Source organism: Dermacentor andersoni, chromosome 5 (assembly GCF_023375885.2).
Source record: "Dermacentor andersoni chromosome 5, qqDerAnde1_hic_scaffold, whole genome shotgun sequence".
Taxonomy (NCBI): Eukaryota; Metazoa; Arthropoda; class Arachnida; order Ixodida; family Ixodidae; genus Dermacentor; species Dermacentor andersoni.
The window spans coordinates 67917544-68049212 of NC_092818.1; the positions used below are offsets into that span (position 1 = coordinate 67917544).

The 131669-nt window shown below is 45.5% G+C and overlaps 1 protein-coding gene across 1 annotated transcript; it reads right to left on the reverse strand.

The window, feature by feature from the left end:
* Positions 1–47127: 47127 nt before the first annotated feature.
* On the reverse strand, positions 47128–118910 carry LOC126531965 (atrial natriuretic peptide receptor 1-like). The gene is made up of 14 exons (XM_050179675.3): positions 118704–118910; positions 114311–114487; positions 112543–112647; positions 112067–112138; positions 111703–111856; positions 109162–109338; positions 92979–93147; positions 85697–85846; positions 84208–84331; positions 74506–74574; positions 66148–66322; positions 61165–61263; positions 56974–57065; positions 47128–47300 (listed from the first exon to the last, which is right to left on the reverse strand). Exons 1-14 carry the CDS (start codon positions 118908–118910, stop codon positions 47232–47234), a joined length of 1839 nt encoding a protein of 612 aa, XP_050035632.3. The 3' UTR covers positions 47128–47231.
* Positions 118911–131669: the final 12759 nt, after the last annotated feature.

Sequence of the window (131669 nt, forward strand, 5' to 3'; positions counted from 1 at the left end):
TGGTCAATCAATCAACCGATCAATGAGTTTCAAAACCCTTACAATCGCCGTGTGCTCACTAGACACCCACGCCGAGACACGAGGTCGCATGTACAGTGCGTCGGGGTTTCGAACGACCAACATAGTGACGCGTTCACTGATTTGCAGAATAAACAGTGTGAAAACACGGAAACTACTTATACAGAAGGTGTTGTCTGTGTGGTCGCATGTTCACGTGGCGTAGTTGTGTTCGACAGCCGCATCTGCAATATGGTGCCTGCATTCAGCGCAATGGGGGTTTAAGAATGAGCCACGGTCACTGGCCATAGCTCGTACATATTTACAGCGCCTATTAAAATGTGAGTACTGTTTTTATTGCCAGTGGCAGAAGGATAAGAAAGAGTACTCAGATTCGAAGCAAGTAAATCTATGTTAGAAACTGCGACGGGAAATGTATTTCATAGATATCCATGGTAGCAAGTTACATTAGGCAGCCACAATGTTTGCCAAGCCTGCTACATATGTACTGGCATTGGGCGGGCTAAAGCATCCTAAAACGAGGAAGGTGCTGCATATTTTCGGTTAAATCGCGCAATCTCACATGTTTATTTGAGGGAGCTGCGTGGTCGCACTCGAAAACACATGGTGCTTACTTCTATGAAATGACGTCACGTGGGCCTAGCGATTATGGGTGGAGTGGATGGGCGTAAAAATTCACAAAATTGCACCATATAGTGCCAGTAGGCAACAAGCAAAAGAAGATTTACGCGCAAACTCAGTTTTTGATGCCGACAGTATGCATGGAAAGGTAGCGGATATGGCTGAATAACTATGCGGGCAGGTGGCTACAATTCCAGGAAAGGTTGAAATGTCATCACCGTGTACGTGTAGCGGCCGATTGAAATACAAGCTTTTGTGCTTCATCGACTTCTCGCGTAGGCTCGGCGGGAATCGTTCGTTTATTGAACCTTCCAAGTTGGCGTTGCTTTCCATTTTTCGAGTCAAGTGCGCGCGCACAAGACTACGGAGGTGAATGGCGACAACTCTGTCGAGCCCTTCGAGGAAGAACCTAGTCTCTTCAGGCCAATGGTTCAGTGCTTGGCATCCAGGTATGTTTGTGTGATAGAGAAGCGAATCAGAAAGCGCACGCGTTGTTACACCCACCGCGACAGCCCTGTAGATGGAGCGTTGCTCTGCTGACCTCGAGGTCACGGGTTTCACCCCGACCGCGGCGGCCGCATTCTGATGTCGGCGAAATGCAAGAACCATTGTCTACTTTGATTTAGGTGCACTGCAAAGAACAACAAATAGTCAAAATTATTCCGGTACCTCTTCTCATGATTAGGTCGTGATTCTGGCACGTAAAACCCCAGAATTTATTTTGTCATTGTTGTTATACGGATGTGACGCTGTTCTTTTTAAATGACATTGGACGCCGATTGAAATGCTGCAGTAAGCACGCTTAGGTTTATGAGCTCAAGGTTGCAGCGGCTCAGCGGCGTATTGGGGCAACAGCAGTGCAGTTTGTTTTCGAAGAACGCCATCGCTGTGTGTCACAGAAGAACCGCAGATGCTATTGCTTTCTGGTGGCTATTTCGGAGCGAATGGCGGACCTGTCCTCCAAGAGTGGACCGATAAGGTCTAACGCGCGGCGGTTTGTGTTGGCGATCGTCGGCAGGTTCGAGAAACGCGCATCTGATAAATGAACAGCTGCCAGGAAACGCATAGCAGAAGACAAAGGCAGTGCAATGTATCTGCATTGTCTCCAGCCATCGCTGCAGCTTTTGACTTCTGCTGCTCTGATTGCGTATCGTCTGTCGTCATGCTTTACCCTGCACACGTACGGGAGAACGCTTACGTGGCCATAGAAGGGATAGAATGACATCTTATATTACCGACAGCTACAACGTAAGAAGGATGAATAATTGGAGGTAGCTGGAGGTCCTGCAGTGCGGAAAAATAGACCGATGCTTTCATTGGGTTAGGGGTGCGCGAATATCCGAATATTCGATTCAGTTTTCGAATCGAACGGACGGTGTTTTTAAATACGCATATTTTTGAACAGTTTCAGTCCTCTAGTGTGCGCAATAAAACATAAATTTAGAGTAAAAGTGTGATAAATTTCATCCCGGTGGCCATACTGACGACACACAATGCGAGAAGTTCTGTGTAGGGAAGCATAGTATGCATTTCTCAGGGAGCCAGACTATTTCTTTTAAATCGCGATCCCTCGCACTCTCCGAAAAATTCGGGTTAGTAGGACGACCTACCTATTCCGAGCGCTCCATTTGGACTTTTCGTAAAGAAATCTTCACAATGTGCAATGTTACGAGATAACCTTGGCAACATTGTGACTGCTAACGTATGAACATTGTTATAAATAATAATTGTGAGAACGACTGTTTCTTTGTATTCAAAATGTATTAGATATTTGAATCGATCTTTTTCTGGCACTGCGCAGTTCCTTTTGGATTCGGTGTCAAAGATTGTTGTTCGGACACCCCTAACAGCGATGCCTGGAACAGTGATGGTGGCTTTAATGACGTTGATGATGACGATGATCTTGATTATGGTGGTTACGAGCTGCTACTCTCTTAGCGGGCTTTATAGCACAATTCAATGTGTGTCGGAGTTTCGGTTCCCCGAACTGTGCTCGACATTCCAGCTGTTACGTCAGACTAAACGTGAGATAGAGAGAATTACAAGCTTCAGCGATATGCTGGAGACTAAACTTCGTCATCTGTGATATGTCACGCTAAGGTGTGCTATTATTCTACGGTGCGCCCTGCACTTCGTGTTTGGTAGGAAGGACAGTCTAAATAGCTTGCATTGCTGTTGTATTTATTAATGCGAAAGCATAATATGACCCATGAGGCAGACATTTAGGCGTGATCAAATGATGGTTGGAACAATGGCCGACGGCGCCAAGAGTACGAACACATCAAAAATCCCCCGATTGACATCAAATTTCCACTGGAGGCTCCCGTAAACAAAGAAAATAATTACATTTCGAAGAACATTTCGAACATTTGAGTCTGGGTGGGAATGGAACCCAGGTGTGCGGGGCGCGAGACGATCAGGCTTCTCCGACACCACGACTTCTCCATGGTTCTGGCTCCCCAAAGATGTGCCTGGTGCGTGCGTCTATGCACACGTCACATCACAGCCGGATGGCTGCGACGTTAGAGTGGATTAATGTTGGTAAAAATTCGAGCAAGGTGTATCAAGGTGGAATAAAGTGGTTAAGGTGGATTAACTTGGTAGCACATAGAGCAAGGTGAATTAAGATGAATTAAGGTTGGTACAAATTAGAGCGAGGTTGGTTAAGGTGAATTAGAGTTGTGAAGGACACGTGACAATGTAGGACTTCACTTATCATGGACGTAACCAATTAATTAGAACAATCATAATGCTTTCGCATTCAAATCAGGTATGGATACTTAAGTGACTGTCAAGTTTTATTTATTTACTGATTTATTGAAATGAGAGTAAATGAACAAACTGTTTTTATCATACATTGACGAATGCTCCTCCTTTTAATGGGGCGTTGAGGGAAAAATATGATGATGATGATGAAAAAATGAGCTACCAGATAGCGCACAGTTCCAATGTTATCAATTCTAAAACCTATTAATTAAAACACAACAATGATATTTCGACATGCAAAACGGCATGAAAGATAAGATAAAAAGCGGAATTTGATACGGTCGTTGTAACAGTGCCATATGGGTTGAAAGATAACGTCCCTGTAATCCCATCTAAATAGGTTTGCTGGTGAATCTCCTCGCATGCTAGTTCAGAACGATGCTGTGCGAAACGAATCTGACGCTTGCACAAAGAGTCAGTAGCATACATGGACAAGAACGTTCAGGCAGGCCAAAAACTGATCACAGTGACCAGTTGGTGCCAGTTCATAGACTGCAAAATAATCAGGTTGGCCTATTTTGTAGTCTATTTAAAATTAGCCAGCACCGAGCACACAATGAATTCTTCCATGGCCGAGCTCAACTAAACAAACAAAAATGTAAGGGTACATATCTGCGCATTTTTAAGCAGCTGCACATCACCGACCGCGCACTGCTCATGTATCGGATACTGCACTAATGACACGCGCGTGATACCGTCCATGTTAAAACTTTCTTAGTCAATGAGCTCTCGAACATTTAGTGAGATGGTGCAGGTGGGCCTTTCTCCAATCAACCACGGCTAGGCTAGGATACAGGCAGCTACTAAAAACAAGAGCCAGACGCATCTATACTGGTCGGCCACGAACTACCGCAGGTTTCGCCACCAGCACCTCGTCATTATGCCGTTGGTTGCTGCAGCTGCTCTGCCCGCCTTAGGCTAACATTGCAACGTCGTCTGTAGGACAGTCCAAATTACAAACCATTCGCCGGCGACATATAGAAGCAGGAATTCGCAAATGTAGGAATGCATACACACGTCCTTCACTACACCTGAACAGCCATTCTTTTCTTCTTTTTTTTCTGTACTTTGTCAACGTAGCTTGTTCCGTCATAATCTGCACCTTCTTATCTTTTTTCTGTCCCTTTCCCTTAGCTCTTTCTGTTGTCTCCTTGCCTGTTTAAATTTTCTGGCTGACTCCTCCATATGCGACCACTGCAACTGTGAAGAGAGCGTCCAGCACCTGCTTTGCCACTGCATACGCTGGGACACCGAACTTCAGTCTCCTCGGCCTTCGCTAGGCCACGCGATTGTTTAGCCCTTTCCAGCGGCAAATAATCTAGGTGTGTGGCGTCTCTCATCATGAACCCAGGAAGCTAAGCGTGGCCGAATAGCTTTTTTTCTAAAGGCCACTGACCCGAGCGGACGATTCCACAGTGCAGCGTGACTGGACGAGGACAGAGAAGTTGGCAGAAATAGACAGCGCTGTGTGTGCAACAAGTTCTTCTCTGTTCTCGTCCAGTCGCGCTGCACTGTATCATATCGAATCCCAACCAACTGGCCCGCCAACATGCTTTAACCGAGTTGAGGCTTGTAGGTATCCTGTGTCTAATATTGCGTATGTTGACTCTCTCTCTCTCTCTCTTTTCTTCTCTTTACAATTGCTCATCTCCCTAACTCCCTTCAGGGCAACCAACCAGAGTTCCGGATGGCTAACCTCACTGCGTTTCTATGAAGTAGAACTCAACCGAAACAAAGTTGGAGCGCATTGACACCGAACCTCAAACAGTAGGGGTATATTTTTTCGGTTCGACATGCTAGATAAGACGCTTGTATTGTGAGGTCAAAATAAAACGTGGAAATAACAATAACGAAGCATAATAATGCGCTTCGAGGTATATGGAAACCCGATAACTCATTTTAAGCCGCCGCGTTCACACTTCAGCATGAAATTGTTATGTTTGATTCTTGTGTGCCGCATGCTGAGACTGCAGCAAGCTTATCCAAGTTCCGTCTCACTGTCAAAACGTAACGTATAAGAGTATTCTAGTTGCGTTCTTCTGCTGATCGTGCTCCAGTTCGTTAGCATAGGCTTTCTTTTTCTTAGGTTTGGCATGTTTCAAAGCGAAGCTTTCTTTGCCTCTTCTTTCGACTTTCCCACTGCTGCTGCTGCTGCTGCTGTGGGCCGCTGCTGTCGCGCACACCGCGTCGTGGGGTAGTTCAGAGCGTGTATATAGGTGACAAGGGCGAGTCAGAGAGGAAAGGCGACACGAGAAACTCGTTTTCACCCCACTGCTTTGAATGTGCACAATGCCCTCTGGAGCTACCTGGCCGTTGCCACAGTAGCCGCTTGACAGCTGTAATTATCCGTGACTTCCCTCAGAAGCATTGCAGAAACTGCAGCACTTCCAACGTGTGAGGCTAGTGGGGACGCAGATAGAACTGTAGAGTGGAGAAGAGGAGAAGAAGGAGAGGGAGAAGAAGGGGCTGTTCCTCTACAAGAGAGGGGGAGGTGACGTGAGAAGGCAAGGAAACCCCACTACAATAAAACAGCGATAGCGGGGACACAGAATAAGCTTAAGTTCAAGGTACGGTGCAGTATGTTGCTGCTATTCCTGAATAATAAACGGCCTGGAAATATGTCAAGCGGGCAACTTACGCAGGGCGTGCAGAAGCAGAGCCGCATTAATTAAAGTGCACCGCAGGGTCCAGGAGGCACTACGGAAGTGGTCGACCGTCAAATCAACACGTCTGTGCCCCTCGCGTCAGCTTTGCGTCTATGACATTGCTAGAGGTTGTAGATTTGATTCCAATCGCAGCAGCCGCATTTCGACAGGGGCGAAATAGAAAACGCACGTGCACTTAGATTTTGGGACGTGTTAAAGGATATCACGCTGTCAAAATTAATCCGGAGTCCGCCACTACGGCTTGCCTCATGAACCGAGTATGGTTTCGGCACGTAGCGCCCAATAATCTGAGTTTAATACTTCTGCCACAATGCGATGTGCCATGTGAGGAGATGACAACGCTCAACCCTCTCAGAGGTTATAGAATATGGCGCACAACAACGCCTCAAGCAAACACCTCTCCCTGTTTGTTTTGTGTACTACGCAGACAAACAGCAGTCGTGCACGCAAGGTAACGTTTCATATCAACTACCCACTCTCATGTTAGGCTAAATGTTGAAGAAATTCAGCTTTAGCCGTCAACATCACCGCTAATTATCGTCAGTCAAAGCATCCATCACGGAAAGCTTCGTTTACATCGATTCCCACACTGCGTGGGATCTACATATTTCTCTTTCTCTCTCTCTCTCTGCCCGACAATCATGGAGCTTATACGTGATGAGGCGTTAAACATCGCTGCAAAATTACCTGTCCTTAATATTGTCAGGCATGCACAAAACCACCAAATTCACAGCTGCAAAGACGATCGAAAACAATTTTTTGAAAGGAAGAAGAGAAAGGGGGAAGAAAGATAGACTCAAAGGAAAGAACAAAAATAATTAATAGCAGCTAATGAAAGTACAAGAAAAAAGGGAAAAAAAGGAAAGCGTTGCTGAGGAGACTTTGAGTGCTGGTTGGGAATGAACCACTATGAAATTCCTCACCAGAATTGAGTATAGCGTCGATGTCCGTACGAACGGAGATTTAATTGTGTTCGCGACGGGCATTGCGAAACGCGAGTCAGTATGTCTGGCCTAAGAGGGGAGATTAACTCCCTTGTCTGGTATGCTCAGCGCCGATTACCTCACGTGTTCCAAAATACCGGTGTTTCTTTTTTTTTTTTTTTTTTTTGCAGCGGGTTGCTTGCACGCGAACACCGCTGCGATAACGATTCTGCAGCTCCGTAGAACGCACATAGTGTCTTTAAAGGGTATGAATGCGAGCTAATTGGTGCGAATCCATAGGCGAAAAAGAGCGCAAAATAAACACGAACAAGCGAGGAACACAGGACGAGGGCTGACTACCAACTACTTGGGTTTATTGTGCGCATACACAAATATACCTTGGAAAAGAGGAGAGAGAGGAAGGGGAGTGGGGAGGTTTGCTATCTTGCGCATCATCCGGGCCTGTGTGTAAGTGATAAAAAGGGGACTCTTAATGATGAAGCCAGATTAGCGGCGCAGATACATAAACTCCTTGTCAGTTAGAGCAATAAAAGGAGCGCTGACGTTGGGCTTCACTTTCACGCGTCATCGCAAACGCTTCAAATATATCACGTGCTGTTTGGTGCCAATTCCAGCGCAATACCCGCGTTCCTCGAAAGACCAGATAGCACCCACGCTTCGCACAGTGGATGGCCAGCTTACTCCCGCTTTCTCGTCTTCACGTTATTAGCGTGTACGCGCAGGCGGTCGTTAAGGGGGCAACTCGTTCGTCCCGCATTCAATCGGCCGCATGACGTCGGGATGTAGAACACGGCCTCACTCTTGCATGGCACATGGCAGGGGACGTGCTTTTTGACAGAGCACCTATTGCCGTGATTCTTAGTATTTAGTATTTTTCGCAAAGGAAGCTTAGTTTGTCGGGAGTCGAAAACACAACACCCGCACGTCCCGCAGCTTTATTAACGCGATGGGAAACACTGTGCGCATGAGGGACTACCACCACCTTGGATTTGTGAAGGGCTGGTAGAATGTTTGTCCTTGGGGAACCTGACCTCCCACCTCCCGCAACAGAGCACCATTCAAGTCAGACAACAGGGATCCATAGTAGCCATTACTCGCCTTCAGTCGCTGTACTTGGGCATCGTAGCTTTGGGCCACCTTGTGTGTGTGTGGAGGGGGGGGGGGTATTCTGTAAGAGTCCTCCTAGTGCACTGTCCATTTCGGCCGCTGCTGATTGGTTAGGGCCACTCGTCTCCTCCTCCCTCGTACAGCTGCGTCTAATCAGCAGCGGCCGAAATGGACAGTCCGCTAGGTGGACTCTTACAGAATACCCCCCTGGTGATGGCAGGAGCGGACTAGTGCAGTGATGCTTTCGCAGGCCGAGTTGTGATGACGCCGCTAGACCTGGCGAAAGCTTTCGACGTAGCGTCACATGAACTTCTTTTGGCTGTCTTCTAATCTGTAAATATTGGAAGCGTCATACTGGATGGAACCCGCCGTGGCTGCTAAGTGGCTATGTTGTTTGGCTGCTAAGCACGAGGTCGCGGGATCGAATCCCGGCCGCGGGGGCCACATTTCGATAGCGGCAAAATCCAACAGCGCTCGTGTACCGTGCATTGGGCGCACAGTAAAGAACGCCAGGTGGTCAAAATTAATCCGTAGAACCCACTGCGGCGTGCCTCGTAATCAGAACGTGGTTTTGGCACATAAAACTCCAGAAGAAAAAAAGGGAAGTGCTGAACGCCGAATAATCGCCGTTAACGCCCCACCACCGCAAATGCCTCATTGATTGAATGTTCTTGACTGTTCGGCATCGACATTTTGCATGGTTGCAAAAGTGTTCAAGTCTTGTATGCGGTAAAATACGGTATAAACGGCCCTCGAAGTGCGGGCTAGCTTCGGTTTCAGTTTCCTTATCCGAAGTTCACAGAAAATGCATTCTGTTTAAACAATGTTTGTTAACATTGCGCCTATAGGTTGCCAGCCAAGGTTGGCACTCTCTTTCCATTTATCTGGCATTTACATTTTAGCGAGTTTTAATTAGGCAGTGTCGATTGTACTTTTCTTGCTTACGAACTTGATTACAGTAACTGAACTGGCGTAAACTTATTGTTAATAATATTAATAATATAATGTGAATAATAACATTATTATCAATATTACTGCTATTTCTTGTGTAAGGCATGTAAATCGTGTAGCAATATGTAGCGTCTTTTATTAAGAGAAGTCAGTAATTAACTATGCATTAGGCAAAAGAATGTATATTTTTAGACTGCGGGTACAGGAAACTGTGCCAGGAGTTCCGTGCCATTGGATAGCTTCTGCACCTCACTTGAAGCGCACTTAAGGAGAAATAAAGACTTCACTGAATTCCGTCATATTGAGTATAAGGTAGATTTGCTCATTACGATGAAGAAATGCCGAAGTTAGAGCGACTTCAATACCAATCCAAGGCCGAATTCACAAAGCTTTTCGTCGGTAAGTTATTTTTGCCATTGGGGCCTGTCGCCTTAGCTAATAACCTGTCGAGCATCAGGATTGCCTGGGTTTGGCCCTTGTGAATGATTTTCGAGTATAACTTTTTAGTTCGATAGCATTATACTTCACCGACTTTGGAGGGGTCATCACCTGGCCTAAATAGGTCGGCGGATCCTGCAGAGTGTGCACTAAATGCGGACTTCCTGCAGGTTTTGCAGATGCCTAACAAAAAACATGGCCCAAACATGTGTCATGCTGTGCCGGGCCGAGTAATCCGCTGCGCTGCAAAATTTGCTCCATCAGATTCATAAGGTTAACAGTTTTATAGCACCTAAATACCCGCATCACCAAAGCGTTCGCTTCACGTGCAGTTAGTCGCAGACATCCGACTACTTCACCATGACTTAATCGACAAGGGGCATGACATCGTCTGCCGGTGGATGACGGGTCAGTGCGGGATTTCGGGAAATCACAATGCGGATGACACTGCCCGATAGGCCCATGATGGTGCCCATATTATACCAATACTGCTGCCTAGAACAGATGCAGCCACAAGGCTTCGCTGCCTCGCACGCGAGCTTACGCAGACTCTGCGCAACACTAGTGAATTCATGAACGCACGTCTTCACAGAATGGATCCACGTCCACAACTGCGTCTTCCACCAGTGTTACCACGAGTGGAAGCAACACTTCTGTGCCGCCTGTGGCTCGGCGTGGCATTCACGAACGCCTACTCCTTCCGCATTGGAATGGCCCGCAGTCCTGCTTGCGACGACTGTGGCTGCGAGGAGACGATCAAGCACCTCCTCTGTGAGTGTCCCCGTTACAATTTGTCACGAAAAGTGCTCCTGACCGCATAATTGTAGCGCACAGCATGGCGTTAGTGTTTCAATTTTTTGTATTTTGGTTTTTATTTGTTTCTCCTCTCACATTTTATTTCCTTTATCCCTTTTCCCAGCACAAGCTAGCCAACAGGTACATACAGTGGATAAACTCCCTGTCTTTCCTTCCCATTTCTCTCTCTCTCTCTCTTTTAGCAGTGTTCACTTCCAGCTTGAGTCAGCATGGTCTGTCCTCTTTGTACCCATAAAGGAATACATACCTCTCAAACCTGTAAGATCACTACCGGATACTGAGACAATTAGTGGTAGCTAAATTCTGCCCGAATCTTTTGTTTATACCGGCGCTTATGTCCTCCCTAAATATGCATGACCCTGCCTGGCTTTTCAATTTTGAAAGGAATTTATTTGCTTGGTTATTGCGTCCTTTGTTCATATGTGCCTATGAAGGAGGCCACGGGGAGAGAGGGGGTGGGGGAGCGGTGCAGGAATAATTTATTGTGAGCACTTCGAGATTTAAGTATGTGATCGTTTTTGAACTTCTAGGATGCGGCCTCTACGCCGATATGATTGCGCTCGCGACCTGGTCCTCAGTAGCATAGCTCCATGGCCACCGAGCAGAACCGTCGGCGATTAATCTGCGCAGTAACAGGGAGAGGCGGGAGAGCGTAAAGATAATTAAGCAAAAAAAAAAGTCTTGCTTAGGTTTTAACGGCATGATCAACGGCTCACTTTACACCAAATCATGCGTATCCTTTGAGACGTCGCTCATTACAAAATTCACCATTGGCGCCTTTGGTAAATGTGCGAAAGATGAACCGTGTTCTTGCGCACGTTTGTAATTATACATGAGAGATGGACGTTATCGTTCTCTTTGAATGCACGGGTGGTAGGGGACCTAGGTTTAAAGAATAAAGAAGTTTGATTTTTCCTCCAGCAAAATTCATTACGTATGTTCACAGTCAATTTGAGAAGCCAGCAGTAATTTTTTTCTTGAAAACACGGCATAAAGTTATTACGAATAACTACTTAGCTCATTAACTTCTGCCCTAAAATCTAAAGATCGGATACAGGGTGTGTACCCAGGGTCGAATACTGGCGCTGGGGACCCCATGGCGAGGAGCGCCAGCGAAGACAAAACCATCGCAATTGTTGTCCCTCGCAGCGAGGCGTAGAGTTCGGTGAACCGACTCGAACTAGAGAGGCGTCCGTACTACCGCCACTTCCTCTGAATTGTAGAGGAGGCGAGGAGTGACTAGAGTGACGATCGATTTGAGTGATGACTGAATAGAGTGACGCACAAGAGTACCCTTAAGTATGTGCCCCGAGGCCTACGGGATGTGGACCCAGTTTTTAGAAATCCCCCCCCCCCCCCCCCCCCAACCCGCAAGATAAAAAATCTCACGTAGTTTGAGATATTCATAACCGATCTACAAGGCCGAATACAGGCAACATCGAGAGTGAGTGCTTCCCGGTGCGCGTCAGACGGCAACGCTCCGTAAAGATGGGGTGGGGCGAAGTTTGAATGACAGCATGGCGCAGGCTAAATACTGACCCTGTAAATAGCAGCACATGCTTGCCATGCAAAGCGTGCCGCATCAGTGAGCTGCCGCGACTGGCAAAGACGTTCAGTTTCAAGCTTCGTCGCCCTTGTCTTCACGGGGCGTATCGGTGTGATACGATAGCAGGGCCGCCTTTTGTGCGCTGCCGCGGCGCTCACTTTCGGTATTGTCTCGATTTTTCTTTGAAATTCGATAATAAATATCCAGTATTAGGGGCTATATTCAAGATATAAAAAAAATGAAGGTGTATTAAAATGTCGCCGTTTTGAAACTCGCCATTTAGACAGCTGCTCCTCAAGCACAAACAGAAGTTAATTAATACATTTTGATGAATTAGTCTACTGAAGCTGACGTTATTAGAGACAAAGATGTCCGCCTCACCTAGAAACTTGTGTGCAAGAACATGCAAAACATGCAAGAAGGCTATAGAAGGCTATGCAGCGAACGTGCCGTTCACCGCATGGCCTTTTATAAAAGATCTACCTTGTGTAAAGAAAAAATAACACACACGCATACTGTATGTTTGCCTTCGCATTTGGAGATGCTCTGTTAAAGGATATGCAGGAATCAGAATGATATTCGCTACTAGCGCTTTATGCTGCGCTTGCTAGAAAAGCTAATTAAGTAACCAGGTTCAACCCGGTGACTAACGAGAGCAAGCTTGGAGGGTTCTAAAGTTGTTCTGCGTTATCGCAGCCTGTTCATGTGGATTCATAAGCGGTCTTCCGTTGATTGGTATGTTTCCCTTATAGAGGGTGATAGCTGTCGTGATAAACGAGTTTCTCTTCATAGCGAAGCCGTTGGTGCGACAAGAAGGACTCGAAAACGTTATAAGCGTGTCCTCACGGTATACTAAGAAGTACGGCTAATTCACCGAATTTGGATTAAAGAAAATGAGGGGCATACCAAGGGTAATGTGCAGCCAGATTATAAGTTTGTGAGGCCATTAGGCTAAATTAAACTGCTACATCGCCCATGTTTGCCTGTTTTGAGGCGTTAAATGATTGGTACATTTACGAAGTAAGTCCTCGCTGACCAAAGATAACCAAAAGATGCCGCGATTTTGGGCTTACACAGAACGAAAGCCATATTATGAGGGACGTGTGCTGAAGGTTTGAAGTGTGTAGGTTAAATACGGCGCTTTGAAAACAATGACTGAATAATTGTAATTTCGCTCGTTTCGTGCGGGATATGATCTGCATACTTGCTTTTTAGCGTCTCCTCGGTGAACAAAGTGAGGCACATCATTTATAGTTCACCTAAATAACGAGTATATTATGGATGACGTACGATAAAAGTTTAAGATGTGTACCTTAAATAGCTTAAGAAGCCAACAAACACTGACACCAAGGACAACATAGGGGAAATTACTTGTGCTTAATAAATAATATAAAGAAGCGATAAATTCATGGAAATTAAAGTGGATCAAAAAACAACTTGCCGCAGGTGGGAACTGAATCCACAAGCTTCGCATTTCGCGTGCGATTCTCTATCAATTGAGCTACCACGGCGCCGTTTCCCCATCCACTTTCTTCGGTATTTATATGTCCTAGTAGAACCCTGGGAGTGTTAGCCAACGCCATCACTCACTGACCTTGGCGGTGGACGCGGAAAGTCATTTTTGCCGCAGGCGTCACGAGAACGTGATCTTTTTGGGTGAAGGCAACTGGTCAATAAACTCACACATGCCATCTGGAGGCATCATTGTTGCCGGATTCGGGACCCTCGTTATGTGATAAACGAGAAACGAGAAAAATGCGGTGAGCTGGCCTATTGCACGGAGGACCACCAAAAGGACAAAGGCGTTCACACAGCTCAGTCGTCCCCAAGAAACACAAAATTGCCCTCCCAGCCTCGCCAGCCGACGAGCGAAGGGAGCGATGTTCGAATAGCGTCTGCACGTATAACGGCCCATTCTTCAGTCGTCACAAAGCTATATATAGTCCTTGTGATTGAAATGGACGACAGCGGCAGAATAAATGATCGCTGTTCTCTACGCTGCCGCAGACATCGTACAAGGAACTACGGGTCATTCCAATTAATTTAGCGTAAGCCTTCGTGAAGGCCACTCCTAACCACAGCCGATCCAGAAGCGATGCCTCAAGTCTATGAAGCCCAGGTCAAGGTCGAAACTGGAGCGAAGGGTTCAGTTCGTTGTAACCTGGCACGCCTTTTAGATTTGGGGCGTTTCACTTTGCTCAAGCGAGCGTGCATGCCAGGTGACGAAGCTGCCTCGCAGGGTATGTCCTCGAAAGAGGAATGCGAACGCTGTGTTCTTCTGGATGTGCCGCTCGTGCAACTTTGTCCGCGTGGACATTTCCACTGATTACGGAATGGCCAAGTAACAGCTAAAAATAATTTCGTGGCCTCTTTTTGCAGTCGTGGGGCAGGCTGATGATTTCGTAGAGTCGTAGGTTCGCGAGATCCACGTCGGAGAACTGACTGCAGAGAGCGTAAAGCCGGTCTTTCGAGTCAGAAAACAAGGCCCACTTACCAGGACTCTCTGTGTCAATAAATTCAAGTACGTTGCGCAGAGCCGTGATTACTGCAGCCGTAGAAATCGTGACATGTGTCGCTTGAATCGCAGTGTTACCCTTCGTGCGGACCTAAACCCAGCGCTACAAGAACTGGTTGATGTAGTCGATCCATCGGTATAGATGTGTGCGTGGTTTCTGTAATTTTCGTACGACAAGAGTAAGCTTGGTTGTTTTAGTGCAGGTGGTGCTATACACATAACCTTCGCGTTAGAATCATTCTCTTTGTTGCTCTTCTTACACAATTAGCCACCGTGATCGGGTGGTGTGACACCTTGTCTGAAGGCGACTTGCCAGCTTCAAAGAGCGGAATCAGGCACCTAGACTTCCATTCCTGGGAAACCGTGCCGGTCTGCCAGGAGTCGTTGTGCAGGAGCAGGGGCGCCTTTCGAGCGCTGTTACCAAGGTTACGCAGAGCGCGGTATGTAATGCAATCTGGTCCCGGCGCTGAAGAACGCCTGCATCAAGTAAGCACAGCTTCTAGTTCGTTCAGGGGAAAAAAAGGTACTCCATATAGGGATCACGTGAGAACATCCTAAAAGAAGTTTACGTGGCAACAAATTTTCATCCCATGAAATGAGAGCGTGCTAAGAAACTTTAAAGTGTCTGGTGACACTTCAAAGCTTCCGGAATATATAAGGGCTTTGTAAATAACTTCTGAAACCTAGTTCTTTTCTCCTCGTATTTTCTTGCATTATACGAACTTGGTATTCTGTTTCACCTGGGCCCTGAACTATGCAAGGGACCTTACTTAAATTTTGGGGAGAATAAGGTATATGCTTTCTTATGATGCGTATAGACGAACTTTAAAGGGTGTGGGTCGAGTTGCGCCGAACTCGCGCTCGTGAGGGAACACTAGATACCCAAAAGATCAAAGTTAGCGCGATTAGGGGGAAAGGTTATGTTATGCATGTGAATCTAAATGCGTGGGGCTCAAATACAGCTTTTCTAAAAAAAAAAAAAATATTTTTAGCGATGACGTCTTGCAGCCATTCTTTAGCTTTCTTTTCAAGGGTCTCGAGAGAACTCTACTTCAGTCGAGCTTATGTTAAATGGAAACTTCATTAAGATGCCTTCGAGAGCTCCAAGGATATCACCAAAGATGTTTCATGTCGTTCTCAAGTAATTAAGTGGTCGCTGCGCTGCGTTAACGCATGCGCCGCTTTTCGGCATTATTATTATTATTATTATTATTATTATTATTATTATTATTATTATTATTATTATTATTATTATTATTATTATTATTGTTAAACTGTTTTGAAAACGTGTATACACTGAACAGGAAAAGGAAATTGAGGAGCAGGCTGCGATTGCTACCTGAAAGGGCACGACGCCTGCCGTACTCTTCAGAAAGGTGGAGACAGAAACGTAGAAATGTAAGATAGGAAGAAGGGGAGAAAAGAGGAAAGAATGAAGAAGATGACAAATCTCAACTCAGTGCAGTACAGAAAACACAGTACAGGGCACACAAAGTAGGGCCGGTCACTGCAGGTCGCTCTATTACCGAACGTTAAAAAAATATATAGATTTTGAGTTACAAACGTGAACCTAAGCTAGATAATTATAGAAAAGTAGGGAGAGCGCGATGAGCCTGATCGCGTCGAGACGCACACGCACTGGGATAACAACCACTCGTCGAGTGTCGTACACCGCAGGCCAAGGCGATGATAGTCCCCACTATAGCGACACGCGCTGCGCACTGAAAGCGGGACACTCCAATATCAAGTGCTGTACGTGTACGAAACATACACAAAATTTGCAGGTGCAATAATAAAGCGCAGCTCGCAAAACAATGAATTAAGAACATCCGAAATAATATGGGAGTAAATGAGCCCGAAACAAAAATTAATCAGAAAGGTACAATATTACATGGCAGTGCAGTAACAAAAATTTAACTAGATAAAAGCCTTAAAATCCGATAATGGCTTACAAACATTAAAATCTGGAAGATTGAACAGCGATTCATGTGAGGGAAAGGGGAGTACACAAAAAAAAAGAAAAAAAAGGAGAGCCACAAGGAAAAAATTAACGCGATTGTTACCGAGGAACGTTTACGCATAACTAAACATAATAAATAGACTAGCGCAGAGAATGTCGCGGCCTCGCATGCCCGCTATTTCTTTTTTCGCAAAGGGTGGCCTATAGGTACCAAACATAGGTGTTTCTTTTCTTCACTGTCGAGACGTTTATACCGCCTGCAAGGATGTGTGTAATTTAGTAGGAGAAGAAATATCAATTGTAGGTGACAAGTAGTAGATTCCACTCAGGTATCGTTAAAAAAATACTTGTTGCTAGAAGTACTGCACACTCGAATTATTGGCTATGGTCAATCCAAACGTATATGCAATGATGCGGCGAATGTGCGTTTCCCGACGGTTTATATATTGTGCGAGGAAGTTTGGGAGGAAATATTCTTCGGCGGCTCCGCAGTGATTGCCAACCCAATGTAGCTTTGGACCCCGCCGTGCTGAGTTTCCTGTCACTGCGCGATTTGCCCAATACATTTCGAGCCGCCGCAGATCGTGCTTCTTCTAGTTTATCCTTATCGATGGAGTCAGGGGGATCCCATACTGCCCGTCCATATTCTAACAGTGATCGAACGTTAGATTTGATAATAGGTACCGTGCGTGTTCTCCAAACGAGCACATATTTCTTCGCATAAATTCTAAGGACCTGCAGGCCTTGCCAATTCTGTAATCCACGTATCTGTGTCAAGATAACGAAGGAGTTAAGTATACGCCAATATACTTATATTTTGATGGGCCACGAAGTAGCCTTGATAGAGGTATCACTCGATCATAGCGTATTCGAAGTACCAAGGCATTTTTTTTCCATCTAAACGCTTACATAGACTGTTTTCGTTTCATTCGTTTCATTTAGTTATTTTGTCAGCACCACTATGGCTACAACGGGGTGCGAAGAAAACCTAAGGCACTCCCATTACACGAGCAACATATACACACACACACAAAAAAAAAATCACGGGTAATCAAGTCACCTTGAATAATGACAAAAAAGAAGGAAAAAAAAAGAACCCACGACACCAACGGTATGATGACGCTATCCAATGTCCTGGAACACCAAGTTATATAATGGAGACGAAACAACGGAGTTGGGCACCCTATTCCACTCACTGATTGTCCGCCGGAAAAAAAAAAAGGAGACAAGCTACTAAAGCAATAATTGTGGGATACGAGAGGAGGAATATGCCTACTGTGGCGCTTTATTGATGATACCCTGTATTTTATTTCAATGTATTTGAATTCTTTAATTTTTACTTGGTGTTTAATCGCGAGAAAGAAAAGCTTTAGCCTTTCACGTTCGGTCTCGTTTTCAAGTAGGGTATAGTGGGCTTGTTTACAAAGCTCAAATGTAGAGTGAAAATGCCGATTTATTATACATAAACCTGAATGCGAGTCATTGTAGCTTATAAATTTTACGCAATTACATTTTATATAGAGATCCCATATAATATTCTTATATTAAAAAATTAGCCGCATTAGTGCCTTAAGCCAAGCATTATAAGCGAAGCATATAATTTAAGGGCTTGCGATACTCAAATTTCGCAGAAGTCTCTACAACACTTTGTTGGCCTTGGAGCAATCGTTATGACCGTGAACATTTTATCGGAAATAAGAAGGTATTGATAAGCCCAAGTATTTCTTTTCCTCGACTATGGTTGTGGCCGGCGATTTCAACGCCCCCTTTCACGCGTGGAACTACACGCACGACACGGTCAAGGGTAGAAGTTTGTGGCAGGAGGCGGGAGATGCGGGACTCTCTCTATTGACGGACCCAGCCTTTCCCACCAGACGGGGCACCTCCTCGACCAGGGACTCTGTCCCGGATCTCGCCTTTGTTAAAAACGCTGTCTCAGCCATGTGGTCGAATCTGCTCATAGACCTCGGTAGTGATCACTACATCACGGTCACCAGCTTACAAGTGGAGCAGAAAAGAAAGAAGGCATTCTCGGTGCCTGACTGGGACAAATTCCGTGAGGTTCGCAAGGCCCGCGCCGCCCGTGGAGAAAAGCCGGAGAGTCTCGTCCAGTGGTGCGCACTAATTCGACAAGATGTCTGCTCCACCACCAAAACCATAGAGACGGATCTACAGACAGACAAAATGGATAGTAGGCTAGCACACCTTCTTGAGGCTAAGCAATCACTTCTCGAGAGGTGGAAAAGCCAACGCTTGAATCGCAAGCTCAGAAAAAAGATAGCCGAGATCAACAAGCAGATCGACGAGCACTGCCAAGCCCTGTCTAGGCAGCAATGGGACGAAATTTGCAATTCAATCGACGGGCAGATGCGCACGGGAGGGAAGTGGAATCTTCTCAAACACTTGCTCGACGACTCCGGCACCAAGTCAAACCAGAGAACTGTCCTGGCTAAAGCACTCCACGAAGCCAAGAAGTCGTCTTCGGAAAAGGACATGCTGGAGATCTTGGCTAAGAAGTACCTGCCGCTCAAAACTGTGGCCGATGAGGCGGCATACCCAGTATACAAAGGGAAGCCGAACTCCGCGCTGGACGAGCCTTTCAAAATCAGTGAAATCCGCCGCGCCCTACACGACCTCAGTGGTAGGTCAGCACCCGGCCCGGATCACATTAACAACAAGGCTCTCAGAAACCTAGAGGACGCATCGATCGAGTTTCTTACAGATGAGATAAATCGGATTTGGGAGCAGGGAATTGTACCTGAAGAATGGAAGTTGGCGAAGGTCATACTAATCCCAAAGCCCGGTAAACCGCCGAGCCTGGACAACCTCCGCCCAATCTCGCTGACGTCATGTGTAGGAAAGGTGGCCGAGCACGCCATCCATAACAGAATTGCCGAGTATATCGAGTCCAACGACCTTTTCCCTCACAACATGATAGGCTTCAGGCCAGGCCTCTCCACCCAGGACGCCATGAAGCTTATCAAGATCCAAATCCTGGAACGCTGCACTCGGGACACGAGAGCCATCCTTGGTTTGGACCTGGAGAAGGCCTTTGATAACATCCGTCACGAGTTCGTCCTCGACGCCATCTCCAAGCTCGACCTGGGCTCGTCCTTCCATGCCTTCGTCAGATCTTTCTTGAGCGACCGATGCGCCATCCTCAAGGCTGGAGATTTGGAATCGGAGAAAATGGAGCTGAGCAGAAGAGGCACCCCCCAGGGGTCAGTCATCTCACCACTCCTCTTCAACATCGCAATGGTCGACCTGTCAAGGTATCTAGGCCAGGTCCAGGGCATCGGTCACACGATCTACGCGGACGACATCACTGTCTGGTGCGCGGGTGGCAGTGACGGACAAGTCGAAGCCGCTCTCCAGGAAGCTGTCGACACTACAGAGCGCTTTCTAACCGGCACGGGACTCCGGTGCTCCCCAAAGAAATCGGAGCTCCTTCTCTACAGCCCAAGTAGAAAGGGCCGCAAGCCACAGAACTGGAAACCCCCCACTGAAATTGACATTAATCTCTACACCAATTGCGGAGATCCCATTCCCAAAGTCGGGTCCATTCGAATCTTGGGAATGACACTCGAAGGGGCGGGCACGAATAGCATCACCATTCACAAACTAGCTAAAAAGACGGATAGCGTCATCGGTCTAATCAGGCGGGTAGCTAACAGAAGGAGAGGCCTGAGCGAAGAGAATCTGTTAAGGCTAGTACACGCTTTCTTGCTGTGCCATTTTACGTACGTAGCGGCCATGCACGTCTGGAAGAGGGCCGAGCGAGACAAGCTAAATGCCATGATAAGGAGGGGGATCAAGAGCGCGCTCGGGCTACCAAACTACACACGCACCGACCGACTCCTGCAGTTGGGTATTCATAATACCCTGGAAGAGATTGCAGAAGCACAAGAAAGGGCACAGATTCTCAGGCTCTCCGGCACCAGGGCGGGCAGACGACTCCTAACTGAGATGGGCGTCCCCCCGGCCACTGTCGAAAACGCCTACTAGGGCCTTCCAAAAGAGCAGAAAGATAACATCATCATATCGCCCGCCCCGCGCAATATGCATCCCCAGCGCAACGTACAAAGAAGGAAGGCCAGAGCGGTGGCGCTCCTACGCCGCGCAACAGAACTGCCTGGCGGCTGCTGCTTCGTTGACGCGGCCCAGTATTACAACAGCAACAATTTCGCGGTAGTGTCAATCAACCACAGGGGTTCGACCGTTAACGCCGCTTCGGTACGAAGCACGTCGTCGCATGCGGCCGAGCAAGTGGCCATTGCCTTGGCCCTCCTGGACGACGGACATGCCAATATCTTTAGCGACTCCAGGGCAGCCATCCGCGCCTTCAGCGTTGGCGCCGTGTGTAAGGAAGCCTTTCGCATCCTCGACGGAAAAAGCATCGCCACCCACACTCTCACGTGGTTCCCCGCTCACATGGGATCCATCATGGGAGGCCCCACAAACCTCAACGAGCTGGCCCACTCCAAGGCGCGAGGTCTCGCTTTCCGCGACCATGGAGAACTCCAACGCCGGCCCGCAGTGGTGGAGAACAGAGATCAACCGACCACATACAACGAAATTGCGCAGCACTTTTATCTCGGCAGGAGAGACTTTCCCCTTCCACACAAGAAGTTAAACAGAGCGCAGGCATTGACCCTCAGATTATTGCAAACAGGCTCATATCCCAACCCGGCTTTATTTCACAAAATTTATCCCGACACCTATGCCACTAGTTCTTGCAGGCACTGCAATGACATCGCTAGCCTAGACCATATGCTCTGGCGTTGCCCCTCGTTACGAGGCACAGAACGAATCAATGAAGACAAGTGGCTCTCCGCTATCAAGAGCCCCGATGCCGGGGCGCAACTATGGGCTGTCCAGAGGGCCCACGATGCGGCGGTCGGGCAAGGCCTGACTGTCCCAACGTGGGAGCGGCCCGCAGCGCGCTGAGTCGCGTACCTCAGGACCTTATTAAAGTTCTGCATCCATCCATCGACTATGGCAAGTATGGTAACTTATAGAGTACGTGTGTTCTAGGATATGCTGTTTCCTACCCACTGTTACCACAACTTACTTTGTATTTAAAGTGACACTGAAGGCAAATATTAAGCCAAGCTAAAGTGATAGATTAGTGCTCGATAATATCTAAGGTCTAGATATTATCGCGAACAAAGCTTGAGTAATCGAGAAACTGAGGTAAATGTAAGACACGATTAGAAACTCCCTGGGGACATTCAAGTACTAGCCTGATGCCGAAGGCATTCTTAATTATAATTCTGTCACTAGTAGTCAACCACTCGTAATAAGAAAGCTCATTGTATTGGAAATAAAAGACGAAAGAAAATGCTACTAGTCCTCTACTATTTGACGGAAAAAGAAAAAAAAAAAGAACCGATTGGCGTTATCCTTGTCCACTCGACGCGAGTGGACAGAAGGTTTCATTTTTCTCCACTCCGCGACGCCCGCACTTTCGCGTTTCAGTAGTTTCGTTATCGCGTAGTGTTGCGCTGGTTTTGCCGTATCGAGAAACTCGCACGAATTGCATGTAGCAGGGATGCCACGTCCATGTGATGTCGCGAGATTCCGGAATGGTCTACGCCACTTGACAAAGCGCAACTGCAGCAGCGAATCCAACGCTCTGTCTTGGCACGGTTTCTCTACGGTCGCGCGTTTGCGTCTGCGCAAAAAATCATGGCGCCGTCTGTCGAGCGCATTTTCCGACGGCAGCGTTGGTGTATGCAACGTCACCACTCCTAGCTCTAGGGCGCACTATTTCAGTTGCCCTAAAGGTACGCGGATCCTGCAGACGCAATTTTCTCTAAATGAAGTCTTTTCTTGGCCCGAAAGAACCTTGGCGAGGTTTCTCGAATGGTGTTTTAACAGTCCACGTTGTCTTAGTCTCTTTGCCTTTAGTGGCCCTTTAAATCCATGCGCCACTCACAGCAATTTGTGTATTGCTGTAGTAGTAGCGCTTAAGACGTCAACAGCATGAGTGGATGGCAGTAATTGCGCCTTGCGGACGTGCCTCAATGTAACTCTACACTACACCGATTTGGTCTGAAAGTTTTGCATCTGCTTTGTTGCATAAGCTTATCAATTCTTTAAAATCTGCGCACGTAGGAAGTTAAGGAGATCTCAGCGCCAATATCCAATGCTGTCGGAAGACTCGGAGTTGTCGGGCTCACTGCTTTCCTCCTGAAGGACACGTCAACACTCCATTGGCCATCCGGCCAATAATTAATGGCGTCACCGCTCCTGCTTCAATGAGTCATATACTGTCTGCTGAGAGAACGACATTTATTTATTAATTTATTAGAAAGAAGAGCCAAAGAGAAACCGGCTAATGATAAGAGGAGGAAGAATAGGCTTCCACCGTTCACCTCTTAAGAGAGTTCTTAAGAGCCCCTGTAATTTTTTTTCTTGTTTGGGCTTTGTCCGGTTCATAGGGTTGCGGATGATAATTTTTCTCGACGCACTTGAGGTTCTACTTCTACATGCGAGTTAAAACAAAGAAAAAACGCGTAAGCGTTCCTAATTATCAAAACGTGTTGCTATTGTATAATTCGCTGTCGTCTTCCGTGCTGTTATCCTCATCCTTCTATTATATTGCTCATAGCTTCAATTCAGCAGTAAGTAGAAGTGACGTAGTGCCTGTGCTCACGGTTTTGCTGATCATGTGGCCTACGACGTGAGCGATCGTGTGTGTGCGAAGAAAGGCATTCCTGTCTATGATATGAAGCAGAGCATCAACACGATGACATTAAAAAAAAAAGAAATGGTGGATAAAGCCACGTAGCACAATTGATACGAAAATCTCGCGGACTCATTCACACGCACACGCACGTATACGTACACACGCACGCAGGCACGCACGCACACAGGCCATGAGAAGACGAGACGACAAAGAAAAACAACAGTAGATGACAGACATCGTCGTCTTATGATTGGCTGGAGATGCTTATTCTAAACCCCAGACTAACATCATTCCTGGGCGAAATGACGTCACTGACGACTTTCAGTCGCTTTGTGCGGTGTTTTTTCTTTAGTTTCCTGTTTAAGAAACCCTTCATAGGCGTTCGGGAATTCAGCCCAATGATTTTCTTCCCACCGGCGACGGCCCTACGGTGCTTCACGCCTGCTTCCCAGTAGTTAAGGCGACATGGCGGTATGCAAAAGCCGGCCACAGTGGCCTGGTATCGCGAAGTGAACACCGTGAAGCGTGCATGACGCTAAGTGTGGTCACTACAGCGCGTCGAATCAGCAAGATCACCATTTGCGTCACTCGCATTATGCTGCCTTGTACGCCCTCCCGGCGGCGCACAGTTCGATAACTTCATTCAGTGAGTTTGCACGAAGCTGAGACGTTTGTTTGTAATTAGTGTAATGCATATCGTATGGACTGTGCTGAAGGGCTACGCGAACTTCACATGAAGTCTGTGGTGCTTGCGGCATTCGGCTGACAACTCAAAAATGAAGCATGCCGGCAGCTTTCCGGCGCCGCCTGTCGGGCTAATTCAACTATGGGTTGACTGGAGCCATTTCTGGACGAAACCTTGTTTTTGTGCTGGCAACCTGAGCGTGGCTTTGCCTCGCCTGGAGCAGCCACAGTAGTATGAAAGCACCATTCGGCAACGATCCACCTGAGGCTCGACACCGCAGCAAGGATGCTGCACTTACCACCATTGCTGTTACAGGTTAGTTACCGTGAAGCAGCACGTTGTATTAGGTCTAGCAATTACTGCCTTATCGCGGTGTCGTGCCCTCGACCATTGTTTGATCCATTTAATCGATGTTTCGTTTTTTAAATCGCTTGTGCTCTTTTTTATCAGGTCGACTGCTTATGCCTTCCGGCGATGTGGAAAGTAATTAAAGTCCCATGAGCAAGGCGGAGGCACACGCCTTCATCTCAGCCAGGGAATAAATTTCTAAACTTCAGAAGGGGCAGGCTAATTCACTTGCAAGATTGGTATTCAATAAGGATAGGTGTACAGCCTTCGCGAATGAAATTAAACTTTTAAATGCCAGTATTGCAGCTTTGGAAACAGGCAGCAAATCCGCAAAGCAAACATCCACGCAGTGTTCTGACCAGTTGTCTAACCTTTCTTCTAGGTGTCATAGCGCTGAAAACCAGTCGCGACGCTCTGACCTTCTGTGTTTTGGAATAAAAGATGCCCCTTACGAAGATTGGTTTCCATCCGAACAAAAAATTAAAGTTTCGCTCGGAGAAGCTTCAACTTACTGTGACAGATAAACAATGTGAACGACTTCATAGACTAGGCCGGTGCAGTGACGATAAGCGCAGGCCAGTAATAGCGAAATTAACCGTTTTTAAGGGCAAAAAGGAACATTCCTAAGTTAGCACGCAAACTAAAAAGAACGCTATTTGCTATCAGTGATGATTTCTCCCCAGCTACACGGCAGGCAAGAAGGCAGCTCACTGCATTCGCGAAGACATAGAAAAAGCTGTTCATACTAACAGTTGATAGGCTGGGCATAGACAACAAGAGGTACATATTTGATGTTGCTACTAACTCGGTTATTCCTTCTAGTAGGCAGCTTAAGAGCAACATGTGCCCAAAAAGCTATAATCAGTCTAACTACTATCATGCCTTTCCTTCGGGATCATTATCGTTCACTAACATTCGAAGCCTTCTGCGTAAACGCGACCAGTTTTTTTCCTTCCTTGAAGACTGCACATCTGTCATACTAGCATTAATTGAGACTTGGTTGTATCTGGATGTCTGTGATAAAGAAATATTTGAGTCTGCTCACGTCTACAATATGTACAAGTACGTGTGACCGAAAAGCAAAAAGAGACGACGGCGTTTTTTTTTTTTTTTGGAATAAAAACTAACGTAATAAACTCAAACTCTAGCCTACAAATTATCTGGGCTGCAGGCTTGTCGTCATCCTCGCGAATATTTATAGCTGTCTGTTGGCGACCTACTAATTCTTGTACTTTATTTATTAACGACTTGCACAACGATATGGATGCAGTGGCGAAACTTCACCCGTCTGATGCCATCTATCTTCAGGGAGAGTTAAATGTCCCTCTCATCGACTGGATTAACTTAGCTTCATTGTGTAATACATCAACGGTTCTTACGCAGCCTGCACGGAGTAATATCTTACATTTATTTCTCACAACTGCCCTTGAAATTGTTGACGAATTTGTGCGTATTAATGGGTTTAGTGATCATTCCGTACTGCAAGTTACCCTTAACGTACCCTAATATTTTACAGGTTTCACAATTGAAAAAGAAAGGAATATGCGATTATAATAAAGCCAATTACAACGTTATGAATTTCGAATTAGATGTGTTCTTTTTCCACGCGCTGTTACCTTTATATCATATTCGGTCGATAGAGGAGAACTGAATAATCTTCAGTTCTCACCTTGGTTAACCAGTACGTTCTTCTCATTAAAATAACCAATGATAAATCTAACCCATGGTTCACAAGATCCCTACGCGTACTTAGAAGCAGGAAGAAGGGCCACTACGAAAGTGGTTAGCGCTTGCGCACGAAATACTGATTTTTCTTCTATGTTCACCACAGAAGATCAGAATGATCTGCGGGATGTATAGGAAATAAACTACCAATATATGTAACCTATAAAAATATTTTGAAGGTTGCCTCAAAAATAACCTCAAGCTAACTACATCCTGTGGCGTTGAGGACAATAATTCTAAAATTGCGAAACACACCGCCACAGTATCTAGTAAAATTCTGCCTCACATCTTCAGGCTATCATTAGACTGATGTGCTGCCCTTAGACTGGAAGATAGCAAAGGTCATACTCATATCTAAGTCAAATAATAAATACGCACCGAAAAACTACCGTCCAATATCAGTAACCTGCATATGCTGCGAAATTACAAGAACATGTAATTGCATCAAATGTCTACAACCACCTGGACGCCAACAAGTCTTTCTTTTCTAGTCAACACGGATTTCGGAGAAATTTCTCACGTGAGACGCAACTATTCTAATTAACAACTAATTGTTCATACTAACATGCAAGAGGATCTGCAAGCTGATTGTGCTTTTCTAGACTTTTCAAAAGCACTCGACTTTACAGCAGATTGCCGTTTCATTTTGAAATTATCAGCTCTTAACTTAGATTCCCTTACAGTAACATGCATTTGAAATTTCCTATCGTATCGTCAACAATTCACAGCAGTTAATTTTTCCTCTCATCTTTCACACACTAGTTCAGGTGGACCACAAGGCAGCATTCGTGGGCCGTTAGTGTTTATTATACACATTATTGACTTACCGAATAACATTTCCTCACACGCGGGCATTTTTGCAATGACTGCATTCTGTATCGCTCCATCAAGGGTGCCGATGATCACGGAATCCTCCCAGAAGACCTAGAAGTTATTTCTCTTTGGTGTAACACTTGAGTGCACTTTTCAAGCTACATAAACTAACTCAGTGTTTTTATAATTAACTTGCAACTTGGCGTTAAATTATGCCTTATTATAGCCTAATTATGCTTCGCTTGCTCTGTAATTCTATTGAATATATTTTACTGTGTCAAATATTATTGTTGAATGAGCTGTCACGGTCAAAAAAATTCAGTTCGTTTCTTGTACATATTTTAACACTATAATACTGTACATTAGCGCATTGCTGTCTTTTTGTATGTTAATTCACACATGTATTCTAATTATTGTATATTATAATCTTCCACTGTACTCTCCCCCCCCCCCCCCTTATACAGTGCCTATAGGGTCCTGTAAGGTATAAATAAATAAATAAATAAATAAATAAATAAATAAATAAATAAATAAATATATATATATATATATATATATATATATATATATATATATATATATATATATATAAAATGTGTTACTTCCATATTTACGTTCAGCCACAGCGCACGTATCCGCAACTTCTCAGGCTTCGGCTCTGCCTCATTGATAGGTCCGGCTTCATATGTTTTAATTGTCCGCAAGAAAAGCGGAAAAATACTTATCGAAAAAGCGGTTGCGCAAGCAGGCACAATCTTTCCAACGATGATATTCACTGTATGTTCAAAAGAAATGCTGAAGCTGTTACACTGGGAAGGATTAGGAGCGACGTTCAACGGCGAGTATCTCAACAACCTTCAGCTTGCCGATGACATTGTCCTGCTCAGCAACGCTGCGAACACGTTACAACAGTTGATTTAGGACCTTGATCGAGAAAGTGTAAGAGTAGGCTGGAGAATAGCATGCAGAAGACAAATGTTTCAGTGGATACCCGGGCACTACTATATTCCTGGTAACACTGCATTCGACGCAGCTGCGAATCGGGCGCACAATAACGCAGCGACATTCAATCAATCCGTCTTTTCCGTAGTGAAATCCGCCTGCTCCTGAGACAGATATCTTGTCGTCTCAGCAGAACTACCTGGTTTGATGAGTAATCTAAGAACTCGGAGTTTTAATTTATAGATCCATGTATAAACCTATAAATTCCGTCAGATCTGAGAGAAGACAGAAAATTCGGCTTGGTATGAGAAAGTGGCTTGGTATACTTCAATTTACGCGACACTTTTTATACAGCATAAAACGGGCCTCTAGTCCGCAGTGTTCTTGTGGTCATCCAAATGAACATGTGCATCATCCCCTGCTCAAGTGCACTAAATATGATCCACAACGCTAGCAAATTTGTTGCTTTTAGATAGAAGACCATTCACTCTAAAACAGGTATTTTGTCCATGGGCCATGGTCCATGGGTCAGCGGGCCTTCAGAGAAGAGCACTCCTTGCTTTAAAACAGTTTTTAGAGGACAGCAATATTTTGGGGAAATATTAAATTTCAGTTTATCCTAATAAGCTAAATGAGTGATAAAAATTTGTTCTGGGTTCAAGTTTAGTTTACGTGGAGATCGTAATTTTTACGCTGTGTGTAATTAGCTGTGTTTTGTGCTTGCAGTGTAATTGCTTGTGTTCTGTGTTTTGGCTATTCAAAATATTTGACTTTATATATGCGTATATGTACTGAATCTCATTCACAAAAGTTTGCGATTCATGTAATGTTGCAGTGCATAGTTTTTATTCATTTCGTGTTTACTGAGTGCCATATTTTGTGACATTAATTGTTCTTCTTGTGCATATTTGTTTTCTTTGCGATGTGACAAGGAGCAACCGGTGTCGCTATAAAGGCGCCAACCTTTCCTAATATTCATTTCAATCAAAAAAGAAAAAAAAATGTAATGTTGAATGACCTGCCAAGCGAACAAGAATTCATGATCGGCAGTCAGCCTGTAGAATGTGCGCAGAAGTAAGTTTATCTGTCAGTTACTCACAGGGAAGCCTGATCATCAAAAGAAAATTTACTGAGGAATGAAAACGGGTCTGAGCGCATACGGCTGGCATTACCCAATCATGACTGGGAACTCACCGCTGCCGGTGAAACGAAAAGCATGCTATTATTTCATTCTTCCAGTACTATCACATGGGGCAGAAACTTCGAAGTTAGGAATGAAGCTTGAGAATAATTTAATGACCGCCCAAACAAGCGATGGAACGCTGATTGTTAGGCCAGATGTTAAGCGACAACTTGGTTAATTTGCGGGCTCGTTGGTTGTAATTCATGATTGAATGGGCAAGCGCGACTGAACGTTGACGCAGAAAGAAACAAACACACAGAGAAAGAACAGAAACTGTTTCTTTAACACCGTTGTTCCCCCCCCCCCCCCTTATCTCAACCGCGACCACGAGGGAATGTGTTGGGAATGACAAGTGCTTTTATTCACATCGAGCACTGTATTCACCCGCATAACTTGCGCCCTCGCAAAATCTGGGCACCCTTAATATTCCGGCAGTTAAAAAAAAATTGACTCATATTTTGCGCTCCCCCTCCCGCCCGAGCCAGCTCGCCGGGGCGCGCGCGCGGGGAGACATTGGACGGCCGCGGCGCCCGCCCTTCGCCGCGCAGGCGAGCGCAGTCATACACAAGACGGGCTGCGAGTGCGAAGTCTCTTCTTACGAAGACTTCGTTCTTTTGTCCAGAAGCCCCCGAATTAAGGTCCCTAGAATATTATATCCTAGGGATCGTACCCGAACACGCGAACCTGTTCATGGGTTGTGGGGGGTTCTCGGAACTGTTCGATCGAATGCCTCCCTCTATCTCCCCTTCTCTCCCGCCATGAGAATGCATGCACGCGACACGGCACGGACTATTTTCTGCATCGGAGGCGTGCGAGGGCTGGTCGCGCCAACGTTTCCTCTCGTTGCTCCGTGTTCTTGGCGTCCGCGCTGCAGCACACCTTTGGTTGATTTCGGAAGTTTAGGTTTCGCCATCAGCCAGTCGCGTTTTCGCTGTTCATTTGCGATGGGCTACAATAACTATACGGCAAAATTCAAGCTCGCTGTTATAGAGTTTGCCGAAGAAAACGGGAGCCGTGCCGCTGCCAAGCACTTCAGCATGAATGACAATGACGTTCGGCACTAGAGAAAGCAGAAGAGTTCGCTTGTAAATACAAGACCTGGATGGAGAACGATCCGAGGACCGAAGCAAGGAAAGTTTCATGCCGTTGAAGAAGACTTTTCAAATATGTGCGAGAGCTTAGGTCCTCCGGTATCGCCGTGTCGTGCGAGATGCTGGAGTAGAAGGCAAGAAAGATAGCGCAGGAGAAAAGGGTCCCTGCTGTGACGTTCAAGGACGCTGTGATCTTCAAGCAGAAAACATTGCCCAAATTGAAGGTTGAAGGCCGTATTCACATCCGCGCCCAAGAAAAAGGCTGGATGAATGAAGAACTGATGAATGACTGGCTCGACACTGTCTGGGGTAAGCGACCAGGGGCCTTACTGCGACGGCCATCGCTGTTGGTGCTCGATAGTTTCGAAGGCCATCTCGTGGACAACGCAAAGGAGAAATTGTGGGACACGAGGACCAACCTGACTATTATCCCGGGTGGACTAACAGCTGCTCTGCAGCCCTTGGATGTCTCCTTAAATAAACCTTTCAAGGACTACGTGCGCAAGATGTATGTGGAATGGGTGGCCTGCGGAGAGCATGGGCTCACTCCCACTGGCAGAATAAAGAGGCCGCCACTAGAGACGGTCTGCAAGTAGATACTCGCAGCGTGGGACCTGGTTTCTCCCAGTATTGTCCAGAAGAGCTTCAAGAAGATGGGGCTGTCGAACGCGCTCGACGGAACCGAGGACGATGCGCTTTGGGAAGGCGGTGACAGCGGCCGCGACGATGATTCCCACTCGGGCCTCTTGACCAGTGATTCCGACTAGAACGTGCATGACCGGATCTAGCTGGTTAAAGCACGTGCTACTTCTGTTAAATAAACAAGTACCCTTCGTGTGTGCTATAATTTATTTTATTTTTAATGTATATACCGCGCGCATTACTACATATTGCACGTTATTTCGTATGTGTTCACGAAATCTCCGCGTAATTTGCGCACCCTCTTTTCGAAGCTGTAAATCGCGAAAGAAAAGTGCGCAAATTATGCGAGTAAATACGGTATGCGCGCGCGCTTGATGTAAGTCTTGAAAAAGCTATAGTGTTTTTTTTCCCAATAAACGCAGTTGAGAATGAGCGCCGTGTGTGTCCCAGCCCCCTATCTGCTTTCCGGGGTTTTTAAACCTGTTTAAGCCCTGTTTTTTAAACATTATGGAAAACCACCAATTTGCCCAATCTGCTGTGCTGCTTCATTCCAAAACAGAACAAACTCTTGACCTGGTGCGAGGCATGATGATGTTTGATCAGTGTGAGACGCGAAGAAGAAGCGGTGAACGCTGATACGATGTCAGAGTGCGATAGGCAGCGAAACTGGCCCATGCGGATGCTACTAGGGGGGGGGGGGGGTCATAATTTTGGTGTGTCGTTAGACAGGGTTTCATTCTACATTTCTTTTAGAGATGCTTCCATAGCTCTCCGTACCTTCCGCAGTGATCCTATGCGAAGGGAGCGTGAGTTTAGTCGTTGGTTGGTGCTCGACGCCATCGCCGACCAGTCCCTTAGACGGTACTGGCTGCCAAAAAGAGCTGATATTGAGCCTACGCGTGGCATTAGAACCGCACCTACAACCGTGTGCAGCGTGTTCACATATCATCCAGATGGACGTGCGGCTCCTGGAGGCCCTGCCTTGAGGCCATGTGATCTATATATTATGCAGCTTTTTTTTTCAGTTCTCTAATTAATATCGAAATAATGACATTGAAACGCTTTGTAATGTGGGGGTGGTGGCGGTGGTGACGTTGCTACAGGCGGTGTTAGCCTGACAGACATGGCCGTCAGTTACTCCACCTGAGCGTCCTTTCCTGTTCCAAATATACCACGTCATGTGTCCTTCAGTCCTGCGTCTCACCGGAATGTGAGAAGAATGCGTGACACTCGTTCTGCCATTCTTTTGACGGCGGTGCGGTCAAGTTGAGCGTGGTTGCGCTTGTCGGCGCTGTAGCAGATGCCCGGAAAAGGAAGCTGTCGGATTAGGGTGCGTACTGATTTGCCATAAGAAGATAGCCTTAACTACAGGTGCATGATATGCGATCATGCTATCAGTTAACTGCGCTCTATGCATTTCTTGAGTTTAATCCGAGCTTTGCTTCCTTTGCACGTAAGTTATATGCGCTTCCACTTCGCTTGCACACTTAGCGTGAGAACTTTTTGCTTAAGAAATTGCGTAGGAACACTGCAGCGTAGTAAATTCCGCCCCTGATTTCTTTACCAGAAAGAGACGCAGATGACTTCCTCACAAATCTCGTCATCTGTCACATTGTGTACTCGTAATTTGCTTGGAGCTATAACTCTCACCTACTACACCACAAAGACTTGGCTATGCAATGCTGGTGCCTACAGGAAGTCCTAGGCATCGTTCATATGTACACTCAAGCTGCCGGCCTCAAATTTTCAGCCCAGAAGTCGTGTTATACGCATGTTGCTAATAAGGCTTATAGAAAGCAGGTATTTTAATCTGCCTTTACGCTGAAGGTTGGCCTAACTGACATAAAGGAGACCGAGAACTGCGCGTGCGTTTGCTTGACATTCACCAGTCCGGAACCGGCACGTCTTGGCTTCGAAAGATACACCGGACGTCGTCTGCAACATTGCACTTTGGGCACAGATTGCACCTAGGAGTGGCGGTGAACAATATGAGGTGGCTCGCAGCATTGTGTGTTCAGTTGTCCAGCCACGCATTTTCTATCATGCGCAGTTCCACAGACTCACTGCCCAGCAGTTCGCCAGACTGGAGGTCGTGAATAGAGGTGCCATGGGAAGGATCACAGAACTCCCTCGCTTTATACCAATTGATATTCTGCAAGAAAGCGCTCAGCTTAGCACCATTTCAATACTGATGACCAAGGAAGGGTAATAAATAATGCCACATACCACTTTAGTGGCATTTCGGTCCCATTATTCTGGACGACCTCCTCAGATGACGCCAAAAGACAACCTTCACCCGTGGTGTAATACATCGGTTATCACAAACAAAGCTACGAGGCTCTAGCGACCATTGAGTTACCCCCAGTGATACTACCGTCCCTGAGGGTGACCGTGTTTTATATGTGGATACCATGGCTTCTTTCTGGGGAGGACGAATCGCCCGCGTGAGCCCATCTGAGCCCGTAATTCGATCTCCTCTCACACACGAGACATAAACGCTAGACCCATCGCTTCTTGAAATGTAATACATACACGGTGCCATCAAGAGAATTAGTGCAATACCGAACCTTGGGACAGTACTAATTTGCACTGACTCACTTAATGCAGTGAAACACTTTAAACAAGTAACAAGAACGCTACAAACTTGTCAAGAGACCCACACACTTCATACCTTAGTATTAAGGGGCAGTGGGCCTAAGTACATGGTTGGAATCGTTTCAACCGCATGGCAGACCGAATAGCTCGATTACCTGCCCCACCTGAGACACCTATGTCCCCTCCTTCGGATCCCCACGCTCTCCACCAAGCACTGAAGTCTAGCCTCCGACAAGACACACGTGCTTGCATTTCCCCGTGTGTGTGCTTTCTTCCCAGTAACCAGACCTGGGCGCAGGGAGTATCTCTCCGCAGGGGACGGGCTGGAGTGGCCCTCATACCATTGGTCACCTCTGCTTAGGAATTAACAGACGACTAAGGAACGTTTCCCAAGTGCTCGGCGCCTGCGACAACGTCACATGGTCGACACGAGCTCTAGATGTAACCTTGAACCCGGGCGATCAGTATTAATAATTTAAGAACGACTAGAGTGGCGCCAGACTTACCTGAAAACTACGGCCGTTGGGTAATGGACACCAAGTTTGGAAAGCCACTGCTGCAGTTCTTGCTCGATGCAGAGTTTGAAGCTTTATTTAACTTTTTGTATATTATTTATGTCTTGCGGCAAATCCTCCCTAAAAAAGTGTAAATCAACATTTGCGAAATAAAGTAAATCTTCAAAAGCTCTAGAGCCAGCTCTGAAGCACTTGGGGCAGATGTTTCGTGGACTCACCTGTCACATTCTTTAACTCTATTAGTATTCTTTGCCTGCTTCAGGCACTTGCAATGTATCTGTGTAACTTCTTACGACAACCCAGTGGCCCAAGATCCATACTAGCTTGGGCCACTGGTTATGTGCTTATGAACGTGATGCCAACGTGGTGTTTACATCGTCGTCGCTCTAGCTTCGTCATCCGACCCTCATCATAACCTCGTTGTCATACCTTCTACGCCGACCCAGTGACCCCATCTTGTCTATTATATTGCTCGGCTATTAGATATCTATCTGCTCGCTGTTTTGATACCGTCGTAGTCATTGTATCGTCTTCATTCCAGCTTCGTCATACGACTTTCGTGATATAGTCATCGTCACACTATCGTCATCACGCAGCCGCTGTGATGCCATTGTCGTCGCTTTATTGCCCTCATACCTTTGTCATACCATCATCGTCAGTTTGTGTTCGTCATTGCGTCGTTGTCATACAGTATTCGTCATGCATTCGTTGTCCTACCACTGTCGTGATTCTGTTGACGCCGCTCATTTGTGGTCATTACAAAACATTTCATCCGACTCCCAAGATGCCTTTGTTGTCACACCGTCGTCGTCACGCCATTACCTTAATACTATTGTCGTCATGCCGTTGTCGTCCCGCTGTCGCCTTACGAGCATCATAACTTCAGAAACGTTCTCCCAAAGCCGGCATGCCGTCGTCCTCGTAAAGCGTTCGTAGTTCGACATCCACAAAATTCGGCCTATGTCATATTACCGTAGTCAAACTGTCGTAATAAATCCTGATTGTTCCGCCGTTGTCATTCCATCGTCCTCCCTGCGTCGTCGTCATGCTCTATTTGTCTTGCATTTGTTCTCATGCCACCGTGCTCGTTCCATCGTCGTCATTCTATCTTCATAATCCGATTGTTATCACAGCGTCATCGCCATGGTCGTCATGCAGCAGTCATCAGTCCATTGCCTTCATGACGTCGTCGTCACGTTGTCGTCGTTACACCATCGTCATCACTTAAGAATTGTCATAATTTCTTTGCTGTCCTTGTTATACCGTCTTCGTCGCTCAATCGTCGTCATTGCGTAGTCGTGCACTCGTCGTCGTGACGTCATGGTCACCATCGATTCTGGCAAGCGAGTGTGAGAAAAGTGGGCTGATGACAGACACCGCTTATGTCGCATATTGCCGCAGCAATAGAAAAGTCCGAATGGCCACTGCAAATGCTAATAAAGGCGTCTTTAGCAATACGCGGTGTGTCGAAAATGCGCAATATGCTATATACGCATATGGAACAATACGCTACATTGCTTGAATGGTAATGACATTAACGCTGATAGTCATCGTGATATGGGCCCTGCCGGCATTTTTTCCTCTTCCTCTCTTATGAAACCGCGCGAACATTCAAACAAAAAGCAGAAAATGACGCCACTTCGCATGTTAATGAAAAAAGTGTGACATAATTTTAAACTTTTGTTGAGAGACATTCTATTGAGAGGTTGAGCAAAACGAGAACAAAGTAAAAGCAGGAGCCAACGTTTCAACAAGTAGACTTTTCTTCAAGGCGACATGACAGGACAAGTCCTCCTGTCAAGACAAGTCCAGTTGTCAAATCGTTGGCTCCAGCTTTCACCTTCTTCTCGTTTTGCTCATCATCTTGAATTTCCATCTCCCGTCTTCCCCGTATTTTCCTATTGTATTGAGAGGTCACGTAAGAATAAGGGGTACAGCGTAGGAGTGAATAAGGAATTTTATTGGCCTGGACATGAACAGAGATGTTAGGAGTCATCTGAAGAGTACAAATAACAATACAGCAGGTAATATGGAGGCGCATAAAAGAGCAAGCGCACACTATTTTTGGAAGTGTTGAAATCGCAGTACTGAGGCAATATTTCTGAAATATGAAGGTCATGCTCCCAAGTTTCGCTTTGCAAGAATGCAGGTTCTGTGTTGACTATATTAAAGGTCAGGAAAGTGAGCGAGTCGTTTGTGCCAGTCATTTGAAAACGAGTATAATATTCAAACCCACTATCGAATTTACTGGTACATGATTTCTAAGTTGTGTTCGAGATTTGAAACTTTTTAATCTGATATGCTCCAATTTGCATTCGTTTTGCAAATGTTTCGTACAGTGGGTAGGTGCGTAAGAACTCCCAGGTTGTGCTTATAGATATTTTAGGCATATAATGGCAACATGCCTTTTTTGTAAGAAGAAATGTTTGTAATTATAACAGTATTTTAATCACACACAGACGCGCGCACATATGAAACAAGTGATAGGGTAAGGGGGTAAGGTGTCTTAATATTTTTAAGCAGAAAACTAGAAGAAAAAATAAAGTGGGGAAGATTCTTGAGTCTCAAGAAATGACAGTGCGTCCCAACACTCTGCGAGGCAAAAATCGGATAAAAAAAAAAGGGAGTGGAAAGGTCCTTCGAGACATGGGACGACGATGGTGGATCCCGAGAGGTGAATCGGTTTCGGGGCGGCTGAAGACTCTAGTCTGACGGAACCGCCAGCGGCTCCGCACCCAGGGTTCTGACTGAGGCTACTGACGACGGGCAAGACAACCATGAGAGGAGCCATGGGATCATCCGCGTGCAGTGTAGGGCCCATCACGTTCTATGGTGTCTACACGGAGGCTTGGGCACGTCATCGAGAGACGTGCATTAAGGCGGGACCATGCATGCCTCATATCTCGTTTTATATCGTGCATTGACTAACGGTGACGAAGAATAATCAAGAGAGTTTGTTAGTGGCTTCACTGCAACACAAATGGTTTTGTCATATACTTTGTACGTGTTTTGAATACAGAAAAGTTAGCTTGTCACTGCTTTTCTTATCCACGTTTGTCACTGTTGCTATGGAAACTACGACAATTAGCTTTATGGTCTTCGGGCATCCGTAGTTTAGTATGGTCGTTTCCTGCCGTAACGCAAGCTGAACGTACTCATGTTGTCGCACTTCGGTTCTTAGTTGCACATAAAATATATGTTGACAAGTAAACATCAGGCAGAGATTATAAAACTGCACTGCTGGAGACCAGAAACATTACTTCATAGAGATTCAAGGACAAACATGTGTAGCATTAGCACGTGTGCGTTTCTGCATGGTTCACCCGAACGAATTTGTCAAAGACAGCGTGTCTGCCACTGCCATGAAAAGAGGTGGCACCGGTGTCTAGCAGTTTGCGACTGAAAAGTTTTGCGCACTTTTGTTGCTTTTGTGGAACGCTTGTTCGTTTCGCTGAGGGTACTGCGTTTTATGCGTTTTAGTAGTAAGTCCAGCATCACTACTTATAGTCGTCGCTACATGCCGAATGGTTGCTATGCAACTTTTTCACGCTATTGAAAAACCCCATTTTGGGCATAACTAGCACATGTTGGTTGGCGCAGGGTGCATACACGAAAAAAAACGTAACGGCCAGTGTACAAAGCAATAACTCGAAATCACCAAGCAGACATAATAAAAAAAAGTAGACGCTGTACTGCACAAAAGGAACCTCGATGCCTCGAACAGCATTGTTATCCGCTCTTGGTATCGCAGAACAGTCGAAATCAGAGCCAGTTGGTACATCATTTATATTACATCATTTATCTAAGGGTTGTTAGACCAGTCGTTGTGGTGTGAATTCCCTCCTCTTGTCCTTCACCCTTTTGAGTAGTTTTTCCTATAAATTTGGCATAGCATTCTATACCCATGCATACGCATGTATTTGGCATGAAATGCGTATACAGGCTAGCATTTCAGAAATTTCAGAAGCCTAGCGTCCCTTGCAATGAGTTCAGAAAGTTTATTTAGTGCATCTAGAGCAGCACTGAAAAATACATATATAGGTTACTCGCAACCACTGAGTGCTTTATTCTTAAGAATTGAAAGGGCTGAGAAAAGGCGCAAACATTAGCGCATAGATCGGGAAGTAAAAAAAAAAGCTGAACTCTGCAAGACAAGCCTACGAGTGCATGTCCCTGAGGTTACTTATTGCCTATAATACTTTGAAGGAGGGTCATACGCCAAGGCGATAAATCGTCTCACACAATATTCACTGCCTTAAAGGAGTGTTTAGTCTTCTTCTTACTATGTTCTGAAACACCGGGCGTATTCAAACTTTGCTCAGCCGAATGTTTAGTGATCTGTGTTGTGCATAGGGATTGAGTAGGTGGTCGGAATGTTTAGGGCGTGAGACACCAACTAGTTCAGTAATGTTCATGGGCCGGTAGTAAATGCTCTGAGATCATGTAAAGCTGCTCGTGATGCTGGTACCAAGAAGTACGTCGAGCCAACTCAACGAAACACATTTAAAAAAGAAAGGAAAGGAATGTCAGAACACTCGCAAAATAGGTCCATCGCTTCGTACGTGTGTAAGGTTGAGACAGCGACCGCGATGACGAGCTCTGTATTTCGTTTATGTGCTCCTGTTGCAGCTTTAACTTTGTAAGTTGCGATGATAAAGCATGCAGTCATGTGGCGTAGCGACTGACATTGAAGGCGTATGGGATGTCTTTAATCTTGGTTGGAAATAATTCTGAATAACTAGGCCCTACCGGATAGCTTACCGGACTCCATAACTCTGTTTTCACTGAAGAGCGATAGGTGTGGTTTGTGGGATTTCAATATCCCTGAAATAACCGAATGAGGAAATTATGCGCAGTCCACAAAGGGACCCTGATGGCAGATTTGGTTATACCAAGCGGCCGTCGATACGTCATGCATACGCCGGTGCAATGGAACAGTCCTGCTGTGCGCCGGTGATTTCGGAGGTCACACTTTTGCCCTGGTACCGCCAAGGTGAGTTCATCATCATCATCATCATCAGCCTAGTTACGCCCACTGCAGGGCAAAGGCCTCTCCCATACTTCTCCAGCTACCTCGGTCATGTACTAATTGTGGCCATGTTGTCCCTGCAAACTTCTTAATCTCATCCGCCCACCTAACTTTCTGCCTCCCCCTACTACGCTTCCCTTCCCTTGGAATCCAGTCCGTAACCCTTAATGACCATCGGTTACCTTCCCTCCTCATTACATGTCCGGCCCATGCCCATTTCTTTTTCTTGATTTCAACTAAGATGTCATTTACCCGCGTTTGTTCCCTCACCCAATCTGCTCTTTTCTTATCCCTTAACGTTACACCTATCATTCTTCTTTCCATAGCTCGTTGCGTCGTCTTCAATTTCAGTAGAACCCTTTTCGTAAGCCTCCAGGTTTCTGCCCCGTAGGTGAGTACTGGTAAGACACAGCTGTATACACTTTCCTCTTGAGGGATAGTGGCGACTTGCTGTTCATGATTTGAGAATGCCTGCCAAACGCACCCCAGCCCATTCTTATTGTTCTGGTTATTTCACTCTCATGATCCGGGTCCGTGGTCACTACCTGCCCTAAGTAGATGTATTCCCTTACCACTTCCAGTGCCTCGCTACCTATCGTAACCTGCTCTTCTCTTCCGAGACTGTTAAACATTACTTTAGCTTTCTGTAGATTTATTTTCAGACCCACCCTTCTGCTTTGCCTCTCCAGGTCAGTGAGCATGCATTGCAATTGGTCTCCTGAGTTACTAAGCAAGGCAATATCATCAGCGAATCGCAAGTTGCTAAGGTATTCTCCATCAACTTTTATCCCCAATTCTTCCCACTCCAGGTCTCTGAATACCTCCTGTAAACATGCTGTGAATAGCATTGGAGATATCGTATCTCCCTGTCTGACGCCTTTCTTTATTGGGATTTTGTTGCTTTCTTTGTGGAGGATTACGGTGGCTGTGGAACCGCTATAGATATCTTCCAGTATCTTTACATATGGCTCATCTACACCCTGATTCCGTAGTGCCTTCATGACTGCTGAGGTTTCGACTGAATCAAATGCTTTTTCGTAATCAATGAAGGCTATATATAAGGGTTGGTTATATTCCGCACATTTCTCTATCACCTGATTGATAGTGTGAATATGGTCTATTGTTGAGTAGCCTTTACGGAATCCTGCCTGGTCCTTTGGTTGAAAGAAGTCTAAGGTATTCCTGATTCTATTTGCGATTACCTTAGTAAATACTTTGTAGGCAACGGACAGTAAGTTGATTGGTCTATAATTTTTCAAGTCTTTGGTGTCCTCTTTCTTATGAATTAGGATTATGTTAGCGTTCTTCCAAGATTGCGGTACGTTTGAGGTCATGAGGCATTGTGTATATAGGGCGGCCAGTCTTTCTAGGACAGTGTTCCCACCATCCTTCAACAAATCTGTTGTTACCAGATCCTCCCCAGGTGCCTTCCCCCTTTGCATAGCTCCCAAAGCGTTCTTTACCTCTTCCGGTGTTACTTGTGGGATTTCAAGTTCCTCTAGCCTATTCTCTCTCACCTTATCGTCGTGGGTGTTACTGGCACTGTATAAATCTCCATAAAACTCTTCAGCCACTTGAACTATCTCATCCATATTAGTAACGATATTGCCGGCTTTGCCTCTTAACGCACACATCTGATTCTTACCTATTCCTAGTTTCTTCTTCACTGCTTTTAGGCTTCCTCCGTTCCTGAGAGCCTGTTCAATTCTATCCATATTATAGTTCCTTATGTCCGCTGTCTTACGCTTGTTGATTAACTTAGAAAGTTCTGCCAGCTCTATTCTATCTGTAGGGTTAGAGGCTTTCATACATTGGCGTTTCTTGATCAGATCTTTCGTCTCCTGCGATAGCTTACTGGTTTCCTGTTTAACGGCGTTACCACCGACTTCTATTGCGCACTCCTTAATCATGTCCATAAGATTGTCGTTCATTGCTTCAACACTATGGTCCTCTTCCTGGGTTAAAGCCGAATACCTGTTCTGTAGCTTGATCTGGAATTCCTGTAGTTTCCCTCTTACCGCTAAGTCATTGATTGGCTTCTTATGTACCAGTTTCTTCCGTTCCCTCCTCAAGTCAAGGCTAATTCGAGTTCTTACCATCCTATGGTCACTGCAGCGTACCTTGCCGAGCACGTCTACATCTTGTATGATGCCAGGGTTCGCGCAGAGTATCAAGTCGATTTCATTTCTAGTCTCACCATTCGGGCTCCTCCACGTCCACTTTCGGCTAACCCGCTTGCGGAAAAAGGTATTCATTATCCGCATATTATTCTGTTCTGCAAACTCTACTAATAACTCTCCTCTGCTATTCCTAGAGCCTATGCCATATTCCCCCACTGACTTGTCTCCGGCCTGCTTCTTGCCTACCCTGGCATTGAAATCGCCCATAAGTATACTGTATTTTGTTTTGACTTTACCCATCGCCGATTCCACGTCTTCATAGAAACTTTCGACTTCCTGGTCATCATGACTAGATGTAGGGGCGTAGACCTGTACAACCTTCACTTTGTACCTCTTATTAAGTTTCACAACAAGACATGCCACCCTCTCGTTAATGCTATAGAAATCCTGTATGTTACCAGCTATGTTCTTATTAATCAGGAATCCGACTCCTAGTTCTCGTCTCTCAGCTAAGCCCCGGTAGCACAGGACGTGCCCGCTTTTTAGCACTGTATATGCTTCTCTTGGCCTCCTAACTTCACTGAACCCTATTATATCCCGTTTACTGCCCTCTAATTCCTCCAATAGCACTGCTAGACTCGCCTCACTAGATAACGTTCTAGCGTTAAACGTTGCCAGGTTCATATTCCAACGGCGGCCCGTCCGGAGCCAGGGATTCTTAGCACCCTCTGCAGCGTCGCAGGTCTGACCGCCGTCGTGGTCAGTTGCTTCGCAGCTGCTGGGGACTGAGGGCCGGGGTTTGATTGTTGGGTTCATATAGGAGGTTGTGGCCAAGTACTGCACCAGGGTGGCCAATCCTGATCTGGTGAGAGAGTGCGTTACCGGTTCTGGTCACCGGGATCAGGCCGCACTCCAGGCCTGTTTGTGCAATTTTCTCAACACACGTTTTTTTTTTTTTTTTTTTTTTTTGGTGGAGAATTGTGCGGCACCGGGATTTGAAACACGGGCCTCTTGCACGGGAGGCGGATACTCTACCGTCCCCGCAGGAGTTAAAATAAAAATTAAATTATGGGGTTTTACGTGACAAAACCACTTTCTGATTATGAGGCACGCCGTAGTGGAGGACTCCGGAAATTTCGACCACCTGGGGTTCTTTAACGTCCACCTAAATCTAAGTACACGGGTGTTTTCGCATTTCGCCCCCATCGAAATGCGGCCGCCGTGGCCGGGATCCGATCCCGCGACCTCGTGCTCAGCAGTCTAACACCATAGCCGCTGAGTAACCACGGCGGCTCCCGCAGGAGTTGTACGCCTCATTTAACCTACAGTGGTGCCCTATTTGATCAGTCAAGGTGGACCAATCTGAGCTCGGTTATACCGCACGGATGGCACTCGGCTAGAGAACCTGGTATTTATGACCTGCACATGTGTGGCCGTCCATAATTGAAGATATATATGGTTTTTTTTTTAGGAGGGTTCTCGTACAGTGGTAAAATAAAGGAAAAGACATCAAAAAGAAACAAAGAAAAAAAAGAAAGAAAAAGGGGAAAGAAAAAGGAAGATAACAGGCGATTTGAACTCGTGACCGTTGGATGTTGCCCGGAAAGCTAGCTTAGTCGGTTGGTTCGTCAGGCCCCAGGTTACTTTCAAGCGCCATAGCTCCTGCTCCGAGCCTTATATTTACGTGGAAACGGACTGATGTTGTCCGCGATAGTCGGTCCGCGATAGTCGGCATACTTTCTTGGAAAAATGGCTGCCCGAGGAGAAGAGCGAACTCGAGCGGCTTTAGAGACTAGTAAAACTGCCTTAAAATATTTAGACTTGAGGGAAAGCTTCGTTAACAAACTATAACACGGCAATCAGCACTCGAATACGACAAGAGAAATTATTGAGACGTGGAAAATTTCCTTGAAATAAATATGGTTTGCGAGACAAATGCTTGTAAGTATTGAACCTCTTAAAAGATGAGGGGAAATTTGCGCTCACCGAGAGGGCATCGTCCGTACGAGACCACCACCAGGCACCTTACTGAGACGTGGAGGGCTTTGCGGCCGGAACAAAGCCTCCCGTCCCCGCCGGCCAAGAGGGGGAAAACGCGCTTTCCGATCGCTCAAGGTTGCGCGGACATAGTATAACTCTAGCGTCTAGGAGAAGCTTAACCAGGTGCGATGGCGGCACGCATAGCGTGGGAAGCTAGCCGCCAGAGTAACTATCTCGAGGACTGCTGCTGACGAGGGCGAAATACCTTCGTGTAATTATAATAACCCTAATAGGACTACTTTCGAAAGAAAAAAAAAGGGAACGGCCCAGAGGGCTATACTACGAGAGCTATGACTGATAGTTTTCTCTCTCTCTCTCTCTCTCTCTATATATATATATATATATATATATATATATAGATATATATATATATAGATATATATATATATATATATATATATATATATATATATATATATATATATCATCTATGAGATCGCATGCGCGCGCTGTTGCTTTGTCTCTGCGTGTAGTAGTTAAGAGAGCAAGTTTAAGGGCGGAGAAGGAAGGAAAAGGAAGCAAAACTGCAGCGCCGTGGTTTTTAAAGCGCACCCGTGGTAGCGAAACGGAAGACGATATAAGCGTGCGTGGCCATGATGCGCACACGACAAACTGTCTTAAAACATTTAGACTTGAGGGAAAGCTTCGTTAACACACGATAGCACAGCAATCAGCACTCGAATATAATTAACCCTACTAATAATTGTAAATATTCATCTCATCTATGGGATCTAATGCGCGCGCTGTTGCTTTGTCTCTGCGTGTAGTAGTTAAGCGAGCCAGGTTAAGGGCGGAAAAGAAGGAAGGAAAGGAAACTCTCTGAAGCAAAATTTCAGCGCCGTGGTTTTAAAGCGCAACCGTGGTAGAGAAACGGAAGGCGATAGAAGCGTGCGTGGCCATGATATGCACCCGACAAACTGCCTTAAAATATTTAGACTTGAGGGAAAGCTTCGTTAAAAAACTATAACATGGCAATCAGCACTCGAATACGACGAAAGAAATTATTGAGACGTGGAAAATTTCCTTGAAATAAATATGGTTTGCGAGACAAATGCTTGTAAGTATTGAACCTCTTAAAAGATGAGGGGAAATTTGCGCTCACCGAGAGGGCATCGTCCGTACGAGACCACCAAAGGATCGCAAATAGGAGGCGTCGCAGGCTCACCAGTAGTGGCAGAAAAATGCAAGAAAATTGGCCAACGCGCATTTTTCTTTTATCTTCAGGAAGAAGAAGGTGCAGTAGAAACTAAGCGTAACAGTACAAGTGGTCAGGGCGCAGGTTCGGGCACTGGGCATGTGGGGAAATCTCCCACTTCAGCTTCCCGTCAGTCGCTCGTCCGGTGGACGCTCTAAGCCTTTTTCGCGCGCTGCGATTGTTAAAAAAGACGTAATCGCTTTCGCTCCTCAACTTTCTCCTACACCTGACCCTTGTAGTACAAGTTTGCGGTCTTCGATACACGCGACCTCGAAGCACAGATCTGGGAAGGTGGTCGTGCAATCTCACGAGAAACATTTCCTCCGGCCTATGGCATTGGTGTTAAATTGGACAACCAGCATCGAGGCAAGGTTTCAGATGTTATCATCTGAAGAAGTGCTTGCGATTGGCGAGTGCTTTCGATATATCCTGGTTCTCAGTGACGACTCGGTTGCGCTTGATATCTTATTTCCTGTTCTTGAGTATGAACGGCTTCGCGAGTCCAACCTTTGGTCTGTGCATCGCGTCTTGTGCGCACAAGCATAACGCATTTTAATGCGAAAAATTTCTATGCCCCTTGAAGCGCAAAATCCATCGAGCACCCTGCGTTAACATCCGATGGCAGAGAAACCCACGTGACCCACGTCACTACGAAATCCTACGCTGGACAACCACGGCGTGGGGCGGACGCCATGACCGATACCCCAAAAAATGATCTTGCCCAATTCGACAATTGAGTTGACCCATGTTCAAAACCCACCTCGCTCACTCCCAAAATTGACTTGACCCATCTCCAAAATATGGGTAGCCAACCCCCGAAACTGACAGCCCAATTCGAATATTGAGTTCGCCTACGTTCAAAACTGTCTTCGCCCACTCCCAAAACTGACTTGGTCCACCCCTTATATTTGGGTGGCCCACCCTCAAAATTGACTTTGCCCAATTTAAGCCCATGACCATATGAAAAGATCGCGTGGAAGAGTCGGAATGCTTTCGCGTTCAATGCACGTAAGAAGACTTACTGGCTCTGTAAATTTGTGTTCGCAAGACAATGCATCATGCAGCACATGAAATTATTATGCTTGGAATTTTTTTCGATCGGCTTCTCTAGGGGCACATTGTCTCTACGCTGGGCAATGGCATGCCTTACTTTTTCTAGTTAACATATTATCTAGTAAATGCGAGCAGGGTAATTGATAGTCGAGTCCGGATGAATGAAACTCGGTAAGTTTGTGAGTTTCCGTTAAACGGAACTGGCACTCAAACTAACACCTAGCTCACGGTAAATTTGACCGCGCATAAAAGAGGAAATATCTGATTACCATGTCAACTGGTGACGATAAACACTTAAAGAAATTCAGTACATCACGCAGTTGGGGGATAGTTAAGGCGACATAGATTGCCGAAGCTGCAACGTTGTTTCCACCGTGAGGGCCTCACTGATCCATGAGGAGGACGAAAGAAACCGTACATTCAGGTGTGCCTAGTTCATGCCGCAAGAGAGCGCTACTTTATATGATGTCCTCGTTACCTTCCCCGACGAAAAAATTGCGTTATTATCGCAATGTTCATATTGAAGGATTCTAGCGACGATGAAATTATAAATATTACTGTTCCGATGCAGATTCCTGTGCGACCAAACGAGAAAAAATGCGACTTCATAGTCTTCACGGCTCTCTTGAACTCAAGGGCTATGCAGAATTCTTCGAAAACATCTTGCGCCTGAACACATAACTTGTTAATTGTGCAAAATAAATTGCAATATTTGAAGTAGAGCACGAAAGAACCGTCTCTTTTTGTTCTTCCGCAGTAAACTTACAACGTTTAAGGTTCCCTTTTAAATAAAAATCTTATTGGCGAATTTTTGTGCCCTTCGCATAAACAAAACTTCGGATAAATGAAAAATTTCTTTCAGTGTGCCTTTGTCTTTTTAAGCGGAGTCTACTGTACTCAGCGCCGTAACTTGTGCGTTTCCAAAAATAGCGCGGAACTTAACAAGTGTAAGCGCTGCAAGCTGTTCAGTTAAGGACGACTGGTTCGCGTGTTGAAGACAGTAGTGCGTGAACGTTATGAGATCAAGTGCAATGACAACCTTTGCAAGCTGAAGTTGCTCTTAATTGCCGAAGAACGTTTTGTAAATACTGACCGACAAAAAGAAAGGATGATTCGAAGCACTAGGGTGGCAGGAAATGAGCGGTTGCGTTGGTTCTCCTATGAATAATCATGTGACGGCACAATAGCAACAGGTGACTGATAATCAAAAATTGATTAGGACATTTTAAGGCTGACCGCGTGTTCGCTGCCAGAAAAACGCTAACGTAATCAGGGCGTTAAAAAAAGCTTGCAACGTTCCTTGGTGGGAATGGAAGATTTTGTGTTGCAGGGCGGCTCAAAGCACGCATGAGTAGCACGTAAAGAGTGAATACCTGCTAACGGCACTCGCATTTTCTAAATGGGTCGGGTGCCGGATCAATTTCACGATAGCCAATTTCACGCGTTTTCCAAAGATTTTTGTTTGCCCTCCAGTATGACAGTCATGCTCTAACGAGGATTGTTCAACACTGCTGTTACGAATAGCCAATCGGAAATCGCAAGCGTTATTTCAAGACGACCCTACGAAATTGCATTCTGAACATTAGACTCCTATCATGGCGGTAATAGCATCAACAATTAAAGCACTTACTGGCACAGATTGGAGTTTTTTTTAGATAGCTTAAAAACCTACAGCATTTCGTTTTTTTACGGCGATATTGTTATTCATCTTCATAATTCGTACATGCACGTTGCGCGAAGACTGATTTCCATGATACTTAGCGTACGCGTGCGAAATGTGCTCGAGAATGCAATTGCCTCTCCTTTAAAGAAAATCGTGAAGCTCCGCGACGCTTATTAATTGGAATGCAAGCAACATTTGCCACTTGATGCTCGTTGGAGTGCGTGCGATTTTCACTTTATGATTATCGAGGAAGAACCAATAGACGCATTCTTCATCCAAACCATCTGGCATGCGGCTAGCATTTTCCAAAGCATTCCCGTTTTAGTTGATAAATGAGTCTTTTTAGGAAGGCTTATAGTAGCCGAGCTTTCTTTTTCTTTTTTGCTTGTTGTTCATCTCTATCTATCTTTTCGTTTCTTTCTTTCTTTTTCTTTCTTTTTTTGGAGGGGGGAGGGTGGGAAACAGTTGCTTTCTTTGTGTTCACACTGGCGGCGTCTTCTCGAGTAAGCTCGACTCGGATAACAGGATGCATGATGGCTGGGAAATAGCTGTTTCACTGTTCCGGTTCCGGTTGCCAGTTGTGCTCCCCTTCCAGCCAGTAGGTGGTCATGACGCCCTTTCCCTGCAGAAATGAAAATCAGCAACTTTAGTCGAAATTTCAGCTTCGTTTCCGTGAGTGTCCACAGGTGTCAGAGAGAGCAAACACATCGTCCGAACTCACGACCGTCGCTTGTCGCTGTTTTTGCCCCGTAATCATAAGGTTATTGTGTGCGTACACTGTCATCAGCGCAAATTCCACAACAGGTAGCAGGAAGCGTGGTTCAAGCACTGCTGGGCTTTTACTATTGGGGTTGCCTTTTCATATAGAACAGACTTATACTCTTCTCACCACTACCTGTTATGCCGAAATGTAGCCGGGGTCAGCACTGCAATAGTAGTGGTCTCCCCGGAACTGCACGTGTTTAGCTACTGTGATGTACAACTTCGATGCCGATTGCGCACCCGTTATATGAAATGCCGCGAAGTTTTTGTCACTGGAGCACGATGACAACGACTGTGGTGTTGGTGATACAATAACACGCTATTCCTGTCGTCTTCATCTCATTTCTAACGACAGCAGCAATAGGCCACAATACCTCATCTAAACCAGTCCTGCCAACTGCGTACGTATGGAGGTACTTCTAATAAGGCCTGCGCTACCGGATTTCATGGCACGGGCAAAATGCGTTAACAAAAATTGAATGGCAATTTGGCAGTAAATGCGCGAGAAATGAGCTAGGATTACGTCACGCCTATTTGAGGCATCGGATCTATAGTTAAAACCACGTTCACCATTTTGCAAAGTGTTCTCCAAGAGCTCACTCGACACATGTGCTACCTCTTCTATAGGAGCGAAGCGCAACTTATGGGTGGTCCGCAGCATGCCACCGTCAGTTGCGCTCTCTCTCTCTCGCTTTATATATATATATATATATATATATATATATATATATATATATATATATATATATATATATATATATATAATGTACCCATTCGCACACATACACGCTCTTCTAAGCTCTTCCACCGCATCTCTACCTCTACACGTGACCGGCTTCCTACACGTCATAACCACTTCTTCATTTTGAAAAAGCGCGTTATGGGTCAACAAGCTCGCCAAATTTACTCTCTCTGTCTCTCTCTCTCGTATGCACGAGTTCAGCCGTCGTAGAAATTTACCAGGTCATTTTTATCCAACGGAAAGAATTGCTGTAGCAGTCATCGCCTTCCACCGTTCTCACACGCTTAACCCTTTCCGTCCTTGAAACAGAATGAATCGCTGTTTCCTTCTTTTTCGCCGTCTCGGACGCTTTGTCACTTCGGCAGTGCTCGGCCAGTAGCATGTATTTGCTCCGTTATGCGGCAAGAGCCGGAGGCCCAGATGCCTATACTCCGTTCCATACATAGCAGTCAACGCTGTGGAGGCTAGAAAGACTTCTTGCAACGTTCTCACTTGGATATAGTTCGATGTTTTTTACTGCAATTGTGCGCAACTCTTTTCTATATATGCGCAGCACTGAATGAAACAAGTCTTAATCCTTAGAAACAAACAAACAAAAAAAAAAAACACTGCGGTGTGCGGCTGCTAATGCGTTGGTTCAGAACATTTTTATTTTTGTTGTTCTTTTCGGGTTTTTTTTTTATTTGCAACCCGTCGCGAGGAGCCTCACGTGTCGTTGGCGCGCAGCCAAGCATGCACGGAACGCGCGGAACGCGCGGAATGATAACTTTTCTTGGCCGAACTACTTCCGTAGCTTTCACAGCGTTGACTGCTATGTATGGAACGGAGTACCGAAACGGCGTAACGCCCTGTCATTTCACCGTGACCGCTGTCGGGCTGCGGCCGTGCTTTTTCACCTATTGCACGCTTGAGCACAGCACAATAGCAGTCGCTCCACCGCCCCACACGTAGTCATTTCGTATTTCGCGGGCTTTGGTTTTCTTTTTTCTTTTTCGCGGCAAAAACAACCAGGAACATTTCAGCGCGTAAAAACAAATGCTTCCGTCAAACGTTATTCGAGGTGCTCTACAGCTTTGTAATTCACATGTTAGGGACTCAAGCAATAATTAAAAAGTTGACCAAGTAAAAACATTGAATCATATAACATTTAGTGATAAAAGAAATACTGGTTCTAAGTATGCACGAATGCCGCTAATGTGCAGTCGATACGATTTCTCTAGAGCTCTTGCTGTCTTACTTTTAAATCTTGGTCCAGGTTAGATGGGACACCTAGTACATAAAAATTGAATTCTTGGGTTTTACATGCTGAAACCAAGTTTTGATTACGAGGCACGCCACAGTGAGGGACTCCGGATTAATTTTGACGACCCGGGCGTCTTTAACATGCGCCTAAAGATAATGCGCCTAAACCCCCATCGAAATGCGGCTGTCGTGGCCGGGATTTGATCCCGCGTTGTCGTGCTTAGCAGTGCAACACCATAGCCGCTAAGCCACAGCGGTGGTTCGGTGTATGAATGAATGAATGAATAAAGCCTTTGTTTTAAGGAAGGGGACGGCTCTAGGCCACTGTTGGGGATAAGGAGGGACAGGAATGTGGGTTCCCGGACTGTTGGCTGAAGCACATCTTCATCTGAGTCTTGGATCTTCCGCTTTATGCAGACTCAGGTGCGTGTTCACTTCCGCCGCTCTCACACGGGCTAATCGACCCCTTCTACACTACTCGAAACAGGCCACTTTGTCTGCCATATGTCGCAATGGCTTTCTGTGTTTCAGGGTTAGTTTGCAATCCAATTCCTAGTGTTCTAATGTCTCCGTGTAGTAAATGTTGAATGTTGGATCTCCCTTGCGAAAAAGCTGCACAGCTCCAAATGAGGTGTTGCAAGTCTGCTCTGCATGACTCCTGGCAATGTGTGCATCAGGTATAAGTCTTCGAAATCGTAGCTTGTCTGGGTTGGTGCCATTTCTCAAGTATGTGTGGTGTGTATGCAGCGTTGGTCATAACCTTAGTAAAAAAAGAAAACCTCTTCCGTGCGAGTAAGCCCGCCCTTGTCGTCAAACACATGTGCTGGTGTAGCTTCTAATAGTCTCCGTTTACTGTCTGGTTTTATTTTAGTACGAATGTAATGCATCAGTGCTCTGCTAGGAGAGCCGAAGGCTCTCCTAGCAGAGCATTTAAGTTACGCATTTAGGTTAAGCATTTAAGTTACGCGTAGACAATTGAACTTCACACACAGTGGGCACAGAAAGCATTTTCATAAGTGTTTTTTTATACACTGACCAATACCTAAAGATATTGATCGGTGTGTAAAAAAACGCTAATGAAGATGCTTTCTGCGGCCACTGTGTGTGAAGTTGAATTGTCTTCGCGTAACTTAAATATTTTTTTATTCGTATTGAGGTGCGGAGTTTAGGTTGCTAGTCGTCACGATTAAACATAGTAAAAGAAGTCGAAATCGCTAAGCTGTTAACCAACTATTGCTTTCTAATGAGGGCGAATATGCAACAGATATGTTAACCTAATCGCTACCAAGCACTCACTGCAGAAATGGCCCAAATATACCAATTGTTTTTATTCGGTCAAACAAACATATACGCAAGAAAAGAGAGCTAGAAATATCATATGGAAAATTTTTTTGAAAAGTTTTTTTAAAATATAAGGGTACAATTTCTTTAACCACAGTAGTAACAAAACTTTGCCGCGACATTTCAAAATTATAAGGTTAGCAGAAAAGGTGTGTTCTGCTCTAAGCTAAAGCGCTGCTATCACTCTAAGGCACGCCCGCAAATCTTGGCTTCGAACTGTCTAGAAGTTGGCATTTGTGTAGTACAAACGAACGCAATTCTTTCAAAGCTATGTACAGTGCATTGCGTCACGCAGCAACCAAGTCCTGGCTCTAGTTCCTGCTTCTCTTCCGATCACCTGATGAAAGTTTTGAGTGTACAAAGTGTCTCTTTATTGTCTTCTGACTTTTATCAGTTGGCGAAATGCACTACAGAAAGAAAACCCGTAACCCCACCGTAAAACCAGCAAGAAGTAGTGGCTTTCGCCCTCCGAGAAAGCAAACCTGGACGAGATGGTACGCTATGGCGTCGTTGCAAAGATGACAGATCCGTGCGCTTGGTTCAGCTCTTGGTTGTAGTACTGAAAATGGAAAGGTGCGCATATGCCTGGCTTCTTCAGATTTGAACAAAGCGATCCTGTCAGGCCATTACTACACGCCTACTTTGCAAGACGTACTCCCACGTTCGCAAGGAGATGAATATTTTTCCACCCTGGGCGCTGCGTTAGGGTTTAGGCAGATAACCCTTGACGAAGAAAGTTCGCCTGTTTGCACCAGAAGCACAAGCTTAGGAAAGTACAGGTTTCTGCGCATGCCATTCGGCATCACATCAGTACCAGAGCTTGTAAACGCGCCATGCACGAGGTGGTTGGAAGTTTGGCTGGCATAGCTATCATGATGGATGGCATATTGGTCTAAGAAAGCTTTAGGGAGGACCACGATAAAAACCTCACCGCCTTCATTGAACGCTGCAGAGAAGGCAACTTAATCCCAATAAAAAGTGTCAAGTTTTGCAGTCCCACGTAGGCTTTATAGGCTACCTCCTAACCCCAGAAAGGCTTTCCTTCGACCTGTACAGAGTGCAAGGTATCATGCAAGTAGCAGCACGAAAGAACAGTAAGGAGCTTTATGTATTCCTTGGCATGATAATCTTTGTGTATCAGTTCATCCCAAACATGGCCGTTTTATCCGCGTCTATTCGGGAGCAACTGGAGAAGGACATCGCATGGACGGGGACAGAAGCGCAGGAAAGCAGTTTTCGGAGGTTACGAGCTAGCCTTGTTACAGCGATAGTCCTGGATTACTTTGACCAATCTAAACCAGTGAAGTTGTTATGTGGGTGGCGTCATTTTGCAAGATAATCGTCCTGTAATCTATTAGCCCCGTTGCTTAACTGACGCGCATCAGCGGTACGCGCAAGTTGTAAAATAAACCCTAGCCACAGTTCATGGCTGCATGAAATTCAAGGACTACATACTCGGACAACCAGTAGTCACAATGAAGTCCAATCACGGGCCACTCGAATCAATTTTCAAGAAACCGCTTTGTGACGTCCCTCTCCGCCTTTAACGCATGGCGCTAGTGCTCCAAAAGTTCCTATCACGGTAACATACAAACCAATAAAGAAACTCTCTTCGGCCGACGCACATTAACGCTTTCCCTGTAAAAACCGAGTTGGTTGATGAAACGGAGCAATTTCGAGTCAATGTTGTTTATTCGCTATGTATTTGAGATCCGCAGCTGCTGAGCATGAAAGATGAAACCCATAACGGTAACTTCATGACCACGTTTTTCCGTTACGCTAGCAACGAGTGGCCGCAAAGCAAGCAGCAACAGCCGGATGCTTTAAAGGCATACTGGAGTTACCGCGACGAGCTGCACGTGGAAGATGGGGCGGCTTCAAAGAAGCAACAAGCTTGCCATTCCTACAACAAAATGCAAAGAAGTTCTTGGCCTGTTTCCCACTGCACATCGTGGCGAAGATGAAATGATGAGAGCCAGGCAAGTAATGTACTGGCAAAGCATGAATGCTGACATTACAGTTAGAGCGACGTTATGCACTGCTTGAAATAAGTACAGAACGAGAAATTGAACGCCCCTAAAGCTGCCAAATTTGCCTCGGCAAATTGTCGGTGTCGATCTTTTTCGTCATGAAGTGAATGCCTTATATATCAGAAGATTTTTACTCCTTTTTTTTCGAAGCCCTAAATCTTAAATCAGTTTACCGCTGCTACTTTAATCAATGCAAGCGCAGAAATCTTTGTGACGCATGGCTCCCAGCCAAGCTGTGCAATGATAATGGTCCTGCCTTCAACAGTGCTTGCTTCCTGTCCTTCTCAAGTCAATTCAACATCAACCGCATCCGTCTAGACCATACTACCCGCGAGCAATGGCTTGGCAGAACACGCTGTTCAGGAAACTTAAAATATGGATATGGAATACCCGTTATTCCACCCTTGAATTTTACAGGGCCGTCTTGGAATGGAGGAATACTCCGAGTGAGAAACGGCGCTACACGAAATAGCGTTTGAAAGGCACGGAAGACGCGGTGCCAGTCTCTACGTCACAAGCAGAGGCGCTAAGACTCGGTGTCACGTAACCCACCTACGGACGCAGTTCAAGGCGCCCTTTGAAGAAGTGAGCGCATACGCCGAAGGCCACTGCGTTATCTGTTACTAGAAAGCAAAAGAAATTATGCAGAAACTCAACTAGAGTTGCCTAAGTATGCGTAAGCATTGTGCCACTTGCTGATCTACACGCATACGACACGACGACGTATGTTTACCGCAATTGACAAAGCCGTAGATGGTTCAATATACCTATACTTTATTGGCCTCGTAATCTGTTTTGGCTCTTGATCCCACCAGTATAAACCCCTATCGACCCTTGTCCATCGTTATCGACCTTATCGGACTCGATCCAACCCTTATCGGGCCTTGTCAACATTATCAGAATTACTCCGGCCATTATAAGCCCTCATCTCTCTTTTGCACCATATCCATCCGCGTCGAACCATTATGAACCACGATGAGGCCTTTATAACCAATCATCACCCATTATCATCCTTGCCGACTCACCGACTGCTTATCTCTCTGTATTGCGCGACAATACAGACAACGAGGTACAACACACGATATGGTTCAGATATATTCGGCTCTGCCGGGAGCTTAGCGCAGTTTTGAACGTGGGGTCGTAGGTTCGAAACTCACCACCACAACCTTCTTTTCTAATTTTTTCTTTCGTAGTTATTCTGGTTTTCTTCATTTTGCGCGTCGTGTTACGCGTTACGGACAGATTTGCTTGGTGAATCGCCTGACAATGCTTACGGATTAAAAATAGCAAACCAAGCCTTGTTTGCACACGAAAAATTTGGACTTCTTTTCCGTTTGTTTGGCTTCTTTCTCTGTAACTTATTTTTCCCTAAATAAGTAAAGCTGTGACGGAGCGCAGTGCCATGCTTGCGAATTCAACATGTACCCGCCGCTTACGGCGAGCCTCCTTACACACGGCTGCGTTACAGAAAAAAGCGTCTTTTATTCGCCGCTATTCCTCTGGTTTACATGTACTTCTAATGCTGTTGTGTATTTTATCGCTTCACTTAGAATCATACCATAATACTAAAGTTGCTTTGGACGTCTTTCCGTAACATTGCAAAAAAAAAAGGGACTGTCAAGTAGAAAGAGAAAGAGAGAGAGAGTAAACATTTATTTCAACCATCGAAGTCGTTGCTCTTGAAGTCGAGTGGATGGTGTCCTTACTCCAGAGGGCCGCTGCTCATTGGATGTAGCTGTACGAGCGAGGAGGAGACGAGCGGCCCTAGCCAATCAGCAGCGGCCGAAATGGACAGTCCACTAGGTGGACTCTTACAGAATAACCCCCCAGGATCGTCTCCACTGGCTATGGCTGCTCGACGAACTTGCTGGACGAGCGCTTCTTGGCCCGCCAGCGTATCACCGGTACCCTCCATCGCTGAAATGAGGTGCTAGGCGTCTCTAAGTGCCGAGTTTTGCCCCGCACCTCCATTAGATGTGGAAGAGTGTAGGGCACGTGTCGCCGCACCAGAGGCAGATGCTGCGATATATGAGTGGGTACATTTCGCTGTATCTGTGGATGTTTGGGAGTGTGTTTGGATAAGTCTGAAAGCTACTGCCTCTTCAGCGTTGAGCTTTTTGTGAGGATAAGGATAAATCGGACTCGATCCGATATATCCTTATCCTGCAGGATAAATACTGCGATTGAGCCGCTGGATCTCGAGACATACGTCACGTTGAATATGTCTTTGTATGTTACACTAATGTTTTGTTATGCTCACCTACTCTTTTCTGTAATGCCTTCGGGCCTTGAAAGTATCTTAAATAAATACATAGATAAATAAATAAATAAATAAATAAATAAATAAATAAATAAATAAATAAATAAATAAATAAATAAATTCGCTCTAATTTGATGACAGGGGCACGAAGGGAAATGGTGGGGATTGATGGACTATTGGTTTTGCTCCGCTCGGTTGGTCAGCACTCGAGCTAAGGTGTTCGCCCTTTCGTGTAGCCCGACGTCCCCGTGATTGGATGCGATTCTTCCAAACTCTGGCTTGATCTCAGCCGCCAGCTGCGGTGTTCGTCCGTTGGTAAGTTTACGGCAGGCCTGTTGCAAGTCGGTAACGACGTCAACTTTTAAATTTTGTTTCTAATATTATGACAGGTACCTTGGTGAATAAAACATTTAGCTGGCTTGCAGTGTTTGGCTCTTGGTGCACGTCCTCATCGACTGACCTTATTTTGTTGACGAAAGACACTCTTCGCGGGCTGCTTTACGCCGATTAGACGACAGAGAGTTCACAGGAGTAAATATATTGGACCATTGACTCGGCCGTCTTCCAGAGTAACCATAGCCCTGCTGCACTTTTTAATGTTGATATGGCTCTGCGACCGCCCTTAAGTGGGCAGTGAACGCTGTTATGAACGCTGCATTACTATTGGTCTTTCTTTTAGCTGCCTTCTCGGCAGCAAACCAGGTGGGGGGGGGGGGAGGAATTCTGCAAGTGTACATCTAGTGGCTTCTCCATTTTGTCCGCTGCTGAATCGCGAATTGGTTGGCCTGGAGTACGCGCGAGAAGGAGACAGACTCCTCGAGCCTGCCTCGTTCTAGTTCGTGCAGCTCTAGGCAGCATAGGCCGAAAAGGACAGTCCACTAGGTGGACACTTACAGAACATGTCCCGCAGGTTCAACCTGGTTAGCTTCCCTGCCTTTCCTTTTCTACCTCTATCTATGCAAAACTTCGGATGCAAATAATTGGTTGCATATGATTTGAAGACATGCCGTAAAATTCACAATATCTGTGCTCTCAACTCGAGTGCACAACTAATGGGCCGAACCGGAGCTTGCCCCCGACTTAAATTTTTCAATTTCGTATGTGCACCACCAGCTGAGACCTTTGAAATGTGAGTTCTCGAACGTTTCCTTGTTGCTCCGTAATGCGGTGTGCATGTTCTCATCTTTCCGGCGTGAGTCTGGAGTATATCGAGCATCGAACAAGTACTTCGAATAAGTGCAGCATGACGTCACAGGCTGCCACCGAATCGAAGACGATATGGTTATAGTCTTTGCGGTCACGCACGGTACCCCAGTGGGCGCTAACAGCTTCCATTATACGACATCGCTTGGGAAAAGAAAACAGACAATTACGGCGTACGCAGAATCACATTGGGCAACACTTGTCTAAGCACGGCCTTCAATTGACCTTTCCCAGGAGGGCTGAGAAGTACGATCGATGCATTGGTTCTGGTTTAAGAAATAATGGTGTCTCCAGCGCAGGAAGGCATGAAGGAACAAAAGCGACGTAGGGTGAACATGTTAAGCGCTGATAATATATGCACTCTTACAGCTAATTTACATTCAGAATATATAGTAAGGGTCTGTGACTCTTGTCAAGACGGGACGTCAGTGAAGTGTTGACTTTGGATTTATGGTTATGATTCGTGCCCTGAACAGCGCCATAAAAAGCAAACAAATGAGTAAAGAACACGTGCTATAATATTATTGCGCAGAGCCAAAACATCCCAGAAGCCAACCCGGGAGATGTGTGGCCACGTTATAATAATAATAAAAAAAACTCACGCATATACTTCATATACTTCGCTTAACGCCTCGAATGACATAACGACGACCATCTATCTCGCAACTCAAACGGAAGGCGCCACCCGACTTCATCTTCCCCTAAAGTTACTCACCTTCACTTGCACCTCGCCTCTTAGTGTGAGTTGGAAGTTTCCAAAGTTGTCGAGCAGTTCCTTGGCCTTGGAGCTGACGTGAATCTTTAGCGCTGTTGAGAGGAGAGAACATCGAAAAGGAGGCATCAGCAGTAGATAGAATGGCGGCCATTTGGATCGCTGTCCAGCTATCCGAGGGCACCGTACTCTTCATTAACTGAGAATACAAAATACGGCGTAAAGTACGGACGCCCTCGAAGGAAAAAAAATTTGTAATGACTTCAGGCCCACGCGCATACATACATCCACTTCAGACGAGTACACCCACAGTTGTCATAATATAGAACCTTAGTTGCGGCAGGAAGGCGCCTTCACTTGAAGGTCGTACAGCCCTTAGCCTGAAAGTTCAAGGTTTCTGGCATCGACTTTTGGCTCAGCTTCACGCGCGCTTCGCATGATTGATGACGCTCAATTTTCCGCGGAACGTCATCGGTGGTTCACACGGGGCCGCCCCCGGCTCGTGTGCGCGTGCTCTTGAGGAAGTGTGCATCCGCATTTTTCAAAGGGTGGTCTCGAGAGTCCTTGCGGTTGTTCTTGAGAATTTGCGAGACCGCCTGGGTATTAATCTGGAGACGTGGCATTCACCAGCACAGTTTGTCGAAAGAGCGAACGAAGCGTTTGGCAGGAGGTTGGCGATAACCTGAAGTGCAAAACCATGTCTTTAATCCGGTTTGATCTACTAATGCCTTAAGTTTTGCTCCAAGGCAGCGGAGCGCAGAGATCTTTGACATTCAGCGTATGCATTGGCCGTAGGTTGATGTGGGACATATGGCATGTCACTCGCGATTTCGCCTACACCAATTATGGTTTGTCGCGTGTAACCCACAGAAGAAATAACATTGCTTTATCAGTCTCCTTAACCGAGCCACATAAAGAAATCTGCATCAAAATCATCACCATCATTAACAGGAACAACATCGATGACGGCATTTGTGTAACGTGGAATTAGTAGCATATCTAGAGAAATATAGCCTTGGGTGCCCGAGTAATTAGGAAATCTTAAAGTATGAACTGGGTTCGACTCACGCAGGGGAAATTTGTTGGTCATTTATACGAAAGGCCTATGTTCACAATAGTGGGAATTTGATGAATATGCAATGGATTTATTTATTTATTTATTTATTTATTTATTTATTTATTTATTGATACTGCGGTCCTGTTTCCAGGACCTTAGCAGGGTGCATACAAAGTGAAAAAATCTAAGTACAAAATACAGCGATACATAACATAGGTCACTCGCGATGTACAAATGCAAGCAGTTACTGAACAACACACAGTAAATCACTCGCTACATAAACATAGGTGCGACTCAAACAATGGCAGTGAGCATTGAGTTACAACGTCATCAGTAAGATTATTCCATTCAACAATAGTTCTGGGGAAAAAGGAAAATTTGAAGCAATTCTTTTTAGTAATTAACGGTGTTATTGTCTGTGAGTGTCGATGACGTGTAGTATAACCAGTAGAGAAAGTGATAAAGCGTGATGTATCAATGTTGTAATGCCCTTTTATGAGCTGAAATAAAAATTTTAAACGGGATGTTTGGTTCCTTTGTGTCACAGATGGCAATCCACTTCTCTTGAGAAGCTCCGTAACTGAAGTGCGGCCATAAGAATTATATATGAATCGTACTGCCCTTTTTTGAACTTTTTCTAGTTTAGTAATGTTTCTTTTAGTAAAGGGATCCCATATGACAATTGCGTATTCCAACATTGGTCGAATGATTGCATTGTAAGAAAGAAAACGCACAGGAGGCGTAGCGAATTTTAGAGAGCGTCTTAGGAAAAATAGTTTTCGAAGGCAGTTTGCCGTGACAATGTCAACATGTTTGTTCCACGAGAGAGTGTTAGTAATCCAGAGGCCAAGGTATTTATATGCGGTTACCTCATTTTAGCTTTACTTTAGTTTTCTCTGAACGTTACCGCGGAGAAAAAGACAAAGTTCCGCCCGAAAGGGTAAGCATCAATTACGATAGCAAATTAGTATACAGCTATAGGAAGTAAGGATAGTAGTTTTATCAGCTGCATGAACTTGTAAGCATTCGCTTACTAATTAAGTTAACAAGCATGGCGTCATGCGCGCACAGGTAGACATGAACACATCTAACTCGGTCACCCTCGATCACCGCAGAAACTCGCTGTCAAAACGCCGGAGTGAGGAAGCGTGGCAGCAGAAGCGAGCGAATTGACCTTCATGCTGCGTCTTGGATCAGTGCCAACTAAGCGTCGAAAGCACAGCGCATACGAAGCTAGAAGCACTCGGTGCACTTTGTACACATCGCAGATCGCTTTCAAGACTTGGGTGCCCACGCGGCGTACGCAGCTGCCGCCGGTAGTGGAAGACTAAGTCGCAGTCTGACCTTGGCTGAGCTTGAGGGTTAGCCTGACGGAACGAGGCGTTTCCTGAGTTTTTACCTGAAATAGCAGAGCTATCGCTAAAAAAAAAAAAAAAATGTGTGCGCCACGCGGACCTCCTAATGACCTTTGAGCACGTCAAATAGCCTGAAGTGGCTGCTGATTTGTTAACCCCGTCGGATATCAATCGTGGTGATTTGTTGGCGTTGAAATTGCAGTGATTCCGGAGAAGATTCGACTGCATTATTCATGAACTCAATAAATTGTTTAACTATGGAATTCGCGGCGTCGCCCTTGACTTAATTAGATCATATCTAAGCTTCAGAGTTCAGTTTACACACGTAAATAACCTGTCATCTCAGTTAAGGAACACATGGATAGGAGTGCCGCAAGGGAGCCTACTTGGCCCTCTACTTTTCAATATCTATGTTAATGATATTGTAAATATTGACAATGACACCAAATACATCATCTATGCTGATGACACTACACTATTGTTTTCGTCTCACCATACCTCAGACTTGTTAAGGACTGCCAATGCAGTACTAGACAAACTACATGTGTGGTCCGTTAAAAATGGTCTCATAATTAACACTACTAAAACTAAAGCCATATTATTCCAAGCCAAGAACAAAAACGCTACGCTGCCTGCTGACATTACACTAAATTCGGAGAAAATTGAACTAGTGAGCTCAGTTAAGAGCCTAGGGATCATTTTCGACCACGATATGTCGTGGAATAGCCATATATTATCACTTGTCACTAAACTTTCACAGATAGTTGGACTGGTTTTCTCCCTTAGGTACCTTCCACGACATGTAAAAATGCTAACATATAACGCCCTTTTCATCAGTCATCTGAATTATTGCTCCCTTGTCTGGGGTACCACATCTGTCACAAATATAGGTAGACTATTCATAATTCAGAAAAAAATTCTCCGTGTGATATGTGATGTACCATGGGACTCCCCAAGTGAACCTCTTTTCCAAGAACTAATAATATATGGGGTTTTACGTGCCAAAACCACTTTCTGATTATGAGGCACGCCGTAGTGGAGGACTCCGGAAATTTCGACCACCTGGGGTTCTTTAACGTGCACCTAAAGCTTTTCCAAGAACTGAAAATACACAAAGCGCATGATTTGTACACTTACAGGTTAGTCCGTGCATACGTTAGAGAGTGTAAATCGAATAATTGCTGTATCCGTTCCATAGCTAACCTTAAACAGAACATACGCCATTATCAAACACGATCTCCAGAATATTGGCACGTAATGCACCCGCGCACTAATTATGGAAAGCAAATGATTACTTATACGCTGCCTGTCCTGCTTAACACACTGATCGTCGTTGATATCGATGTTTTACAGTCTTCGTTAACTAGTCTGTATAATTATTATTGCTGCTAGAGCTGGTTTTATGCCTAATACTTTGTACTTTACTTTTGCAACACTATCTGCTGTTAGTATGTGTGACTGATCTGAGTGTGGTTTTTTTTTTCATACTGCTGATTTCTTAATATGCAAGCTAAGTAACTTGTTTTGGTTTATCAATGTTTGTGTTTATCAATTTGTGTTTGTTTCTTTTGCGTTAACTTATTCGCCCTTTTCTGCTTTATTGTTATCATTTCCATATGCACTGTTTTCCCCCCTGCTGCTGCCATAAAATGGGTCTTAGGACTTAGTCAAGCTGCTGACGCAGCTTTTTTCCTCAAGACCTGTCCATATTCAAATGTATGTTGTATATGGGAATAAAGCACTTACTTACTTACTTACTTACTAGATGCGTGCCAGACTTACGTTCTCCGGTTGTTTCCATGCGTGAGGCTGTGTTGACTGTGTCGCCGAACAGGCAGTACTTCGGCATCTTGAGGCCCACCACACCAGCGACGCAAGGACCTAACCGTAAATAAAGAATAAATTCTACATCTGCGAACTCGTTGTAGATAAGCTCTACCTTTCGAAGGACAAGCACAATACAGAAAGGCTCGCGCGAATACATATCGAAGAGACCCGGGCATCTGTGGGTCGCACGTCTACCATTTTCAAGAATAACTTTGCGTTTGTGCAGAGCATGCCGTACTTCTGAAAATCCTGACGAAGTAGGGAAACGTGACTGACAATGTCTAAGAGGAAGGTTTACCTCAGAAGATGCAACGTAAGTACACGGGAAAGAAGAGTATTCAAAGTACCAAATTTGACCATGTTTGCAGCACATAAAGGAGAAACTTAAAAGATATACATACTGTGCGGAGCAGATTTCGAATGTAGGCCACCAATATTTTTCAATAGTTCAACATCATAAAATTTCAATTCTATAAAGTATCATGGTTTCAACTGCGCAACTAAAAAAAAAAAAATACCAACAACACCGGGAGGCTGTATCGGGGACGCGGCTGCAGTGGAGTACAGTACGTAAAAGGGCTTGTGCGTGCTTCTGAGGGTGCGTGGTACAGTGTTGGCGTAGCCAAATGCACAAGTGACATTTATTGACTGATTACAAACCTAACATTCTTGACCTAAGATACGGCTAGTGGAGGTCCTATACGGCCTAATCTTGCATTCATGCTGTCTCCCTATTCGTAGTGGGCCCACGGTGGTCAAAGGTGATGGGCGCGAAATTGACAGCTCTCTTTCTTGCAGCCCGAGCCCTTTCCCGTCAATTTTCGAACCCTACGTGCAGAACGAGCGGGGGAGGGGGGAGCGCCGTAGCCGAGCAACAATCAAATTTTGGGAACAAATTGCGACAATTGTAAGCCCTAAAACACTTGTATGGGCACCTATTGAGTTTGGTGAGCCATGCCTATATTACAGCTGAGTGAGCATTGACGAGCTGACCGAGAGGCCAAATTTAGCTCCGACCGCGTCATGCGTGGTGCGACAATTACAGCACCTGCGCAAACGACACATAAACGACCTAATAATGAGTTCTTTTCTCTATGCAATGATGCCGAAGTAAGGCGCGCAGGTAGTTAGGGCTGCAACCATATAGGCGATATTAGTATCACGTGTTTTTCTTAGATACATGCGGCGTTGCAGGCTGCTTTATCAAGCGATCCATTTATACTGACAGAAATGAAGGTGCTTCACGCCAATACTGGTATCCCAATCTTTACACTGCGTATAGTGGCACATATGTAGCCCGAGCAAAATTGACGCATTATGCATCGATCTGTTATATGCGACTGATTTGCGAGTACGCGTTTTGTAAAGCTTTCAAGTAATCGGCTAACTCATACGTAACCAACGCACGTAAGGTTCTGATGGTCCGACAAATGCTGTTTACATAATAACATCTGTCTTCGCATTCGTCAACTTTGTTTGTTTCCCAATTTTTTAAAGTTGCGAATATACGGCAACATTTGTAAAAAAAAAATTGAAGCCATGAACCAATTATGCTCCTTATAGGCACGAGAATTAATCTTTTTTTCTGAAGGGAAAGCTTTAGCTCCGGAGCTCCTATATACATACATAAAAACGGAGAAATTGTTTTTGTCACTAACCACTGCACCAAATTCATCATATTTTCTGAATTTAAAACAAAAGGTCACAAGGGACTGTTGGAAGCAATTTCTTATTTACGCTATCATGTTGTTTTCTGAGTTATTGAAAACAAAATGTGATATCTGTTTTTGGTGCTGAGCTACGGATTTCTAACCTTCGTGCTTCAACTTTTTTGAGACTTGACACAGTTTGCGGGCATTCCGGAAAAAGATTCCAAGCATAAACTTAAATTTATCTTTACGGCTATCACTAGAATGTACATTTTCCTTTCAAATGCAAATGATTTCATTGAAGTCAGTCCAGAGGTCCTCTAATAAATGCATTTCTGCGTTTTACATGTATTCGAGTAGGAGGGCTCGAAGTTAAGAGGAATTTAGACAAGAAAAGTGTCGACCTCAGATTGCAAGGCTTTCACACTGTTGTCAGTGTCCCCCAAGTTCTGAATCGCGTTTCGAGCCCCAACTTTTACGACCTATGTTCGAATGCACGCTTCCAAGCTGCCCTCTGGCTATCAAACGTATCCGGGGATATGGTACACAACACTTGCATCTATATTGAAATGCCAAAAAACGGGAGGCAAGGAAGGAGTGCCGCAAATCGGGACACCGGACGGCATGAGCGTGTCTCCGTTAACGCTGTCTCAAGAAGCGGCTGAGATCGCATCGTCTGGAAGCTCGACTTGAAAGAGGCTCAAAATGAAACGCCAAAAATTCGGCAGAGACCCTTGAGACTGCTTACGCGTGGAAATGCGAAAGCATAGTAGTGCCTTTAATGAAATACCTTTTTTTTCCGCGCAGGTGCTCGCCTGCATGGTAGCTGCGCCTTGGTAAGGCCAAATCAAAACGTGCCAAGTGGCTCAACGCGCTCGCTTGCCCCCGAGTACTTCCCAACTCGAAGGACCACTCAGCTTCAGTCAACGGGCATACGTGCTTCTTGTTTTATGCACTAATTTTATACACTCACGACCTGGCGCCACTTCCTCTCCATTGGCTGTGCATTCACGTGTGCGATGACGCAAGTACTGGGCACAGCTTTAGTCAACGAGAACCGTGGAGTTGCTGTGGCGTCGGTGAAGCGTGCTCGTCCAACGGCTCCTAGATAGCAGGCCTGTGCGCCCTGATTTATGACATCATGCTACCTTCACAGAAATGTCCATTGCCAAGCCCGGCGTGACGAAAGCGGTGACGTCAAAATCACCGCGGCCCACTCGGGAGCATCCCAGTAAATTATATGGCAGTTGGGCGATGTAGCATGACGTCATGGATCGAAGTGCAACGGCCTTCTGCTATCTAGGATGTGTTCGCTCGTCTGACACCCCGAAGGCCCGGGTTCCATCCCCACCTAGGCCGAAATTTACAAAATTTTCTTTTCAAAGCCATTATTTAATTAGTGTACAGGAACCACCTGAGAAATATGCCGCCAATCTCAGCATTTCGCGACATGTTCTTACGCTTTGTGCCGTCGCCCATTTTTGGAACCATCTTTCGTTCACGCCGACTACGCCGACAGATTTTTGTGTAATGGGCATATAATGCTTTCGCAATAAAACACGAATAGTAAAGGGGTCTGGACAATAAATGCAGACGCTAAATTGATACATACCATAGGCTTTGCATGCCTACGAGGAAATCTTTCACGAGGTATGGCTGACTGCAGACGGCTAAAAGGTAATTTATTTCAATTTTAAAGCCTTGAAATGAAACGTGTCTCCCAACTCCGTACTAGTCACGATTGCCATCAAGAAAACGTCATTGTTGAGAGAACAATACTATGACGTTAAAAACGCTGGTGACGACGTATTTTCACAGCGAATGCACGAGCATTTGCCTTAACGGGGCCGGGAGATACAAGTGCACGTCTCCCACGTAGCTTCAGCATCGGTGAAATTGAGCAGACGACACACGAGTTTGCTGTCATCAACGCTTTGGTGGTTCACATGACCTTCATTTACGTCACTCAAAAGCAATTCACGCCTGCTGGCGGTAATAATGAAACGAGAAACTTCGTGATATAAAATGCGTGATGTTTCAGTACTGGCGACACGATCGTGCATATGCTAGTCGCTGTTATGGTCTCCTAGATGCTGTATATTACTCAGGAGTAAAATGTAGTCGCCCGAAAATTTGGCGCCTGCACTCCTTTAAAAACATTCATCGCAAAACCTTTAAACGTGGCGAATTTGTTCTGCGGAATCCCCCAAGTTCTAGGAAGATTCATGAACAAAGTAATTATCCACCACCCCTACTGTAGCACAAAGCAATAAAGAAAACTCATGAAAAAAAAGATTCGCAGTTGAAGAAACATTCCCCTGGTCCGGGGAAGTCAAGAATGTTTCCTGAACTGTGAAGCTCGCTTTCCGAGAAACCCATGTGGATTTTATTTGCGCCTTCGTGGCTACAGTCTGGTTGAGGACAATTTTATCTTGCATAAATGTTCGTCCACCTTGCAGGGCTTCCGCATAACTTATTTGCCTTTCTCTGTCTACCTGTGATTAGAGTTGCCGATTTTATTTGGCCTGCAATATGTCTAGCCTCCTGGTTAGGTCAGACAGTACTGAGACCACTGCGGAACGACGTGCGTCTTGGGTTCGGTGCGCCCCAAAACCGGACAAATTTTTCTCCCACTGCGAAGCTTGTTTTCTTTTTTTTTTTCTGTGAAAGCCGTTGTAGCTTCGTGCTGCCATCGGACCAATGACAATTTTTGTTCCTTTCATGAAGCTGCAGAGTGGCATTTAGTATAAAAAACTGTTTCCCTTCTATAAGTAAATAACCTTCGTACAGCGCCAAAAAACGCAACGCTTATTGCCGGGAAGAGGCTGGGTGAACCGAAAAACATGAAAAGAAAAAGAAAATCCCGGATGGCGAAGTGATTTCGAAGTTCCAGCACCAACGCACCGCGACGGCATGAATTTCGACTTCCTCTGTTCTTTATATGTAAAGATAGACGACACTTTGTTGAATAGGAGCCAAATATTGTCCATGCCAAGTTTCTGGAACACAGCCAACTCGAACCAGATACGAAAAAAAGAAACAATAACCATGACGTCACACTGACTTACCGGTACACTCATTTCGGCATGAAATTCAACTAATTGACCCTTTACCTCAATTTTCTATTCTGTTTAACCAATTACCGTGAAATTAACGAGGACAGAGTTTAGCGAGAACAGCGTATCAGTCTAAAATGATTTAGCGTTTCTCTTCAGTATCTTTATCTGATCTCATTTGAAATTTTATCTTATCTCATATGCTTTCTGCGCAGGCAGGCACACAGGCTCACCGGAGTGGATGCCGATACGGAGCTGCAGTTTTCTCTTGGGCAGGTGACGGATCTTGAAGAACTGCAGCTGGTGACGCAGCGTCAGCGCAATACGGGCGATCTCTCGTACGTGTTCGTTGCCGTTGCGGATGGGGAGGCCAGAGGCGACCAGGTAGGCGTCCCCGATGGTCTCCACCTGTGCGACAAGGACCGTGCGCGCCAAATAACACTTATGGCCTAGTTTTTGGGTTGCTGAACGTGTTTGAAATGTTTATTGCTGTGTATGTTGAAGTGGTGTGTGAAGCGCGGCGACAGAGACAAGTGAGCGAAGGAGCAATCGCGCTTGCATAGCGAAGCAGTGCGTATTTATATTAGCTGAAAAAAAGAAAAATTTGTACGAAATAGTCATTTTTCTGAAAAAGAAATAGAAAACAAAACAACAATAAAATAAATAAATAAAACAAAACGGCTCAAGGTAAAGGTAACCGCTACTACTGCTGAAACAAAAAGTTAGAGAGAGAGAGAGAGAGAGAGAGAAATTTCAGCGATGTTAACCAGAATGCACACTCGGGTTTGCCACCCTGCACGCGAGTTGGAGAAAAGAAGACTGAAAGAAGTGGCAAGGGCAGTGGGAGAAAACAAAAAGCTATAAATGCTATAGTTCATTTCCTAAACGCGGTGTAATGTAAAAAGCACCATCTGCAGTCTTCTGATATCGAGTCGCGTCCAGGTTGTAGGATTATGCCGCCCGATAGTGGCTGGTCGACAAACTTGTTAAGCACAACGGCAAGTGAGCTCACCCTACGCCAAATACTGCGGAAATTGGCACAGACTGCGGTTCATGCTTTCCTCTTCACCACAGTGGTGGTCTCAGGCTGTGGTGTCGGCCATTCCTATTCGGAAGGTGTGATCTCTTGGTTGTAATGTCTTGTAAATATTCTCGTGCGGTCGCATGTATAGTCTTGCGTGCGAATACGTTTGTATTTATGCGTTACCTGACTTTTGACTCGCCCGACCCCTCCTGCGAGGCCTTTAAGGGTACGTTGAAATAAAGAAATGTAAAAAAAAAATGCGCCTGCATTCCACCCTGTGAAAGTGGATGTACAGCGAATGAAGTTCGGGTGTTAGACAAGTGCCACCACCGCAGTTGACGCTAGACGACGTTACGCAATCACGACGACCACAAACGAAGTACGTCGCACGCACATGCACGTGTGTGGAAGTGCAGCTTACGTCGTCATTCTTCTAGGTCGTCCGCCAGGTGCACGTGCCTTATTGAACTAAAAGATTGTTTAAAAGTAAATTCCTTCGGGAAATTCCTAAAGTACGACTTGCGCACAAGCCGCTCACACGATAGCTTCGGATGGTTATTCGGATGTACAAGAACCAGAAATCTGTTACGCTGAAACTGAAAGACAAAGCCCTTTTCCAGCTGCCATTAGAGGTCTGTCTAAATGGCCGCTCGCGCTAAGTGGCGGTACAGTTAGCACAGCATGCATCCTCATTCTTGTAGGCCCTCCGCCTAGCGCAAGTGCGTTATTGAACTAATTAAATTTGTCAAAGTAAAATGCGCCAGATAATTCGTAAAGTACGACTTAAACGCAACCTTCACACATGATAGCATCGGTTTGTAATGCAAGAAAATGTAATTCTGTAACGCGGAAATTCAAACAGAAACTCCTTTTCCAGCTGCCGCTCTTTTTTTGTGAGCACGCCATAAGATATCCTAACCGACTAGAAGCTAACAGCTTCGTTGTAATAAATATTAAGAAAGGCGTGGTCATTGGTGAATGCCACGCCCAGACACAGTTTTCATAGAAGTGTTGCGTCTCTCGAGGGCCCTCCTCGTGGTAATCGAAGCCTTTTGTTTAGAGTTCAGGGACTAAAGTCGCTTATGCGGGAAGTTTGGACCATTCCAATCAGATAGGGTGAAGTGTCGTGTAAACATACGAAGTTTCCTTACAGCGTCCTTCCGTAGAAGGGGTACTGGTTAGGCGTTTAGGTAAGACAACGTTTTGACATGCAGTGTTATAGTGGTTTGGCTGACACGTGTCTCGCCTCGCTTTCTTTGTGTGGAAGGATTCCATGGCGTCCAGTGTCAATTGGTCCCTGTGTGAGAAGATTGTCTCAGTTTCGTCCAACATCGGGTGACAGTGGCAGATTTGTTGCTAGCATACTGTCGAAGCTTAAAACAGAAACAGAATGTGCCGCCGTGTAAAACAAGAAAACTGAACGCGAAAATTCAGATCAAAGCAGTCAACTTAGCAGATGTTGAGAATATCGGCGTTCTTGATTAAAACTTTGAGGTGAGGGAAATTATTTGTTAACTGGAAGAAGAATGACACCCATATTTATTATTCGTGAAGTAAACCTGTATACTTTTTTGTTCGTGATTGAACCAACCTGTTTTCTTTATTAACACGACTGCATAGTTACGAGCGAATTAAAATTTCTTATATAAGGACACAGCATTGGTCACACTTCGGCCTTTACAGGGAACCAAGATGGTTCTTTAGAAGTGAGAGGTGGGAGTGTGGCCTGTGAGTTCACGTGATTTTACCTGCAATAAAAAATATTCATGCGCTACTACGCCGAAGCATCTGTACCGGAATCCAAGTGCTCGATTTATTGAGCTTCATTCATTCGTTGAGGACCGTGGTATAACTGTTCTCTCACGTTGGCATATATCTCCTTTAAAACGTTAAGTGGCAGTGTGGCCCGAACGCGAAGCATTGAAAGCGATAGCAAGGTTCAGCACTGCGCTGGACTTGTTCGCACAGTGCTCTTTCTATACGATACGGAGAGGCGACATGCTGAAACGCTCCAAGCTATGCAACTGCTGCTCCGCAACATCAACAGCGCCTTGGTGGTTATGGCGTGTTGTGACACTGTGGCAATCGGGAACGACAGTAGCTGTGGTACAGACGTCGTCATGGTGCACCAGATGAGACGACCGAAACCCGTTGCCGCTTGCCAGCGTCTAATCAAACGATTCGATGGATTTAATTTGGCCTTTACTGATCCGAACCGCTCGAACAACTGGGTATGCAGAACATGGTGGGATATGCGCGCAACTGCTCAGCAAGAACGGTAATGCTCGCGCGCGCAACGCCGGTGCCAGCAACGGAAGCCATAACGCTTCCCCCCGGCTTCGTCGGAGCCGATTGAGCGGTGAGTGACGGCGCGCCCACTTGGCTTTGCCGCTTTTGTAGTGAACACAGTGCGCGTCTCCGGAGATGTACTAACATTCCGCGCGTGGACTGCGCATGCGCATCGATAGCGTGACAGCATGGCGGCGGCGGCGCCATTATGAACCGCACGAATCTCAATAAAGAGAGCCGAGTAAGGTCTGCATTTTCATCCTCGCTGGCGCTGAGATTTTTTACACACTTCTTCAGTGTTGGCCCTACAGTGCATACCCTGCAGAGCTTTACGCCGAGGCATCATCGCCGCTTTTTCTACCCGCTGCCTTAGAATGAGAACAGCACATTCTTTCGACGTTACGTGCTGCAAGAACGCAGGAGTGCTTTTCGTTTGTGCATATTATAGAAAAGCGTGCTTACAATTGCAGATAACTTTCAGCCACGCTTCGCTGTGGGGCAGGCATAACAAGTGCGTTTTCAACAAGACCTTCACCAAGGTTTTGCGTGCTTTCCTGACAAGACGGGAAAAACCGAGTCTCTGCACCAAGGCCGATTTATTTCTACCGTTCCGTGCGGCAGCGTTCGCTCCAACAACAAGCGTACACCCTATGTTTGTTTGATCGGCTTTGCGAAGGAATGTCTTTCGATAAGGATTTTGAGACGTCTGAAGTGTAGGGTAACATTTCTCTCGCTGCGTGTTCTCGACAAGCTATATTCCTTTCGACGCTCGATCGCGTCTCCTGCTTAGAGCCGTAGCGTGCGCCGAGCGTTCAGCGGCCTCCAGCACTCGCGCGTATGTGTTTGCGCAAGAACGAACCGGCGGCGATGCGGAAGACACAAGCCAGACCGATGGCGAAAAGAGTAGGTGGCTCAAAGGAGACTACGCCCATTTCGTTCGCCCACATATTGAGAAGTTGCACGGGGCATAAAGGAATACGAATGATTTTTCAAAATTGCTGTGACGCAGCCCGCCATACTTCAAATGTGGTCAGCGCCGTCCGTGTGGTGAAGCCCTCATAAAAAAAAAAAAAAAAACACTCTGCCATGAATCCTATCTCGCTCAAGGCATCCACAGCGCTCGCTCAGGGCATCCACAGCGCATTGCAACATGCTGCATAAAGCCCGGCATATGAAGGGAATAAATGAAAACATAAAATTCATTCACCCAGACCAAGTGCGCGTCTTCTGCTCCGTCATGGTGCGAGGCACCGGCAAATAAGATCTAGATATTGGTTCTCGAGGTAAACACTTGACGCCAGAGCTAAAGGCGCCGACTTTGGTGACTGCAGTATCCAGCAGGAGCCTTTAGATGGGACATAAGCATGTCTGCGGTGTTTCAAGCACAGGAGCTTCAATGAGAAATAAAGAAAAAGACAGAGTTTAACCAAGTCAATGGCATCACAGTGGCGAGATTGGAACCAACTAGGACGTCTTAATGCGGAGTATTCTTTGCGAACTTCAGACGTCTTGAGTGTATCTGTCTATGTAGCGTCCTAAAGCGTGATGACGGCGTGATCGTTTCTCAAACTGTATATATATGGGAATAGGCATGCAGCAGCGTGGCACGCATGCGTACATGACATGAATGACATGTCACGACATCAATAATGTGGCATATTTTTCATGGCATGCATGTATGCCAAAATGTATGAATGACATGATGCTGTCGTGGTCGTTTTTTTTTTTACCTCACAATATATGAGGATAATAATGAAATGCATGCATAACCTGACATGGATGATATGACAGGACATAAATGTCATGACATGAATGACATTAATTTCATCACATATCATGTGCATCATAGCACGAATAGCAATAAAATAAACGTGAATCCCTTGTCATGACATTATCACATGCTTCTTGTGACATGTATGTCATGACATAAGTGGTATCAATGACATAATGCTGTCGTTGTACTTTCTTTAAATCGGTATATGTGTGGACATGAATGAGGGGACATGCATGCATCACCTTGCATATATGGCATGATGTAAAGGTCATCATTTGAATGACATACGTGTCACGACTTGAATGTCATGAATTGCACGAGTATACATTAATCGTAAGACATGTGTGAGCATTTCATTCCACGTCGATCATTCCTATCATGCTTTGTATGCATGCCTTTCCACACATATCCTGATACTTATGCAGTTGAATAAATGACCACAATGCCGTCCCAACATGCAGTTTATGTCATCCATGACAATCACCTCATGACTTGCCTTTCATGTCATTCATGGGACACATGTTACCACGTCATTTTATTCATGTTATGGATATGCCGATATATGACTTGTAAAATAAAATTGTCATGAGTGACAATAATGCCATCATATGAATGCCATAAATGCGATGATTATAATGGGTTGAATGGCACGACATGAATTATTTAACTGAATACATTCTGACTGCTTGTCATGGCATGCATGTGTGACATCAATGACATGTCCCGGCATATACGTCATAATATGACTGTCATGAACGTTATGCTATATCAAGCCATGGCATTATTCTCGTGGATATCATGACATACTTGACAAAGAACGAAATAAATTCGTGACATGCATGCGTGCACGGCGTGACATCACCATGAAAAGAACTTATGCTGACCCAGCGCGCAAGGTTGTCTACTGATTTGGGCTGATGGCTATATATACGCTCGTGCTCGTGATGGTCGTTGCATCGACGTTCCAGCTTCGTAATCCCACTCTCGCCTCTGATTGTGGCCTACCGTCTGCGCTTGAGCCAGGTGGCACGCGTCAGAAGGTCCCAGCATCTCCTCAGCAGAACACCAGGGTGGTGGCTTCATCCGTTCAAACAACGATTGAACTGCAAGTTTCCACGAGCGTTGATTTACGAGAGCCGGACAGCAATGCGCCGCCTCCTCGTTCCTCCTAAAGCTCCTGCTGGACTCGCACGGTCCTTCCCGTTGTTTCGAGGCCTCTTAATCACTTATCAAGGCGTGCTCTTTCCTGGTGCACATAGTGTCCAACAAGCACGGCAACGCTGCATCGAATTCCACTATGGCAGTGTCATCACGGCTTGGCCAAGGCGAGCAGCTGCTCCACGACACTCGTCCGAAAGGCTATAAAAGGACACGGGCTGCAGTTTGTGCTACAGTATCGCCGTCAAGTCACCGGTTTGTGTCCTCTAAGTCGTACCACGTGCGGCTAGTCGGTGAGCATTTAGGTATATTCCTTTCTCCCCCATCTCGCACCTCGATGGCACTCGTTCACATCAATTCGATCGTTCGCAGAAATCAAGCGATCACTGTTACAGTCATCGTCGCCTTGCTGTTGTGGTCACAGACGCAGGATCTAGCGTTATTTCTACTTCACTGCGCTCGCGTAACACACGCAAAAACAGGATTTGCACAATACACGATGGTCAATCTGGTAACGCTTTACGGCACACCAAACGATGCTGCATAGTCAGCTGCCCGCTGAATGCTTCGCATAACGTCGATTCCCACAGCGCGTGGGATCTGCACAATTTCTTCTTTGAGTGATACTTGTTGGGGGGCTAGTTGGTGCAGGTTTCTAGAAGTGGGCTGTAGCGCCGAAAAAAACACAACACACAGCAAGCGAGGCGCGCCTGTTCCGTCTCGCTTGCTGTGTGTTGTTTTTTTCGGCGCTGCAGCCCTCTTCTGGAAATTTCTTTTTTTCTTGAGAGGCCGCAAGAAACCAATAGGAGGAAAAATGTATCTGAAGTATTTGCTAGTTTCGTAGGCACGTTATAAACGCATTACGGATCAAACAGAAGTAGGGGGGAAAAAAATTGTGACTGAGAGCAAAACGAATAAAAACGTAACAGGGCCCGTCGTGTAACGCGTGTATGAAATAAGCTGTAATCTTCTGTTGAGTGGCATATGTTCGCGTAGGCAAAGGAAGCGCGGGCGAGAGAAACAGAATTTGACAAACAAATCAGAAATGAAAGATAAACAGAAAGACCAGGATTTTGGCCAAAATGAATGTCAGGCTGGCTACTCTACTAGAAAAAGAGAATACCGGCGAACATATCTGAAATTAGGAGATAAGATAATGACGATTACGATGTTGATAATATGGCTGCTCGTTGTGCACAGTTTCTTTGAGCGAGACATCGCGGAACCGGCGAGAACGTACGAGAAGGCTGCTGCTCTTGCTGCTCTTCGTGCCGCGAAGTTTTTCACTTAATTCTATTTATTTATTTTATTTTTTAATATTCTATCATGTATTTTTTTATATTTGTTACTGTTAATTTAAAAGGTTGGTGACAAGTGCAATATATGCCACCCGCTTAAGAAGGCTACAAGGTCAACTTTTTGAAGGATGGTGCTTGGGAAATGGAAACCTTTCAACTGTTTCTCACTTCGCAACCTAATGCGGGGGCTGTCACTCGCAAATAGAGTAAAATAACTTTTTCTTTGTGTGGTAACCTAAAAGTAAGCGGCAAGTACATTTTTGTTAATTATCTCCCTGCTCTTGTCTAAAGTGACTATCTGTGAAGTGTTCGTGAAATTCATGGGAACAATATAAAACTTTTTCCTGCAGTTCACGCGTCCGTCTATGAGATACGTCATACATAATAAATTTCTTGTGGCCTATTTTGTCTCAGAATAGGAGGCGCACATTAAATGGAAATCACGCGAAATATGTCAATAAAGGCGCGCTACTTTACGACGACGAAGCTGTCGGCTTTGTATGTCTACATTATCTATGCTTTTTGTCTTGTGAGCAGCTTCTGTGCACATAATTCATTGCATTGCACACACAAGTCACCGCAGAATCTTTGTTCCGTCATCAACCCCCCCCCCCCCCCCCCCCCGAAAAGAAAGGCAAGATTTCAAGCCCAGTGTTAAGATGGTAGCCTATGTGTCATACTCTATCTCCTAACTTATCGTGACCCGCATTTTCCTCCATGCTTTGTAGTATGATGTTCTGCTGCGATAAACGTTCAAACATACGAAGCACAGTTGGCAAACTTGGACAAAGATATTCACTGACTTTATGCCTGTGACGAGCATTTCGCATAGACCTGAGACACCACCAGATGCTACGAACAATACAGGACGCATAGCCTCTTACCATTAGCTTTTAGCCGTCTCGGTGATGTGGCATGTAAACCATGCAGCTAGCTGCAGCCCACGTCGAACTGGTGACGGCAGGATAGTGAGAGTGCACTGGGGGCTGGGTAAAGGTGCAGCTATTGCTTCCAGCTTGACGGGGGGACATTGTGGAAGTTCACTCACCTTGTAAGCGTCGTGCCTGTCAATAATGGAGTCGAAGCAGGTGTACAAGTCGTTCAGCAGCGTAACCACCTGTGTGAGAAGAGAAGACGGAGACACGCACATTCCCACTTTGGTCAGCTATATACCGAAGTATTCTTCGTCAGCAAGCTTTCACCGCAGGGCCAATGTGCAAATGTTCGCACCTTCTGTGTTCGGATGTCCTCGTTCTACATGTACTAAACAAAGCGCTACGCACCGCGCTTGACAAAGTGCGCACCCATCCTTAGGAGATAATTGCGAATGTGTGTTTTATTCCGAATTTACTCCCAAAACTCAATCTTCAGGCAATAGTAGATCTAAGGCGTACCTAGGAATTTCGGACGTTGCCCCTTCGGCAATTTGTACAGCTTCCACTGCATTACACCAGCGTAACTGAATGCGCAGAATGTTCAAAAGCTTGTATTTCAAAACACTCGTTGAGCCTCAAAACGTTTAGCTTAACAACATCGAAAGAGTACTTCATTCTAATGACACACGCATTATATATATATACGGCACCCAGTCGGCAATTAGTGGAACGTTATTGTAGTGTTGTAGTCGGGACCAATACACTGCTGCAGGCGCCCCGCGTCCTTCTGGTCTCCACTTGCAACAGTGTTTCAATTAGTTGTGTTTACATATCTGTCATTTTTCTTCAAGCATAACGTTAGTATATGCCATCATGGTTTTCTTCATGGTAGGTCTGTGGAAAGAAAGCTTGTTTCTTTGCTTGATGATGCGGAACCCGCTGTTGCTAACCGGAGCCAGTTAGACACGCTATACTTCGACATGTCAAAAGCATTTGATGTTGCCTGTCATGACCTTCTTACCCGTGAACTGTTGCGTTACGGTGTTAGTACCAGCCTGTGCACGCTGATGAAAGACTACCTGTGCATTCGGTTAAATTGTGTTCCCGTTGGTGCTAAGCACTCTTTGCCTTATGAATCAACTTCCGGTGTTCAGCAAGGGACTATGGTAGGACCATTATTTTCAATATATTTATTAATAATCGTGCGAAGTGTTTGCGTCATTTGCGGGTCATTTTGTACACGGACGAAAGCAAATTTTACCGTGAAATAAGATCAGCGGATGATTGCTAATTATTAAAAAAGATATGAATTCTGTCGCGCAGTGGCGTGCTCCCATGTTTGTGCATATTATTCCAACTAAGACACGTGTTCTTTCCTTTAGTCTAAAAATATCCCCTTTACTATACGAACACTCCTCAATAGCATTCTTTTGAAAACAGCGAGTTGTATGCGCGACTTAGGAATATTGGTTGACCCATGAATACCTTTCGAGGAACTTGTTTCAAGCATTGTTAATCCATCCTACAGAAAGTTAGATCTCGTATCAAGAACGACAAAAAAGCTTACGGATCTCAACTACGTTGTTATCTCGCGTTTTCCTTTGTCCGAAATAAGTTAGAGTTTTGTTTTGTTCTACGGAGCTGTATTAATTTGACCAATGCGGCAAAATTTGAACGTGTTCAGGGACGTTTCATGCGTATTCTGTACGATTGATTTCTGGGACGCCGCCTATGAGCATAAAATAGCACACACTACTCATGTTTATATTAAGCCCCTATAAATATGGCAAGAATATCGTGACTACTTATTCTTGTATAAACTAATTAACAACCACTTCTCCCATCCGCGGTTACTGTTGGCTGCAATGTTCTGCGCGCCTCTCCCAAAATTACCTAATCCCAGCATTCTATACGTGAATTCAGCTTGCACCTCTAACGCTATAGCACGTCTTGTAACGCAACAATATACCTTACGCTGCGATCTTGACATTTTCAGCTCTTGTATTTGCTCTTTATGCGACTTGTGCTTGATTTATCTCAATTTTTTATTGTACCACTGCTCTTTAAGGCTTCCTGTGTCGTAATGTGTGTGTGTCCTAAAGCGTATGTCATTAGATGGAAGTCCCTATTGATGTTGCTGTTCAAAACTTGTTGAAACTCGGCGAGTCTTTTGAAATAACTATATTCTTTTTAAATGCTGCCCATTGAGTAACGCTCGCATATTGCGGTGAAGTTCACCCATTTGGCAAAGGGGCAATGTGAAACATTTCTGGGCATGACCCCCGTACTTGCCGCGGCGCACCGATCACGAAAACAAGGGTGGTGTTCCCCGGCGTCGTATGAATTCGCTTTTTCATTCCTTTTTACCTAACAGCACTTCTAATTGCAACAGCGTCTCCACATGTATTGCCAGTGTTGAAGGTGTGCCATCGTTCAAAGAGTACGTTACCAATTACGTCTTTACACAGTTTACGTACTTCCCCGTTCGCTTGACGCGCGCGAACCTGAGTGATCCACTGATGTTAGCATGGCATATGTATTCTGTGTGTGCCAGAGAACGTTAGCTAAGCTGCTACAAGAAAAAATAGACTGAAAAGAAAACACGGTGCAAGATACAATTTTACTACCTATGGCGTTTAGGTGCCAGACCTCTCACAACCACATACCATAGGTACCAAAATTGCATCATGGACTGCGTTTTTTCAGAATTCTTTTTTTCTTGTAACATTTGGGGTAACGTTAGGAAAGACAAAATGAATAAATGTAACTTCTTTCCCTTGTTATACTTTGTTTACAGATGTGCGTGTTGTAGATTCTTGTACCAGCCTCTCCCTAATGCCGCTATGATGCCTTAGGGCACTTTATAAATAAATAAATAAATAAATAAATAAATAAATAAATAAATAAATAAATGTACTGAGGTCCCAGCGGTCGTCAGTCCGAGTTGCTTTGGAGCTACTAGCTTTTCAGAATGTAAGGAATGTATTAAATAATCTATTCTTCACACCTCCTTTTCTTTTTTCCTCATCCTTTCTATTCCCTCGTCCATTGCAGAGCAGCCAGCAGGACTGGTACTTCGGTTAACTTTGCTGCCTTTCATCGTTTATTCCTGTATATCTTTCCCACAGTAGCAGATGTGCATCCTACTTCTGCTTTAGACTCATCCGTTAAGAAATCAATCCGTGGCCTCGTTGTATTTCATCTGGGTCTCTCAGGAGTACTCACCCACGCATTCTAGAACGTTACTCTCCTCAGCATTCCACCTTGTCTGAATGATGATGATGATAACGTTTATTGGCATCCCCTTTGAAACCAGGCGGGGGCAAATATTCTCCAAGCCTGCCTAATATATTCACGTTTTACTACATGTATCGCTATCTAGCCTTTTGCCTATCTGATCTTGATCTTAACCATAGTCTTAACTTTCGCATTAAAGTACTTATCACTATATGTTACCGTTACCTACACTTGCAATGATTCCGGCTCTATCAATCGCTTCCCTAATCGTGTCTTATCTCGACTGCTGACCAGTTAATGTTTCCATGTTCTTTGAATCCCAGTGCTTCTGGCAAGTGAGCACTCCTCACTGGTCTCACTGGACCAATAGCTGGCGTTGAGCCGTGCTCGCTCAAGGGCCTGAGAAGACAGCATCAACCTTTCCTTTTCACAACGAATACAGTTCCCTCTCTCAATATCTTCGCAGTTCATTACGATGTGCGAGTCAATTCCGGGCTTTCTTTGCATCGCTCACATGCGTCATCCTGTGCCACATATTTGCTGCGGTATGTTATTGTCTCGGTAAAACAGTTTGTCGGGCGAGTGGGTTTAATGGCTGGGAAAGGCAAAATAGTAACGCAAAAGAAACGAACATCGAGACAAAAAAAAAAAGTCGAGTGCTAGACCTGTGTCTTCGTCTCGTGCTCGCTTTTTTTACTCTGCTATTTTCCTTCTCAGCCATGTTTTTGTTCTCAGGCAGCCAGCTCAGGCCACAATTACCAAGCACTCCTTGTTGCGTGATCGTACACATTTTCCCTCCCGATTTCTTTCTTGCCGTTTCTCTAAATCTTCGTGTTTTTTTTACCCCTTTGCATCCTTTGCTTCCTTTGCATCTCTTTATTTTTTGTGACTCCTGCTTGTATATTTGCACTTTTTTTTTCTCAAATAAAAAATAAAGGACAGCGATGTAGTGACTCTATAATGGTGGCGGCTGCTCCTTGTCGCATAGCGGATACAATCATATAAATTATATATGTCTACAGAAACAACAGAAAAAGAAACAGCGTCGTGGGACCAACAATGCACAGCACACAGCCTTATAAACTCAATTACTTTGTATTTGGCTGCCAACTTTTTGGCCTCTTCCTCCATTCCTTGTCACGCTTTTGAGGTAAAGATATTTGTGCACCTTAGACAGCCATTTCGTTTCCCCGATGTTTCTTTTCCTCAATCCATCTTCAAGACTAATCTTATTCTGCGCTTCTCCGACTTCAAAAGCAACCGAACTCATCTGCCCTTGCACTTCCTCCAACAAAACTTGTTGCTCATTTAGTCGGTTCGTGACTTAAAAACAAAGGTTACGGCACTAAGCAGACGAGGATGAAGCGAGACACAAACGACATATACAGGCGCCAACTTCCGACTGCTTTTTCACAAGAAACCACGCACTTTTATACATGGGACCTAAGTGAACTTCCTCATTTCTGGTTTTACGGTGGGCCCCCAAAGGGCAGCCGCCCCACCGTGCTCTACCTAATCTCCAATCACGCCAAGAGTTCTTATTTATAGCGCAGAATTGCATTTGCGAAGGTTAGCGCTGGCATAATTACACTTTTGCGAATGCCTTGCACCAACTCGTATTTATTGTAGCACCAAAGTGCCCTGTTTCATTGCTGCCCTCCGTTTTCCTCCAATATTTAGATTATCTTGGTCGGCGCTTCAGTAGGTCTTTCCTTCGTTTATGTATACACCTTGGTGTCTATACTGCTTGGCCATGAGTATGGCTTCCCGTTGAATTGATATCACGTCATTACTCGTCTCTTCATAAAAGATCATAATTCCCAAGTCGCTGTGCTAAACGTTAGGAATAGATTCGTCGCTGAATTGGCCTTTTTAATCCCAAGTTTCTGTAAATCCATTGCATTGTCCACTATTAGCACTGTGTCATCCGCATACGTCAGCCCAGGCACCTTCTGGTGCACCTTTTGCCCATTACGGATGTATAGAAAATGGATTGCAGCACCACCCCTCAACAGAACCGGTCACACCACTTCATTGAAATCCCACACAAATTCTTGACAATGTAGCGTTTTCTTCGCCCAAGGGGTGGCGCTGTGCTCAGCTAGCTGGTTGGAGTTGCCTAAGTGCTGATAATAAGGCTTTCGGAAATGATGCCGAAATTACCCTATTAGGTGACATGAATGCCCGCATACAGGATCTAGATGGCTATACTAGCAACAACGGGTAGGCAGTGGTAGATTTTTGTGAGCAACATAACCTCGTTATTGTGAATACCGGGCCTAAGTGTGAAGGGAAGATCCCGTGGTAAGTGGGAATCGGGCAATCGACCATTGATTGCTGCCTGATGATAGAAGAAATTCATGATAAGTTGAAAGAAATAGACATTGAGGAGGAAGGGCAGAGCAGCATAGAGAGTGACCTAAACGCATTTTTAAAATGGGATATATAGTTGGGAAAGCGAGCAAGAAGCGAAGAATGGCCAGTACAAATTTGAACGCTGCACAAATAACAAATACATTCACAAAAGTCGAGGAAGAACTTCGCGAATGGCTAAGCAGAAAGTGGCAATATAGTGAGCTTGTCTAAGTGTAATTGCGACAGAAATACAGAAAGAGAAGCAAGATGTAGTCTTGCTTTGTAGTTTTACTCGTTTTACTTGTGCACGAGGTACCGCCAGCGGTGATTGAACCTTGGGACCTCCTGTATATGCACAACTATGTATCAATCCTATATCTATGTAATAAACTTGAAACTTGAGACATGCTCGTTGGAAAGGAACAAAGAAACCGAATGGCTGGTGGAATAGTGAAATATGAGAACCGATCGCCGAACGTCAGAAAGCATCCCGAGAGCACAGGCAGGCAAAAAAAAAGCGCAGTTGCCGCAGGATGAAATAGCCAGAAAATGGCAAATATACAGGGAGAAAGAATCTATGGTTCAATTACTGGTTCAAGCAAAGATAAAGGATGAGAGCGGACGTTGGTTGTCAGAAATGAGGAAGAAAAAGAAGGCTGCTGCTAGAACATTTTGGAACTACATAAAATTATTAGGCAGGATGTCTGGAACAATACAACAACATATCCTAGCTGAAGGTGGAAACAAACAGGAAGGGGACGCAGCATTAAGTTAGATCCGACAAATTGCAGCCGAATCCTTCCAAGGCCATGACGAGGTTTTATTTCAGGAATTAGAGCATGAAAGAGAAACCAGGTCGGAAAGGAGCTGGTGCTGCCAAATTTCAACTGGAAGAAAGATGAGGAGAAAATTCCGAAGTGCAGTCATAGGGCTAGGCGAGGTTCCCATTATGCTGAATAATGAACTAGGACCAAAAAGTAAGGAAGCTCTGTTGAAAGCAGTAGAAAAAACGTCTTAAATGTTATACGAATAGCAGACAGTTGGCGACAAAGTAGGATGAATTTACCCTATATAGTTAAAGGCGAAAAATACAGAATTTACTCATACGGACCGTTTACCATCGGTAATATTCAGGTTAGCAATGCAGGCGATGAAGTTAAAGCTACAAGTATGGCCAGAGAATAAAGGCGTAATAGGGGAACTTCATAATGACTTCAGGGTCGCCAGGCGTCTGGATCATAACTTATTTGCCGATATAGTGTATTGAAATATCCAGAGCACAAAGGAGACCATCATGTGTAGCTTTTTAGACATTAGAGGAGCGTATGACAACGTAGGCCGCATCGTATTGTGGGATATTCTGGAAGGTGAAGGCTTAGGTGACTATGGTATAGAGCTTTTTATAGAGATTTACCTAGAAAATACCGTTTGCGTTGAATGGCGAAGGATGAGGAGCCAGATGAAATTTTAAATCAACAAGGGACTGAGGCAGGGGTGCCCTTTATCCACACTGTTGTTTATGGTGTACATGATGAGGAGGGAAAGGGCGCTAGATGAAAGTAATACCGGATTTTATCTCTCATACAAACAGGCAAGTGCAGTAGCGGAGCAGCAGCTTCCGGGTTTGTTTCATGCAGGCCACATTATGTTGCAAGCTAACAAGCAAAGGGATCTGCAACGTCTGGCTCGTATCTGTGGACAGCAAGGCGAGAATGTAGGTCTAACATTTAGCGTTAAAAATCAGGTGTTATGATATTCAATAAAAACAGTCAACAGACAGTGTGGATACAGAGCCAGGAAACACCTCTCGTGAAAGAATATAAATACCTTGGTATACGGATAAACGAACGCAATATATATATGGAAACACAGTAAAAAACAATATCAGTAAAGGGAAAGAGAAATGCGGCCATAATGAAACAAAGAGCGCTATGGAGATATGACAGGTATGTGGTGCTCCGGGGTATGTGGAAAGATGTAATGGTTCCAGGACTTATCTTTGGAAGTGCGGTTGTTTGCTTGAAATCAGTGGTATAATCAGGACTCGATGACAATCAAAGGTCAGTGGGACGCCTTGCATTGCGCACTCACGGTAAGACTACAAATGAAGCTGTACAGGATATGGGCTGGACAAGTTTTGAAGTGACGGAAGCTCACAGTAAAATCCATTACGAAGAATGACTGACGAATATAGAAGATAGTAAATGGGCTGAGAGAGTGTGGAGGCATTTGCGCAGGAAAATCATTGACTCACAGTGCAGGAAAATAACTAGGAAGCTTACCAGCGAGTATACGGCCTTTAAGGTGAGCATCACAGCAACAAAGAACGTTAAGCGGAAAGTCAGAGAGGCTGAGATAATCTCATGGATGGCGGCAGTGGAAAAGAAACCTGCTCTGAGTAACTACTCAAGAGGAAAAAATGAAGTCAGGAAAGCAACAATTTATGATAACTCAAAGGGAAGCTCATTACTTTTCGAAGCGAGATTAGGATGCCTTAGAACACGCAATTAGAGAGAGAGAGAGAGAGATGCAAATGAGAGAAAGGCAGGGAGGTTACCTAGAGTTAAAGCCTTCGGTTTGCTACCCTGGGCTTGGGAAAAGAAAAGGGGAAGTAAAGACGAAAAGAAGAGCGGGGAGAAAAAGAAAAACGCGAGACAGAAAAAAAGGGGGACTGAATGGGTCATCATAGCCTTTCTAATAGGCCACTGCCACGTAAAAAGGTCAACAAAGCCTTCACTGACTTTCGGTGCGACGAGAGCTCATGTCGGCATTCCAAGACTGTTCTGAAAGTGGCCTGTCGTCAAGGCGTGCCAACACGGCCGCTAGAGACAAAGTGCGTCTTCTATAGTCTCCTTGTCGGCGTAATGACTGCAAGCCGCGCTCTGGTCCATACCGACTCGGAAAGCGAAAGATCTTGTGAAAGCGACACCAAACCACAGTCGGCTAAGTACTGCTGTCTCGAGTCGAGAGAGTCCAGATAAGGGTCGAAGTCGAAGGGACGGCTCCAGTCGGTGTACACGTGTGTGCTTCAAGCTTGGTGCGTTACATAAAGATCTTATGGCTACATTGGCAAGCACGCCAATTTTCATTGCTGCGGCTGTTCTTGAGAATGTAATGGAGTCTTGCAAGCCCTCCTCATGGGCAGATCGTGCTGCTGCATCGGCATGTTCGTTGCCCATTACGCCACAGTGACTTGGAATCTACTGTAACGTGATGTCGTGTCCTTGCTCGAGGAGGTGGTGAAGCAGCAGTCTGATGTCTAGAACTAGTTGTTCGTGATGTCCGCGGCATAAGGCAGAAAAGAAACATTGAAGAGACACGCACTTACTAAGCGAGATACAACAAGGAAGATGAATCATGTGCTTGTCGCGGTAAAGCTGGGGAAACGATGGAGCATGTTTTGTTGGAATGTGAAGATATCTAACCAGTTATAGATTTAGGCGCCGCTGGCCTCCTTGAAGCTCTTGGATTCAGCGAGAGCAGGGGGAAAGTAAACATGTCCGCTATAGAGATTAGTAAGAGGCGGTTGGAAGATTGGTGGAAGAAATGGAGGCAAATGACAAACAACGGAGGCGTACAAAAACAAAGTTTCCAATATGGGTTAAAAAAGTTTGGTGATGGGAATTCTTCGTGGTTTATTTCTTTCGTCTTTTTTTCTTCACTGACCGCCGTTCGTAAAACTTCAAGGTTTAAGACCACTATTTTTATTTCCACAGCTAATTTTTCGACACCTAGTACGTTCAAAAAAATGAGTACACCATGGCGAAATAAGTATCAAGAATAAACTAAATAAATAATACGCCCATTGTTGCAACAGGCTAGTTGAATCAAAAGGGGCGGGAAAGATAATCGTGCCTTAATCATGCCCGTGAATATTTAAGAAATTTGACGTGTTATTTAATTACTACTTCACGAAGTAAAATATTTACCGAAGCTAAAAAAATAGAATAATAGCAGACGCTTTTGGCACTGCCACCGCCTGAGGGAAAGTGGCAGTCGCGATGCAACTGGTGGAGAGCCTTTTCAAAGTCTTTGACGGCGTTCGGGTCAGCTTATGATGAATTGGAGGATCTCTGAAAACTTTAGTTACATATAAAGTTTATGTTTAAAAATTCTTGCGAGCCGTTAAGAGATTGCTCTTGGTTGGCGCTGCGCCTGTTGAATGACACCTGAGAAGAATTTGCATTCGCTTCCTAAATGTTTGCATGTGTGTGTATGTGACCACCTTGTTTTGCGCATAACAAGTGTTGACCCTCTGCCAGCATGCTTCGCCTAGCGCTCACCTGCATCGGGTTGCTGTCAGCGGAGAGCGACGTGAATCCGACTATGTCGCTGAAGAAAATCGTGACAGATTCGAATGCCTCTGGCTGCACATGCGAACCCTTTTTGAGTTCGTCGGCCACGTACCTGCATGAGCAATCAAAGGATAATCGTAGCACGCATCTCATTGAGCTGACATGCTGTGCAAACAAATGCTGCGGATTTGATGCCTTGCCTTCGTTGCAATAAGTGGAAAGTATTTAGAAAGCGCTGATGAATCGAGACGAGGTGCACAGGATAACAAGAGAACCTTTTGAACTGTTTGTGTTCTGAACTATTTAAAACAATAACATAAAGAATAAAGAACAGAACGCATAAGAAAACCCAATTACAAAAGTTGTTCATTATATGTTTACAGATGTAACTGTTAACGGAAAGATATTTTGCGTGTGTATTTCACCATTGAAGTAAACGTGAAAAAAGGCGGAAGAAGGTCAAAGCTTTTCCTCTTGACGAGGCTTTTCCTAATATGTAGAAGTGCTAGAGTCACAAATGACTGAACGTACACCCGGTAATGAATAATTGTACGACTCGAAATAAAATTAATGGCTGACCACACTTTCTGGTGAATTACCTAGAGGGAATTTTTTTGTTTTGTTTACTGCAACTAAAGCAATTAAAGTGATACGTATGTGCAACAAATAAAGCAACTGTACCTTCGGCTTAGGAGGTAAAATGTATTCTGAGCATCTAAACCTAGCATTCACGAAACTTCTGAATTTGAGGTGTGCACATTTTAAGTCGATGCTAAAAAAACGTCGCACCAATATGCCCCCACAAAAAAAAAAAAAAAAAAGAACTTTGCTTTTCAAGTTCAGGAAGTCGCCGCGCTGGTTCAGTCGCTGTGCAATTGTGCTTCTGAGCCCGAGGTCACGTGTTCGGCTCCTTAAGACGGCGGCCGAATTGAGGTAGGGGCCCAATGAAAAAAAAAATATTAGTGTACGGATCTTTGAGTACTTTGAGTACAAAATAAGGAGCACAGGTAGTGAAAACAATCCGGAGCCCCCAAGCCCCTTGTGTTGCCTTGGCACGCTAAGCCGAATCAGTTGACCAGTGAGTAAGTAAATCAATCGACCAAGGCCTGTATTTCTGCAGCAAGGTCCACACTAAATGATCAAAGTCATCTATTACAGCCACGATGTGACTGGAGAACTGTAGATTAAGTTTGTACGCGTAAACACCTCTCTGTGCGCACTAACTCTTGCGACGTGGCAGTTGTAAAGCCTCAAATTCATAGAGTCGGGTCTACTTCAAATGTTAACACTGGGTTAGTGCACCGCAATTTATTGCAATCTAGATATTACATGAAGGGCTGCGGACTTCTTTTGTACGTCTTGTCCGATGCTTCCTAGCAGACCCTCCCTTCAGATAAAGTTGAGAAACTTGCTATGTCCGCTTTATTATGAGTGGTCCTTTAAGGAGTGAATGGCCTAAAGCAGAGCTGGTCCTTACTTGGGCAGCAGTTGATATAGCAGTTCATCCGTGCGCTTCTTCTCCTCCAAGAGAGACTGCGTTTTCTCTTCCACCAGCGACTCCAAGTTGTTTGCGTACTGCTCCATCCGCTGTAGCAGGTTGTCAAAGAAGTTCTTGCTCGACAGTCCCCTAGAAACAGGGAGGCATGGCAGAACTTGCTGTTGTTGATGTTTGTCAAAAGTCAAAAGGTAGTGATGTTTATATTCAGTGGTGCGTTCAACGTAATCCAACTTTGTCTGTGGTCCCCTTGCATAGAGTGTACTGGGTTCACCCATAGTTGGCGAATGGAAGTCATGTTGTCATCAGGAGCGGTTCATCGAAGTAGTTTTATGCCGACTACGCGTTGGGCACACACACCTCACACACAACTACTTACTTAGGAAAGAAGACACACCAACATGCGAGAAATGTCAACAGCCACTAACAATTTATGCACATATTACTCACATGTACGCAGATTGAAACACACAGACGAACACTTTTGCACAAATTATATCAAGTACACATACCTTTACACCCTGCTCTAATTTTAGGTGATGATCCGCTAGTCCCATTATGTGACGTCCGTAAATTTCTAGAGGACACTGGATTTTTACATAAAATATAGATTACTAACACAGCCTTCTCCTTCACAAACTGGATTTTAAAACACCTCGTGTTTGGCGCAGCATAGCCTTAGCTGCTTTTGCGCCATTAAACCCCATTTAACTAACTAACTGTACTGGGTTCGAATACCGTGTGCTGGTATACAATGCTGGTGTAAACTGTGCTGGTACTCAGGGTGCCAACGATTGTACGTTTCTCTTTCTGTTGCCTCTGTTAGTTGGTGCGCTGCCCAAGAAATGGACATGTTTTAACTCGTCCACTTTTATATTGTTCTACAATAGTCTCCGAACTTGCAATGGGTAAACGAAAAGCTAGAGCCCATTTTGGTTGATCCGTAGCTAGCAGGGCACGCCCACTCATGAATGCACTCGGGCTCATTTCACAGTCCAAAGTATGAGGATCTTGGTGGATCGGACAGGAAGGATTATAAATTTTATGAAACGCTCACGCGGGCAGTGAGTGTGCATGTGAATGCAAGTTCTAATGCGTGTCCGCAAGTGTGACGTGAATGCTAATCAGAAGTGCTTCAGAATGATTTGCCGTTCCAGCCAAATAGCAACTATCGCTCCCCCTTCCACTCTAGCGAAGAATTAGGGTTCATCGTGTGAACCTTTTAGACGTTACAGTGTGAGGCACTAGTAATTGTAATTTGTAATGGGAAGTGTTAGGATGTAGGTTTTCAAAATGCAGTGCCACACAAGACGCCAGAAGAAAGTACTTTCCTCACGGTACCTAACCTATTGCACGCCTCCCTTGTGCCCTGGAGATCCTTGACTCTCGTCAAGGTTCCCTGATGTAGGAGAGGAGAGGCGAATCAATGCCGGAAGACTACTATTTGAATTTGAAATTAAGAAGTTTATGCAACCGCATAAGTTTCAGCGTATCGCTTCACTCCAAAAGGAACAACGAGGCATAAAAAGTGCGCGATCAAGAATGCAGAGATGAGTGGAGTTTGCATTGAACGCTGCATTCAACGTAATAAAACTGTGCGTGGCCATATACGCGGCATTCACTTGAAGAGGAAGCTCGCAGCGAGAAGATCATGTTAAGGCAAGATATAAGTTCTCACAATTGCCTCTCGCGAAACGTTGCCGCCGCGTCTCGCCACCACTGGTGCATTTGGGTTGTGAACATACAATACTGCATTAAATTCCCGAAGAACGGCAAAACTTCAACGCGCGTTATATGAGTGTAGATTTTTGTTGCACAAAAGGAACCAAAATGTGCGAAAATACGACTTTTGCGATGTTAGACGATGATCTCATAGGCGCCACGATTCTGCCACGAAATTGAGCTCGAGCTCGATGTGTCGTGTAGGAAAATTTGATCCAAGGAACTAGCGCTGCTAGGCAAGTTATGCCCACTTGAATATTCAAAAGGCGTGCAATCCATGCATCATCAAAGTTGTACTAGTACTTAAGAACTGCTGCAGCCGTCTCATAAGGCTAATTCATACTACGAGAACAAAAATAAAAATAAAAAAAATGAAATGCTGTAGTCTTCACATCGGCCATGTGCTGCCAAACATGCCAACGTAAGTACTAATTCGACCATTAACTCTGCAGGACTGCGTAGAGCGAAATGTGCAAATGTCAAGTGTGACAAGGCCTCTAGGGGATCAACTGCGGTAGCTCGCTGGCGCGAGCTTTTTCGGCTTGGCAAACTGAATTTCGATCGAAAGGAACCTAGGTCCTTCATCTCCGTCAGACATTCAACGCTCGACAAAGCTGCAACGCGCATCACTATCGCAAGTCGCCTGCGTTTGAGCAAATATGAAACAAAGGAAAGAAAAGAAAGACATCCATAATTTTATATATGCCGCATTCTGTCGTCTCTAAAGCCCCTTCGTCTTTTGCTTAAGACAATTTGCATGGCTGCACCTCCACAAGATTATCCTCTTTCAGGGTGCATATCATTATATCAAACTTCGAAAAGACGATCATGCGTGGCAATCTTAGTTCAAGTCAGTTGGTTTCCCAACTATAGCCCAGTCTCACACATTGGGTCATGTACAGCCTTGTTCAAACGTCTCTCTGGCCCCAAGGTGAGCGCCCACGTCGACTTCATCTCCTGTAGTTTGCCTGTAACAATGTTGCCTGGAAACTTTCGATAACCAACTGTACCTTTCTTGCTCGGCATGTACTGTGGACATATACACAAGGAGCCTACCGATATAGGGCATTCTCTCGGACGGTTATCCATTCGATTGACTGTGGTGGCTCGGTAACATAGCAGTTTACTCCTGAGCACAAGGGCCCGGGTTCAGTTCCAAGCCGCGGCGGCCTGATTCCTATGAGGGCATAATGCCAAACCACTGGTGCACTTATTATAAGTGTCCGTTAGACAGCCCCAGGTGGTTGAAAGAATCGGTAGCCCTTCACTACGGTGTCTTCCATAGCCCCAGTGTTGCTATAGCATGTTAAACTCAGTCAGTCAGTAAGTCAGTCATTCAATAAATAAATACATAAATAAATAAACGAATCTATCTATCTATCTATCTATCTATCTATCTATCTATCTATCTATCTATCTATCTATCTATCTATCTATCTATCTCTGTCTGTCTGTCTGTCTGTCTGTCTGTCTGTCTGTCTGTCTGTCTGTCTGTCTGTCTGTCTGTCTGTCTGTCTGTCTGTCTGTCTGTCTGTCTGTCTGTCTGTCTGTCTGTCTGTCTGTCTGTCTGTCTGTCTGTCTGTCTGTCTGTCTGTCTGTCTGTCTGTCTGTCTGTCTGTCTGTCTGTCTGTCTGTCTGTCTGTCTGTCTGTCTGTCTGTCTGTCTGTCTGTCTGTCTGTCTGTCTGTCTGTCTGTCTGTCTGTCTGTCTGCCTGTCTGTCTGTCTGTCTGTCTGTCTGTCTGTCTGTCTGTCTGTCTGTCTGTCTGTCTGTCTGTCTGTCTGTCTGTCTGTCTGTCTGTCTGTCTGTCTGTCTGTCTGTCTGTCTGTCTGTCTGTCTGTCTGTCTGTCTGTCTGTCTGTCTGTCTGTCTGTCTGTCTGTCTGTCTGTCTGTCTGTCTGTCTGTCTGTCTGTCTGTCTGTCTGTCTGTCTGTCTGTCTGTCTGTCTGTCTGTCTGTCTGTCTGTCTGTCTGTCTGTCTGTCTGTCTGTCTGTCTGTCTGTCTGTCTGTCTGTCTGTCTGTCTGTCTGTCTGTCTGTCTGTCTGTCTGTCTGTCTGTCTGTCTGTCTGTCTGTCTGTCTGTCTGTCTGTCTGTCTGTCTGTCTGTCTGTCTGTCTGTCTGTCTGTCTGTCTGTCTGTCTGTCTGTCTGTCTGTCTGTCTGTCTGTCTGTCTGTCTGTCTGTCTGTCTGTCTGTCTGTCTGTCTGTCTGTCTGTCTGTCTGTCTGTCTGTCTGTCTGTCTGTCTGTCTGTCTGTCTGTCTGTCTGTCTGTCTGTCTGTCTGTCTGTCTGTCTGTCTGTCTGTCTGTCTGTCTGTCTGTCTGTCTGTCTGTCTGTCTGTCTGTCTGTCTGTCTGTCTGTCTGTCTGTCTGTCTGTCTGTCTGTCTGTCTAAAGAAGTAATTCTCGAAAAGTCGTATTTTCCCATTTCCACATTACCTATTTACGACATTTCGCGCCCACAACTTGGGAGTGTCACGCCGGGCAATATCTCCAGCTTCTCACTCGCTCTCTCATATCTCTGTTTCATTGCGCAACGCGCAGGGCGTAATAACAGTGCCTCCTTCATCCCCTTATGGCAGAAAATCTAAGCGTAACTTCTTTCGCGGAATCGCTACGCAAAATAAAGTTGCACACGTCTCGCATTATATTTACTTCCGAGGTGTTCTTTCTCAGCATTCACGGTGCAACACAAAAGTAAATCTTTTCTGCGCAGCAAAGTGAACACTCGTAGCCAGTTGATTGAAGTCTTGTCACGGTAATTGAACACGCTTGCTAGCGTGTCACTGTGGGCACCGGTGCGTCAACGCCTAAATTAATACCGTTGCAAGCGACGCATGTAAAGTGAATGACAAATATTATTCGGCGCAGAAGAGAAGACTCTTCAAGTTGATGTGTACTTTCTGTTCTTGCGCATTTGCCGAACGCTCTTCACTCTTTCTCATCGTTAACTTGCGTGCAGCCCCCCCCCCCCCCCCCCACCGAAGCATCATTGCCTCTGTAATGAAATTAGCGGCAAACATAACTCTGTCTCTCGCACACTCGCTTCCCAGTGCCTTACTCAATACAGCAATGGCAAGGCGGTGTCCTGCGACACATGATTATAGCAAGAAATTGATACTAATACAGTTGCGCATGAACAAGTGGTGTATTGCTGCGATAAAAGTGTTTCATCTTCGAGGTTTTGTTCTTGTACTCACACAAACTACCAGGATAAAATGAAAAAAAGAAAGAAAACGTACTTAGTTGCAGTCCTGGTGATTGCATTGCTAGCAGTCACGTTTTTATGTGATTGGTTTTGGGGTTAACGGAAAGAGGAAAAAGAAAAAGAAAGGCATGAAATTAGAATATTGACCTGAGTGACATGATTCGCTGCGCTTGTGTTTGACAGGCAGAAAACAAATATAGGCAAAGAAACACAAAGACAAGCGAATTGCCGAAAAAAAAGAGCTAGCCGCGAGGGCACGCTGGACAACTGCTCATATGACGATTCCGCGTAACGTGCATATGCGCTAAAGAAACTAAAGTACTGACGCGAGCCGTAGTGAGAGCCAAAAGAAGAACACCACTGTGCCCGGATTCGGTGACAGTCTTTCTGAATTACTTTGGACAGCCGATATATGTAACATCAACGTTACTGAGACTAGAGTCATTTAATCTCTTTTGCGCGGAACTCGCGTTTCGTAATTCATTCTCGCGAGGAAAAACAGAAAATAAAACAAACCTTAATTTTCGTGAAATGCCAACGTTCACGCTGTCCTCTATATGAAGTCACCCGATTAAAATAAAACAATATTAATATGAAGTAGCGACGAGCTCTGTGGAAACGAGGCCAGTGGTTTTCTGGTTTGTAGTCAAGTAAAAACAGTTTTCCCTGCCGTGAAAATCTTTCATTAAATACCATTAACCCATTATTAAGTTGTCCACTCACGCTGGGTATATGGAAAGTAATGAGGCCCGTCAGCCACACCTGAAAGACCAATTCCTGAGAAGCTAACTTTTTGCTACAACTCTTTCGAAGGTATACTTAACGATTATTCTAGCTATGAACTGAAACATCAACAGGCTGTCGCAGCAGACGCGGTCGTCTGTCAGAGAAGAGTTTTTATCTTTGCAAGGTCGTGTTCGTTGGATAGAGTATTGCCTCGTCTGGGTTCCGAAATGCGTTCATAGACGACACCACACTCTCAGAGTATCAGTGGCACACAGTGCCCCGCAGAAATTGACATACGTGGATGGTTGACGTATGGCAATTGTTGACGTATGACGCGTATGTTCACTGAATGTTCGAGTGTGCATGTGGCGGTGTTATCTCTACTATGACATTCGCAGTTCTTGCCTTCTATATATTAGAGAAAAAAAATTATGCATAGCCACTTAAGGCTGCTTATGTGTGGGCATGCGAAAGCATTACACCGTTTGTAGACCTCGGAACGCCGTGAACGCGCTCATGTTATACACTCATGACGTGGCGCCACCTCCTCTCCATTGACTGCACCATCACGTGCCCAATGACGCACGCACTAGGCCACACCTTTAGTCAGCCGGAACCATGGAGCCGAGAGGGGAAGCGGGATCATCTCGCACCCAGGAGGCCCGGCTGCGATTCCCACCTAGGCCGAAATTTACCAAATTTCCTTTTCAAAGCCATTAATTTAATTTGTTTACAGGAACCTTCCTGAGAACTTTGACAATGCGAGCATTTCTCGACGTGTTTTACAGCGAAGCTGTATATGGCTAGTCGATTCGTCCATCCGCCTGTCGACTGTATGCGAAAGCTCCTTTGGCGCAACCCCATGCACATGCGCGAAAAAAAAAGGAGAAAGAGAGGAGCGCGATGGGATGCACCAGTAGTGACGTTGTTGTTCTCCGTCGCAGCCGAGCGCGCGCACAGCAGTTTCTCTCCGGCTCCGAAATGGTTAGGCCACGCGCCATACGTACTCCTGAGGAGCAGGCAGCTGTCGATCAGCGACGCCGCGAGCAGAACTGGGAACGAGCTCGTCTACGCCGTGCCGATGCTGCAGCCCGAGCACAAGAAACGGGGCCGCACGTTTCAGCTTCGCTGGTTAAACAACTGTACAGATTGCTTGGACAGTGATTTTTAAGTCATCCACGCGAGCGCGGTTTACACTGTCTCCGGGATCGGCCAACTTTTTTCATCACGTCATCTCCTAGGTAAGCTTAATTTGCTATTGCATTGTTATACAGGACTAGCCTACCGTACTCGGCAAAAGCTGACCGAACAGACGTGTCAAACCCCCAGGAAGGAGGCATACAAAGCTGCGCCTTAATGCCTGATGCTCATTTATTCCACAGAGGATATTCAGGCACCGTTTTTTTTTTGAACGCGTAATTTTGTAGTGAAAAGCGCCGCCCACCTACACGCGTGTAGATGCGGTGTAGATGGGGCTACATACAAGCCAATTCGTGACATGAGTTCTGCCTTGAGCTATTCGGCAAGGCAAGCAGCATCAGCAATGTTCAATGAACTCCGTGAGGGTTCGTTTAAAAGGTACCAGAGATGTGCGCCAAAAAGGACCGGCTGCTTACTTGGTGATCCTCTTGACAGCGTGCCTAACTTCGGCGATGGTGGGCCTGTCCGAGGGGGCCTCGGCCCAGCAGGCGCGCATGAGACGTAGCATGTCGGCGGGACACTCGTCGGGCGACACCTCGGGACGGAACGGCGGAGTCGTGCCCATCTTCACGCGGTCCAGGATCTCTGTAGCACGGTTGACGTTTTGGCGAGTTGTGTGTATACATGGTGAAATAATGGTAGTACAAAAAAAAGGAAACGTGCACACGGAAGAATACGGAACAAAGCACTTGTTGTTTCTACTCTTGAAAGTTAAGATAAAGTATATTCGAAGAGAGCAGAGTGCAGAAAATTGTGTGTTCTTTTTGTCGGCATCACATTACTGGCTGCGGCAGACATCGTAACTATGTAATCGTCATCAACGAATGCCACACTTATCAACCATGTTTCATTAATTAGCTTGTTTTTTTTACATAAGGTTAAAACATTTGCTGCAGTTCAGCATTCTGTTCTCTAAATTCGCTTACCACAGTGTACTTTTGTCAACTAGCGGAGGCTCCGGTGCGTCTTAGGAAGGAAATACACTCTATGGTCACGGCTCTTACTGCTTCATGATTTTTACCATGAGACACATTAACACCCTTCATGCTAAACAACACTAAGTACCAACGAAAGTGCTGATTAAGCAATTGCGTACATCACAATTCACCATTATCTTGGCAGCAGCACGGTTTGAAAACGTCAAAGCTGGCTTCACCACCACATCCCCACCAACACCACCACCACCATTACCACTATACTACTACTACTACTACTACTACTACTACTACTACTACTACTACTACTACTACTACTACTAGTAGTAGTAGTAGTAGTAGTAGTAGTACTATAACTATTAGTACTACTGCTGCTGCTGCTGATGCTGCTACTCCTACTGCTACTTGAGTCCACTGCAGAACATGGCTTGAGGATGAGTACTATGTTTACTCAAATTTCCATAGTAACGCCATTGGAAAGGTTCTGCTGACGCACGACATACGTAAGTGGCGATCTCTCAACCAGGTCTCTGCTGTATAGAAAACTTAACTAGACTAATGATAATTGCGATGGTGAGGATGGTTACTGGTGTCGCACCATTTTTGACCAAAGTTAGGCGAAAATGTATGGTATCCCACAAGATTTTTTTAGGCAGGAATGGGTCCTAGTCGTTTTCATGCTCGCCGCTGGCACCGGTATCCACAGGTGTGTCCACGACAGGAAACCGAAAATGCGTTTGAGTAGTTTATAAAAACTGCAGAAAAATAATACGTAGGAAGCATGGCTCCACAGAATGACATTCAGAGGTTTCACCTGTCAGGCGAAAGGCGAAAGCCTTTCTAGGCTCATGGTGAAGTGTGTGTCAGCAGACCCGACCACCGGAGTGTCCGCCGAAGTGTCATCACGCTATATGAAGACAGATTAAAGGCAGATTCTAAGGCAGATTAAAGAATGAAAATGATTGATAGTGACAGTTAGTGAATGATAACATTATAATAGAGATTGGTAGAGGTTAATAATGAGTAGCAATAACTAATAAGGACTTAAGTGACTTGGACTGACTAGTAAGTACTATGAAATGACCAGTATCCCTAACGACAACTCGCAACGACTACAATTGATTAGAAATGAGTAAAATACTTAGTAATGACTAATAATAGCTAATAATGACTGAAATGACCTGTAATGACTTGTAATGACTTCTAAAAAATACGAAAAAAACAATATGTCTAACGACAAATCATAGCGACTACAATTGATTAGAAATGACTAAAAATGCTTAGTAATGACCAGTAATGACTGAAATGACTTGTAATGACTACTGATGACTATGATATGACTAGTTTGTCTAACGACAGCTTCTAACGACTACAACTGCTTACAAATGACTACAAATGCTTAGTAGAGCATAAATGACTAATAATGACTAGAAAACAAGACAAAGAAAGAAAGAGAAGGAACGAAGAAAGAAGCAATAGGTAAAGAGAAGAAGGAAAGAGAAAGGCAAAGAAGAGAAAGAGGAACACAACGAAGAAAAAAGAAGAGGCGAATGATAAGAAGAGGAAGAGTAGGCTTTTGCCGTTCACCTTTTAATTGAGATCTTAAGAAAGCCTATAATTTTTTTCTTTATTAGAGGAAGGAAAAGAAGAAGCACTTACAATAGCACAAAGGACGCAATAAGTCAGAAGTCAGCTGTTTTCAAACGAAACTCGAAGGAAAAATACCAGCGCAGACTGTCGCTAAAGCGCTCATATTTTCAGCGGTGTATGCGAGCTGGAAGAGTTAGGAGTGGTGGAGATGTAGAAGCGGTTCCCGGAAAGTGCTCTCAGCTGTTCGCCATGGCGCCATATTTCCATCAACAATTCCACCGATGCTACAGCAAAGAAGTATACCACTACTGGTGAGCACGATAACGTAAATACCTGCAATGACTTGCTGGCGCCACGCTCCGCAGCTTAGATACTGTAAATCAGCCCTCAGGTAAAGTAACTTGAAGGAAGCAAGTGGTAGTATGCAACAAGCAGGATATGCAATGAATATGAAGAGGTACCATCAAAAAGGGTTCCAAGTGGGTTGGCGCGCTCTGTTGACCAGTTGCCTGTTGTTGCAACCTGGTGTGGTTTAGCGCGAATATCCTTGCACTTTTCTGTGTGGTCAAAGTTGTGAACATCTTGCGTTGCAGGTCGTGTTCGGACCATCTAGCCGTACGAGTATTGTATTGGCTATAGTGTCTGCGTTGGTCTCACATCCAATGGTATACCCTCGCTGCAACGAGTGTCATGTAACGAAAAGAAAAAAAAAGTGCTCAAGTGTCTAGCGTGGTCGATACCTTTGATCCCGTTCCTGAGTGGCTTCCGCTTCTGGATGCTTGTGTTTGCTTGCCCGCTTTTTTTTTAAATTTTCTTAGGCCTGTGTAGAATAGTGTGCGTTTTTTGTTCATGTGTGTGTCTGAATGTATTTTAGTAATGTTCGCAGTACATTACTGACATTATTTCCATAAAAGAAGAGAGAGAGAAGAATACAGGAAGGCAGGGATGTTAACCAGTCAATAGTCAGGTTGGCTACTCTACACTGGGGGATGGATGGGAGAAGGGGAAGAGAAAGAAGGGAGAGAGAAGGTGTAGGTACGTGTACGGACAGCACTTCAGTTAAAGTCGCTCGAGCAAACCAGAAGTTCTGAGAAAACACAAAAGTGCCTTCATTGCCTTCTGAGCCAATGATCGGTCGAGACGGTGCTCTAATATTGTCTGTTCACTCAAAGGACGATCATCTAGTTTCCTCAGTGTGTCGGACAAATACTGTCTTTGTGCTTGAAATTGCCATTGTCTATAAAAGAAAGTCACCAGTATCTAAAGCACCTGACTGCTACTTTGTGGGGCTGGAGTTCAAATCCACACGGGGCACAGAGTGATCTTTTTATTTGCTGATTTTATTTCTTTATCAAATTCTCTCAAAACACTTTCGTATTCCTTCGGCGGACACCGTTGCCAGTGGCGGAGATAAAGTTACTAGAGGAATGAGCCCACAGAAGCTGTTGCTGTAAAGCCCATGACATAGCACGCTTGAATGAAGAAGAGATTTGTGACGTTTAATATGACGAAATCATGAGAGTGCGGATGCTCTTATGCTGTGGCGCTTCTTGAGACGTCACAAATGACCTTCGTATAGTTCAATGCAATCCCAAAGGACGTATATCGACGTTTCGATTGGGAGTTGTCACTGATGGTGCATTTTCATTGGGTGGAGACAGAATAAATGTCAATAGTCGTTCCGTACTTCATAACAGGTCTCTGAAAACCTGGAGTGGGAAGAATTGGGGATAAGAGTTAACGGAGAATACCTTAGTAACTTGAGATTCGCTGATGATATTGCCTTGCTTAGTAACTCAGGGGACCAATTGCAATGCATGCTCACTGACCTGGATAGGCAAAGCAGAAGGGTGGGTCTAAAAATTAATCTGCAGAAAACTAAAATAATGTTTAACAGACTCGGAAGAGAAAAGCAGTTTACGATAGCTAACGAGGCACTGGAAGTGGTAAGGGAATACATCTACTTAGGACAGGTAGTGACTGCGGATCCGGATCATGAGACTGAAATAATCAGAAGAATAAAATGGGCTGGGGTGCATCTGGCAGGCATTCTTACATCATGAACAGCAGGTTGCCATTATCCCTCAAGGGAAAAGTGTATAACAGCTGTGTCTTACCAGTACTCATGTAAGGGGCAGAAACCTGGAGGCTTACGAAAAGGATTCTACTTAAATTGAGGACGACGCAACGAGCTATGGAAAGAATAATGATAGGTGTAACGTTAAGGGATAAGAAAAGAGAAGATTGGATGAGGGAACAAACGCGAGTTAATGACATCTTAGTTGAAATCAAGAAAAAGAAATGGGCATGGGCAGGCCATGTAATGAAGAGGGAAGATTACCGATGGTGATTAAAAGTTACGGACTGGATTCCAAGGGAAGGGAAGCGTAGCAGGGGGTGGCAGAAAATTAGGTGGGCAGATGAGATTAAGAAGTTTGCAAGGACATGTCCACAATTAGTACATGACCGGGGTAGTTGGAGAAGTATGCGAGAGGCCTTTGCCTTGCAGTGGGCGTAACCGGGCTGCTGCTGCTGCTGCTGCTGCTGCTGATGATGATGATGATGACTTCGTAACATGCAGGCCTGCTTGCAACACAGCGATACTGACAGCGCCTCAGAATGACGGAAACTGTCGCAGGTATGGATATGCTTGGATGGGAAACAGTGAATATCATTCACTGCATTCATGGAATACCCAAGGGAGCGTTTGCCCTCGTCTAACAAGTCCAGCAAAGACATCGCACGCATAAAATGAACTTAGCACCTATGTAGCTCTCTCTCTCTCTCTCTCTCTCTCTCTCTCTCTATATATATATATATATATATATATATATATATATATATATATATATATATAACATTATTCTAACATCAGCAAATGTTAGCCCGTATAGCATTACCATGCTTCAGCAACATTCAAATAAGCTTTGTATCCACATGGAACGCAGTAGTGGCGCTGAAGAACGCAGCAGCCTATCTAGTCGCCGATCTCCACAGTGCGTCTTTGACAACGCGTCCTGTACGCTTCCACGCAGCATTCCTGGCTTCGCCGTCACGGTAAGGGCGTCTTCAACGGTAATTAGGGAATTATTCTGTAGTATAACCAAGATAAACAACCTATCTCGCTATGTTCAATTTTGCTAATAGGTCTTTTGATTGACTCAACCGCAGGATTATCCTCCCCCTCACAGAAAGTTCAGCACTGAAGAGGCAGTAGATCTCAGACTTATTCAGACCAACACATTCTCAAACCTACACAGATATAGCAAAATGTTCCCACATACATATCGCGGATGGCCCTGGTGCGGCGACACACGATCTACACTCTTTCACATCTCATGGTGGTGCGGGGGCAAACCTCAATACCTAAAGACGCCTAGCACGTCATTTGAGCGGTGGGAGGTACAGCTGACCGGCGATACCCGGGCGGGACAAGAAGCTCTCGTCCAGCAAGTACGTCGAGCAGCCATGGCTAGTGGAGTCCTGCAATGAGGACACCACCCACTCGACGTCAAGAGCAACGACCTCGATGGTCCTAATAAATGTTTTCTCTCTCTCTCTCTTTCTCTCTCTCTTGTAAACAGAAAGAACATGTGCCTTATTTATGTATCAAATGCTTGGGTTTCAAAGGTCAGACGAAAATATTTTCGTAAAAAATGCCTAGCTATATATACTCTCAGCCAAAAGGAGAGTTCTGAAACATAGGATAGGATAGGGATAACTTTAATAAAGTGCCGGCAAACGACGGTTTAACGCGTCCTGACGCTGGCCAAGCGTCGTCCCGGGGTTATACCCTACTCTGCACTAGCCCAGTTGGGCCCGTTTGTAGTGGGTCATGAGGCTTGTGCTTTTCGAGCGCACCCCGGGCCTGCTGGACGGCCCATAGTTGTGAGTCCTTGTCTGCAGACTGCAGTGCACCTTGAAGTTCGGGCGGGTAAGTCCTGGAGGTAGCTGCCGTCGGGAACCTGGCACAGTCCCACATGATGTGCCATTCGTTCGCCGCACCCGCTGCACAAACACCGCACAGCCCACTCGGACAGAGCTCTAGGTCAAGCACGTGCAGCATTGCGGGGGCGAGGAGTGACGCGGTCTGTATTTGCCTTAGGATTACGGCCTCCTCCCGACTGAGTGCCGGGTGGGGAGGCGGCATTGTCCGTCGAGCTAAGCGGTAACACTTGGTTACTTCGGCATAACTAGTCAATCTGTCCTTGGTTTCAAACCACCACACGGAACGGTCACTCTCGGGGGCTCGGAAAGTAAGCACTCGCGCCGCCGAATGGGCCGTCTCGTTGTGGTTCGGTCAGGATGCACACTCGCCGGCGTGCGCCGGGAACCACTTGATACGGACGGTGCTGCCGCGGTCTTGAAGTCGGAGCTTGCCGATGATGGCGGCCGCCGGCGCGCATATTCGCCCCTTGGCAATGTTGCGCACGGCATTCCTCGAGTCGCTGAGCACGGTGCGACACTCGGTCTCGGTGATCGCCAGAGCTATGGCAACCTCCTCAGCGTCTGTGGCGTTCGTGCACCGCATGCTCGCTGCCGTTGTGTTGGTGCCCGTAGCCGCCGCAACGACCACTGCCGCGAAGCCTTCCCGCTTGTATTCAGCGGTGTCCACGTACCGGGCGTGCGGCTCTTGGGCGTGTTGTTCGGTGAGGGCCTTGGCCAGCGCCTGCCGCCGTTCTTGGTTGTACTCTGGGTGCATGTTCTTCGGGATGGGGTCCACGTAAATGTGGGCCCGCGCCTCATCTGTGATCTCGCACGGTTGCCGGCTGGGAGCTTGGGGGTTGTAACCCAGGGACGTCAGTATACGGCGGCCCGTCGTGGTGGTAGAGAGGCGCTCGAATTGCGCGGTGAGCTGCGCCTCGGCTATTTCTTCTAGGGTGTTATGGACGTCGAGCTGCAAGAGCCGAGCCGTACTCATGGTCTCCATTAAACCCAGCCCCGTCTTGTAAGCCCGTCTGATCAGCGTGTTGATCTTGGTCCTGTCAGTGACGTGCCAGTTAAGGTAGGCCGCAACGTAGGCGATGTGATTGATCATGAACGACTGGACAAGGCGCGCGAGACTATCTTCACGCATGCCCGCCCGTCGTGTAGAGACACGATGTATGAGCCGGATGGCGTCCATTGCCTTGGTGGTAAGCTTGTTGATGGTCTCGTCGTTGCGGCCGCTCTTGTTGAGCAGCAGGCCCAGGACCCTGATCTTGGGAACTTCGGGGATGCGTTGCCCCGATGCAGTCACAATCTTGATGTGATCACACTCCCGAAGAGGAGCGCGCTTCCGTCCCGGTCGAAGCGGTGTGAGGGCGAACAGCTCGGATTTGGCGGGCGAGAACATTAGGCCTGTGCCATCAAGGTGCGGCTCGATGGCGGTAACCGCCGCTTACAGCTGTTGCTCGATGCTGGCGTCGGTGCCGCCGGCCGGCCACAGGGTAATGTCGTCAGCGTAGATCGTATGCCGGACGCCGGTCCCCGCTACTGCCCTCCTTACCCCGATCATGACGAAGTTAAAGAGCAACGGCGATATGACCGAACCCTGTGGAGTACCCGTACTGCCAAGCTTGTGTTCGGGGAGCTTTAGGTCTTCGGCGTGCAGTTCCACCGTGCGGTTGGTCAAGAAGTCTTGAAAATTATTGTAGCTCGTTACCCCCATGTTGAGTCTTGATATTTGTCCTAATATGGCTGAGTATTTGACTTTGTCGAATGCACTTTGTAAATCGAGACCCAGAATTACTTTGCTGTCTTGTGTCTTGTTGTCGATGATTTCTTGTTTGAGTTGTAACATGGCATCTTGTGTGCTGAGTCTGCGCCGGAAGCCGATCATCGTGTCAGGATAGAGGCCTTCTTTCTCTAGGTATTCCTGCCACCGGTTGGCGACCACGTGCTCCAGCACCTTGCCCACGCAGGACGTCAGAGAGATGGGACGCAGGTTGCCGATGTCCAGTGGTTTGCCCGGTTTTGGAATCAGGATCGTTCTTGCCATTTTCCACTGTCGGGGGAGCTTGCCCTACTGCCAGCATTCATTGAAGTAATCGGTTAGGGCCTCTATCGAAGCGTCGTCCTGGTTGCGTAGCATCTTGTTTGTAACAAGATCTGGGCCGGCTGCTGAGTGGGTGTTGAGCTCGTGCAGCGCTACCCGTACCTCTGATATGGTAATGACTCGGTCGAACCACGCGTTGGGAAGCCCCCCGTACGGCGGGTGGGTTTCCGTTGGCGTGTCTGGCAGATACTTGGCTTCCAGGCTCCTGATAACAGCGTCTTTTCCTTGTTGTTGTGTGATGGTGTGCATGACGCGGGGCGGGCGGTCGCGCTGGTATGACTTGGTCTTTGTTTCGTCTAGGAGGTGCCGACATAGATTCCATGTACAACTGCGATGCAATTCCCTGTCAGCTCGGTTGCAGATCTCGTTCCACTGTTGACGGCACAGGAGCATGCAATGTTGTTCAATGGCCCTGTTTAAGTCAGCCACCTTCTTCCTCAATTTGCGATTCAGCCGGTGCTGCTTCCAACGCGCCTGTATCGAACGTTTGGACTCTATCAGATGGGCCAGATGGCTGTCCATGATGATGACGTCCTCGTCTGTTCCAAAACGCTGACGATCCGCTGCTAATGTAGAACAGCTTACAGCGGAGTGAACCGAACTCTAAACTAATGCACTTGAAAAGAACGCCTACACGGCAGTGTGTGAGGCACGTCGAAATGCCTGATACTGGCGTCGCAGTTGACCATATACGAATGGAACTGGCGGAAAAAATGAACAGAAATGCTCACCAGTATACGCGCGGATTAAATTCACATACGTGGATGGTTGGCGCGATACTTTGTATACGCGTATTTTCGAAGAACATATAATGCATGGACTGGAGAAGCACTCGATCGTGAGCTGAACGGCACATTTCCTAATTTCGTGCGGGGAAGACAAGCCATGAAGAATCGTTCTCATGTCGTCTACGTTGCCTTCCTTCGTTAGTCGTAGCAAGCAATGGAAATGATGCAAACGCAAACATATTACGTTACTCAACAGCACAGCGCACTGCAGAGAAACGCCAGCCTCCGCCGCCGATTCCTCAAATACATTTCGTAGATATATAACCCCTAAAAGAACCCCACTGGGCGTGGTAGCGATGTGGTGTAATCGTTACGATGTGTGCTTCAAATTGTATGAATGCGAGTGTACACGGGTTCGAATCCACGTGATGTGTATAGAGTATTGTGAATGCTTCATAAGTATGTGATTGCCTTGTTGATAGTGTTCTAATTAGGTTATGTGACTCCTGATTGCGAAACTTACCAAGATAATTGCGAATTATGTGTTAATTCACTTTTCATCCGCACTGGCGTGCGGAACGCATACGCAGAGGCCGCGTTCAGAGCAGTCACGCCTCATGGTAGGCCGCAAATAGTCAGGAAAAATTTAACTTAAGATCCTTCATAACTTTGCTCACGCCTATTCTGAAGGCCGCCTAAAACTTGAGCCGCTTGAAAATGGGCCGCTGCCTCTGGGGGGCCGCCTGTGGAGCCGCCTAGCGAACGGCATATCAGCAGCCGTAATTTGATCTGATTTCCTGCCTGCATGCGTGCATTCTAGGCAGGACTTGGCTAAGAGTGTATGGACTGGAATCTTTAGTTTACAGCAATTATACTGGCATTGGAGGCGCATTCGCACCGTCGTCGTGCTGCCCCGATCATTAATGTTCAATGTGAATGTTAGAGGGTCCCTGAAACATTTTTTGAACATAGTAAGAAAACGTTGGTGGAGGCTACTGTGAACATGTGAGCCAGATATTACTGTACTGCGTGCTGCTGGGAATTTACAATCGCATGTCAAACACAGCGAAAAATCGCTTGCCCTTGCTTCCACGATGCCGCCACATCGAATGCAGCGGGCCGACCAAAGCTATTGGCTGATTTTGTGATCGCGAGGTCATACTATATAATACATAATTGCTAGTTTGCTATACAGGGTGTCACAGCTAAATTAAGCCGGAGTTTAAAGATATGCTGATGCACTCTAAGGCGACGCGACCGAATGCATGTTGCAGATTATTGTATGGAGTAAGTCAGACTATTTTTTGCATTCTGCCTAATTGCATAACTAGTCAGGATTATTTAAGCAGCATCTGAAACAATGAAGTTGGGCAAAAAATTCCAGTTCGAAAGTTGTAGAGCGTTTTGTAATGCGTCTTAATGAAGTTTTTAACTTTGTATTTATTAGGTCTTAGTTTATTCCCGCTTACTGCAGATGCCCGCGAAAAAAAAAAAATATATATATATACCACGTGACATGCCCGCTTGCGCGTCATGATTGCAACTTTCTTATTGAACTGTGATAAAGCGAACGCTGATGTGGAAGCCTTGGTCATACTGCTGGAATTGTGTTTCTCTCATATCATCATCACTCATTCCAACAAACCATTCTGCTTGCTCAGCAGTGGTAATGACTTGCTCCACCGTAAAGCAACTGCCGGCAATGTGACTAGACAGCCTCAAAAAAAAAATGGCTGTGGCTTAGCTAAGGTTAAGCCCAGGATGAGAAGCATACTAGCCTTTATTTTAGTTGTTGAGCCACTGTTTAGCCTGGTGAACTGCTGTTGCTTGGCTATATTTGGTTCGGCTAGTAGAAGAAACAACTCATGCGTTACTCTGCTTCGCCTTCAAGAGTGGAACGCGACAGCGTTCCCGTCGACCCGCCAAGGGGTGTAAGACAATGGGCTACGGCGCAGCGACTACGCGCCCCGCATTGGACGCGGTGAGCGTCGAGCAACGCAGCGTTCGGCGCGGCAACGAAATGTGCGCTTGAGCAAGCGACGCACGCCTGAGCCTTAGAAGCAGCTCGTTTCTAAGGCAACACCGCATTCACTAGAGGCGCTTTTGTAGCGCTTAGAAGCATCGTACTCGTGGCTCAGTGGTAGCGTCTCCGTCTCACACTCCGGAGACCCTGGTTCGATTCCCACCCAGCCCATCTTGCAAGAGTTGAGCCAAAGCCACCTAGAAAAAGCGCAGCTGCTTATATACCGCCGCGACGCCGCGAGCGACGGCGCGAGTTGGAGCCCCGTTTCTCCTCTGTCGTGACGTCACGGTGTCACGTGGTATTGAAGGCGACACCGCCGCGCCTGAGGAGCTGGGTTGAGCTCTAGTAATATGCTTCGCATAAAACTTGGCTGGACCGCAAAAGCGAAGACTTGCGCCAACAGTCGTTCAATGATGCTGCTTCTCCCTGGCGTGCTGTTTCATTCATGGCTGAGGTCACACGCTGAGTAAACATCTCCCACGGAAACAGTCTGAGCCGGTTGCTAGTCACTGATTGTGCCACCGAGAATAGCTGGCATCGCCGCAACGTTTATCTTTGCGAGAAACGCGGGTGACAAGCATATGGGTGTCGGAAATATAGGACGGCGTACCGCAGACGTCCTCCAAACGCACTCGCCGTCAAAACAAGCTGATATGCCAATGTTTTGCGCCGGCCAGAACACAGCGGCAAAAGAGCACGTCGCAGATACGAATGTAAATACACATCGTTAAGATGTTGTCGGAGCAGGCAAACGATAAGGTTGGCGCTCAACGAAAGAGCGTATTAAGACATAAGCGGTGGCGTTCAAATGTGTCATTTTTGTCTCTTACGACTATCGTTGAATAACACATCGATCCTGCAAACCTGTTTTTTCTTCGAAATGTTATAAGTCCGGAATGGCTGGTTTTTCTTCTGATAATATTAGAAATTGTTCGGTCAGCCGCCTTAATGGGACTGTAGCGGCGCTGGCTAACACTCCTATGGATAGCTTACACACGTGCGCACACGCAAGCCTGAAGTTGTGCAGTTGAACTGAAGCACGGCTGTCCCCGTATATATGTTGATGGGGCTTCACGAGGTTATGCGTAGGTTATGCTTTCGTCCATCACTAGCATGAATGTTGTCTTCCTCAGCTTTTTCTATTCCGTTTCGCTTCAATAAAATGATGAAATCTTCATCGTGAACATGTATAATGCTCTCGTTTAAATGTGTATAAAGACACAAAAGAAAAGACAGTTTGTTTATCCAGTGCTTTTCTCGGCTTCATTATGCGACGCCTCGATAGTGTGCGTATCAAGTGAACCCTACGCGAATGCAGTCTTGAATTATCCCCGTAGTGCTTTCTAGCCAAAATTATCCCGTAATGTATGTGCCCACGCTATAGTTCGGGAAAGTGGCGCCGAAATTGCGGTAATAATTCGGTGTGTTACACCGTGGAACAGTTCCAAGGTTCAGTGAATTTCTAATTGCGATATGCGCCTAGAATGACATGTGTAGGGCTACTATGCGCGAGCATAGTAGACTGAGTTTAACTTTTGTTGCTTCGATCTGATTGCGTCGCCGTCACGAAATTCAGCTTGCTGATCTTTTTTTTTTTTTTTGTTTTTACTGCCACATTACGGAAATCCATTCCTGAATGCTCGACAACGGTCGGGTTATTACAGCGATTCGTAAAATGCAACCTTCGCACATACTTCGTCTTGAAACTGAAATAGGTTCAACTTCAATTTCAAGGCTAGATACATTCGTGATGCATAGCATTTTGTTTACGTGAAATCCACGGTAAAATTCACGCCGCCGGTGATCGATAAGTTGCGTTTCAGCCGAGTTTCCGCGGTGGCCAACGTGAGCAGCAATACGTAACCCACTTTCGCCTATATATTTCTTTCAATATCAGTGATGTATTCGCTGCGGCGTCAAAGGCGCGAGAGTTTGAGTTTTGCCGCTATTTAAAAAGAAGCAAACTGCTGAAACCGAAACGACGGGCGCGTTGAATTTGATCCGCGGGAAACATGAAAGCGCTCCGGTACAGCCAAAAACAGTTTGCGTGATGGAATAAACACTAGCTTTTTTTTTTTGTTGTGGTTATTTTGAATAATTGCTTGAGCGATGTTCGGCTGCCATTGCAAAACTATATTTAAAAGCTCATGATCATGTTTGTTCACGATTATATTGAATTCGATGCTCGCTACTGGGAAAGTGCAAAATAAATTCCCTATCATCTCAAACGCCCCACGTTTTCGTTCTCATAGAACTGCCGTAATTTTCTGAGTACAGTATGCGGCCATTTATATGTCTGAGTATTGAAATTTCACGCGCTGCCGACTATGTATGGGAGGGGAGTATAGATTACTCAAGTCATTAGTCTCTCAGGAAGAGTTGAAGAAAAAAGATACCGTGTTCCCACTGACCTGCAACTTTACACGACAGTAAATCACGCAGCGTGATTAGCTCCACATTGATGATCACTCGGCGAATGCAATATTTGCCACTGATACTGGCCTCTGTCCATCTGCGAGCGAATATTGCTTGCTTGACATGCGCGTCTTGTATTGTTCCGGACATCAGGAAGAATGTTACTTTGGCAAGCTTTAGTGTTGACTTCAATACGGTTTGATTAAAAAACACAGGTCCTTACGGATAGAAATCACTTTTTTTCCCTTTTGCACACCGACAGTGTAATGGTTGCGGACAATCTTTAAAAGAAGAAAAGCTTATATTCAGTCGAAATTCATCCCCGCAGATTGCGCAGTGGGTGATGACAATATTCTGGAAGATGCGGTATATATTGCGGGTAATGGGAAAGGTGCATTCTATTTTTTGCTTCGGCGTCTGCGCTTTGCTTTGGTGTAAACGAATATAAATTCGCTCAACCTTGATACACGGGAAGTGGTTCAAAGCTCTGCGATCGGCGCTAGACGGTAATTGACTGCTTATGTTGAGTTGATTTCCAGTTTTGAAGGTCCTTTATAGTGGTACACCCACACGTCGTTTGGAAGAAATATTGCGCTTGATTTATTTGAACTTATGCTTGACTTCAGATGGTGGTCCCGTATTGAAGCAGTGTACATAAATCGCTGCTTTTCGATTAACATAACTTTTTCTTGCAGTGAATGCATATGAAAACGGAAGACCTCTCTAGCGATGGTTATACTGGGTGTTGCCTCATTCTTTTTTTTTATCGAGCAAATGTTTTCACAATTCCTGCACACAGCGCGATTCGGCCTGCTGTAGTGGATTACCAGAAGAGGATGTTGTGTTACTTACACCGCCAGTTGTAGTAACCATTAGACTAGTTAAAACGGTTAACAATTACCTTAATTGTTGACGTTATGGCACATGTTGCAATTGCAAAATTGAAACCGAATGGCACTGTAGTCTGCTGCTGTTAGCAGAAATCCTGCCTAGAACAACTTTTGAAAATGTGCTAAGAAATGTATTGGCGTTTCAGTTAAGATTGTCGCGAAGTGCGTTACTCATGCTTTCGAGAGCTGTTGACTCGAACGCCAGTGTATTTCGTAGCGCAATTTAGGCCAGATATTTCGCAAGTTTCAAAATTTCTCATAAGCAAAAATGACTTCACTATGTACCTCAGCTTCGATTCATCAGCAGCAACATGCACCCTAGACGGAATTATTGTTAATTAGGGACTAAATAATTAAAAGTTATGTAGTGAGTCTTCTTACTTAGCTCTTTGTGTGTGGCAATTTTTCATGCCGGCAATTCCTTCGAATTCCTGAAATACCCTCGAGAAGATAGAACAGTGCCATTTTTCACAGGTGATTAAAAAAATAAAAAGGAATAAGAGAGGCGGTGCAATTAGAAATTCGTTGTTATAAAACTGATGTAAAATAAAGAGAGGTACGAATGGTTACTCGAAAAGTAATGAAGTCTATAAATCGTTAGTTCAATCTTGATGTTCTCTAGTCGATCTCCAGTTCAAGCGGGGGGAAATTCCCTTGGAGAGCTTTTCTTTTATCCGCATTAAAACTGCAACGATGGCGAGAAGGGAATTCCTGATTAAAATTCCAGGACAACTTCTTTTTTCAACTGCGAAGCTTCTTTTTATTTCGCGAAAGCCGTACGGGTGTGCATTCCAGTTTTCTTGTAGCTTTGTTGTAGCTTTGTTCTTTCCACTTCATGAAAGCTTCCTCCGATTTGCGAGTGCCTGCACAACTAATTTGCTACACTCTAACAAAAATGGGCATGGTAGCTTTTAACCAGCCGTCACAGCATTAACTGCAGTTGGTGATGGTGGACTTAGTAACTTTACTAACTAAGCGAGATCGTCGCCGTTACTGATGTGTTGGAACAGCCATCAGCTCCAAATGCGGCTAGCCCCACCGAATGCGGAGCTTCCAGCATATGTGCTAGAACACATTTATCAGGCCAACTCTGGAATAAGCCGTGGTATTCCAGATTTGCATGGGGCAGCGCAACTTCCTCAGCGTCAGGCAGCGTTCCACGCCATGTGCCTTTCAGCGTTGTGCGGAGAAACTCAATTGTTCCTGTTGCGCAGTGGCCTGCGTGGCCGAGCCTTAACAGGCAGCAAAGTTCAAGCTACAAACGCCAACAGCTTTCCTACGGTTTTATATCTTGCACTGCCGTCGTGCGACGCCTTCAACGCCGCTGACGGCACTACTCGTCGTGCCAGCGTCGTGAGATGCCTGGTATAGGCCAGGGCGGTGTTTATGCTATGCAGCACAAGTTGCATCGCCCGTTGCGTCGCGCCAACACGTCGCCCGTGCGTACTGCTAGAACACAGAATCCCTCTTATTCTCTTATTCTTTCCCTCCCCTTTTCCCTTTCCAGCAGGGCCGCGTTGCAAACCAGGCCCAGTCCTGGTTAACCTCCCTGCTTTTCGCTTATTCTTTTCCTCTATTTCCCGTCCAACCCGACGCGATAGATCAGTGGCTTCAGCGGTGCGCTGTCAAGCTCGTGATCACGCGTATGACTCCGGCCGCGTCGGTCAGATTTTGATGGGCACCGTATATGGAAATGCGCCCGTATACCTTGCACGTAAAAGAACCCCAGATTGTCTAATTTATTCCGGAGATCCACCGCTACGACGTGCCTCACAATCATATAGTGGTTTTGGGCACGCGAAACTCCGGGATTTCATTTCATTTATGCTGTCCGGAGAGGTGCGCGGCGCAATGCTATACACTGATATCGCTTAAAAAACTTCGCACTTAGCGCGATACTGTCCCACCTTTGCCAGTATGTTTGATACACTTAGTGGAACCTATGTGGAAGGGGAACATGCGTTTATGGAGGCGGGTATACCTTCGGGTTCCATCACCGATCTGGTGCGACCGATGCGCTCCAGTGACTCGTACGGCCCTGACCTGGTGATCACCTCTTGCAGAATTATAGCGAAGGCGTAGATGTCTCCCTTCTGCGACGAATGTTGCCGGGGCTCTTTGAGGCGCAGGAATTCTGGTGCAGTCCAGAACATGGACCCTGCGAGGAAAGGCGAGTGTTCATAAATGGACAATGAAGTCAAACAGTAAAGCAGTTATGATCGATACAGCATTCTTTAAATACTATATTTCTGTTATTATTGCGGTAAAGTGGTTGATTATTAGAAAAGAAAACGAAGCTCAAAGTCCCACTTTTTCAAATTTCACACTGCAAGCGCAATGCTGGTTCGCGAATGTGACGTCATTGAGTTGAAATTATTTTTTTATTCGTTATGACTGATTAAAACCGATTAGCGCAATAGGGATGATGGCAAAGATAAAGCAAGTGCACAGGGCAAGTTCTTCTTGCAGTATTTTTTTTTCTATCTTTGCGTCGCCGGCCCTTTTCTCACTGCCGTCATGATGAATTTCAACCAACTTGCCCTGTTTCACACCCTATTGCACTTTATTTTTCGTATTTCAGCAGTAATGCCTTTGCGATAAGTGTTCTTCAAACTTGGCAAGTTCCGTCATTGGCTGTTCGAATAGAACTTAGTCCATCGGTACCGATAAAAGAATTAACTTGACGAGCGCAGACACCGCCAAAATATATGAGATCAGAGTGGGCCTGTGCAGAAAGATCAAGTTGTTGTCGCCACGTGCCTTTCTTTGAGCGCTTTCAAGCTCGTGAAGCCTTTTTTCTCGGTAAGAGTGGCATTTCTTGATATTGTAGAAGCGTAGTCTAATAACAATGCTTAAGCTATTTCTTCTCTTCGAACAGAATCTTGTTCTGAACTAGTTAGTCGCTCTCGTCGAAGGACACCAAGCGGCGCGAAAGGGCGAGAACAGGTACACGAAGTTACGGGAGGTACGTAAATGCTCGAGAATAAATTGTTGCTTTTAGACGACGGACTTTATTTACGTTCATCGCGTCATACGTCCCATTGCCATGTGGCAAAGATTAGATATGCTGTTTTTTTTTCTTTTGACCGATTTAGTTTTTTTTTTCTCTGCCGCCCGCGAGCTCCTCTCTCCTCGGGAACGAGGCGGCTCACAACGTAGCTCGAGGACATACTTGCCGAGCAAGTGAGCCAGCCGAGCCGGAAACGAGAGGAGACCGCATGGTGAGATACAAAGAAATCACCGATTACTATTGGCCGGGAAAGGCCCGGTACCCACCAGATCATTCCAAGTTAACCAAGAAACAGGCGGTGGCCTGGCGCCTCCTGCAAACAAACATGTATCCTAACCCGGTGGCCTGCAGCAGGTTCTATCCGGGGCTGTACAATCATCAGTGTAAATTATGTAAGGACAGTGCGGATCTGCCACGTATTCTATGGGCATGCTCGAAGGCGGCTCCTTTCGAGGGCCGCAAAATTCAAACCCGGCAGCAGTGGAAGGCCATGCTGCTCGGCTCAGACGAGCGAAACCAGGTCTGAGCCGTTCAGTTAGCCGAGGCAACAGCTCAGGCCCAGCGGTTCTCGGCCGTCTGCTAGGTGGAGGGAGGCTGCGTTCGCCCCTGTGATTGCTGTCGTCAGTAAATGTTGACTCTCTCTCTCTGGCATGAGCTTTCGGTTGTATAGTGGTGGCCTGCGCTGAGTGTTTATCGCGCAAAAAAGAAATTGAGCTGGTAGTTGGCGTATGCGTCCTACCATGTCGTGTTTCTTCATGCCCCGCCGTGTTTCACTGCACGTCCTCTTTCGGCAAGTGTGTTTCTCTTTAGGTGCATGAAAGCGGCCAACTCTGGCTACCTTCTGCATCATTGACGCACATTCACAAACAGTTACGTGATGGAACTTAGTTAAGCTAGGTTTTAATTTAATGATAAGCTTAGCTTTAAAACTAATCCGGATACCTCTATTACAATTCACAGTGCAGTTTTGGTATGTTGAACCCTACAACGGTACTTTCCAATTTTTGTGACTGGCACAATGCCAGCTATGGTACTTTCGATCACGAATATAAAGCACTCGAGCATTATAGGCGTTCATAAGCTGGCAGGTGGTTAAGACTTGCTATTTTTATGTTATGGCCAGAAGAATTGCAACAACCTTTCGCGAGTCCTCAATTCAGGTGATGGACAATTCAGTATGCTCACTGACTTACGTCGCATTTCGAACTTCTTAGCTTGCTTTAAGGCACATTATTAAGTAATTTCTAGTTCATCGTTTATAATCATTCGTCATTTCTTAGATATAATAATGTTACATATTACATAAAAAATTTTAATAGCGAAATTTTCATGTAAAAAATGTCCAATTTCGTCTGAATTCGAACTGACCTCCGGTAGAGGACCAAATGCAATCAACCACGCATTATTTGATGCACTAATCACGTGAGAAATAAAAGCACATATAGCAAAAAGAAAAAAAAAAGATGCGTGAACATTTTACTCATAATAACATACTTCCAGACTCTCACTTACTCGGATTCTTGTCTTCAGGTTCAGGCAGTTGTGCGTGGAGATGCCGCAGCCCATAGTCGGACAGCTTTACCACGAATCGTCCGTCCACTATACATTTTGTGCTCTTCAACCTCCCATGGAATTGGATGGCAGTGGCGTGAAGGTAGTGCAGTCCCTGTAAACAGATAAAAAATTGGTGTGTCAATGCAGTATAAGTTGACAAAGAATTTGTTTACGAACACTATGAAAAAATGTGCAAGCAAAAAAAAAAACTGCGCGAAGTAAAGCGTTTACGAGGAATGAATGCATGCCTTCTAGATATCTGAGAAATCAAGGCTGAATTAGTCAAGACTCGCTTATCGGAATAAAATGTGCACGGTCTCACCTCAACGATGTCCGTAATCATGGAACACTTGAACATCCAGTCGATGTTGATTTCTTCGTTTTCGAGCATGTCCTTTGAGAGGGAGTATAAGGAAAGTTCGCGTTCAGCACAGGCCCTAATGTTAAAGATCACGATGGCGTTCACAGCGCACGCATATTAAGAAAAAAAAAGAAAGAACGTGCAATTAAGAAGAGCTTCTATTCCGCGTGCTTTCTCTCTGCGCCTGTCACCAGGTTATACGAACACAACCCTTCGCTCCAACTCCGACCTCTACTCAGGCTTCGCCTACGTGAGGCATCGCTTCTATACCAGCGGTGGTTCGGAATGACTTTCATGAAGGCCTAAATTACATTGATATGAATGAATGACAGTGCTGTGAGCGACGGATTTTCCGCTCACGAACGCTAAGGAACCGATTAAGTACAGTTGAAGAAACAAAGCATGGTCGAAGAGACGACTAAGCAGCGCTGACTCACCCTTAAGCTTCCTCGCGTGCACAGTTCTGTGATGATCGAAACATTGGGCTCTTCCAAGCAAAGACCCACGAAGCGAACGAGATTCTCGTGCGTGAGGTCATGGATCTGTAAAGCACAATGGCGACAAAGTAAATGTGTTTCCAAAAAGGGGAGTCATACAATGCGTCCTATTTACTCCAGAGAGAGGGAGGAAGAAAAGAACAAACATTTTTAACGACACTGTGTGCAAGGTGTGGAGAAGAGCTATAAGAAAGGATAATATACAGAATCAGCGAAATGAAGAGGATAAGTGGGAGAGATAGAGACGAAGTAAAAGTGGAAGCAGGCACGTTAACCAGAGCAATATCTCGTTAGCTAATCTAATCTGAGGGAGGCTAAAAATAATGCAAGGCGTTGGAGTATAGCCCTTGGTAACCGTTAGATTGCATCCGAATGGTGAAGAAAGGCACCTAAGGACTTGTGGTTGTGATTTTTGAAAAAAGCTCCCAGGTGGAGGGCTGAAGCCTAAGAGAGATTCTGTAAGGAGCCCTTAAATCGATGGGATATCGCTGCCAAAGGTGAGCGGTAATCTGTGTAGCCAGAGCACAAGTTTAAACCCGGAAGCCAACACACCATTCCAGGTCAAGGAAAGTTAGTGCTTTGTTCAACTTTATTTCTGGGTACGGAGAATACATTCATCGGAAAAACGATGAGTTGAACTGAATTAAAATTGAATGGAGTAACATATTTGCGTTGCATTTCATCAATAATTCCTTTTCTCAACTTACACACAAATGAAAAATCGCTTCAGCTTATCGAAAATGCTACTATAGGCCTTGAGTTGTGTTTCCCGCGTTTAATTAAGAATATTGAAGTACCAACGAAACGTATCAAAATTATGAGCTGGGCTAAGTGAGGGTAATAAAGGAGGTCCTATAGTGTCGGACATGCACAGAAATTGTGGGACCTAACACGTCTTGAATATCACAAGTCGTGTTCTACTGGAGCAATGGACATTGAAATAACCGTAATTTTTTTTCTGACCGATATACCTGATGTTGTGCTACTTTTACAGTTGTATAAAGAAGACTCGTGCTTCTCGCACATTTACGTTCAAGAAGCGATTTACTCGTCACGTGTCCACAGCGCGGATTGCTGTGTTTTCAGTTTCATATTCTGGGTAGAATCTATCTGAGGGATTACGCAATCATCAAGGGCTTTTCGTTTGACACAAGGCGCTCATAATTTTAAAGTGAAGCTTCCTTTGCGAAACCTTGCGGTATTTGTTGATCATGACTGCTGCCGCTGTCTTGCTGAAAAAGCAGCGTGCACCAAGCCGCCGATTGCGTGCGATAGCATGCTCACGCGCGGCAGATTTGCTTTTATAGGCCGCAAGATTGTAAACGGGCGAAATAATTCTCAGTCTTACAACTGTCCTTCATGTTGTGCGTCTTTCGTCGCAATTCTTCCCTCGTTAAACGTCGCCTTCGACCTCCTGACGTCACTGCATCGACGTCACGCAGCGTGAACCAGTCTGGGCTGCCGTTTGTATTGCGGCAAAACTCTGCGAACCTTGAATATCCGCGAGGATAAACAATGTACGACGATAAAGTTGTCCCTGTGCAGTGCGTAGACATGTAGTACATTGCATCAGCTTACGCGTCGCGTGGCATCGATGGTTCCTATCGCATTTAGTTTGATCGCATTTTAATAACCGCTGCACGAGAGCTTCGCTTCACATAGATACTAACAGGCTCGATAAATAAACATGCGTAATTTTCGCGCTCACCATTTTGATCTCCGCCAGGAGCTGCCTGTTCACATGAATCTTCTTGACGTTCAGCGGCTTTATGGCCACTCGTATTCCCTGTTGTGGTGTTCCCAAGAAGAGAGAATACAAATTCCAGTATAGGTTCAGTGTTGGACGCTCCACTTTGTGTACAGAGTTCCAGCTACAATCGTACCTTTACAGTCCCCAGTTGGACGCCCGATATCTTCAGCCCTTGTAGAGTGCTCACGTTGGACACTGATTTCAAGAACGACTAAATAAAGAAAGAAAAGGACGAAAATTGCAATCAGGCAAGAAGCTTGAAGCTGCATTTTGTTGTAAAACACTGCACAATTGCTATACTGGCCAGGAACCCGACGAATAGAAAAAATAAAAAATAAAACGAGCAGGCCGACAAACTATTGTCATGCGCAAATTTTCTTTCTGGAATTAGTTTTCCTTTTTGCAGACACGTGTGGTATAGATAAGGTTCAGCGTTTTCAGATATTCTTCTCTTGAATTTTGGTTATGAAATGCAGCGCGACAGATAGACAAGAACAAGAACGAAGTGACCAGACAAAGCAATTTCAGTTCTTATGTATTAAAAAATTCACTTCCTTTTTTTATGCTCAGCTAAAGAGAATCACTGCGCCGGTTGTCGGTTTGTCATTCTTGGACTGAAAGCCTTCGAGTGATTTTCAGCCACCATTTTTTTTTTGGCATATGGCCGTTATCAATGTTTTAAGCGTTCATTTGCTTGATAGGTTGCGCGTTCTTAGAAGTTGCATGGTTATTTCTTCTTGGTAATCTGCGCTTGTTGCCACTTACAGTTCTTATGGGTATAAAATTACCATAGTCGCAATAAAAAGAAATGCGGTAGGCTTAAAGTGACATCGACCTTCGTAACGTAGCGGCCATGTGACTGAGGGAACCTTACAATCCAAGCAGTGACTTGATGACGACTACGGCGAGCAGTATGTTTTGAGGCGCACTGAACGAAGCAGAAAACTGAGGCAACTATTTTCACTGGCGTAACAAGCCAGGATTGCGCGGAGTCACTAGTCAGATGTAAAATTTTTCACTTCAATTGTAGACAGTCGGTACATTTGATGAGCGCAGGTAAAGTTCTTGAGCTTTACAAGTGTAAAAAGATTGCTGATTTTGGGCCGAATCTCAGGTGCTTTCGCGTGCTTTCTTCCGCTTCATTTCGGTTTGTTTTTCCTGCATGAAATTTCGTTAGAGTTCTGACGGTTCGCAATTTAAACCAAGTTTTCAAAAAATGTATTTTTCGGCGTACTTTTCTTAGAGGAGTACAGACGTTATACTTTTGGTACTTACCAATCTTTTTTTCTTTAGATAAGTATCTTCTCTAAGTTACAACGACCTGCTTATGCTGTGGTTATGCTTGTAGTCCAATAGTCATTTCTTTCTTCGAATCTCCTTGGGATCCATGGAATTGCCTTGTAAGTATTTTGTTATTTCATTACGGACTTTTAACAGTCTTTCGTAGTTTCATTACATCTATCTTTTTTTTTTCTCTGGGTTTCCTTAGCTAAGATTTTGAAATATCCGGCTATTTCTGTGGGCGAACTTGCCGTATTTAGAAGCGAATAAAAAAAACGAAAAGCTGCCAATTCTATAGCGCATTATCTCGATCTTACAGGGAAAACGCAACCTAATCAATAAAGCATGCTAATTCGATAGAAATAAAAGTATAAACGTTGACCTGCCCTTTTATTTTGCTTTTCTGCATGTGCCTACGACGTCGCACTTTGCTAGATGTGTGCTCAACTTGAACAAACATTCGTGATCTTAAACTGTAATCGGTGTTCTTAATGCCTATCTGCTTTAATCGAAATTATTATTTTCATTTTTTTTGCCGCACGACTAAGAGTAGCCAGTGCGAATAAAGTCACTAGTGTTTTCTTTAAATTTGCATTAATAAAAAATACACAACGAGGGCTTGTACCGTTCATGGAACGCTAGTCAGCTTTTCATTTCTAATGCCCGATTGACGGAAAAGCAGTTCTTAAATTTCTAGCACGTTTATTTGATGGTGTATAACTTTAGACGCTAGGCCGGACTAAGATTTTCAGTATATGCTATTTGTAAACTATTAAACATCATTTTTTTTTTTGCATAAAATGGATTGTTCCTTGTATCTAAATGTTCTGTTGGGTGATTAGCTATAAATTAATTGTTTTACAACTTTGTACTACTCATACGTTTGTTATGACACCATAAAAACCTCACGCACTTTTCTTTTATCCTATGGGCACATTGAAGGGCACTTACGGTACTGTATGTAACTTTGTAGGGGGAACAGCCAGAAACAAGCATGCAGGTTCACAAGACACAGTACGACCACAACATCAAGACGGCAGCGAATTACCTTTATCGTAACTGTTGAATAACTACGATGCTCTGGTTTCCTAATGACATATACCTGTTGCAAACAACATTGAAACTAATCTGTTGCTGCCAGTGGAAGACGTGAAAAATTTTGTAAGGTCATTGAAGCAGTGACAGGTACGCCCGGCCACAAAAGTTTACGGATCACGGGATCTCAGAAAACGTTGAATTCCCGAGCAGCCTATAGCCTATAGCAGTAGCCAGTGAAGCTTTATACGACAGTGTTGCGGTTGCGGAGATGTTCAGCTTTTTTCGCAGACTTCATGGTCCGTAATATTTTGTGGCGGGATGCACGTGACAGAGAACACCTGTAGTTACGCTCTTGCGGCATATCCACGAGACACACTTTACAAGGTCCAGATACAGAATGGTTGCTTGCTGGGCTCTCTTGCCCAGCAAGAGAGCCTTACAGGAGAGCCATCCGCCCTCTGCGCTGTTTTCACTCGGTCTCTACCGTCATTCCTTCCTTCCTTATTTTTTCGCGCTGTTACATAAGTTCCAGATACAGAGCACAGTTTGCTATAAGTGATAAACCGTACTCGAGAAATGTATGTTATTGCTTTGACGAAGACAACTCGATTTGTCGAAACGTTACGGGCTCCAGCAACATTCCTTGTTCGACCAAGCACGTAGTGTTAAACAACTAAACGGAGAGTTTGCATGCAACACGTCTCGAAGTACTCCATTCCCCATCCTTGCAAAAAAAATAGGTTCTCTTTAGAAGTTCAGAAATTGGAAAATGACAATAAAAAGGGCACCTTAACATGCGCAACACTAGCATATACAAGAGTGAAACACACGTACAGCAACTACAACGAATGTGAGTCACGGCCTTAAATGCCCTGTATAGTATTTCTAGGACATTGTCCGTACTTTTAAGCATGTCTTTCCCTACACTGACTTCACATCTACTAACTGGCCACGGTACAAATAATATGTCTTTCACCGCACTGACAACTTTCAATTCCGTTTCCCTAACTGGCCATGATCCAAGCATTCTTCCACGTGACTATGTCTGATTGCATAGATCCCTAAGTTGGAAGCACAAATTCTGCATTTGCTGGGTGTATAGCAGGCAGTCTAGCAACACGTGAGGCCACTGCACACAAATGCGACGCAGAGCTTGTAGAAAGAGTTTAAAGAGAAAGTGCTAGCGTAGACTCCACCAAGGCGAAAGCGTTTAACACTTCGCCTTCCACACTTCGCGGTACCGAATTTCAGCCTAGGATCTACGACGTATAAAATTTACCGTTTAATCTCGCTCCATCCAACCACGCCACAAGCGATATTCTCGCTGATATTTCTCGTAATATATTTATAGCCGCGTCGTTGAGCAGCGCAATGGCAAATTTTTATCTATGTTCGTGCGCGCATTTTGCCAATCTGTCTGTTCATTCATTTCAAATTATTCCGGTGTGACTGGGAATGCACTGAAATAATGTTTGGTGACCGCGAGTTTCTACAACTTGTGTGAGTTCAGGAATTTTCCTGATTAATTAATGGCATGCACTTTCTTGCCGATGTTCATCACTTTAAGCCTCGGTCTTTCTGTGAACCCCTGCACCGTCCGGACAACTAAATAAAGTGACATAACCTAAAGCTTTCGTTGCTAAACTTCTGACGAATGCTCTACAAAGCGCAGTTTAAGTGGGAATTATGAAAGCAAAACTGCGGCGTCGGTGCTTTTTGCCACGTGCGCTAATTTAAGGTATAATTTTAAGATCACATTTTTTCTAGCCGTGCCGGCCAAAAAGAACCATTTTTCTATCTTCTACCTATGAAAGGGCTGGGCGATCGAAGCCAGTTCACAGTCACACACTACTTCAATAATAAAAACGAAAAAAACGATGAACGAGCTCATTTACTCTGCGAAACCTGCGTGCCGTGTACAAGGCGAGGCAAATTGAATCCAGAACAATAGCGCTATTGCTGCCCGGCGCCTGGCAGCATGATTATATAGGCCGCGTGGAGGGCGAATAGTTTGCAGCGGGCATATACTCACGGGTTGGCTGGCCAAACTGCTGTCGTTGTGGCTAGGAATGCTCACCCTGGACCTGCTGAGCGACTTGCCCGGCAGCGTAATGTCGTCCCACATTATTTTCCACCACTGGTCATTGAGCTGAGATTCATACTGAAGTTTCCTGCGAGCAGACGTGGCCCGTAGTCGGGCGTGCAGACGACTCCAGACGCGAACAATTTCATTACGCATGATTATGCGCCGGAAGTCTGAGTTTCGTACTCGGAGGAGGCATTTAATTATTGACGCATGCATATCCGTGGAACGAACACTCGCTGGGATTGCGCTGATATCGTTGTGCGCGGAGCGAATTGATTCGCTTTGCGTGGGCTTTATTTTATGGCCTCGTGCACGTGTGGCGGAGAACTGGGAAGAAAATAAAGAGTTAAATAATTGCTCATGAGACGCACTTGCGTAAGGTCTATTATGCACCTCAATCTGGTCGAACGAGAGAAACGTCAGGACCAGTGTTCGCATAACTGTTACGTAAGAACGTTTCCTGATTGGCTGTAGTAGGGACACTGCAGAATCTCCATCGAGGTAGACGTAATAAAGAGGCACTCACGTCGGCGATGACCAATAGCAAACCACGCATTTACGAAAGGGATGCCTTTTTGAATATGAGGCCAAGTTATTTCTCGGCACTAAAGTTTCATGTATTTATCGCAGGAAATCATGCACGTAGTCAGAACATTGATATATTGAGAGAGGGTTTTAGACGATATTTTTCGCAACTGCCGTCGCTACAGCGAACAGGTACGGTCAATCCCGAATTTGTTGGGTAGTCTTGATCGCTGACCGTTTTTGAACAGACTATTTTAGAATTCAGAGCTCGTAAGTCACCACAACAGCAGACAGCGTTGGAGCTGTTATAGTTGCTAAATGAAGTAAGTAAGTCAGCTAAATGAAGCCTTTAACAAACGCGGAAGCCTGGATAATTCCCACCAGTCGTTCGGAAAATAGACCATATGGCACACTTAACGGGACATACTACAGTGAAAATTTCAGCAGAAGGAAGTGACGTAATAGTGTTACCCAAGAGAAAATAAAGGTGCAGGGGTAATTGTGATTCCCGATGTGAAAATTCCCTGCAGGGGAAAGTAGTTTGAGTAATAAACATCGCAAGATACAGTCCAGCCTACATAAGCGTATAAGACCGAGTGCTTGTGGGGCTTGTTCTAAAGCTGTGGTCGAAGGCTGGTCTGTGTTTAGTCAACGGGTGGCAAAAAGCGTTCCCCGAAATGGAAAAGTACGATAGTAATCTGCAGGCATAATCACAGAGGCGTTCACATTTAATACATTTGGAACAACGTACTTACTTGATTACGAAGAACGCAGATATTCCTGATATAATAATGAAGGCAGCCAGGGCAATACCTCCTGTGGCGTATGACGGGAAAGCATCTGCGGAATGCAAGAAAATGCAATATGCAGATTGCGAGAAAATTAGGGCTGGGGTAACAGAGAAGAGTCATGCAATTACTGCTTGCTTCCTTTTTATGTGAAAGCCTGTTCCACCGATGCATCCTCTTCAAGGGATTGTCTCTGAATAACAGAAACATATCTAGGAGATTGTGCTTTTGCTGACTGCGTGAGCCGGAAGCGATTGCGGAGGCGGAGACACATCAGGGTCTCCATGTTTAACACATAATGTATTGCGTGAGTCTGACGTCATCGCTCGTATAGATAAACAGTGAAGCAGAGCACTGTGCCATGTAGTTTCTATTTGAAAAAATAGGATTGGCTACCTGAAGTGCTGCGCCACTCAACGTAAAACTGCGACGGTTTTGCAATGACAGATACCTGTTTGAAAATTATGGGAATTTAGGTGACAAAAGCCTCACTAGGAATTTTTCTGCGGTGTCTCAGCAAGGTTATCCAGCTTATAAGTACACGAAGCAAAACTTTGTCACATATACTGCCGGAATTACGACGCAGAAATGAAGGTTGGCAAGGCATACGCTAGAAAAAACGGTAACGCTCATTATTCCTGTCCTCTTGAACTTTTTGTGGCTTTATCCCTGTAACATTTTTTCTTCGAGGTATGTCCGTGGACGGTGCACGGAATTTCTTAATGAGAGAGGGGAGGGGAGGCAGAGCAATATTTCAAAGTGACAGGCGCAATGATATATTGATTGTGACGAGAACTGAGCATTGTGACACTTCGCAGACCAACGGGTGTTAGTTGGCTTCAGCCACATCCGTTAGTGGATAAAGAGCTATTTGTGACTTGATCTCATTTTGACCAGTCTTTACGCAAGCGTACAACACCCAGAAGCGCAGCGGCTGGCTTCATTACATGAGTGTAATTAGTCACACAAATATGCACGCCCACTTAGTGTTACAAGGCGCGTTCGCGTTAAGTGCAAGTGGATTTTCTTGTTGCCTCTATAGTTCACCTAGCGTCAAATGCGGCCCTACAGTGGCCCTGAGGTCCGGTGATTGAGTTGTGGCGCTTTCCCCGCCCGGTTCCTGAGCCTATCGGTTAGACATTATGTTTCGCGCGTACGTCTTCAGCCGACGCAGTCACAAAAATGTACGCTCGCAAGCAGCACTTCCCGCAGGAATCGTCAAAGCTATGACACAAAGTTTGTAACACTCGTCGAACACTATTTGAAATTTACCCGAAAATTCAACAGAGCATTGTCGTCACCTCGAAGTTTCTATTTTTTCATATCGCTCCAGTACTTTGGGAGGAAGCCTCACCTCGATTGCACCACTCGATCGCGAGTGTCCACCACCAAGTCGCTGCTTTCGAGATTAGAAGTGGCAGAAAATATCTTACGGTAAGCGCCCGCCAAACCCTTTTTCTCCTGGCGCCATGCCTGGGTATGGCACAAGCCACCCTGGCATATACTTAAATGTTGACTACAGTACGACAGGAAGACAACGGACAAGAACGAAGTGAGACCCACTATATATAAGCTCTGACTCTCAACTGCAATCATTTGAAAAAGCAAACCAGGGAGAAAAGAAAAAGATGTTTCGCATGCGTAGATTGCACGCTCACAAAAACACGCCTCTCGGGCATTACCTGCTGTGGCATGTGGTGGAAAGCATCTGCGGAGTGTAGGAAAATGCAGTATGTAGAGTGCGGGGAAATTAGTGCTGGGGGTAACAGAGAACAGGCATGTATTTACTGTTTGCTTCCTTTCTTCGTGTGAGTCTGTTACACAAACATTCCTGCAGCCTCATTTCTTTCTGCTTCTTTCCGCACATGCGCATATCAACATTGAGAATACAAGAAACTGAGAAAGACAAAAAGGGAAGACCATTGGGGGGTGGGGGGGGGGGTAGGGGTTACTGCGGCCCGTGAATGTCACTGCGTTTTGATTTATGATTGCTCGAGGATAACTCTACCTTTTTATCCCTCAGTGTGACAAACGGCTTGGTAATGCACTTTTGTTTTTTGTTACTGATGTGAAAAGCTTCCTGATTTAATCTCTCACCTTCTGTCATTATGTTTGTCAAGCAGAGCCGTTTCATGAAACTTAGGGATGCATCTGCATGATTTGCAGTGCTGTTCTGAATGCAGGCATCGGTCTTGCTTCTCTGTTTTTCTTTGATGCTAGCTTAACCTCACGTTTGCGCACTGCCCAATTTGTCCACTGTACTTACTTCAGCACGACATGGGCACATGGTACGCGATATTTCTCGTACACGGAATAAAAGAATTCCAGTGCATAACACCGCTATTTAGCTTCGTGCTTTATTATCCGTTTTCCATTTTCGTTCTCACTTGCCATCTACGCATGCGTATTATGTTTCTTTCGCCCTTTGTTTGTTTCTTCAGATTAAGTTGAGAGTCAGTGCTCTAGCTGTTCGCTTAATTCTTGTTCGTTGTATTTATGTCGCACTGTTCTTAATTGTGAATCAGGCGCAACTCGCGCGGTTTTCGGTTATAATGTTCAGATATGCTGCTACATACTTATATCTGTAGAGTGTACTTATACACATGAATATTTTAAATGAGCCTCACTATTCGTGTGCAGAGGCACATGCTGGAGACTGGATATTTTGTATATTGTTTAAATGAAGAAGCATGGGAAGGTAAATTAAATTATGGGTTTTTAATTGCCAAAACCACGATCTCATTATGAGGCACGCCGTAGAGATGGGGATTCCGGATTAATTTTGACTGCCTGGTGTGCTTTAACGTGCACTTAAATCTGAGTGATTCGGAAGGTAGGCTACGTCAGGGCCGGTTATCCTAAAATTCCAGGCTTGTAACGCAAGAAAAATAAAATAGAGAAATAAAGCAAGAAAATTTCAAAAAGATAGGATAGACACACACACGCGTACTCAAGCTCACAAAGAATGCCTCGTCTATGGATAAAACGAGAACCAAGTAATAGCGGAAGCCAACGTTTCGCCAAGTGCACTTCTCTTTTTCAAGGCCACATATGCTTTTCATCAAAACTGACAATTGGGCGAGTTGGTGTGGCTCTATCTTAACGAAAAAGTGCGCGAAAAAGTGTCTCACTTTCAACATTATCCGCAAATCAGTTCTTGATTAGCTAATTTGCTGTTGCCACGTGTATGATGTTTTAGTTTTCTCGTGGACACTAGAGAGGGTGTTTTGTTTTCCTTTCAGTATAATTTTATTCTTATTCTGTTTTGGGGAAATAAACCGTTAATTGCGAGGTCGTTTTTCTTTCTGTCTACGTCTTTTTCGCGGACTTTTTCATTAAGATGGGTGTATACTTTCCCCAGCACAGTGTATATACGTAGGGTTCTTCTAAAGGGGAGATGTGGTATAAGGTAGGTGGGTGCTGCAGCGAGCAAAGGTGTGTTAGCGGCGAGGGTGTAGAATTGAGAATAAAGGAGTGCTGTGCACAAGGCTGTGGCACGGCCGTGTGTCAGCCGGCGCGTCAATGGCCATGGGCACATCACCCCTCTATCATCTGCTTCGCTGGAGGTCGTGGGCGATGGTGTCTCTGAAAGAGATAATGAAAGCAGCAACAAAAAGGGTGCACGTGAAAAAAAATTACTGAAATGGAATAAACACATAAGGAAAGGGAAAAAGAGAAAGAAAGGGCCAGAGAAAAAACAGCCACTAGGCAACCGAATGCTAATAACTAAGTGTTGTTGCCTATAAGTTGAAATTTAGCACAGCCAATAGGTTCTAAAGCTCCCTTTGAAACGTTTATGCCTATTGGTTGCAATGTCTTGAACTTATGGATAAAGTATGATTCTCTGTATTTTCTGTCTCGTTCAGAACGGAAATTTGTAAGATGTAGAGTTTAAGTTCATCAAAGTTATGACCTGGTTGGTTGAAATGCTCGGCGACGGCTTTGAGAAGCTCTTTAGCTGTGTCCGCGAAATGTCAGTATAACGTGACGCTCATTGATTGTCTTGTTTCACCGACATATTGTTTCTTACAGACGGAACATTCAAGCATATAAATCACATCGAAACTTGTAAAATATTTGCGGTGTTATTAATTTTAATGTCACTTTGAAGGTGCCTGCAGGTTTTGCACCTGGGCCAGTAACATGCTTATATTATGGGGGGAGTGACACTGGCTTACTTTCGCGTGCACTAACATGTCTTTAAAGTTTCTATTGCGGCGATAGGTAACCCTTGGTACATCTGGGAACGGTTTTCTCAGACGCTCGTTACTTGATAATATTGGGTGGTATTTTCGTAGGATGTTCATGTTTGGAAGGGCATTAGAATATTTTGTTATAAAGGCTGGCGGTCTGTCAAAATTATGGCGTAGGATGTTTCTTAGCTAGTTCCGACTGGCTCTCCAATGTTGACGTGATATCATAAGCTCTGTCGAGAGCAACTTGTGGATAGTTTCTTTCTGTTGGTATGGCGTTAAGATCACTTAGGTGGTGGACATTATCGTTGTCTTCGCTGCAGATTCTTCTCATTTGCATAGTCATCCGACAAAAAATTTCTTGTATGTAGTATCGCGGGTGATGACTGTTGTAGTCTGAACATTGCTGCCTGTCCTTGGACTTCCGGTAAAGCATCGTTTTCAGTTTTCCGTTTTCTATGTATACCGTCGTGTCGAGGAAGTTGATTTGACTAGGAGAGTGGCGAGCAGTGAACTTATTACTCGGGTGAAAGCGATTGAAATGGCTAATTAAGTCGGTTAACGCGCTTGTGCCGTGTTCCCATATTACAAATATGTCGTCAAGGGGGCCCTGTAACGTAAAACTATTCTAGTATGTTTTTGTTGCAACTTCCTGACGTTAAATTTGCGTAACCGCCGACGAACGCTTCGGGTGGCCACCGGCAGGGCTGTCTAGACAGACCAATTAGATTCTCTCCTCGTTTATAGAAGGCCACTTTCATTTACTTTAAAAAAGAATAACAATGCATTCACTGAGCAGCTTGTCTTATCTAAGTGGCTGATAAGAGGCGAGGAGCACGCTCAAGTTAAGAAGGATTCGACGGGGCCAAGCCAGTGCACTGAAAATCGATAACCGGATGAAGAGGGCGGTGCCGACGTTTGCGACTAGTCAGTTTTCTCTTACTTACCTTGCGGTGGCAGGTCGAAAATTGCGGCGGCATCCAACGGAAGGTTAAGAATGCCGCTAAAAAAGGATCCTCAGCAAAGAAACGTGCGCTGAGCGAGATCGTAAACGGGCCGAAAGTGCTCGAAAAACGTCACACGGTAACGCAAAAAAGATTTATTGTGCGTAAATAAACTTATGCTCTCCGGCAGGGGCGAGTAGCCAGTGGCTGAACGATCGGCGGCAGCCATCTTTTCTTCCTTTCGGAACGGGGCAGCCTGCGGCTATTCAGAACAAAATTAAGTTTTGTTCGGCATATTAATGCATCTTTAACGCATACACGTCATTTGACGCGGTTACTTCTGGCGGTTTTGTGACGTCGCGTGACAGGCAGGTGAAGCGGATGCAGCCCGAAAACTTTTGACCAATAGCCGAGGGCTAATGACGCAAAGGCATCGAATCACAAATAACAATTCTTCTTTAGTTCAGTCCACCTATGCATAATGAGAGTGTAGACGTCATGTGAGATGGTAAGCTATCATGGTTTGCGTGACGTCGCATGACTGACAGGCGAAGTGGTGATGGCCCAAGAAAGTTTTTCACCATTCGTGAAGGGCTGATTGCAGAATTGCAATAGAAAAGTTTGGAATAGCTTTACGTTATAGCGCCCAAGGTAACTCACACAGGTGTTGCGCTTCAAAAGGTAGGATTTTAACAGGTCTGCTTCAAGCTGTCCCGTGTAAATGTTCGCATACGTGGGAGCTAATGTTGTTCCCATGCTAGTGCCGAAACTTTGCAGGTATTAAATAGAATCGAATTCGAAATAGTTGAGCGTGAGAACTAACCTAAGGAGTGACAGGTAAATTTCAGAAGCGTGCGCTTGGGGATTGACAGCGACGGATTTCGATACGGCTTCAATTCCTTCACTCATGTGTATGTTACTGTAAAGGGCAGAAACATCCAAAGTCACTAGAATAGCACGGTCGGAAAGGATTTGGTTGGCGTTGATACCGTCGATAATTCGAAGGAAGTGCGGCGTGTCTTGAACAAAAGATGGGAGGGTGGTTGGGATGTTTTACAGGTGGTGATTTAAGAATATAGATAGCGACTCGGTAGGTGTGTTATTAGACACTATAGGCCGACCTGGGATTTCTGCTGTAAATATTTCTTACTGCGAGCTTATGTACATTTACGAAGAAGATAAAAGCAGCCTGCTTCTTTGTTCTTGGACATCATGAAGCGACATTCAGATTGCCTGATTATTTCCCTGGACAGGAGATTCACTATTATGCTTCGCACAGTATTGCTGTAGTCTGAAGTTGGGACAGAGTCAAATTTTCTGTAATCGGTGTGGTTGCCCAGCTCTTTGGAGGCCTCATTCTTGTACTTTTCTATAGGCCAAATTACGATACTGCCGCCTTTGTCTGCTGGTTTTATTAGAATATAATTTCTTTCCGCGACTTCTTTAAGGATTTTGTGCTTAGCGGGGGACAACTTTCTGCGTTTTCGTCAATGCCACGCTGACTCTAGAATTTACTTTGAGATAAACTTTATATATAAATCAAGGTCTGGGCACTGTTCGGCTTCCGGTGTCCACGTGCTTGGTGGTCTAAGAGAGTAGCAATGTTTGGGTACGGGCTAGTTGGTATTCCATTGTTGCAAGCATCACTTACAGCGCATAGATAAAGGGACCAAATAACGACGAAGACAAGCGCTGACTCCCAAGTGATCTTTATTTTGAGTAACACGCATATATACTGAGACACCAAGACAGCAGCGCCCGCCACAAAGCATCTAACCGACATGAGTATGCATTCAAAATTCAAAGGAACCATGACCGCCACCTAAGATGAACGAGAGCGCATGTGCGCTCTCGCATGTGCGCCTGTCTATGTATGCGCTGTAAGTGATGGTTTAAACTAAGAGAGTAGCCCGTTTTTTTACGTCTAGCCTATCGAAAAGAAAAACTCCTGGATGCGCATGCGTCTTGAAAACTCTTGTTAAATCTTTGTAGAGTTCGAATTCGTTTACTGCGTTGTTCGTGGGACAAAATGTTAGATCACGTTTCAGGTGATCAACTTCATACGGATGCCAGATGAGGTGAGGTTGAACTCCAGGTCAAGTATATCGAGGGATGTGACGTTATCCTTTAGGCGCCGCTCGCCAACACTCACGTCTAGGTTGAAATGGCTGAGGAAGACCACTCCCACTGTGGCAAAGCTTACGTCGGCGATCACAAGCACCCATCTGTGGAAGAGCCGGAGTCCGATGTCTAGCGTTATTGACCGGAGCCCGTACGACGCGATGGCAGTGTTGTTCACTGCGTGGAGCGTGGGTGTGGCGATCTGCGGCCGTCGCGGGAACGGTAGGCAGCTCGGCTCCGGTATCGACGAGCAGACGGGTGCAGGTGATGCGGTCGACTACGAAGTGTAGGCGTCTTGCTCGAGGGCCGATGTCGCCTGCCACCCACCGTGGTTGCTCAGTGGCTATGGTGTTGGGCTGCTGAGCGCGAGGTCGCGGGATCGAATCCCGGCCACGGCGGCTGCATTTCGATGGGGGCGAAAAGGCAAAACACACGTGTACTTAGATTTAGGTGCACGTTAAAGAACCCCAGGTGGAGGAAATTTCCGAAGTCCTCCCCTACGGCGTTCCTCATAATCAGAAAGGGGTTTTGGCATGTAAAACTCCATAAAAAAAATGTCGCCTGCCACCGTTAACGACTGGCGAAATCGAGTGTGGGAGACTGACGACGTTCCTCCTTCATGGAAGGTGGCTTGTGTTGTCCCAGTACTTAAGCCCGGCAATGAAATGACTGACTTGGCCTGGTATCGTCCTGTATCACTGACGTCGTGTGTGGCTAAGCTTATGGAGAAGCTGGCAAGTAAGCGCTTATCTTGGTGGCTCGAAGATATATAGAAGGGCTCTGCCAACATACATGACTAGATTCCGAACAGGTTTAAGCGCGCAAGATGGCGTCTTGGACTTGATAAGCCATATTGAACATCATAGAGCTTTCGGCCTCTCAACACTAGCTATTTAGATAGACGTATCAAAGGCTTATGATAGCGTCCTTCAGAGATCAATTCTAAATAGTTTGCAGGGCATGGGCGTACAGGGCTATCTTCTGCGATTCATTCACTCATTTATCAGTGATCTTAAAATTCAAGTGCGGTTAGGAAGTACCATAAGCACCGAAAGAGCGCTATCGCGAGGTGTACCTCAGGGAAGTGTTCTTTCCCCAATGCTCTTTAATGTTGTAATGGCTGGTCTTCCTGCTGAACTGCAAAACCATTGCAGGCATGCCCATATGTGGATATATGCGAGCGACATTTGTCTTTGGTCAACTGGATATCAACACAAGCGTTTAGCTTTAATAGCTCGACAGGCATTAATTTCAGTTCAAAATTACCTTCAAGGTGTTGGGTTGACTCTCTCGGTGGAAAAATCTGGCTTCATCATGTTTTCAGGTAGAGGAAGACGGTATGCGCGGCTGAAGATAGACCTTGATCGATCTTGCCTTCGTCAATTGACCCAGAAGCGCTTTTTGGGCGTCATTATTGACTAGCGTGTACAGTGACGACGAGCTGTGTATTCGGTGGTGGCATCACTATCTTCGCGTCTCAATGTGATCCGTGGAGTTGCAAGTGAGCAATGGGGAAATCACGCTCCTTCAATGATCAGGCTGCACGATGCCCTGGTGACGAGTCGAATGATGTACCAGCTACGTTTAATTTCCCCCTCGCTATCACAGCTGCAACGACTTGAGGTTTTGCACCAAAAGGGCCTAAGGAGGGCTCTTGCAGTTCCGCAGACTGCTCCTAACAATGCAGTACTTTATGAGTGTCTATCGAGACCTCTTAACCTAGTCGCTTCACAAAGGTTATTGATAAAAATTGGCCGCCTCAAACAGACGGTACCCGGGCGAGCCCTTCTACAGTGCATTCGAAAGAGATCTGAGTCCCGAGCGTACTTGGCCCTAAATACTCTTGGTTACCTGGGTCTTGACGCTAGAGGGCGAACTAAGAGGTTGAAACCACCTTGGTCATTCGCGAGCCTCGATTGTTCGTTGACAATTCCTCACGTTCGCTCTAAGCGGAGTTCACTTTTGGTGGCAACGCGTTCGCTGGTACTGGAACATTTGGATACTGAATATGCACGTCATCTTCAAATTTTTACTGATGGCTCCGTGGACAAGGTCAGAGGATCTAGTGCAGCTGCTTTTCACATTCCCTCTTTGAAGTATGATTGGTCTGTTCGCTTCACTGCTGTCGTGTCCTCCACAGCGGCCGAAAGCGTTGCCATTGAGGCAGCTCTAAAGAAGCTATGGTTTTGTACGCCTCAACCTGTTGTCATTCTTACAGATTCAAAATCTGCCCTTCAAAGGTTAGAGCACGGGTTCCCTACTGATGCGTTAGCTCCCTACGCTCGGCGCACAATCTCCATATCAAAGGCTTCTCCATAAGTTTCGAATGGGTGCCCTCGCACATAGGTATCATAGGCAACGAGATGGCGGACAGCCTCGCCCATAGAGCGCTGTCTGGGAATCCATTGAGAAAAGTGCCTCAAGAGGACAAGAGACTCTTCAGAGAAGCGGTGTTGTGCCACTTCAGTTCTTTGTGGAGCCCACCTCACAAGCCATGTGTGATCAAGGGTCTCAAAAGAAACCAAGCCACTTTACTGCTCCGCATTGGCACGGGCTCTGCTCGTACCCCTGCGTGGATGTATAAGACTGGCCTGGCGTTGTCTCCATTATGTTCCACGTGTGGTGTGTGTGGTGACATTGAACATTACCTTATGTGCTGTACTCTGTATAACGTGGAAAGGAGTGTGTTATTCGGGTCCCTCAAGAAGACAGGAGTTTCTCACAGTGCTCTTCAGGACATTGTTTTCCCGCGCGGGAACCAGTTGTGTAGGAAGGAGGTTACTCGCCTTCTATAAAATTACCTGCCGGACATTGATTTGGCTTCCACATGGTGACCTTAGGAGTGACCATTTGTAATTGTGGAATCTGTGTCTGATTTATGTGACTTATTCATTTTAAGCGTCGCTACGGTTGAGCAATTGCCGGCAGCAACTGCAAGGCTAATCCCAACTCAACTTTGCATTTTGTCCGCGAAAGCGACGGTGGTACCAGAACAATTGCTGCGGGGAGTCTCCAAGTGCGCTGCGAGACTGTGAAAGCGAACGGCTGCGCCGAAGTGGGTCGTAAGATTTACCGCCAGTCATCAGCTTCTGCAGTGCACTGGTAAGGCAATCGACTGTTTCCTCCAGGCGCGAGAGTCAGTAGCCCGGCTCTGAGAACGTTGCAGCGACGATAGATAGCTGTAGCGAAGACGAGCAGTCACATATGTGGTCAGCGAGTGTAGCTAGCCGATCGAGACTCATCCCGTCGGAACCCGCCAGTACCATGCATGCGGACTGTGGGATGTGTTGCAAGAACAGCTCGCGCAAAATTGGAAGCCGGTTCTCGCTTTTTGAGTGCTCAACCAGTAACTGACACAACTGGCGCACCAGTTGTGATGGTCGTTGGTCGCCGAGTTCCTCGGAGAGGAGCCGTTCGAGCGTGCTCTGTTGCAATGGCTCGAAGCGCTGCAGGACCGTACGTTTCAGGTCATCGTATGCAGTGGACGAAGGCGTACCCGCTAGCAAGTCGTCTATGGCATCGGCGATGTCGGGGTGTAGCACGGTGACGCCGTGCAGGTACTTTGCTATCTGTGAAGTCATGCGCCGAAGTTGAAAACGGGCCTCTACTTGCATATACCAAAGTCGAAGATCCTTCGGCCAAAAGCTGGGAAGCTGAAGCTCTGCGGCGATGACAGGAAACGTAATTGTGGCGTTGTCCCTGTCAGCAGAAGTAGGAGCAGCTTCGTCGATGGCTAGTGCACGAAAAAGAAACGTAAATATTCTAGGTCACCACTGCTCGGGAGCTCGGTTTAGAGGAGGCAAGAAATACACGTTTTGACAGCGTGAGAATGGAGAGTCGACTGGCTTTTTTCAGGAATAAAAGCAAGTTTGCCAAGTGGCTGTGGTGGCGCCCCAGTCGGGCAGCCGCCTAGATTCCAAGTAAGAGCAGGGGGAATAACCCTCCGGCGAGGCACGGCGAGGTAAAGACCTAAGCTATTAAACGTATTTCTGGAAGTTAGAGTCCGTAAAGCCTGTGTTTCCCCTCCACCGTGGGTTAATCCGGTACTGCACTGTCTCCGGGATCGGTGCACACATTTTTGTCGCCACAGGGACGCAAGCACTCCCCCCTCCCCCTCAGATCGTATGCGGGATAAGGATACAGGGGCTAGAGAAAACCAAGTTCGCTGTAGTATGTCCCAATTATTCCAACATGTTGATGGGCATACTGTAATCAGTGTTTCTTGAGAGCAGTGTGCTATAACCAACGTTTTACAGAAGGTTCATAGAGGACGTATTCCCTATCCCGTCAAACGGCGAGGAAGAGTTATTGAAGTTCATTTCTCAGTTTGATGGAGTCCAT

Excerpts from the sequence above, each read along its gene's own strand:
- LOC126531965 (XM_050179675.3), bottom strand. The coding sequence starts at position 118,910 with ATGCGTAATGAAATTGTTCGCGTCTGGAGTCGTCTGCACGCCCGACTA. Across the intron at positions 93,148-109,161 it reads ATCGGTGATGGAACCCGAAG|AGATCCTGGACCGCGTGAAG; the intron begins GTATACCCGCCT and ends ACCGTGCTACAG. Across the intron at positions 61,264-66,147 it reads CCGTATCGGCATCCACTCCG|GTCCTTGCGTCGCTGGTGTG; the intron begins GTGAGCCTGTGT and ends ATTTACGGTTAG.